The sequence below is a fragment of the Mytilus californianus genome, unplaced genomic scaffold (assembly GCF_021869535.1).
Source record: "Mytilus californianus isolate M0D057914Y unplaced genomic scaffold, xbMytCali1.0.p SCAF_8, whole genome shotgun sequence".
NCBI lineage: Eukaryota > Metazoa > Mollusca > Bivalvia > Mytilida > Mytilidae > Mytilus > Mytilus californianus.
The window spans coordinates 33,078,152-33,190,492 of record NW_026262734.1 but is presented as its reverse complement, the minus strand read 5'-3'; the positions used below and the strand labels follow the sequence as shown (position 1 = coordinate 33,190,492).

Below are 112,341 nucleotides of genomic sequence, written 5' to 3'. Positions count from 1 at the left end.
GCAAGGAAAAACTTAAGTTCTATCTCAACCCCATTACTGCGGATTCGTTAATTTTTGTGGGTATCAAATTTCATTGATTGAGAAACATTTTTGTGCATGGTTACTTGATTTTGTGGTTTTGTCATAGTTTGCATATACATGTAATACCAAAGGAATTTTGTACTTTTGTTGAACACTTTCAGGGGCGGATCCAGGACTTTGGGTTAGGGGGGGCACAAACTTAAATTTTGGCCGAGCGGAGTGATGCGAAAATATTTTGGAGGAAAAATTATCAAAATATTCATTATCAACAGTACATCATTTATATATACTTCTTGTCTGTAATAGTCATTCAATTATCTGGATGAGGTCAGCGCATTCTCTGGACACAATGTTTCCTTTTTCTTTATATTAAACTTACTACTATATAGTAGAAAGCTATAAAATATTGAATTACACAAACAGCAATTCAGAATTGCATTTTTATTTTTCCAGATTTGAAATTAAATATTAGAATTATTTCCCCTCATATTTGAAAAGTCATTAAATAAGAGAAAATATGTTTTCTAATAGAGGCCAGATAGTAATTACTTTTTCCTTGGAGTTAGAAAGTATCATTTAAATAATCCTTAGCATGATAATCCAAAACTGTGGATTTATTACTATTTGTTGGATGCCAATTTTCGCAGATTTCATGGGTATAGTTTTAAAAACCATGAATTTAAATTTTCAAGGAAGTACAAATTTTCTATAGGCAGAATTTGGCAACACCACAAAATAAAATATCCATGAAAATGCAATTTTCCCACAATCTTCAATAATAAATGAATCCACAGCAGATCATTTCAAGAATTGGTAGGTTAAACAAATATTAACCCATCAAGTACTGTAAATTCAGAAATTATTGCACATATTTATTAGGGATTTTGACATGACCAACCAATCAAAATTTGAGAGTAATTATTGCAATTTCAGAAAAAGCTGCATACAGATATCTAATGCGAGATCTTATTTTTTTTTTTTTTTTTTTTTTCTTCTTCTTATTATTGCTATACTCAACAAGTCACATTATTTGCATTAATTAAAATCTCACAATATTTATAAATTTACAGCTGTTACAATTTCAAAAGGGCAATGATAAAACAGAATACATGAATAATATTTCATATGTTTTATTGTATTGTTTCAAGTTGGAAAAATAATGCACTGATGTGTAAAATGACTAGATAACAGTAATATTCACTTGAGTAAATATGTACAACAGATAACTGTGATTGAACATCATTAAATGAATGTACAAATTTGAGTATATTTACATTTGATTACCGGTATACATGTAAATAGGGATACAGGCTCACATACTATACAGTTAGCTCCTATGAGAAATTTTCAAATTATCAGATCATGATTTGACTACTAGACTTGGTAAATTTTAGTACTAATGTAAAACAAATGATAAGATATTGAGCACAATCCGCTACTCTCCTTCTATCCGTTAGATGAAGGTACGGAATCGGCCGAGTTGTGACGAATGATATTGAGGACAAACATGTGTATCATTCAAGGAACCAGTTACTGTTTTTACAAAGCTATCTTTGGTTAAAGGTTGAGGTATATCATTTAATATATATTTAAATTTTAATTTAATATCAGAAGGAATTCATTAATTTTCAGCATTAAATGAGGTAACAAATATAAGAACTGAGGCAAGCATCTATAAGATTGATTGTTCTACCATTGGATGATCAACATCAAACACTTCTACTACATTGTAATAAAAAATACTTATTTATCCCAGAGTTAGACTAAAGGGACATAATTCTCACCACTGAACTTGCTTAACAAGAAAATTTTAACCCCTGTCAAGTTAGAAGATGTGACAATTTCTTTTTAATAATTTCAATTTACAATTCATATTTTCACTGTTTTGTTACATATGCAATTTAGCAATAGCCATGCTATTTTCGAAAATAATTTATTTTCTTTGTCTTTTTATGTAAATTTATCATGTACATAATAAGATACTCATAAAAAAAATTGCTTGTAAATTGTAAAAATTAAATTAACAATTTCTTCCTTTGAGCTTGCAGGTTATACATGTTATATGGGAAATAAATTTCCTTATATTTTTATCAATCTAGGAAATTCTACTTGACTTATGTCCCTTTATTAGCCTGATCTTTAAAAAAATGTGAAAAGAAAACTTCTCTTGTTAATTTTTTTATAAATAAAAAGCTTAAGGTAAAACTTTGATAAATAAACCATGTTTTCATAATATCATATAAAAAATTAAACTTACTGCATTAATTTCTATTTTTTGTATTTTGTAACAGACAACCTTTACAGTAACAATTCAAACATTCAACAATATCCCAATCTAAATGGAAGTAACCATCTATCCTCACAAAACTTGGATTATTTACAATAATAAATAAACAATATAACAAATCTGGATAAACAAAACAATTATGGATGAAGGAATTTGTCATTGTCCACACTGACTTTGACAACAATACAGTCGTCTCTGATGTAGTTTCTGGTTTTGAGGATTTCATGCGAAATAAATTTGGGATAGCCAAATCCCAATGTTTCTTTATGGTCTGCATTAGTCTTAGGTTTTTGAAAATGCTTCCATGTTGGATCAGGAGTAAAACTCTCCTTTATATGAGCACGTTTTTCTGAGTTTCCATTTTGATCTAGCACTGAAAATGAAATCGGCAAACTAAAGGGCCAGTCTAAAATATTGTCAAATTCCCCAGGTAAAAGTTTAATGTAAACTGAGAGGTATTTCCCTTCACCTGCTCCATTTCCATTTAAGAACACTGAGGCAGCCATTTTGTATCCATAGCGATTTGTGTAGAACGGTTCACTAACAATTTCAGTACTTTTATACACAGATTCGAGAAACTTTTGTTTGTAGTTTGTGATTTTCCAAATAAAAGTACCATCCGTTATATGAGTAAGAGTATATAAAGCATTGCACAGTTGAGTGATTTCGGTCTGTTGATTTTTGACGAGGCCACACATAAGCTGGAGATGCTGTTTCATACTATCCTCTGTGTGTTTATCCAAACTGAATCTTGGACACTGTAAATACAACAAATATATAAATAATTCAGTTAAGTATTAAACACTGCATAAAACTTGGTTTTTTGGGGTAAATTTGTTTGTTGATTAATTGATGATTGATTGCTAGTGTTAAATGCCACTTTCAGCACTTTTCACTCTTTTGAGGCGGCCAGTTTTTATTGTATGAGAAAGCCAGAGTGCCCAGAGAACCACAACCTACAGCAGGAAAACTGGCAATCCTAATCAATTAAGATTGGAGTCCTACATACGGGGTTGGAACTCACAACCTCAGTGTTGACAGACTAGTGATACTGTAGATGAACTACTTGGACCACTCAGCCACCAAAGGCCACTAATTTGTTTATTGAAAATAATATATTCTACATGTAACTTTAATGGTGGCAGTTGACATTAAACATGTACAGATTTTTCTGTGTAAAAATGCTGGAGGATGCAAACATTAAAAGACCTTGTTCGTAAAAATATGCAAACAGCTGTTACTTTTGTGGAATTTTCATATAGATGTACTTCTAAACAATGTATTATACTTTTTTCACCTTCGGTGAATAATTTTGTCCATAAAATAACTGACAATTAATCATTTTAGACTTAATTTGGAGTACCAGTAATTAGACAAAAACCAATAAACTTCATATGCTTTCAATATAATTTTTTTATTGTGATATAATATTTTTATTGTGATATAATATTTTTATTGTGATATAATTCCAAACTTGTTCGCACACTGTATTGCATTCATTATTGATAGATTTACTTCAATTTTGTCCTATTATTGGTTTACAGTTAATACTTGTATACATTGTTGTTCTCAGTTTTTATATGAATATAATAGCAGCAATCATAATATACAATCAATAAATGTAATTTTTCTGAATTTATGTATATTTAGACTGAACTATCCTTTAAAAACTGAGTAAAAGTTTAAAAAAAAAAAGAATGTTCATGCCCACTGCAAATTGATAAATTATTTAATCCTATAGACCTATTTCAAGTTCTTTTTTTATACAAGAGTTGTGCCAGTTGACCTGAGGTCAGTTGGTGTAAAAAAGGACATTAAACCATTGGTTCATACTGTGATGAAACAACATAAGTATTGTGACATTTGAATTGTAAGGGAAAATTCATAAATTTGTCTATAAATTTAAGAAGGATGTGCCTTTGGACACAAATGCCCCACTCAAGCTTTCTTATAATATGTTAAAATACTTTTGGGACGGACGAAAGGATAGACAGAAGGACAGAAAGACGAATGGAGGGACAGCGGAAGGGGCATAAAAAAATAGAAAGCTCTGTGTATTGTTCACATTGTTGCCCTAACCTTACCCAACTTAGGTAGTACTCTCACCTTATGTGTGCATCCTGCATCTTTGAAAGTACAGCTAATAGTTGCTGATGGACAAACTGCCAGTACATGTACATCTAAATCTTCTCTGGGTATTTTTGTGGGATCACATCTGTTAGGACATGCAACAGGGAATCTGGGACACTGATACTGATGAGTCTGTGAATATAAGGAAAAAGAAAAGTTAGTACCAGTAACGTGGTTAAACATAATGTTAAAAATTTACATTTTATATTCTAATGTACATTGTGAGAGCTTAGGCTCTATAGTGTTGTGCAGTATCATCTCATACCATTTAAGTATTTGCTGGCAATTTGGGGGAAAAATTTAAATTAAATTTTTTTGATGTTGCCTACCTACCCACCTAAAGAGCAGCCTACCCCAAAAAATTTATGAGACAAATCGTTTCAAATCTTTTTTAAAAACTTTTTTTCATGCTCTAATGTTGTTTTCTTCTCTTAAACATGTAACTTATGTTGTTGGCCAAAAAAAATTCCTTACCTACCTACCCAACCCTACAAGGCATGGGTCGTCAACATCAAACAAAGAATTTGTTAAGGGTGGCCTTGTATAAATTTTTTGTCAGTTCTTAATTCATTTAACTATTTTCATTGTGTCATTATTTACTTGATATCATTAATATGTAAAGAAAAAAAAACAAGGCTATCAATTTAACTCGAAATCAATTTTGACCATACCATGAATGAGATTCCAATTACTTTTAATATATTTTTTATGACACCAAAAAGAATCAATACTTAATAGCTATTTGTGGTTGAAATTTCAATCACATTTTAAAATTTCAACCCAACAAGAACATACATGTACAGTTTGAATTTAACACCATTTTTACGTAAATCTGTAACTCTTATATATCTGCTGATTGTTTTGGATCAAAATTACTCAGCAATTTTTAAAAAGAGTTCTTGAATTTCCAATAGGTTCTAGATATTTAGATAAGTAACATAACTATAAGGTTTTATATAACTAGTTAATAATTCAGTAGGGAGTAAAATACAAATAGAAACTGCACAGCTTGCAAAAACATATTTCATTTATTATTCTGTGTGTTAATTGTCATGTATTTTGTTACAAGTAATTACCATAAGGTCCAAATGAACCTTTTTTATAATAGGCTATAAAACATGATCAAACACATTAACTTTTTGACTGGTGACCTTTCTGTTAACAGGTCTATATATTTCAAGACTCACCAAGAACTTGTCTTCTTTTGAAAACTCAAAAATAACCTTTTAAAGCTTATCATACAGTATGGCTTTTGCTCATTGTTGAAGGCCATATGGTGAGCTATAGTTGGTTACATCTACATCATTTGGTCTATTATTGGTTTGCAGTTAATACTTGTATACATTTTTCTTCTCAGTTTTTATATGAATATAATAGCAGCAATCATAATATACAATCAATAAATGTAATTTTTCTGAATTTATGTATGTTTAGACTGATCTGTCCTTTAAAAACTGAGTAAAAGTTTAAAAAAAAAAGAATGTTCATGCCCACTGCAAATTGATAAATTATTTAATCCTATAGACCTATTTCAAGTTCTTTTTTATACAAGAGTTGTGCCAGTAAATCAAATTTTTGAAACTGACCAAAAAACCAGGGGAGAGAGGATTTAACAAACTAAAAATTAATTTTATGTGACCTTTTCATGGACCTCAATCATGTTTTAGCTTTATAACAGGGTAGTTCTGTTGGGTAGCATTTTATGATGTGGTATGATTGCCAATGAGACAAATATCCACCACAGTTCAAATGAAGTGGATGTAAGCAATTATAGGCAACCGTAGAGCCTTAAAGAATGAGAAAAACACATACTTTATAGTTTGCTATAAAAGGCCCCGACATGAAAAATAAGAAACAATTCAACTGAGGAAACTTTCAACTAAATTTTTAGTTTGTTAAATTCTCTCTTTATTCAAGAAATAAATAAATACTGCTACACAGAATATGAAAAAGGCAGTATCTTTTCATTAGATCGCTAATTTTATACCCATTTCCCTTTTTCTCACTATCTAAGCTGTTGTTTTTTGGTCTATTTACCTGCAAGGTTTCAGCTACAAAGTCTCTGTTGCAGTATTTGCATGGCACTGTACGTTTGTGGCATTCATTTTTTGAGTGGTTAACGATGAATCGTCTTTCTAATTTGGCTCCACATTTGTTTTCACACCATGTCACCTCATAAGGACAATTCCCTGAATGTTGCTGTGTAAATAGAAATGTTTATTGAAAATTATTCAATGAAAGGCAACCTTATTAATAATTAACAATAGGGACACCAGTATATGGGAGATAACTCTATCATCCTATAGTGTCAAGTAACTCTAAAAATATATTCTTTCTTTATAACTTGGATTACAAATTTATTAAAGAAATTAATAATAACCGTACACAGAATATGAAAAAAGCAGTATCTTTTTATAAGATCACTATTTAGATTTGGCAAATAGTTAAGGCAAAGTGAAATAAAATAAAAATCTGTAAAATTATACAAAAATTTATAATTTAATAAATGCATAAATGAATCGATCATTATACAAGGTGATAAAATAAGTGGGGGGAAAAAAATAGGGACGTGAGAAAAAAACATCAAAAACAATCAAATACTTTCTTCAATCAAAATAAAGACAGTATAAAGTGAACTTACCTTTTCGAAAAGTTCTCCAGGAAATTGTTGATTGCAGTGTTCACACTGTACAAATCTCTTTGGGCAGGTATAATCTAGATGATCGTCTAAATCTAGTCGAGATAAAAATGCTGAACACTTGTTAGGGCAGGATATTGCTTCGAATCTGCATTGGTCCAAATGAGCCTGAAAGTTTAAAATTAATAATTTTTTTCTTTTACATTATAAAATCTTTTTGTGTATAATTATTTTATGATGATTATAAGAGGTCCATGCGAAATCACACAAAATTACCAATACTTTTCATAAAGCCGTTTTGAGAAACTTAAATCACATAACAGTGATTAGAATTTCAAGTGTCTAAGGCACAATACTGACTCTTAATGTCAATTTTTTATAAAGATAAGTATATATCATGTGGTTTGCCTGCACAAATGTAATTTTATAGTCATATTTCATGTGCATGACATATGTTTCTAGAACCTAGCTCAAAAAAAATATTTTGGAATGCCAAATACAAGCATCAACAGCAACTCAAAGTATTGAGTATATAATTGAAATGTTTACACGGATGATCTAAAGACCATCTGATGGCTGACAATTCAAGGGCAGAGATTTCTATCTCTCTGTAGAACCGCCAGAAAAAACTTGCAGTTGTTTTCTTATGTCCTGTGTGATATATTCGTACAAATTCAGGAAAATAACAAATTACTGTAAATTCAGAAATTATTGCGAGGTTTTTATTAATGCGAATAATGCGACTGGGTGACTATCGTAAAAATAAGAACTCGCATTCTGATGTCTGCAACATATATCTGTATGCAGATTTTCATGATATTGCAATAATTAAACTCGCATTTTTGTCAATTCTTGAAAAATCGCAATAATAAATGCAGGCAATAATTTCTGAATTTACAGTAAACAATTTATTTGATAGGTTCTTTCAGGGCAGTGGAATGAAAGGGATTATAAATAGTATAAAGAAAGGACATCCTAGGTAGGGTCAGAAATTTTGCTTTGCACCCAGAAGATGTTGCATACCAGGTTCTTTTACTTGAAAAGTATGTGGCAGTCTCTGAATGCACTGAGATTGAATTTAATTAATGTTCCTATTTTGATTGGATGTGACCAGGAAAGCCTCAAAACAGACAACCTATTACTGCCTCAGCATGGATCTTTCTTTAACGAAATAACCTCATGTGGCTATATTTCTATACTGAAATCACCACCCTTACTGGTTTTAATAGTATGCCTAGGGTGTCCGAAAAACACTTTCTTACCATAATTTTTTTCCTTTTTTCACTAAAATTCCATAGTGTAGATCTTTCTTTATAATTTCAAAACTGTCTTGCATGGTTGTTTGTTTAGTAATTACTATTTCTCGTCTTAAAGCAAGACGTCATCTTGTAAATCTTACCATTCTCCCATCTTAAAATTATAAAATCATTAATTTATACAATGGAGGAAGGGATATGCTGTTTTAATTCATGAAACAAATAAATGGAGAATGCGTCCATGGGACACAGAAGTTACCCCCGCTTACATATAACGTTATAAAGGGGCAAAATTGGAACTTGATCTGTGCTTTGTGGTAATAAGCATTGTGCATAAGTTTCATAACATTTGGTAGAGGCAAACTAAAGTTAGAGAATGAAAACCAATTTTGGGACATACTTACGGACGAACAGACAAGGGTAACACTTAATGACCCCTACGCTGCGGCGGCGGTGCCATTAAAATATCTACATGCTCTTGAAAACACCAAAAGCAAAAGAACAGCCCTTTTATTGCACATTTATGTTTATTATGGTAATTTCCAACTGTCCTTTTTTCAAGTGACTTTTCTAAATGTAAAGGTAGTTCATATGATCCTTAATAGTTCAATATGATTATTTCGTTGCCAGATCCAGATACTATTAAAAAGGTAGAGGGGTGTATAAATATTGACAAAATGGTGTTTAAATATGGGCAAAAGGGTATTTAAATATGGGCAAAAGGGTGTTTAAATATGGGCAAAAGGGTATTTAAATATGGGCAAAAGTGTGTTTAAATATGGGCAAAAGGGTATTCAAATACGGGGAAAGGGAAGGGGTTCAATAATATTTTTACTGACTTTACACCATTTCAAGAGATTCTAAAGAAAAAGGAATTCTGAACCCTTGATTTTTAACACTGCATGCTTCATTTTTCCTCATAATTCAAAAATCATATACTGGATTTTAAGCATGAGCCACCATTGAATCTGTCCAGTTTGCTCTTAGGTCCGCAACAGTGTAAGATATATTATTGTTATTGCTGTGTTTTATCTGCAATTTAAAAACTTGTCACTTGTATTTATCTATTTTTGTGTGTTTCGGCAACTGGATTTTCCATATAATGTTTAAAATATCAATAAGGAAAAAGCAATCCTACCTGTAAATTTTGTAATTTATCTACCCAGCGACAACCTTCCTTGACATAACGACAGCGGGTCAGGCTGTTCATAACTTCTGATGTTAATTCCTCATCTGGGTAGATCTGAAAAGATCAAATTCAAATATGTAAATTTATGTATAAGGGTTCTTATTCATGTCATTATTCCACTGATCAAAGATGCTGTAATGGATATCTAGATATAACAAATGAAAAACCTTCAACTCTAGGGAAACCTCCTGAAACTGAGACTGGAAACTGTTTGTCACAGAATAAATTATTTCATGAAAATATTGCTTAATCTTGATAAAATGATTGAAACCAGAAAAAAATTATAAACTGGATATTCTATCTGGTTTTCCTCACAATTATGTAATATTTTTTAGAAAAAATTGAGTTTTGGCCAAATCAGTGTTATCCAAATACTCAAACCATATTTTTGGTGCAAATATGAACAGTTGAATTCAAGATAAAACAAACAGTAACAAAAACAACAAAATAAATATAAACATTGTTGAATAATAAAAATAAACAATGTGGAAAGATAAAAATAAACAATGATGAAAGATAAAAATAACCAATGCTGCAAGGTAAAAAAAAAAACAATGACGCAAGATTAAACTGTTACCTGTTAGCTGGATATTCTTCTGGGAAGTTTCCATGAAAGTGCCATGGCATTTCAATATTTTTAACTCATAATATTAAATGCCATACCCGCAAAAACCAGCAGGTTATTTTATACAGCAAATGTTATCTTAACTTTCATCTTAGACTAATGATATTTTATACCTACCAATAATTTACATTTATAATCCCTATTTCTTTTTATCATGTTTTCCCCCTTGCTGTGTTAATTACTCCTTAACATGGAGAACCCATACATTTTACAATCTCACAAGTACATGCTGCATGGAAACCCTTCAAATAATTGTCAAATATATCATTAACATATGATTCTCCTTATAATACAAGGAAAGTCAAATGATCTGGAGGAAGCATTTTAGTGAAGACCCACACATAAAGCTGTCTCCATCACCTGAAGGAAGTTGGTCAAGTAATTATTAAAGAAAATTTAAAAAATATCACATTTTTCAGATTAACAAAGTGAGTAAACAAAGATTTCCTGCCAGGCTTATCCAAAAATCTAAAAAGCAATTTTTCAAGGTCCTGGTTTAGGCTTTATCAGAATAAGAGGGACTTAAAGTAATTTAAATCTGCAAGTATCACCTTACTTAATCTGTATAACCTAATACTGTAAATTCAAAAATTATTGCGATGTCTTTATTATCTGAAAAATTCGTAAGGGTTCCGCGGAACCCAGTGTCTCGCCTACTTTTGCTGTTAGTCGCAGGCTCAACAAAAATGGGGAAATAATTATTAAAAATTTTCCTCTAGATACTATCTTTTGATTGTAAGAAGCTTCTGTTTAAGTTTTGTAAGAATCCAGGATGGTTTATGAATCTAATAAATGTTTTAAAAACTTTAACTGCAGACTGTATGTAATGTTAACTGGAAGAAAAACTAAATCCATTTATAAGTATTATACAGAAAAACAGGAAATTTTTTTTACAAAATTTTCTTCTAGATACTAGCTTTTGATCATAAACAAGCTTCTGTCCAAGTTTGGTACAAATCCAGGATAGTTTAAGAAAGTTATTAAAATTTGAAAAACTTTAACCACAGAGTGAATGTTATGTTAACTGGCAGAAAAACTAAGTTCATTTATGAGTAAAATACGGATAAACAGGATTTTTTTTTTACAAAATTTACTTCTGGATACTATCTAATGATCATAAACAAGCTTCTGTCCAAGTTTGGTAGAAATCCAGGATAGTTTAAGAAAGTCATTAAAATTTGAAAAACTTTAACCACAGAGTGAATATTTGTGGATGCCGCCGCAGTTGAAATGTAGGATCGCTATGTCTTGCTTTTGCGACAAAAGTCGCAGGCTCGACAAAAATGCGACAGTATCAGGTTCACAATGATAACAGCTTGCATTTATAATTTCAGTAGTGATTGTCCTTCATAAAATGTTTGCAATTGCAATTATTAGATTTCAAATTTTCGCCAGAGTTAAAATAGTCACAATTATAATAAATGCATGCATTAATTTCTGAATTTACATCACCCATGTAATATAAGTCGAATACATACTATTGGTAAAATCTTATAGGACACTGGGAACCAAAATATTTGATCCTTTCATGAATTCACAAGTCTATACATCTCACTATGTATACCAGATGCAGATCTAAGATTCTGAAAAAGGGGGGCCTGTGGGCCCCCAAACTAGAAAAAAATTGGAGTGGAATAGGTTAAAAGTCTGGATTAATCATAAATGTAGCTCCATAAAATCCCCCTCTCTATACACATTGCATTTTTAGAGCCATTAAATATTACTTTTCATAAATAACTACTACTTACATACCTTTAAAATTAGCAATATTTATCTGAACAATTAACTCCTCAAATGTTATGGTCAAACCATCTGAACAATATGAAGTTTTGCCACAAGGAAACAAATTCAAATTTTTTTGACATTATCCTCCTCATTAAGCAGAAAATTGATATAATTTGAAAACAGATTACCTAATAAAATCTTCCTGTTAACCATCACCTGATGTATAGAGCAAATATTTCCACTGTTTTATCATAATATAAGTATTCAATTCAATAACATACTGCACATCTGTTGCATGTTCAGTATGTAGGTAATTACATCACAGCTTTTTCACATGCACAACAAATGCAATTTGTATGATAAATTTTACAGTTTATGATAATAAAGTATATTTCTGCATTTCCCTCTGAGAAAATTGTCTGTGAGTAAAAGGAGATGTGGGATATATGCCAATCAGACAGCAACCCAACAACACTTATAACCAAAGACATCTAGATGTCAACAAACGGTCTATAAAAATAGGTGGGTGTCCATATATGGCATTTAAGCATCTTAATTTGTGACAATAACATTAACGGTACCAATTTTTCTGCACCAGATGCATATTTCGACAATAAATGCCTCTTCAGTGATGCTCGAGGCCAAAATATTTGAGAAAACAAAACTTATTAAAACAATGAAGAGCTTATAAACCAAAAAGGACAAAAAGTATAAAAAGTGGTATAGCCATAGCCTCACTCTGAGAAGGCATGAACTTATAATACCATATTGGTAATGAACCAATTACAAAATGATACATTCGTCCCTCTAACTCAGTCTTATTTGTTGTGGCTCTTATTAAAGGCTTCTGCCTCATTTTGAAAAAGTTAAGAGAATGTACAGTCTCTGTGCAATTCTGCAAAATAATTTTTAGAATGCTGCTCAGTCATATCATATCTATTTCCATTTTCCTACCAAAAGTTTTTATCTCAATTTTCCATTGTTTGTATCTTTTTCTTTTTGCATTATGTATATCATTTTTGAGCTCACACCATACTGTATAACTAGTTTTTTCTATTATATGCAGATTTAATACAAACAAACAAATAAAATACCATATGTCCAAACAATATATATATATTTTGAAACCAATGTATTTTTAAATGTGGTTCAACAAACAACTTAAAATTACATTAAAAAAGAAATACCTGACTATTTTCTGAAACATCTTGACGACTTTCCATAACAGAGATAGGTAAACATGCTAAACATCCAAAACTTAGAACAAATTTTAATCCTATTTAAAACTCAGCCCATCAACTGATGTCAAAAGTTGATGCAAGATCTAATAATGTTTGGTCAAATATTTGTCCATATATTTACCTACCAATATCAAAGTTTACTCATTAAATTCTCCTGGATGATACTTAATTTACAATTCATTCTATAGACGTATGTATAAACTGGAAAAAGTTCAATACTATAAAAGTTTTACCTTGCACAGGTGTTAATCCTATGTTCAAGTATCTCTAATCCATAAATGCCAGACAAGCTTTGTATAGATTTGAAAGTATAATATAATCACAAAAGTCAAGTTTTTCATTTGATATTCCTAAAAAGCGTAGGATAGAATTAATAAACCTCCTCCATTACCGCCACCATTGTCATGATTGTAATGTCATGAATGCAAGTTCCCAATAAAGTTGACAATGATACAGACATTTAATCAAAACTTTTATCAAATTAATTAACCTGCCTAATTTGTTATCACCTTGCTAAAACACCTTTGTTATAAATGCAATATACATCCCAGGTAATCAGCTGATCTCATATCTAGGTATACATTTCTACAATCATTTATTAGCAGACAATAATTTTTTTTTTATCAGATTTCAATCCAGATAAGGTTGTATTATGTATCAACAGTCTACATACATATACCTACTGATAATCACCTGATAATTGTTTTCAAGTAACATCAAAGTAACTGTAGATCTGATAAAAAAAATGTTGTTTTTTTTATTGAAAGAAACATCCTAAAATGAATATATTACCACTGATAGCCGAGTGAGAGTTATTTCCCATGACAATTTATCAACTATAATACCACAATTCATTTTCACTGAACTACAACAGTGAAATGGTCAAAACTTTAATCTTTTTATCAATAATTTAAACAAAAAATAGTTTTCAATTGTGTTAGAGCATGGCAGTTAAGAGCTACTTTTAAAACAAAAACGTACTAAAACAGTTTTTTTCAATAAATAAAATTTCCTAAAATTTTCTGGTTTTATTTATCACAGATGAAACGTTCTTCATCTTTATATGGTTAATGCAATGTTAAATGCAACAACACAGGAAAATCATGGTCGGAAAAAAAAGTTGTTGTTGTGAATTTTGGGGTCATGGTTGTCACCAGAATTCTTTCAATTATATATGACACCATTTACCAGTTTGTCCACCTCTATAAAAATATCTTTGAAGCCAAACCAGAGTTTATATCTTCAACCAAGACTGGTGTCATATGAAATTGTCAATCTTATTTTCAATCTAAAAACCGATCTCTACAATTGAAAAAATTATTAGAACTAATTTTTTTTTTATTATAAATTTTGATGAAAAAATTCCAGCCAAAATAAAGTGATTGACCCTTTGTAATAAAATAAAACAAGAACTTCTAAAAATTTTACTCTATTACTTGCAGGATGTCCTTTTTCGGCTTACCCCAGATTCATAAGTATTCTAGAGTGATTTTACTTACTGTAAATTCAGAAATTATTGCATGCATTTATTATTGCGATTGTTTAAGAATGGACACTAATGCGAAATTAATTCTTGCTATTTCAGAAAAATCTGCATACAGTGATCATAATGCGAGTTCTTATTATATTGCGATACTCACCCAGTCGCATTATTCACATTAATTAAAACTTCGCAATAATTTCTGAATTTACAGTAAATTACAATTAAAACTCTCAGGATTGAACATGAGAGACAGAAAAGGTTTTTTCTTTTTATTATAAAAAATAAATATATACTTCTAAAATTAGTTCACAACAAACAGATTTGTTAAAGATATTGTCAAATCAAGTTAAAATACTACTTAAGCCCTTACTTTAGTATCTAAAACATACATGCAACAGAATCCTTATATTACTACAAAAAGACCTTACCATTTCTAATTTTAAACATAAAGTTAATAGAAACTTACTCCTCTTGAAGAATTTTTTGTACAACAATGTTAAGATGATGTTTGCACATAGATTATCAATACAAAATATGTCTAATTCACAATGATAAAAATTATATATGGTAGATATGATAAGTAAGAATGACTGTGATGGAATTTGTTTTATTTGATAAGGTAAAGATAAACACCTGGCAGGTATTTCATACCTGTCCGAAATACATCAAAGACCACCAATACACAAACATTTCTACATCAAAAGACAGTTCAATATGTAGAAATAGGTAAACATTACACCTGAAAAATTTAAAATGATAAATATGCATTTCACATGAAATGTACAAAGGCTTTAAAGTTCATTAAAATTAATTTTTAAAAGGTACTTCTTTGTTCTTGTTTACAAACAAAATGAAATATGTGATAATTTAGTAACGTTACTAAATGGAATAGCAAACATTTTTGCTGAACTTGCAGTATTGTACACTTAGACATTTGGTCCACTTATCAAATAACATGGCCAACATGTTTCTATATCAAGAAGTTTCCCATAATAATTTCCCTTAAATCAATTGACTAGCAATTTTCCTATTCCTCAAATTATATGTAAATAAAAATCTGAAGACATTTAAAATGAAAGAAAAAAGAAAAAAAATTAACATCTTATTGAATTTCAATTTTAGCCAGTTTTGTAGAGTTGTTCAAACATTAGAATATCAGCAAAATGGAGAGTTACTGCCCTTTTCAAGTGTCAAACACCCTGTTCTCCTCGCTTACAAATTATATTAAAGCCAAAAATTAATATCATCATAGGTCACATTCTATTTTTTAACTACTGTTACTGGTACCTTCAAACCTTTTATTGTTTAATGTTATTTTATCATAAATTTTAACTGTTGATAATCATGCGGTAACCTCATTCCTACCATGAAAATTTAAAAAATCATACTGAAGTGAGAAAATCTCACAGAAAATAAAACTATACATCAAAAAGTTTTTAAATATAACATAATAAACTACTGTCAATATAATTGTATGTATAAATACTATGTAAAATATCATATTACAAAATTTTTTACTGTTCCTTTATGACCATGAATATATGTAGGTATCATATGAAATTTTCTCAGCTCGTCAACTGGAAATATTTGACATAAAGTTATCTGTCCTTATTAAAGTAGATCAAAGTTCAAAATAAAATATCTCAACTGATAAAAATTTGAAACGGAAACTAAAACCTCATATAGAAAAATTTTGCACGTTTCTACCTCCTTGTGAAAATAGTGAAATAAATTGCAATATTGTGGAAAAAACTCCAAAGTCGTTTGAACCCCTCCAAGCATTTCCTCATCCCATACGTGCTCTTCCCCCTCCCTCCCTTTAACACTTGTGAAAACTAAAAAAAGAATTCACCATATTAACTTTTTCACTCATTAACAGAAAATGTAACTCTTGAAACTGAATTAGCATCATCTAAAAACTGAGATAGCCTTAATTTTTTTTTTTAAGTCCTTAACTGATAAGCATACCTCTGCATAACAATCTCACTAACTTTTTTCAATTACATGTATTGATTTGTTATAAGCTATTTACATGTGATTCATTGTATAATAGCTATGTTCCATCTTTTTACTATTGATTTCAATGTATTTAACAAGGATTGACAGCCTACACTACTGACTTGATGCCTTCATAAAATATTCAAAATGAAAGACATTTTTGTGTTAAATAATTCAACAAAAGGTAACAAAAGTCACAGTTAACATGGTTTACATACTGTTTTTGTATAATAATACTGTATGTATCCCCTACTAAGCTGAGAATGTATCTTTCAAAAGTTGACAATAAAAGTAGGTATGCCAGGGTTATATAACAAAAATAGTTCTATGAGAAAATTTAGGTGCAACAAGTCAAATGGTTTTTGATCTACAATTCATTTTTTCCTTCTAAAAACACCTCCTTCAAAACCTACACTGAAAGAAACATTTAATTTTGTGGAAAATATATATTGACAAATAAAGTTACCTATGATTTAAATTCTTATCCCATTGACAAATAATCTGCAATGTCAGCACTATTTGAGATCATCTTAGTGCAAATATTATGAAAACAAACCCTCAAAGAATATTTTCTATTCAAAATCTATAGTGTTGACTTACTTACCAAGGGAAACAACTGAAATGAATACATCTCAATTTTTGTTTCTTAACTGAAATAGTTTTTCAGTTTTTTGCTTTCACATAATTGAAAATATTCAATATTAAAACTTAAGCGCTGAACTGAGGTAAATTTAGATAGTCCATCAATTTTTCAACCTGTAGGTGTTCTTCTGTATAATCAAAAAATATTAGAAGTAACAGATAAATATAAACACATGAATCTGAGTGCTTGCAATGACTGCAGTATTATTGTGTAATACAAATGTAATATCAAGAAACATTCCAGATATACCTGGTAAAATCAGCTTAAAAGAAAGAAACATTTCAGCTTGACAAAAAGACATAGGACAAACACATCAGTTATTGACCACTCAACCAATGTCCAAATAATAAATCAATGACTTATAATTTTGTACTGCTTCTGGGTTCAAGTCTGGCCAGTAAACCTCATCAATTTGACTTGAACATAGTAATTGTGACCATATATCAACCAATTTGTAAATAAAATTTCTATAAACTGAAAACTGCCACAAAAACCAGGAGTATTTTATCTGTTGTCATTATCTGGATTATATAGAAAAGTATTTGTCAACTATTGTATGAACAAAACATCATTAAAATAGAATGGACAAAGAATTTATTGACTATGTGACATCTGGTAGCCTGACAACTCATCTTTTTACTAAATACGCCTCATTTATTTCATACTTTCAAACTATCTCTGTTTAACACGATATTGTATGATCTATCATAATCTTCAATTCTATTGTCACCAGAAGTGGTACATGTATTACAAATTCTAATATTTTCATTTTCAGTTCTTAATTCAATCAATTCAGATTTATCATAAATTATTAAATAACTTAGGATTTAACATATGAAAATCATATTGTTGATACTGGTATCAAGTTTATTGAACAGGTCAACAGTTCAAATGATATCTAACTTGAGTATTTTTTCAGCAATCCAAAGGAAATAATTTTCCTGATAAATTTTTCTTTCCTATTCCATTTGTTGTATATTGTAATATATATATGTAATGAAATGATATCTGATTCTCTAAAGATTAATCAAAGTACTGAAGTACTGAACATCGGATGACCACAAGTTCTTGAGGATGGTCAAAAGCACTTGTCTCAGAAAAAAACAACATATCTCTTTACCTAAAACTGAGGTTAATGTACAGAGATATATTTTTTTCTGAGACAAGTTCGTGCGTGGATGATGAATAAATGACAGGAAATTCAACTTCACCGTAATAACTATTATAGTGTAGTGATACAAATCAGTATACACTGAGTTGTTGTTTATATTATATTAAAATAACAGTTACATATATATATGATTTGAATCCATTTGTATATCATTCTATTCTACTATTCTAAAAATAGTGCAATGCAAGTGCATGGTGGACACTTTTCTGTAAAAATTCGATTTTTCTAAGATTGGATACGAGTAGGCATTCATATTTTCCCGCAAAATCAATTACAGAGTTACCGGTCCTTGACGGTATTTTCACAAACGTTCTTTGAGATATTCTTCCGCATGCTTTAACACAATTTTTCGGTACGTGTGCATTGATATTATCAATGATTTTTTACTTATATATATATATATCTAACTACAAAACATTTTCATATTATTAATTTATGTTGTAAACAAAAATATGTTTATCAGTATTCATTGAAGAGATGTATTTATATCAAACGATAAGGAATGTTATTTTGCACTCGTTTATGTGCGCGTATTTATCATGTTTATAGATCGGTTACAAACCCAAAACTAATTTACATAATGGAAATCTAGGCGATAGCAATACATCGGGATGACCTCAAGGTCATCGCGATGTAAAAATAATCGTGAGCTTTGAAGATAGATTCTTTTATTCTTGCAATGCTTAAAAAAGATATTGTCCTTCATCAATCCACAAACAAACAAACAAACAAACAAACAAACAAACAAACCAAAAGACTTGGAAAATATTTGTTTTCTTAATTCCACATTTTATTAAATTCTAAAAAAATTAATATGAAATAAAAGCCATATAAGCCTACATACCCCCTTGTTTTCCTCCTCAAAGACATGAATCACCCAATGATCAACTTATCTTTATTAACTGCAGAACATGCAATGTTGATTTCAATTCGTATTTAAATTTTACACTGGATTATAAAGATTTGGTTCAAATAATAGCCAGTAAATTAAATCTTATATCAATCTTATCTATCAATCTCTTACTTTAAAACTTCAAAGAATTTAAAGTGATTTTAACAAGGAAAATTATCACGGAATACCTGTCCAGACAATTAGTAAAGTAAGGAAGGTAATTTAATTGTGAGACCCAAGCAAGGGACTTGGACATCATAGGATAATGATGAATTTTTTGAATATCGATGTAATCTTAAATTCTATTTTAATTTTTGTGCAAATATCTCTTAGGTAAAAAGATATGTTTAAAAAGAGAAAATAAAATATTTTTGAAGTAATTTTAATCACACATTTTAAAACACAATCAAATTTAATCCAGCAGCAGTAATATCTAATAGGATATATTCTCCCCAATAAGATGAAGATGTGAAAAATTAAAGGTGGTTTAGAGAAAATCGCATCTGCTTACCTCAAAAAGTCACTGAAGCAATATTAGAGTAAGAATATGTTTGAGGCACATGTCATTTAGACAGCACCCAACAATAGATGGTAACTAAAAAAAAATCAACTTTTAGAGGTCACTCTATAACCTTCAACAATGACCAGCAATTTGACATCATAAGTTAAGCTCTAAGAGGTAGTTGTAAAATGATTCAGAGAAAATCACTGTAAAATTTTTGTCCATCAATTTAACCTTCAAAGTAACTCCCCAATGAAGCCTCAATGATATAAGTAAATAAATATTGACAAGTTGAGTGGATAAATAAAAGTCTATTACACCTGTGTTGTTGACCATTACCACATTTTATGTACAGTAAATGTCTGATAACACAGATACCTCCATTCTGAGTCACAGCGCTTTTTGCCGTGAGATGGCCAATTGGTCCTAACCTTATCGATTAAGCATTATAAACAACTCTCAAACGTCCATTTTAAGACATATCTAATAGATTGGCATTGAAATAGGTATTTATCAATTTTGTCTTCTCACATTAAATTCTCTTAAATTTGACTTTAAAATTGACCAGATATAATTTCATCCTCTTTTCACCTGCCAATGACTTAGTCATGGAAACCTAGCTGTCAAAAAATTACTGACTACTTAATTGGCCTACATATCAATCATGATTCATATAATTATGGGACTATGCTGGATAGAGTTCCTTGTCTTTTGTAAAAAATAAATATACTATGAATTTGTTAGGATTTTAAAATCTGACAAAAAATGTATTTGTTTAGAAAAGTAGACAATCTTCTAATTCTCACCATTATCTTATTTTTAATTTATCAATCATTTAAAAGAATTACCTGATCGTTTTTTTTTTTTTACTTATAAATTAAAAGCATAGTATAAATCAATACTTTGACCTTGAAAACATCACTATTATAATGTATATGTTTGACTTTGATGTTGTAATAATTATATTCAGTATTTATGTTGGACAAAATGATTGTTTAAATATATGTATCCCCAGCAGACAATATTACAATCAATCAGTCAGTTTACCTATAAAGTAAACTTTAGTCCAATTTGAAATGAAACCAAAATTTAATGCTTTGTAATAGCATATTGCCTCAGTTAAAAGTTCAGAGTTGGATCAGTTAAAGTCAGAGAACACTGCATAGGTTTGAATAATTTAGCCTATCAAAAGTCACTTTAATATTTTACTGAGTCTGATCTTAAAACAAGAATGTGTCCATAGTACACGGATGACCTACTCGCAATATCATTTTCTATGTTCAGTGGACCGTGAAATTGGGGTCAAAACTAATTTGGCATTAAAATTAGAAAGATCATATAATAGGGAACATGTGTACTAAGTTCAAGTTGATTGGACTTCAACTTCATTAAAAACTACCTTGACCAAAAACTTTAACCTGAAGCGACCAAAAACTTTAACCTGAAGCAGGACAGACGGACGAACGGACAGACAAACGGACGCACAGACCGAAAAACATAATGCCCCTAGGTGGGGCATAAAAATGTAATTTACATGAATAAAAGAGAGTTAACATCAATGAGACAAAAAAAAAAAACCAAAGACAACATGATTAAGATTTAACCATTGTCAATATAATACATGTACTTCCATGATTTAACATACCGTATTAGAAAGTGGAAAATTTTCGTGATTAGAGTTAATTTTTGCTAATTTTTGCAAAAAAGATAAAATTGTCATAATATTTCATTTCGACATTAATGCAAGATAAGAGTCTGGAATAAGAAAAAGGTGAAAATAAGATCTTTTGAACACGTCTGGACTTTGAAATCACATATTTTAAGCTCCTTAAAAATAAAGCATTTTAGTCAGAAACGGTCTTCAATGATAGACCAGAGTCCCTATAATATGTCTAGCACATTGTGAAAGAACTTATAGAGACTGCCAACAAGGTCTGCAATAGTCAGCATATTCCTATGGGACAAATAACACTTAAAACAATGACCAGGGACTTATGTTGACAATGTTCAAATACAGCTTATCAAATATTGCCCTTGCAAATAAATACTCAGTAATGTACTCAAAATTGAATAAAAAAATGAATTTTATACTTACTTTCGAAATATAAAAAAGTTTGCTCACAAAAATCCTTCCTGCCAAATAATTATTTCATCAATCAAGTAAATGTAATGATTTAGTCACTAAAAGCTGCAAGCTACTTAATAAATTTCAATTTAATGATCCATAAATCATCTGCAATCAAAATATATTGGCAGAAAGTGGTAGTTTAATCAAAATTGAAGTGTGCATCTTAACTCTTTGGGTGTATAAATCTAGCATCAATCCTTGAAGTATCTGTTTTATTTCTGATAAATATTAATAAAACTAACTTTGAATAACCATAAAATTTATAAATCTGATTGACAGCAACAAGAAGAAAATATTAAGCTTCGAATTTCAATATAAGTGTTTTAGAAAAAAACTGCAAGGGGAGATAATTCTTAACTATAATTGTATTTGGAATAGTGAATTTGTTAATCCCCATGAATCATTTCATATATCTTTCAATTAATAATCATGCAATATCTGCAAAGAAATTTGAATTGTTTATGTTTTAAGGTTGACTGCACAAAATGAGGAAAATATCAAACCTACCTGAATTTTGAATAAAACAATTACACCAAGGAAACATGTATAATGTTGAAGTCAATTTCCCCTAGAATTTAATTTTCCAGACAGAATTCCTGCTTCCCTGAGGTCTAAATTGTGACTCTATCAGAGATTAAGACTACTTTTTACAATATGTTGGGTTAAGATATGAAAATTATTACCTGCAATTAACTTTATCTAGATCATAATACACCTGCCTCACCTGAGATAGAGAACAGATCTAACAGTACCCAATGGTACTTCAACAAATATAACATATGGTGCATAGACACACTATAAATTATCTTTCTTCTTGGCTCACTATGAAACTCAATAAGACAGTCATAGATTGCTTTTCAAAGCTATGATTGATAAGTTATTTGCTTTAGGTCCAGTTGCAAATATTTCATGCATGTTCAGGACAAGTCAAAGCTATGATAATAGCCTTATCATTCAGAAATTGCATGTTCCCCTTTCTGAGAATTTTCTGCAAGGGGACTTTATATTTTTGAAATACAAAAGTCAAAGACTGTCTATTCTTTACACTGAAGCTCTATACAGGACTTTTGTCTTTCTTTAAGAGGAAATTAATGCTTTCAATTGAAAATTCAAACAATCCTGGACCTTTCACTATTTAAAACAAATTTGATCCCCTGGCTTAGGAGAAACATCAGACCTGTCACCCCCACTTACATCAACAGATCCTCTGTTTCTATACTTGATGGACAAAACAAATATTTGACTTTATTAAGAGATAGAAGATGATGACAGCTTGTAATCTAGTATAACGTAAACTTCCTAATCAATGAAGTAAACAAAGAGTAAATACAGAAATTTGACAATGGTCAGTTTTATCTGTATATGGACTTCTGTTTAGTTCAATCTACTTATGCATTACACTACAAAATCTTTAAACATTGTTATAGGTAACATAGAGTTTTTCACATGTTTTGTTTCACATGTTTTGTTTCACATGTTTTCCTGCTTGAATCTCATTATTGGCCAAATTTTGTGCAAATAAGAAAAAAAAGTAATGTGTAAACTTTTAAAAAATTTGTTGTTCATCGTAATATGGCCATTTTATTTCCTGTTCATCCATCCACATACCCTTCCCCACTCCCCTGTATGACCCTTATTGTAAAATTCAGCATATATAACTATTAAGCCAAATGTTTGTTTTCTTTACCATATTCTCTTAAATATAAGTATATAAACAACAATAAAATTATAGGTTACATAAATTTGAAAACTGTTGCTTCTTTATTTTTCACTTCCAGAATTAAGTGTTATTGTAAAGTGAAAATAATTAAAATAATTCACAGTTTGAGTTATCTTTACTTTGCAGTACAATTTATACTACTCAAATTTTAACAGTTATGTGCATATTAGATATTTACAAGTACAAAACAAGAACTAATCAAAGTACTGAAGTACTGAACATCGGATGACCATAAGTTCTTGAGGATGGTCAAAAGCACTTGTCTCAGAAAAAAACAACATATCTCTTTACCTAAAACTGAGGTTAATGTACAGAGATATATTTTTTTCTGAGACAAGTTCGTGCGTGGATGATGACTTCAACTTCACCGTAATAACTATTATATTGTAGTGATACAAATCAGTATACACTGAGTTGTTGTTAATATTATATTAAAATAACAGTTACATATATATATGATTTGAATCCATTTGTATATCATTCTATTCTACTATTCTAAAAATAGTGCAATGCAAGTGCATGGTGGACACTTTTCTGTAAAAATTCGATTTTTCTAAGATTGGATACGAGTAGGCATTCATATTTTCCCGCAAAATCAATTACAGAGTTACCGGTCCTTGACGGTATTTTCACAAAACGTTCTTTGAGATATTCTTCCGCATGCTTTAACACAATTTTTCGGTACGTGTGCATTGATATTATCAATGATTTTTTACTTATATATATATATCTAACTACAAAACATTTTCATATTATTAATTTATGTTGTAAACAAAAATATTTTTATCAGTATTCATTGAAGAGATGTATTTATATCAAACGATAAGGAATGTTATTTTGCACTCGTTTATGTGCGCGTATTTATCATGTTTATAGATCGGTTACAAACCCAAAACTAATTTACATAATGGAAATCTAGGCGATAGCAATACATCGGGATGACCTCAAGGTCATCGCGATGTAAAAAGCAGTTTTTACAATGGCTCATGACAATTTTATTATATGGCACAAAAATGTACACTTCGGTGTTGACATGAATATCAATTATATGAAATATAAATTTCCTGTTTACAAAATTTTTAATTTTTTCGAAAAAATAAGGATTTTCTTATCCCAGGCATAGATTACCTTAGCCGTATTTGGCACAACTTTTTGGAATTTTGGGTCCTCAATGCTCTTCAACTTTGTACTTGTTTGGCTTTATTTTATAACTATTTTGATCTGAGCGTCACTGATGAGACTTATGTAGACGAAACGCGCGTCTGGCATATTAATTTATAATCCTGGTACCTTTAATAACTATTTACAGTATAATGTTGCAATAGGCATATCCACATTTTGGGATGGTTAGCAATTGAACTAGACTGGTTATAATTCCCTTTCTTTCTTTTATTTCTTTCTTACTAATTTATATGTTTACTGAAAACTGCCAGTATACTGATTGCCCTTGGACATGTTTGAGAAAGGTGTCAATATAATGGCAATATCTTGGTTATAGCAGTAAAAATTGTTAAAGGGTAAAATTGAAAAAAATTGAAAATTAGGAAGGAACATGTAGCAAGTCTGCAACTGAACAAGATAGTCCCCCCTTTTTACAATATCTAAATCAGATACCAGACTGACAATGATGCTGATACTGACTAAACAGTGGTATAGTTCAACAGTTCCAACGTCAAAGCAGAATAATTGATTGATGATAGCTGTGACATGTAATGTCCTGTGGCAAATATCAAATCCATGTTCAGGAAAGGAGGATAAGGACAAAAAAGTTCTGTTTCCTACTTTCTTCCCTACCTACCCTTAATACGCGGGCCGTCCCTAACACAATTTATGGGTGTTCTTGATTAAGCCCCTTTAAAGTCGACACATTTTGGTTTAGCTCTGTAAAAGTCCAGAACATTTGACTAAATAGTCGATATAAAATATTCAAAGAAAATATAATTACTTTAACTACCTACCCTATTTCGTACTGCTAGGTCAGGCATATCAAAATAAAATTTCAAAACCATCTAATGTAAGTAAAACTTTATTTGGATTCGGCATATTGACAAACAAATTAAACATAAGCTCTAATAAGCTCTTTACCGAATATGGAATATATGGAAGCTTACCTTGAGTCTCATCATATCAAAGCATTCAATAATAGTTCATTAAAAATGGTCAAATCCTATATACCACTGACTCGATGGACAAAAAAAATCCACTGACCATAACAGACCCATGTTTATCCCATAGGAAAATAAGTACTAATTGCTGATATTAAGATCAAAGTAAAACTGACCCAGAATCTATAACACTATGAAATTACATGTATTTGTAATAAACTATCAGTAATTAATGATGTAATCAAATAGATGTCCTGGCTTTCATCAGGGATACATTATGTTATCAAATAGATGTCCTGGCTTTCATCAGGGATACATTATAGAGTGGGCAGTAGAAAATATGGCATGTTAAGATTTTCATGAGGGATTGTTTTGGAAATAATTTTTGTTATGTTTTTATGAATAATAGAATTTTAAACCAAATAAAACATATGAGCTGTGTTGGATAGAAATCGACCTTATGCAAGTTCACATAGACATGCTCATGTGTAAGACTTTGATCGATTTTGGAACATACAAATACAAAATGAAGGATGAATATTGGTCTGTTTTGTAGGGTTTTTTATAAGAACTCAATTTTCAAACAGTTACGGACTTTGAATAAAGAAATTCTAAACCCAAAATAGGATAACAGATGTATTATGATATTCATTTGCATGAGGTCGATTTCTATCCGAGGCAGCTCATATATTGGGACGCCACTCACAATCTTATGCACTGCTTGTAAAAATTCTTTCTGCCAATTCATATGGAAATATAACAGTAAATGATTTATCAATGATTTCAATGTATACCACATATTTTGGGACCACATCAAACCATACCCAGTACCTGGCCTTGGGTAGAAGCAGACGACATCTTTTTACCAGTACTTAAAATTGAAAATAATCCTGAAAGACCATTAAATGAATAATAAAACTATCATCATTAATTCTGAAGTTAGAGAAAAACCTACCTGAAATTTCTGGTTAGAAAACATTGGTATTATTGTTTCAGTTCTGTAAAATGACTACTTCATACATGAAAAACTTATCTCCACAGGGACAAGTTGTATTCATTAAAAGTGGCTGATCAAATTAAAGGAAATAATTGTTGAAAATAAAATAAGGAAATAAAAACGTGACAATAAGAAAACTTATTTACCTGGCTTCTTGACATACCTTTTTGACTTCCCTTGTATCTGATTAACATTGTTCACATTAATGTTTGGCCACAATTCATTCCCATTTTATTTCAATTTTTACTGAATGAAAAGCACTTCAATGTCACAATGGAATTTTTAATAATTTCAATTTAATTATTTTAATTAACATCAAAGATAAATCTTTTCACTTATATTTTCTTGTCAATGTTTTTGTAAAACTTTTAGAGTATAAACTTCTACATTGTCAAAAACATAAAAATAGCCTCATAAATTAAGAGTTTTATTAAATTAAATCTAAAATTTATTAAAACACAATAAAACTCACATTATAATAATACATACCCTGGAACAACCTTTAAAGATCAACCGCAGTTGAAAAATTTCTATCAAATTTTCATCAACAATAAATTTTAATTTTTAACCTGTCAGCTCTTTAAAGTTTTTTTAAATTTCAAAATCATATCGGAAATCTTACTCATATAGTCATTCAGGTGAGATAAACACAACTTTTCAGAAGATAAGTGTAAATTTGACATGGTTTATTAAAACAAACATAGAGATTTACTTTTCAAACCTTATAAAAGTATTATGTCATGTTTTTCATAAAGTACTTGGGTGGTTTACACCACAAGGTGTTTTATTTCTATGCCACCCAACCATCTGTGGACAGGTAAAAATCCTTAGAATCAACATTAAATATGGGATTAAGTACTGGTCAAGACAGCTAATCAGCTAACATACAATTAACTCCAATCAGATTAGGGCAGATTTTAATTCAACCCTAATAGCATTGGATGTGACACTTCACATAAATATCGCATTAACACAGCAGTCGCCGTAACAGTAAATAACACCATTTTTGTACCTGACATCCCCAACTATTACGGACAGGAAGTTATAACCTTTGTTGGTACAGGTGAAAACGGCTACCTGATTGATTTTATATCAAAATAATAGAGATGATAAACTGAAGGAGAAAATTTCTTTTTAAAATAGATGATATTGATCTTGTTTTTACAATTTATTGGAAATTAATGAGAGTATTTTAAGTCCCAATGGATGAATTACTGCTGCTATTTATAAATTATCTCCAACTAATACATCCATTAATTAGCCCAACTAATCAATAGGGCTGTACTGAAAACATTTCTCATTTCTGGTTTGATTTTTTATAAGAATATTACTGGAATTTCCAAACTTGTTTGTATTCAATATAGAATCTATACTTTTTAAAGGAAAGACAGGATTTTTAAGAAAATATAGTTCTAAAGTCTGAAGAGTGGTAGGAAAGACAGGACTTTTTAGAAAATATAGTTCTAAAGTCTGAAGAGTGCATGGTAATTAAGATAGTGTCTGAACTATTATTATTTTGAATTTCCTCTATTTTTCAACATCAACTCATAGTTTTACTGTCAGTAAAAAGGTTGTTTACAGTTCAACTGAAGGAATTATATGTTCATAATGAACAAATTATATAAAATCAAACAGTTTTAGATCATCATTTTAACATGCAGAGAAAATATCTAGAATTATTTTCAATGTAAAGAACAACACTATATGATTATAGACAAAAATTGATAGGGTATGTGGTTGGGATTTACAACAAATGGTCCAGTTGGTACCAATATTACACAATACTTTTTTAATCTTTTTTAAATGCATGTATTGAGCACCATGCCTTTAATTTACAAATTCAAAAACAACCACTTTTTAAGGCAACCCAATAAGTCTTTACCCATATTTTTTATCTGATGTTTTTCTTTTTACCTAATTATTTTTGTTAACATTCTTATCTAGAAATTTACACCCAGACATTAACAGATGGTTTTCAGGAAAAATTCATCCATATATTGACAAAACGGCTATGTTATTGAATATCTCAGTATCTCAAAACTATGATAAAAATGAATTATCCTATTGCTTTCTCCAATTATTTAGGTTGTCCAAGCATCATTCCTTATCAATAAATCCATTTAGTGACTTTATAAACTTGCATTTTGAATAATTAAATAGACCACAACATATCAATTTCTTCATTTTTACATAGGACAAGCATCACTTGTTTCTGAAAAGCAAATTGGCAACATCTGCCAGGCAGTGTATCATTAAAACATGGTTAATCAATGGAAATATTTTGTACCTACTTAAAAATAACAGATAAATTGAATTCCTTCTGACTTTTACAAAATGAATATAAAAATAAGGAGATGTTGTATGATTGCCAATGAGACAACTATCCACCAAAGTTCAAATGAAGTGGATGTAAGCAATTATAGGCAACCATACAGCCTTCAACAGCTTACTTGATTACATCTATAGAATTATTTTTTATTATTTCATTTAATGGTGTTTTTCTGTAATAAGGTGGTCACATATTTACAGTGTCGCCTATTTCTGTAGCAATTGATTGTCATTTGTAACATATGGATGATGGCTTCACAGAGAAAAATTATAGAGATTAAAATCATTTAATCAGATCCAAACCATTTTTTGATAGGCTTAAAAACATTTATAACAAATGTACTTACACATTCAAACTCATGATAGGGTATTTATATGGCTATAAATATTTTTAGGATCATTTTATGTCCATGTTTAATGATTATGTGAAGGTCTTTTGGTACATAGATTTTATTCAAATCTCATTTTTAATACAGGCAAAATATCTTGTTAAGTTAATTTTCATCTATTTCAAACAATTAAAGCTAAAAATTGAAAGCTTGCGCTGCCATGATGCTTAATTGGTCCTGACTGCAATAGGCTGCAGTGTACTGATCCTGTTTCAATCAATGTAGCAATCATCAAATATGAAGAAGCATGTAAATAATGTTTATAATAGTATTGTTTTCAGAGAGGGGTTTGTCCAGACCCCTTGAACCTTCAGGCTAAGGGTATGATAGATATATAGTCTCTCCACAAATTTGTAGTCCAAGCCATCTGTCTCTGTACCCAACATATTTTTCAAATAGTTCTATCTCACTTACCAGTATCCATTATAGTGATGGTTTATTCTGTATGCTTGTGTTGTTGGGTAGCTGTCTAAATGACATTTCCTAAATTGTCTCACAAAATTAATAAAAATAAATACCTGACTTATCATTTTCTCAAAGACTACATCCTGCATTTTGAGTCCTGGGATGTTTACTGCAGCAAGGACTAAGCCTAAACTGGTGTATTTTTAATTGTGAATCATAACTTTCCCATTGATTATATATTACTAATTTCAATCATGATACTTTGTTTTATAGTGATTCACTTGTTATTCATCAATCAGTATCCATTAACTTATTGTTATTGAACCCCACAGGAACGTTTTCTGTTCAGGAAAGCATAACTGATAATTCTGCACTCTTACTATACATGGTGTATGATGGTGATGGGGGATCAATAATAAGTCATTGTTTTACCAAGATGCAAATAACTTATTATATATATGTCATTCCTTTCAATCTATTTAATATATTACAAAGGACTTTTACATGTAATATGTAAAAATAAGAAGATGAGGTATGATTGCCAGTAAGACAACTATCAGTTAAAGACCAAAGGACAAATGAATGAAAAACTGCAGGCTCACTAATGGCCTTCTGAGTCATAGAATGAGCAAAACCCATACAGCTACAAAAGATCTCGGGATGACACAATATGAAATAATTCAACAGAGAAAATATAGCCATCAAACTTCAAAAAAATCACCTTCATCTTTTATCAACAATTTTAATATTGCAATTTTTTTTACCCAGCTAAACAATTATGAATAATGGTACTAGAGGAAGAACAGAATATGACTGAGTGACCAAACATTTTACTAGGTCAGACTCATTCATATGTGCAAGACATTTGGATGAAAAAAAAGAAGCAAATTGATACTCACTGGAATAGTTTAACACAATGAATATTGATTTTTGTGAAAATTAAACCATTGTGTGTATTGGGTTTCATTTAAATATTATTTAAATACATCAAAGATAATCAAAACTTTAAATAAACATAAAGGATCAAATTTACCTGAAATAATGGATATTTTCACTGGTTTAGTTGTAAGTTAACAATATGTAAATTCCATCTATGTATTAAACAAATATTTTATAGTTAACAGTTCAAATAGACCATATTTTATCCTCAATTTTTTAACAGCATCCAATCAATATTGATGAAAACACTCATGTGATCATCAGCCAGAGTCTGAATCTTTGAAATGTTTTTTTCCAGCTGTAGAATTAAGGACATTAGGAAGCTCATTATTTTCATGCTTCATTACGATTTTTATTGGACTAAGCCTTCAGGCATCAGTTGAATTGTGGAATTCGAGAACAAAATAATTCATTAAAAAACATAAAAAAGTGGAATTAACCAGAAATATATTGATGAATCAGTAATTTTTAATCCCAAAGCATTTGTGTACCAGACTTCCTGTATTTGATTAAAGATGTCATTTCCAATTGAAGAGAGCTAGAGCTGTAACAACCAAATGAGAAAAAAACCACAAAAACCCTTTTTATCTCAAATTACATCTGAAAATTATCATAAAAAGGATATTCAGTAGATCACTAATAAAGATCAACCCACTCTCATTTCATAATTTCTTCCTGAATTTGCACAAAATATTTGCAGCTTTACATGCACACAACAATCAATCAATATTTTGTAAATTAACAGAAATTTTGATCATTATTGACAAATTCATAGTTTGGTTACTTTAGTTAACAGTTGGCTAAGAGACAAGAAGTAGTCCAATTTAAATTATGATAATAAATTAACTGCATGCATTCTATTATATATCAAAGTAAGAAAGTCATAATGATAAATTTGTGTATAGTTTTTCAAAGTCCTTCCCAAAAGTAGATTGAAAAACTTCTCAGATATAAATTTTAATTATTTATTTAATAATGCTGCTATGTGTCAAGCTCTTCTTATTATTTTCAATTTATATTTGAATTTATAAAAGTGCCCTACGTCAGCAGTATTTAGACTGAAAAGAATACACAGACAAGTCTTCTGCATATGCACAGGCTCTTCAACAAAGTAATGAATACTTATGGACATGAAGCAGGATATTACACACAGGCAGGTTCTGTGGGATGTCTTAAATTTGCAGTTTAGGGTACTAGCTTTTTCTCTTTGTGAAGGCCTCACTCCAGGGACTGAGATGAAAAACAATAACATTGCTATTCCTTAATTTGCTTGTGGTTTTGTCAAGTGGATGTAAGGATTGGCGCCAAGAAAATATGATATAATTCCCTTCTCCATTCCAAGTATATATAAAAGACATTGTCTGAGTTCTTGAACTTATTCATTTATGTGCCACTAATTTGTGAACTTTATACTATTCCCAGATGAAACCTCATAAAGTTTAGTTAATTGCAATCTGTCTGATTTCTTATGATTGATTCTAGAAACTGAGAAAAGTACCTAACTTTACACTTCACCATTTTTCATTAACTAAATTATTCCCACATAATTATCACTTCAACCACTTTTATGTCATTTCAGACAACAAAATCAATTTCTTCATTGTTTTAAGGTTTTGTCTTGATCAGTTGCCATGGTTACCTTTGACTGTAAATTTTTATTATTACTGTAATTTTCCTGTGTGATAAAATAGTAAATACTATCTGATCAGCCATTGATGGTAATAATCATAATTAAAAATGTCTTTTGAGTTTAGACAATAGTTAATAGCAGTACAGAGAAAAATTTTTTTATTGAGATTAAAGTTTTTTATACATATATTCTTTTTCTCTTACAAACATATAACATACTTTCCCCCCAAAAATTTGAAATTTTTAGGCAAAAGTTTTGAAGTTAGTTTTTTTACATGTAAAAGCATTACATTTGATACAAGTTATCAATGGTAAAAGATGTAAATGTTGCAAAATATTGAGGTCAAGTGTCACCTTGTTCCAAATAGACATTATTCTGGTTGTACAGAAACTTCTAGGATGGGGCATGTAAAAGGTACATAGCTATAATCACAAACTTCTAATTTCTAAAATCTTCTTGTGAAAATATTGTACAGTGGTAGTCCATTTGAATTTTTAATTGATTACTTCTTTGAGCATGGAATTTTTAGATGATTAGACTGATAAATCATCCAAAGGACTCCTTCACTGTGGACATTGTTTTAATTTCAAGGAAAAGATGCCAAAATTACTTAAGGATGTTTGCTCCTCTGTTTCAAAATAACAAGCTTTTTAAAAGACTGTTATAAATTGATAGTATGTCAATAAAGGAACTAAAAAAGCAGAAAAAAATGTATGGTCTGTGCTCGTTTTCGAGATATATGCCATTGAAAATTTGGCGGGAAATGATTCTCTCTAGACTTTTCATACATTTAACATTGTCATCCTTTTTCTTTTAAAACATATGAAAAAATAACAAGGATTTTATAGGATTTTCAAATATTGCTTTTCAAACTATATGTAATAAAATTGTAAACAGAAAAGTAGGGGTAAGCGGGCAAAATATTTTAATGGCACTACATGGATAAAACCAGAGGATTCAGAATATCTGGCAAAAATTCAAAAACAAGAGGAGCAAACATCCTTAACCTCATCTTTTCAAGGCCTCCAAACTTAAACGAATTCCCAATCTATCCTTCAACCAGAAAATAATTTTGAAATGTGTAAACCTCAATCTGATTGGTTGACTATAGTTTGCTTAACACCCAGTTGCAAATGTTATCCTGCTTGATCTTGCATGTCATGGCTAACGTAATAGCCCGCAGCCCTGCACATGGTGTTACCATATATATATAATACCCATTCCCTTGGAAAAATTGTATTAATTGAAAGAAAACCCAATCTAACATCAGAGGAATTGGTCTAGAGATTGTGGCCTATTTCATGTACTACTGAAAGGATTTCTTTATAAAGAATTTGTAGTTGTAAGTTGGACAATATAATGATAAATTTGGGCTACAAACACTATATGAATTTATAGAATCAAATTTCTTAATTTGCATTAAAATGCCTTTAACAATGATGAAAATTGATTATCTATCAAATCATAAAAGGTATCAAGTGTACTGTAAGGCCACAAGCATTGTAATTGAAACAGCTTACAAGTCATAACAGGGACAGACTTCCAGTTATGGTAGAGGAGCTTTTTACCTCAGCTGTTCAGAAAGTCATGGAGCAATCTGTCATTTCATACACATCAAAGAAGATGCAGCTTCATAAACGGCCCCATATCTAACCTTATAACCCAAAGGCATTTCAAAGTTTTCAATATCAAAGTGTGAAATTGCCGTTAGTCCAACAATACCAGTTCAGCTGACCTGGTGGGCCTTCAAGAGCACCTGCTCATAAAAGGTAAACATCAAAGATTAGTCTCACCTGTAAAAATACCCTTATAACGGAACAAACAACTCCCGGTCAATTGGTCAAGTGATACTGTTATCCTGCCATCCTGATATTGACAGCCGAATGTAACAGCTTGTTCTTTTGTATTTCATTATTGTTTCATTATTCATAATTCAAGCCGATGGCCATTTTAAAGAGTACCGTGTAAAGTAACAATGTGAACAAACAAACTTTTATCATAGAGGAACAATAAGCTATCTAGAACAGATTAACTTTATCTGTCTGTGGATTATTAGCTGCAAGAAGGTCTTGTTATAAAAATATGTATTGGAGATACCCTATCATTTTGGAATTTAGTATTTTTTTCCAACTTTTTAAAAAATCTATTGTGATTATATCATAAGACCCCCCAAAAAAGGAAATTTTCATTGTGAAATACATCTTATTATATTGGGATCATTAATTTTTAAAAAGAGAAAAGCCAGAATTTGTTTTTAACATAAATTGACATTTTTTTAAAAATAAATATTACATTTTTAAGGTAAATGCTCATGAAATTACTTACAAAAATAATATTTTCTAAAGCAATATCAAGTATATGCATAACTAAAATCAATTTCCCCCTGAAAACTACCTGTTTACAGAAATGACACTTTGTAATTATTCCTTTATATAGCCATATATAATATTCCGATTCAATTTTAATTTTTTTCTTAAATTGATTTTTAAAAATAATTTATGTAATTGATTTGTATACAGATACGTGTATCTTACAATACATACAGATTCCAGTCAGCTCTAAATTCCTTTAGTTATCCAATTATTTAAGAAATCAGTTAGAGTCAATTTACCTCACACTATCAATTCACGAACCATGTTCTACATGAATCAGGTAAATCTATTCGTTTAATTTCCGTGTAATTTAAATTAATTAATGATGTGGTCACTCACATCAAATCAAACACAAACAAATAAAGACACCTACCTGTGCATAATCAATGGCCTTGTCATCTTCTGGACATCGGAAAACTCCTGTGCTGTAAGCAGAAAACAAACTATTGTTATTGACCGAATATATACATAGCTTGTCGTTAATCTTCGCTAATATTATGCTTACTGGTTTATGAGCTAGTGATAATGATATACATCACATCAGCATCACAAATCTATTGTATTCACCTAAACATGATAGGACATCAACTCGACACTGGACGATTCTTTACAAAACTACTCAATTCTTTAATAAAACCCTGTCAAAAACATTGGCGTCAAAAGGGATAAATATCCTGTATTATATTCATGTTTTTATTCCGATTTGACAAAAACAGAAAGGCGGCCAGCCCTAAAACAAAGGGATAAAGCATGTCCTTACAAACTAAAGATATTCGTAACGGCCCAGTTTTTTCGACCATAAATATCTGATTGATTTAACTGTTGATAGACGATAAAACAACCAAACTTTATCCACTTACAATCTGAAGAGAAATTTAAATTTAACCGATTCTACTTCAGATGTACAATGTTTTCTTTATATGAAGGAAAAGTCTTTATTTATTAAAACAAAACTAGAAATTGTCTTTGATGAATATAAATAAAGGTTTAAACTAAGATAAATACACATATCAGCTTACGCTCTCAAGATAGGTTCAAGATTTACGAGCTACAAGTAAGAACAAAACATTAGAATTACTAATGTATTATTTATACCTTATATAAATCAACAAAGAAAAAATATGTTTGAAATGATGCCAATTTTTCCCTAAAAGAGATAAAACTTTTCTAAATTTGGCCTGTTAATTTATTCTTTAAAAAGAATCTTACCCAATTGTTCATTTTATCTCTCTCTAAATATAGTGAGACATCATCTTATAGCTATATTTATATTTAAAAGGAAACCTGTCAGATTATTGTCTAATTTTAGTGATGAAAGTTTTCTTTCATTGTTGTGAAACTTTCTTTTATGAGAATCTTATGCAATATTGAACTTCAACTTAAAGATAAAACAAATAAAACAAATATAGCTACTAAACAGAATTATAGCTGTTTTCAATTTTGAAATTTAATACCAATTTCAGAAAAAATATTGTAAGAAATAAAAACTTACTGTGAATGTTTCTTGATAATTTTCAAGCTAGCCCTAATAAGATCCTGTCTCCCAAATGCTGGAGGGTCCCTAGAATTGGATAAACCAGGCATATCCCTGTTACTTATAACACCCATCATAAATGATGTGTATCCCCGAGAGTTTCACAGACAAATTAAATACCAACACCTTACTCTAAGTTTGAATAAATTAAAAAGTTTTGTTAACATGTTACGGGCAGATGGACAGACAGATGTATTTATATTGGTATCTGATTGGTTGACAATGTTTTAGAGAAAACTTTTCGCACACGACCAAACGCTATTTGCCAAAACTCTTGTTGTTCCTGCATATTCAAATAACACTTCAAAGAAATTCTTTATAACTGTGCATGCTGTTATTTTCTTTTACAAACACTTGCCACACGCGCCTTTTACAGTTATTCATAGAAATTTTGTGATCTTATCTGATATGTGGGTATTAACCCACCAAATCATCTATTATAATTTTATACAAAAGATTTGGAAAATTTAAAAATCTATTGAATTTTACGACAGTCATTTGAACAGGAGTCCAGATTATAATTGCAAAGTAGTTATTATAAAACTGATTTGGTATGGTAATTATTGTGCTTCAGCGATCATTTTGTAGTGCACATACAACAGATGGGGTAGGTTCACTGGATTCAGAAAGAAGGGGCAATAACGGTCAATTTAAAATAACCTTCAAATTATTTCAGGTTCAAAATTTTGTAAAGCCACGTTTAACTCTCAATTTGAAAATATGACATAGATTTATAGAAACTTTAATAATAGCTCTTATAGCTATTGAATCTTTTAAAAATATAATCCTTTTATGAATATCAAAATTTTACCGAGATCCCAGTTATTAAATACAAAGTATATAACACATATCTCATTTCTTACATATATTCTTCTGTCAAAATCTGTGTAAGAGTTACTTCCCATTTTTGCTGCTGGTAATTAAAGGAAAGGTACTGTTTTTAAATGATAATATTACTAATAAGTGCATTAATATATCCCTGCCTTTTCTATAACATATATATTTTTGTGCCATGAAAATCTTCTGCTTGAATAAAAAAAAAGCAAAAAAAGAAGTAACTTTTGAAGGGTGCAAAAAAACATTCACAAATCAATCAATAACCCAAAATACTTAATTCTAATTTCATCTCAACATTACCAACAAAATATGAACATGCTAAGTGACTTTTAATACTTTAAAAAAAAATGTAAAAAATTATTTCGGCAATAAATATGTTTTAGGTTATAAACTTTTATTTCAATACCATGAAAGATATTTCCATAAAAGATAATTTGATACAATACTGTGAGCTAATTTGATACAATACTGTGTGCTAAGGTAACATATATAATTCAAAATTCCATGAAAAAGTAATTTACCATGTGCATTTACTTATATTTCAAATAAAATCATCTACCATCAACTTCACAAATTAAAAAACAACATATACTGGTAGATAATATTCACCTTGTAATTTTTTCTGTAAACATACTTGTAAGACAACCTTATTTCAAATGATTGCTATGTTCTATACTTGTTTTATAAACTGATATCTATGTTTTGGTCCAGCGATAAAATCTTTAACGACATAAGTTTTTATGTAACACACCTCTAATAAAGAAATAAATCTTCACAAATTTATCTAATAAAGAAATGAATTGTTATCTTTTAATGTACATGATAGCCCTTGGCTAAGGTTGGACCTTCTATCTATACACAAAATCAATCAAATTAATTTTAATAATCAGATTCTATGGTTAAGCCCTCGGGTTCTATGACTGAACTTTTCAGTTGTCTTCCAACTGTACATGAGTATATGAAATTGACTTGAAATTAATTGATTCTGATACCCCTAGTGGATAATGGACAGTGGCATGGTGTCCATTGTGAAGAAGACTGAATAAAAGAAAGATTTCAAATCAATTTAATAATGGTTCAACTCAGACTATGGTCAGTAAGGAATTGAAGCAAAGAATGATTACAAATTGATGAGTTGATGGTTGAACTTTTTCATTATATTAATGAGATCAAATTTTATCTGGATTATTTATCTTTAAAAGTCACTCATACAGAATAGATTTAAAATATCATGCTTTGATTATCAAAAAGCACAAATTTACATTAGCGAGCATCAAACACTTGAAACAGGTTTTAAAATTCTTCATCCATACTCAGTCTGACTTTTTACCATGCAAAATCTCTTGTGAACGTTATTTCATATATGTATTAGGCAAGGTTTTTCAGTAATATATAATTAAATAGTTAATGTAGTAAAAAATCCAAATGATAGTTACAGTGATTAATTTTAAAATTAATGATGTCTTTAAAAGCTTTCTCTCATAACCATCTGATAATGATATTAGTTTTTAATTGGTTGTCAACAACAGCTGAACACTTAGTGGCAAAATATTTTTAAAATGTTAGGAACATGAGTATTGACTGCTTACTTAAAAAATCAAAATGTGCCATTATGTCGGTGCTCACTCAGTAAAATTGCGATAACCACAACACATTTTGAAGCTTAAATGATTAAGACCTTAAATTTCACTAAAAGCATTAAGTTAATGTGAAATTGTGATATTTAAAATTATTTTAACCTTTTATGCACAAGTATTGTCTATGTCTTGATGTTGCAATTTTTACGTGCATAGGACTTTATCCATCAAAAGTCAAAGGGACATGAAGAAAGTGATGATCATCATCTTCAAATTCACCCTTGAATACACATAAATCCTAAACCCAGTTACTGGTACCTTAAAAAAATTAAACTGAATAAATGGGGAATGTGTCCATGGGACACACTATGATGCCCCTACTTGCATTTAACGTTATAAAGGGACATAACTCAAGAACAGTATAAGTGACGCTACCCAAATATGTACTTGAGCTGAGTTTTGTGGTAATAAGCATTGTGTGTAAGTTTCATAACATTTGGTTGAGGCAAATTTAAGTTAGAGAATGGAAACGAAAAATACAGCAATTTTTCCATTTGTAAAGGGGCACAACTTTAGAACGGTAAAAGTGACGCCACCCAAATTAAAACTTGATCTGTGTTTTGTGGTAATCAGCATTGTGCATAAGTTTCATAATGATTGGTTGAGGCAAACTAAAGTTAGAGAGAACGGAAACGAAAAATTCAGCAATTTTTCTATTTGAAAGAGGCATAACTCTAGAATGGTAAAAGTGACGCCAACAACATTAAAATTTGATCTGTGTTTTGTGGTAATAAGCATTGTGTATAAGTTTCATGGTATTTGGTTGAGGCAAACTAAAGTTAGAGAACGGAAACAAAAATTCAGCAATTTTTCCATTTGTAAAGGGACATAACTCTAGAACGGTAAAAGTGACGCCACCAAAATTCAAACTTGATCTATGTTTTGTGGTAATAGCATTGTGTATAAGTTTCATAACATTTGGTTGAGGCAAACTAAAGTTAAAGAACGGAAAACAATTTTGGGACATACGGACGATGGACGGACGTACAGCTGGGGCGGGGGCATAAAAAGTCCACTATACATAGCAGTGTGAAAAAAGTTTACAAATTATTTTTTTGTATAAAAAATGTGTTACATTGTACTACTGTAGTAGTGTCTTAAATCTGATAACAGTTACTTCAAATGGCCTAAATATTGATAGCCCTCTTAATGCATAACCTGATCAGGGAATATATATTTAATTATGATTACATTATACAACTTTTGAATTGAGAAAATCATGTTATATCATTTCTGATAAAATTTTGGATACTGTTCAACTATAAAACGTCAATTATCATTCCAAACTCTACAGGTCGAACCAAAAATTGAAAAGAAAAACAACATTTTTCCATGTTGTTATATTAAAGAATGTTAGAATATTCTTTAGTGGTCATATTTAGGACACAGTGACCAGGAAATAGGTACAAAACAATCATGTCCACTTTTCTTCAAAGTCATCAAGGTCCCTAATCACCAACCCATCAGGTAGCAAACATTAAAGGTGATTATAGGTAATACAGGTGTATTATATCACCTGTATTTTATCTTAGGTTAGTGCTGTAAATGCCCAATGTTTCATAGATCAAATTGAGGGGATGTCCCATTAAATGGTAATTATGATATTGACGATAACGAGGGGTATCTTTATCACACCTGGTTTTTATTTTACCTGATGATTATCTCCTATAGATACAATGTCATCAAATTTATTGTGATGGGTTATATTTTAAATGGGTGACATTTATGGGGTTACGTATGCTAGTATTTCTGTCAGTGACTCAATCAGATGACAATATCTAAAATTAGGGGGTGGAGGTTCAATAAGAAACAGATTTGTTATAAAGGAGACCTTGGATTGTCATTGGATTGCTGTCTTATTAACATATTCTACACATCTCCTTTTATTCATGTTTATGCATATCTGTTAATGAATATAAAAGTTTATTAATTTACAGCTGAAACTTTCTTAATTTAATCCACTCTTCTATTAGAATAGGCCTTTTCTGTGTTTATAGATATAAGAAGATGTGGTATGAGTGCCAATGAGACAACTCTCCATCCAAGTCACAATTTGTAAAAGTAAACTATTATAGGTCAAAGTACGGCCTTCAACACAGAGCCTTGGCTCACACCGAACAGCAAGCTATAAAGGGCCCCAAAAATGACTAGTGTAAAACCATTCAAACAGGAAACGGTCTAATCTAAATAAAAAAAGAGAAAAGAGAAACACTTATGAACCACATCAACAAATGACAACCACTGAACGAATGAATCCTGGACATTTTTCTTACTTTTGCAAGATACAATGTACTTTTTTCCCCCTTTTATACGTTTTTAAAATGCCTCTTTACTTTTGTTTGTTACATTTGTCCTTTCTTAATTTTCTTAAAAATTAAAATAATATCAGACTGGCAACATATTCAGTCTATGTAAGCCAATACTCTCTATAAAAAATACTATAAATTCAAAAATCTAGGTGCATTTTTTATTGTCAATGTTGAATAAAAATGGAGAAAAATGTGAAATTATTGTTTGCAATTTCAGAAAAAAACTGCATACAAATATTGCTAGCAAAAGTGAAAATGTCAGATTTATTTTTGTGTTGTAATTTTTTGAAATAATAAAAATATTAAAAAATTTCTAAATTTACAGTGGTTAAAATATGAGGCTACATCATCCCATAAATTCCCCAATTAGGTCAAAATGTGCCATTTTCTCTCAAATATTCTGAACAAACAGTTAACTTTAACCTTACCACTATTCATGGAATTCAATGTTGTACTTTTGTATCCAATTGTATAAGTTATAATTTTGTGAAGTTACTGTATCTATTTTTTCTTTTTTAAATTTTTCTTGCAAACAAACAACAATGGCCTTAAAAGCTACACTTTAGTCTAAAACAAACAAAAAAGGTCAAATGAACAACAGCCAAGTACAAAACAATACATCACTTATAGACAGCACAGCATGGGAAGTTCACATCTGTTCTAAAGTCTAAAAAAATCAATTCATTTTATGTGTTAATGATATAATGACCCTTAGGACATATGAATTATATTTTCATTTTTCAGGATAAATATACATTAAATCGCTTCTGGATGAAATTATATTCTAGATCAAAGTTGAGACTTATCTGCTGAGTGTATAAATACTTAATGATCATATGTACTTGCTGAAAATTCAAATACCTGTACTGTTTGTCATCAATTCCATAACCATAAGTGATTACTAGTATTTTTTTTAAAGGGGACATTTTAAATACAAAAGGAACTTTAATATTTTGGGGATGCATTGTTATGTAAAATACTTCTTTGCCTGGTTATCTTTTCTAACTAGTAACTACCACAGTTAACATTGGTCTTACGTGTGTCATTTCAGTACATAACATGATATACACAAAAATATGTATGGACCATATGTAATATTTGCTGCTGGACAATTATATCAATCAAAATGTTTTACTAGGTTTGAAATTTTTGTTTATGAAATCGAACTTGATATACAACTAATCTAGGGAAAATTTTCATTTTTTGGAATGTGAAAATTTTAGAATTCCACATAGTCTATAAAAATTGGCATTGAAAATCATAATTTAATATTATGAATCGGATTATCATAGTTACATGTTACATTTTCACCTTCAGCAAAATCCAAGAAAACATTTAGTTTTGCCAATAAAGTACCAATTAGGTCTTCTTCACAAGAGTGTGTGAGTATGGAGGGAAAGGTAGGCTTTGCTGTGCAGTTATCTTGCAACAAAGTTTATTAATTTTTTTTTATTTGTCATACACCCCAATGTTTACCCCTTCCGGCTATTCAAATCTCAAGCTTTCTATCTTACATTTTTTTATTCATGTCAAGTGATGAAATTTAAATCAAGGCTACGTTAACACTTTTTTTTCTCGTACATGGTGTACATTTCTATTTCAAAAATATTAATTACCAGCAGATATTTTTTTATATTTAAACACATGTACTGCTTTTCTTTCAGTCAAGAGAGTATATTTACTTTTTCTTTATTAATTGTTTAACTAATCATTAATTTTGTATGCATTTTAAATTTCTGGTCAATGAATTTATATCTTATTTCTTAAGAACTTATATAAATAATGGGGTAAATGTAGCATAGATTTAAAGGTTAAAATGTCAACACAGCCCACACACAAATGTCATAATGTCTTGATCTCAATTTTTACAAAATCTGGCAACAATACAATTTTTTTTTTATAAAATATGAATGAAGATTAAATTGCTAACTGATTAAAATTTTACAAAATACTACAATGTTTCTCACTATATAAAATTTGTATCTCATAATTCTTTGGTTAATCATGACAGAAGCACTACCCTCTTACAAATGTATTCTCAAAAGCACACAATATGATTATATATTTATATTTTAAACGAGTGAAAAAAGATACACAGGAAAATTCCATATATTCAAGAAAAACTGTCAACATCATGGTCAAAGAAAAACAGTCATCACCATGGCCGAAGAAAAACAGTCAACACCATGGTCAAAGAAAAACAGTCAACACCATGGTCAAAGAATAACAGTCAACACAATGGCCGAAGAAAAACAGTCAACACCATGGTCAAAGAATAACAGTCAACACAATGGCCGAAGAAAAACAGTCAACACCATGGTCAAAGAAAAACAGGTAACACCATGGTCAAGGACAAACATGCAACACCATGGTCAAAGAAAAATAGCCAACACCATGGCCAAAGAAAAACAGGTAACACCATGGTCAAAGAAGAACAGTCAACACTATGGCCAAGGAAAAATAGGTAACACCATGGTCAAAGAAAAACAGGTAACACTATGGTCAAGGAAAAACAGGCAACACCATGGTCAAAGAAAATCAGGCAACACCCTGGCCTAAGAAAAACAGTCAATACCATGATCAAAGAAAAACAGACAACACCATGGTCAAAGAAAAACAGACAATACCATGGTCAAAGAATAACAGGCAACACCATGGCCAAAGAAAAACAGACAACACCATGGTCAATGAGAACAGTCAACACCATGATCAAAGAATAACAGGCAACACCATGGCCAAAGAAAAACAGGCAACACCATGGCCAAAGAAAAACAGGTAACACCATGGCCAAAGAATAACAGTCAACACCATGGCCAAAGAAAAACAGTCAACACCATGGTCAAAGAAAAACAGTTGACACCATGGTCAAAGGAGAACAGTCAACACCATGGCCAAAGAAAAACAGTAAACACCATGGTCAAAGGAAAACAGTCAACACCATGGTCAAAGAAAAACAGTCAACGCCATGGCCGAAGAAAAAAAGTCAACACCATGTTTAGAGAAAAACAGGTAACACCATGGTCAAGGACAAACATGCAACACCATGGTCAAAGAAGAACAGTCAACACCATGATCAAAGAATAACAGGCAACACCATGGCCAAAGAAAAACAGGCAACACTATGGTCAAAGAAAAACAGGCAACACCATGGTCAAAGAAAAACAGGCAACACCATGGTCAAAGGATAACAGTCAACACCATGGTCAAGGAAAATCAGGCAACACCCTGGCCTAAGAAAAACAGTCAATACCATGATCAAAGAAGAACAGGCAAACACCATCGTCAAAGGAAAACAGTCAACACCATGGTCAAAGAAAAACAGTCAACACCATGGTCAAAGAAAAACAGTCAACACCATGGTCAAAGAAAAACAGTCAACACCATGTTCAAAGAAAAACAGGTAACACCATGGTCAAAGGAAAACAGTCAGCACCATGGTCAAAGGACAACAGAAACACCATGATCAAGGAAAAACAGTCAACACCATGGTCAAAGAAAAACAGTCAACACCATGTTCAAAGAAAAACAGGTAACACCATGGTCAAAGGAAAACAGTCAGCACCATATTCAAAGGACAACAGTCAATACCATGATCAAGGAAAAACAGGCAAACACCATGGTCAAAGAATAACAGTCAACACCATGATCATGGAAAATCAGGCAACACCCTGGCCTCAGAAAAACAGGCAACACCTTGGTCAAAGAAGAACAGTCAACACCATGGTCAAAGAAAAAAAGCCAACACCATGGCCAAAGAAAAACAAACAACACCATGGTCAAAGAATAACAGTCAACACCATGGTCAAAGGATAACAGTCAACACCATGGTCAAAGAAAAACAGTCAACGCCATGGTCGAAGAAAAAAAGTCAACACCATGGTCAGAGAAAAACAAGGTAACACCATGGTCAAGGACAAACATGCAACACCATGGTCAAAGAAGAACAGTCAACACCATGATCAAAGAATAACAGGCAACACCATGGCCAAAGAAAAACAGGCAACACTATGGTCAAAGAAAAACAGGCAACACCATGGTCAAAGAAAAACAGGCAACACCATGGTCAAAGGATAACAGTCAACACCATGGTCAAGGGAAATCAGGCAACACCCTGGCCTAAGAAAAACAGTCAATACCATGATCAAAGAAGAACAGGCAAACACCATCGTCAAAGGAAAACAGTCAAAACCATGGTCAAAGAAAAACAGTCAACACCATGGTCAAAGAAAAACAGTCAACACCATGTTCAAAGAAAAACAGGTAACACCATGGTCAAAGGAAAACAGTCAGCACCATGGTCAAAGGACAACAGTCAACACCATGATCAAGGAAAAACAGTCAACACCATGGTCAAAGAAAAACAGTCAACACCATGTTCAAAGAAAAACAGGTAACACCATGGTCAAAGGAAAACAGTCAGCACCATATTAAAAGGACAACAGTCAATACCATGATCAAGGAAAAACAGGCAAACACCATGATCAAGGAAAATCAGGCAACACCCTGGCCTAAGAAAAACAGGCAACACCTTGGTAAAAGAAGAACAGTCAACACCATGGTCAAAGAAAAACAGCCAACACCATGGCCAAAGAAAAACAAACAACACCATGGTCAAAGAATAACAGTCAACACCATGGTCAAAGGAAAACAGTCAGCACCATGGCCAAAGAAAAACAAACAACACCATGGTCAAAGAATAACAGTCAACACCATGGTCAAAGGGAAACAGTCAACACCATGGTCAAAGGATAACAGTCAACACCATGGTCAAAGAAAAACAGTCAACGCCATGGCCGAAGAAAAAAAGTCAACACCATGGTCAGAGAAAAACAGGTAACATCATGGTCAAGGACAAACATGCAACACCACGGTCAAAGAAAAACAGCCAACACTGTGGCCAAGGAAAAATAGGTAACACCATGGTCAAAGAAAAACAGGTAACACTATGGTCAAGGAAAAACAGGCAACACCATGGTCAAAGAAAATCAGGCAACACCCTGGCCTAAGAAAAACAGTCAATACCCTGATCAAAGAAAAACAGGCAACACCTTGGTCAAAGAAGAACAGTCAACATCATGGCCAAAGAAGAACAGTCAACACCATGGCCAAAGAAAAACAGACAACACCATGGTCAAAGGATAACAGTCAACACCATGATCAAGGAAAAACAGGCAACACCATGGTCAAAGAATAACAGTCAACACCATGGTCAAAGAAAAACAGTCAACACTCTGGTCAAAGAAAAACAGTCAACACCATGGTCAAAGGATAACAGTCAACACCATGGTCAAAGAAAAACAGTCAACGCCATGGCCGAAGAAAAAAAGTCAACACCATGGTCTGGGAAAAACAGGTAACACCATGGTCAAGGACAAACATGCAACACCATGGTCAAAGAAAAACAGCCAACACTGTGGCCAAGGAAAAATAGGTAACACCATGGTCAAAGAAAAACAGGTAACACTATGGTCAAGGAAAAACAGGCAACACCATGGTCAAAGAAAATCAGGCAACACCCTGGCCTAAGAAAAACAGTCAATACCATGATCAAAGAAAAACAGCCAACACCATGGCCAAAGAAAAACAGTCAACACCATGGCCAAAGAAAAACAGACAATACCATGGCCAAAGAAAAACAGCCAACACCATGGCCAAAGAAAAACAGCCAACACCATGGCCAAAGAAAAACAGCCAACACCATGGCCAAAGAAAAACAGCCATCACCATGGCCAAAGAAAAACAGCCAACACCATGACCAAAGAAAAACAGACAATACCATGGCCAAAGAAAAACAGCCAACAACATTGTCGAAGAAAATCAGGCAACACCATGGCCAAAGAAAAACAGGTAACACCATGGTCAAAGAATAACAGTCAACACCATGGTCAAAGAATAACAGCCAACAAAATGGTCAAAGAATAACAGCCAACACAATGGTCAAAGAAAAACAGGTAACACCATGGTAAAAAAATAACAGCCAACACCATGGTCAAAGAAAAACAGCCAACACCATGGTCAAAGAAAAACAACCAACACCATGGTCAAAGAAAAACAGTCAACACCATGGCCAAAGAAAAACAGTCAACACCATGGCCAAAGAATAACAGTCAATAACACAACCAAAGAAAAACAGTCAACACCATGGTCAAAGAAAAAAACAGTCAACACCATGGTAAAAGAAAACCAACGAAAAAAGACAAACACAACCCCTCCTAATTTAGATGTGCCAGAATGGGTTAGAAGTTCCTGCTCCACTTTTTCCAATTCAGTTTGTGTCAATCATTTCTTATATACTTCTTCTGATTTTTCAAACCTTGGCCTTTGTTGGAACAAATACAACCATCAGATTGACAGGAATATTATTTATTATAGATAATGTTAATTTGAGAATTTTTTACAGTGAATCATCATATTCTATCAACATGTCAGAAGCAGATACAGAAAGGATGCAGGTTGCTGTAAAAAGTATCACAGAAGGAAAATATACTATAATAATTTGCATAATCATTCAAAAGACCAGGATGTTAAATGCAATAACTGAAAAAGAAAAAAAAAAAAAATTTTGTTTACAATGTTTGGCAGTGGATTATATTGCCTAGGAAACAGATAAAGTTGACCTTAGATGGATTTGGCTATTATTTTAGGCCCTTTTTGGTCATATAACTCTTCGACAGTTCTTATACATTCTTAGCTTTCAAATATTCTGCTTGGAGCCGTCCTGATGAAGATAAATCCAAACAAGAATGTGTCCATAGTACACGGACACCCCACTCGCACTATCATTTTCTATGTCCAGTGGACCGTGAAATTGGGGTTAAAACTCTAATTTGGCATTAAAATTAGAAAGATCATATCATAGGGAACATGTGTACTAAGTTTCAAGTTGATTGGACTTCAACTTCATCAAAAACTACCTTGACCAAAACCTTTAACCTCCACTCGCACTATTATTTTCTATGTTCAGTGGACCGTGAAATTGGGGTCAAAACTCTAATTTGGCATTAAAATTAGAAAGATCATATCATAGGGAACATGTGTACTAAGTTTCAAGTTGATTGGATTTCAACTTCATCAAAAACTACCTTGACCAAAAACTTTAACCTGAAGCGGGACAGACGGATGGACGAACGAAGGAATGGACGCACAGACCGAAAAAACATAATGCCCTTAGGTGGGGCATAAAAACTGTTTTGAACGCATCCAATTATGAAATATTGTTTTCATTTTTTTTTTTTAAACTTCTGCATTGGAATTCATGTTTGCATACAATCATCTTCTGTAAGACTTAAGTGAGCAGAAAAATTACAAGTTGAATTAAAAATTAAAAATTAAATTAAATTTTCGCAAATTTAATTTCTAGTTAATACAGACTTGAAGATTTTGAAAAACCAAAACCAGATAACTCACAAAACTGCATTGTGCATGATATTTTTTCCTTCTAAAATAAAATATTACAGACCTCTAATATTCAAGGCCTACCCTCTCTAACTTTGACAGTTTTCCCATGATGTCATCTTCAACCACAAATGTCAAACTGCCCAGTCCAAAGTATTTGGCAGATGTACAAAATACTACTGAATCACTTACGTGTAAAAAATCTTCTGTCACATTTTAACAAAGAGTGTTATTTTAACATTTGAAAAAAGTACTAAAATTCAATCTATAAGATAAACACTATAAGATATATAACCACTTATAAATGATTAAAAATTCCACAAAAGTATAAAAATATAATTTCAGATAACATGGCTTTCATTTAAAAATCTTAATATATTAGGTCATTTTATATATACTTAAACTGTACCCTCTCAAAAGCATCACATTCAATATTATGGGTGTCATTAAACCAGGTTAACATAAAACAAGCTTATCAAGATACAATATTACATCAATATTCAAGAGGTAAAATGCAAGAACAAAATTTCACCTAAGTTGTCTGATGAACTAGATAATTACTTTATCAAAAGACCTCTTTATTCAATTTAGCTATATGTAGTCCTTATTCTTGCAATATTGGTAATTAAGAGTTACTTCCCTTCTGATCGATCAAAGTTTCAATATATCATGTTCATGTATAGCAATTTTTTCTTTGTTGTCATTGAATGATTCGCTCAGCTCATATCCAATGTCATTTATAAATATTTTTGTACCTAGACATATGTCCCAATTTACATGAATATGTAGAAAATACTTTCTTCCTTAAAATTAAAAACAAGAGTGCACACACTGAAATGTCTCGCCTTCTTTACTAATCATTGATATTATGTTGATAGTCCTAAATATAAAGCTTTATTACAACTGTCACATAAACTTAACATTAACCAAGAAAACTAAACATTGACCAATGAACCATGAAAATGAGGTCAAGGTCAGATGAACCATGCCAGGCAGACATGTACAGTTAACAATTCTTCCATATAACAAATATAGTTGACCTATTGCTTATAGTTTAAGACCAAAACACAAAAACTTAACACTGAGCAATGAACTGTGAAAATGAGGTCAAGGTCATATAAAACCTGCGCGACTGACATAAAGATCATAAAATATTTCCTTACACCAAATATAGTTGACCTATTGGATATAGTATTAGAAAAAAAGACCAAAACTCAAAAACTTACCTTTGACAACTGAACCATGAAAACGAGGTCAAGGTCAGATGACACCTGCCAGCTAGACATGTACACCTTACAATCATTCCATACACCAAATATAGTAGACCTATTGCATACAGTATAAGAAAAACAGACCAAAACACAAAAACTTAACTATAACCACTGAACCATGAAAACGAGGTCAAGGTCAGATGACACCTGCCAGCTAGACATGTACACCTTACAATCATTCCATACACCAAATATAGTAGACCTATTGCATACAGTATAAGAAAAACAGACCAAAACACAAAAACTTAACTATAACCACTGAACCATGAAAACGAGGTCAAGGTCAGATGACACCTGCCAGCTAGACATGTACACCTTACAATCATTCCATACACCAAATATAGTAGACCTATTGCATACAGTATAAGAAAAACAGACCAAAACACAAAAACTTAACTATAACCACTGAACCATGAAAATGAGGTCAAGGTCAGATGACACCTGCCAGTTGGACATGTACACCTTACAGTCCTTCCATACACCGAATATACTAGACCTATTGCTTATAGTATCTGAGATATGGACTTGACCACCAAAACTTAACCTTGTTCACTGATCCATGAAATGAGGTCGAGGTCAAGTGAAAATTGTCTGACGGGCATGAGGACCTTGCAAGGTACGCACATACCAAATATAGTTATCCTACTACTTATAATAAGAGAGAATTTAACATTACAAAAAATGTTAACTTTTTTTTCAAGTAGTCACTGAACCATGAAAATGAGGTCAAGGACATTGGACATGTGACTGACGGAAACTTCGTAACATGAGGCATCCATATACAAAGTATGAAGCCTCCAGGTCTTCCACCTTCTAAAATATAAAGCTTTTAAGAAGTGGGCTAACGCCGCCGCTGCCGCCGCCGCCGGATCACTATCCCTATGTCGAGCTTTCTGCGACAAAAGTCGCAGGCTCGACAAAAATTATAAAAGAAAAGCGTTCCAATGTCTCCCACAGGTGTACATATTTTATCTGAACAAGGGCAATAACTTGTTTTAGTTTATTAAAACTTTTTCATAAATATCATACAAGAAAAGTAGGCTTGAGATCAGTAACATTGTTATTTCCCTTATAACTTCTTTTTCCAAGGAGCATTACTCCTATAAAACTTATTGATCAGCACTGATGATAATCATTCCAAAGGTCCTAGACCATACAGGCATTTCCTTATGTAGATTGATTTTTGATTTTTGGTGTTTTAACGCCACTTCTAAGCACCTCTTTTGGGCTATTTCGTGGCGGCCAGTTTTAATTGGCGGAGGAAGCCGGAGTGCCTGGAGAAAACCACCGACCTTATGTAGAAAATGGTGGATTAAATTTGGTTTTATAGCTAGCTAAACCACTTGTATGACAGTTGCATAGAATACCATTATGTTGACAACAATGTGTGAGCAAAACAAACAGACATAACAGGTAAAAATGTCAAAAATTGGGGTACAGCAGTCAACATTGTGTTATAATCTTAATCACTATAAAAATAAACAACTATGTCAACAATGTAAACAAAATGGCATATAGTCACTCTATAGTGCAAGACATTACTGATATCAACTTCATAAATATCTGACAAGAAAGGTACCAACTAGTAGGCTTGAGAGCGCTTACAATGCAATTTCCTTTAGAATTTACATAATTTCCAAGGGACACAACTCTAGTAAAAATAATTCATGAGAGCTGATTTTTTAAACTGATCCCAGGCATTGGTGATATAAAACTGATATAAATTTCATATTAACAATGATAAGAGACATGTAGATTTGAGTGTGCTTACAATGCAATTTTCCCAAAAAACTAATATTTCCAAGAGCCAAAACTCCTTTAAAAATTTTATCTGCATTTATTTTCTAACTTGTTACACACATTGCTGATATAATCATTTGATATAAATTTCCTAAAAACCTGTCAAGAATTGTACATCTGAGAGTGCTTACAAAAGGACTAATGGATGTATAGAAGCAATTGGACTCACAGACAAACGGATGGATGGATGCTCATATTTCTATGTCCCTTGCCCTGTTGCACAGGGGACAAAAATGACTTCAGAATTACATCACTTCACTTGTCTAAGATAAGCATGTAAGAAGATTAATTTCCACAATACAAAAATGGTCAAATTAATTTGGATACATAGCCAATTAAGACTCATTTTTGTTGGGTTGATTGTTGGTAGCTCAGTATCCATGAGTTCTCACTTACCCGGTACTCAGAATGTGATTAAGGTATGGTACATAATTAAAACCAACTTTGCTGATCTGTTGATATTTGGTTGCTAAAATAATTAAGTGCCTTGTATGAAAAGAGATTGTCTACCAACTCAAGAATTTTCATCAGAATATATTTAAACAATTAAGAAACATATTAATTTCTGAATAATTTAAGTGAGCATATTTTTTTTACAAACTTAAAGATATTAATGTCAGCAAGTAAACTGATACATACACAACTACAAAATTTTATTTACATTTTGTAAAACCCTATTTTTTTTCCGTTTCAAATTATCTGTATTTGACTAAAGTGATTTAATTATCTCCCTTTGTTCACTGGTCATCAAATTGAAATATCATACAGGTGACAATTATTTCCTTATTGAATTTAACCTATAAAAGGATGTTTACATTACCTGTTAAAGACCCTAGGATTATCTCAGATTATCTCATACCTGTCCATGTCAGGTGACGGTCAATGTGTTATAATTCATCTAAACAATTGATGCCAAGACAGGATGCTGTAGGTCAATACACATAATATTAATGAAAAACAAATGAAGACTTGTAGGGACCCCACACATTGGTGTTGGTTAAGTTCTGGGACCAATGTTTAGAGATAAATACAAAATTAAAATAAAAATTGACAAAAGAATAGTTCTCTGTTTAAATAGATACTGTAAATTCAGAAATTATTGCGTGCATTTATTATTGCAGTTTTTGAAGAATGAACAAAAATACGAGATTAATTATTGCAATTTCAGGAAAATCTAGATTCAGATATATGTATCAGATATTAGAATGTGAGTTCTTATTATTGCGATAATCGCCAAGTCTCATTATTTGCATTAATAAAAACCTTGCAATAATTTCTGAATTTCAAGTAAATATTTAGTGTTTACTTCACAAATAATACAAGATGGTCTAGAGTGATAGATTCTAGGTGCTGAATGTGTGTATCTTTTTATTTACTTTACAGTTTTCCCTGTATTTGTCTTTGAGCTACAATGTTCTTTTTGGTCGTATGACTCTTGATGTGACATGATATTAGTGCATCCAGCTATCAGGTTTTTGGTTTTGGGCGTTCCTGGTGCTGAGATCCTATTCCAACTTCCTTAAACTAAAACTTTAACCTGATTCAAGATGGAGGGACCAATGAACACAGACTAAGAGATAGAGAGAAGAACAGAATGGAAAACATAATGTTAACTATTCAGTTTAGTAGTTTAGTTATTCAGTTTAGTCTTTAGTTCTATTTTTATGTAACTTTGTATTTACAGTTTGTAACTTGGTGGGTTTAGATTAAAGTTAAAAAGAGAACATTTACAGTCATTAAACAATAATGCCCCTCCTACTGTTGTAAGACGCCTATAAAAATCCAAAAGTTAATCGAAATAGTATCTTTTGATAATAAAGATTCCTGAAATTACATGTCAGAACATTTGAGAAAGGTAATTGATGTTTGGAAACTGTTAACTCTAGAATGCATCTAATTAATAACATTTCAAAAAATCTTTAAGTCCATTTATTTTTTAAATCTAAATGTTTCTTCCAATGCTACATATTTCTTGACCATGAAAAAGCTTTAGTCCAGATTCCTCAAAATTTGTGCATTCATGTTTGACAAAAATATTGTTAACTTTGACCTCAGAATGTATCTAAATGTTGGTGCCAAAAAAACTAATATAAAATAAAGAGATGTGGTATGACTGACATGGAGACAGCATGATCCACCAGTGACCATAAGACAAGGAGGTTAGTCTTGGTACCTTCTCTTGATCATGGAAAAGCTTCCCTCCAAGTTTTTTTAAAGGAGGTGGTATGATAAGAGCCATCATTTGGGCCTTGAGATTGCAAAAATAGTAAAATCATTTAAGGTTTTAAAATTCATGTTAATTTTATTGTTAATTCAACAGGCTGATATACCAGTAATTTGGATATTTTATGGGGAGGGTTGAGTGCTCACAAACAAGTTTAACTCAGCCACATACTTTATGTGCCTGTCCGAAGTCAGGAGCCTGTAGTTCAGTAGTTGTTGTTGGATCATGTCTGTCATATTTCTTTTTCGTAAATTGTTTTGTTATAATTAAATTAGGTTGTTGGTTTTCTCCTTTGAATTGTTTACATTTTTCAAGTTGGAGCCTTTTACAGCCGACAGTATGGGTTTTTCTCATTGTTGAAGGACATATAGTTGCCTATAATTTCAACTATAACAGCAAAACACATACCCCCTCTAGGAGTAAGTTCTTATAGAATCTAAAAATAAATTGTACCTAAAAATAGATTCACTGAGACTTCTAAACTCTTAGATAGAAGATACATTGTGTTGTGTATAAACTATAATTTATTAATCTACAAGAGTGAACCAACACCTTCTAACGGCACAGGCAGGTAGAGTATTCAGGAGGGATACCGAAGTATGCTGCAGTTGTCTTAAAACCTCAGGACAATTTAACGATAGGAAACAAGTGCATTATTAACTTTTACTTTCCCTTTCATTTTAACGTTGTCAAACCAATAATTGTGACGTTACATCTTGTTAACCTTTTTGTAACCCCATATGAACCACATTTTATGTACTTCAGCAGTTGTTTCCTATCATTAAATTGTCCTGAAGACACCACCATAAGTGGCTAAACATGTAGACCAGAGTAATCCTCGGAATAATCCAGGATGTTGTTGTCTTTTTATAGTTTTATAATTTAATAAATCAAATTTCCTTTTAAATCTTGCTGACAACAATAATCTACAACCTGGAACTTTTGCAGTTTTTCACAAAATGCAAGAAATTTGTGGCTGTAATTGAGAAAAAAGTTAAAAATTCAATACTGATTAATAATACTCAAAAGTCAAATGAAAATCTGAAGTGATGCTTTTTTTTCATGTTGAATTTAATTGATGCAAATTATGGATCAACAAGAATTTTGTATCAATGATAAGCTTATTTGAATGTAAAGCAATACATAATATTATCCAATCAGTTTACCCTTCAGTTATTAAAACACAATTAAGATACATATTTTAATACGATACACTTTTTGACAACAAATTTGGTTTTATTTAAGCACAAGTGAATAAAGGTGTTATCACCATTTAAAATTTGGATCAAATATGAATGTTCAAATATCTAAAATTATCCTACCCTTGAACCCTTCTAAACTAGGAAGTAAAAACCATTTGTTAATATCTATCTGGATTATACACCAATAAATTCTGTATTATTCAATATGGCACTATCTAAACCACAGTTGGGAATACAATCTCCAATTCAGTGTCAGTTATGTGAGAAGGATCCTAAAATATCATGGAAATGTTTAGAGTGTGACTTACTGATGTGTAGTGTATGTAAGAATAACATTCATCCAAAAATCAAAACTGCAGGGGAACATAGGATTATAGCGATCAAGGATATTGGAAGTACCCCATCATCAACCAGCAAAGATATTGGTAATACATCACCAAGCAAAGATATTGGTAGTACATCACCTCCCAGCACGGATCCTGCTAATGTTGATATAACTCTTGTTGAAGAATATCAAACCAAGTTAGATGGCGTTTTTAACCTGGCTATATCATTAGATGGTTCATTGTGGATTGGTAATGGAGACCATAAAAAAGGAATAAGATTATTTTCTTCTCACACAGGATTGCAGAAAGTAAAATGTGAAGGAAATAAGCTAAAAGTGATATCCAGTTTTAATATTTCCATTTCGGACATTGCTGTTACCCCAGACAATGACTTAATTATCGCTACTTATGATTCAATACTGAAACAGATCAAAAACGGAACAAATAAAGTTGTAGATACTGTTTTCAATTTGGAGCCAGACCTACCTTTGTCCATTCATGTTACCAGAAAAAATAAGTTAATAGTTGGAGCTGAGACAGACGAAGGACAATATTTGATAGTAATATTGAACCATGAGGGGAATCGTGAAAATGTGTATGGTGAGGACCAGACAAAAGATATTTCATTTTCTCGCCCATCTAGAATAGCAGCAACTAACAATGATAATATTTTTGTTGTTGATCAAAATGTTACAAAAGCTGAAGGACGTGTGGTAGTACTAGGACAGGGGCATATCATAAATATCTATTCTGGACATTCAGTCATCAACACTGAATATAGTCCATTTAAACCTTATGATTTAACAACAACACCTACTGACAATGTCATTGTTGCAGATATGCTGAGCAGTTCTCTTCATATCTTAAATTCCTCAGGACAGTTGATTACATACATTTCCCTAGAAGACAAAGGAATAAATACACCAGTTTCAATAAAACTCGCAATGGCAGGACATTTTTGTATGCTCTATATAGGAACTCCTGAATATGACAGTAAAGACGCCAAACTATACAAACTGAACATGATAGGGTGTTAATTACCATAGATTAACTTAAATAGAATTTTATTCAACTGTAAATATATCAAATACACTCAGGATTTTATATTAAAGTGGACTTTTCGTTATTGTCATTGCCACATTATTCAATGATAAACTATAACTAGCACTTATGAATGTTTCTTGATGTGTTTTCCAATCAAAATTAAGCAAGAAGCTGATGTTACAGTCACTCTCTTCTAGAGATTTTACATTGGGTTTATTTTTGTAACCATAATTACTTGAGTTGACTTATTAACTGCTTCTATTCATTTTGAATATTCTGAATTTATTGTGGTCTCTAAAGTATGAAAGCAAAACTGTTGGGCGAAATAGAGTTTTCAAACATCACTGACATACAACACAATAGACAAAAAAAATTCAAACAAACAAATAAATAAATCTAACAAAGACGCCAACAAAAAAGGATGTAGTTGATAGTAAATTTGAATAGACGCCAACAAAAAACAAAAAAAGTTTTTGTACTGGTAGTTGATAATACATACCATATTTAGGATACACTTTAAACAAGAGTGCACACGCTGAAATGTCTCGCCTCTCTTACTGACCATTGATTTTATGTTGATAGTCCTAAATATAAAGCTTTATTACAACTATCACATAAACTTAATATGATCCAAGAAAATGAGGCCAAGGTCAGATAAACCAAACTGGAAATACATTTATACCTTACAATCATTTCATACACCAAGTATCTTTAGATATAGTTTACCTATTGCCCATAGTATTTAAGAAACAAACTTAACCAGAAAAATTTAACATTGATCAATGAACCATGAAATTGAGGTCAAGGTCAGATGAACCCTGCCAGACAAAACTGTACACCTTACAATCATTACATGCTTTAAATATAGTTGACCTATTGCATATAGTACCTGGGAAACAAACTTACCAAGGAAAACTTAAGATTGACCAATGAACTATGAAAATGAGGTCAAGGTCAGATAAACCAAACTGGAAATACATGTACACCTTACAATCATTCAATACAGCAAATATAGTTGACCTATTGCTTATAGTTTCTAAGAAATAGACTTAACCAAGAAAAGTAAACATTGACCAATGAACCATGAAAATGAGGTCAAGGTCAGATGAACCATGCCAGATAAACATGTACACCTTAAAATCAATCTTTGTATTAAATATAGTTGACCTATTGCTTATAGTATCTAAGAAACAAATTTAATAATGAAAACTAAACATCATCCAATGAACCATAAAAATGAGGTCAAGGTCAAATGATACCTGCCAGACAGACATATACACCTTACAATCATTCCATACACCAAATATAGTTGACCTACTGCTTATAGTTTAAGAAACAGACCAAAACATAAAAACTTAACACTGACCATTGAACCATTAAAATGAGGTCAAGGTCAAATAAAACCTGCCAGACTGACATGTACATCATAAAATGTTTCCATACACCAAATACAGTTGACCTATTGCATATAGTATGTGAAAAAAGACCAAAACACAAAAACTTAACCTTGTTAACTGATCCATGAAATGAGGTTGAGGTCAAGTGAAAACTGTCTGACAGACATGAGGACATTGCAAGGTTAGCACATACTAAATACAGTTATCCTAATGATGTCAAGGACAATGGACATATGACTGACAGAAAATTCATAACATAAGGCATTTATATACAAAGTATGAAGCATCCAGGTCTACCTTCTGAAATATTAAGCTTTAAAGTAGTCAGTTAGTTTACAGCACCGCTGCCGGATCACTATTCCTATGTCTTGCTTCCTTCGACAGAAGTCACAGACTCAACAAAAACGAAACTTTAGGATATGCATACCTAATCCAATGTATTTGCTTTAACTTCCTTTAAACAATCTGAAACTTAAAGATACTGGTAGTCAAGCTAAAAATCTATGTGATGAATATTACATATTATGGGAGATGGGACATTAATTTTTGAAAACGAATGTACATTTACAAACTGTCATGTAAATTAACTCTTCTACAAAATATTATCAAAATTTTGCTCTGCAGATTGTCTCTTGTGTTGCTTCTTTCTCTAAGTTTACTAAAATTCCATGAGCTTTTGATAGACTTGGTGATATCAACCAAAACTGAACCTAAATATTGAAAATACAGAAAAAATGTTTTTGTGATCCAGAAGAAAAGCAGCTGAGAAAAACATAATTGGTGTCATTTGAAAACAATTGCCTTAATATTGTAAGATGTTAATATTTTCAGGGGCTGTGGGCATGTGTAAAATGTTAATTTTTTTAGGGCTTTGTATATGACCATGCTTCACATTTGCGCTTTGTATATGACCATGCTTCACATTTGCCTAAAATCTGAAAAGTTTTTTTGTAGGTGTTACCCTGTAAAATGTAATTTGTGTACCATATTTTATTTTTAATGTTAACCAATAAAATCAAACACATATCCTACAAAGTCATAAATGACATTGACTCATTGAGTTAACTAACTATAGGACTGTATGGCCTTCAACAATGAGATAAACTTACAGTCAGCTATAAAAGGCCCTGAAATGAAAAAAGAAAAACTAATATGATAGACAGCAGCCAACGACAACCACTGAATTATAGGCTCCTGACTTGGGACAGGCACATACCAAATATGACTGGGTTAAACATGTTTGTACATGCTCATTTTCCCTCTAACCTGGGAAAGCGGAGGAGGCAAAACATAAGAACAAATTACAAAAAATCAGTATGAAACAGTTTGTCTCACCAGGTTAGCATGTTGCACAAAAATACTACTCACATAAAAAAGGAATACACATAGTACTAATATATGAGTACTTGCAGTTACTAAACTCTAGTTCAAAGCTCGTCATAAACAGCTTGAGTAAAACATGACCTTGTGCAACGCCAAAATATAAGTATATAGTAAAGACAGGAAGAAAGACCATTAGTTTTCATAACTGTTTAGCAATACATATTTAGTTGTTTAAATTTATCAAAAACAAAATTAAAATCAAAACAGATTTTTTTTTAAGATATTTAAAGATAAAAAAGGCAGGGTAAAGAAATAAGAGTAGATAAAATGAAAATGTAGAAACAGTATTTTGTTTGACCCAGTAATGTTCTAATAAAAAAAAGCTGGACCTTTTCAATCTGAACTCTAATTAAGTGTTATCTACAGGGAAATACCTTAAAAATAACAAGTTCTACATATTTAGGAGGAACCAGAACAGCTTTATTAAATTGTCTTTAAAAGAGGCCAAAGAAAGCAAAGGGACATTCAAATTCATAAGTCGAAAACTAACTGACAACGCCATGGCTAAAAAAGAAAAAGACAAACAGACAAACAACAGTACACAAAACACAACATAGAAAACTAAAGACTGAGCAGTCGTTGACCATTGACAGGAACATCAGATTCAATTTATTACCTTTTTAAAATTTGAGTCTGATAAGTAATTATTTCTTCGTTGAACAACTCCAAATCAGGATTGATTGATTGATTGTGTTCATTGCTCACTATGTGACATCAGATTTGCCTTTCAATTGTCACCAAATCATGTATCTGTATTGACTTTTATGATATATTTAAAAAAATTTAAAACATTTATAAATAATATTATACAAAACATATCTTAGGACTTTGAACTACTAGTATAACTGGCGAAGATAAAGATATTTACTATCATTCTGATATCCTTAAGATCAAAGATTACAATACAAATATATTATTTCATACAAAAATGGCCTTATCCAAACCCAAGTTAGGCATACAATTTCCAATACAGTGTCAGTTATGTGAACATGATCCTAAAATTACCTGGAAATGTTTAGAATGTGACTTACTGATGTGTATGGAATGTAAGAATAACATTCATTCTAAAATCAAAACTGCCAGGGATCATAGAATTATTGCTATCAAGGATATTGGGAGAACTGTAGGCTCCAGCAAGGGTTTTACCAATGTTCAATTGACTGTTGTTGAAGAATATCAAACCAAAATAAAAGATGTTTCTCAACTGGCAATATCCTTAGATGATTCCGTGTGGATTGGTGATGGAGACCGTAAAAAGGGAATGAGATTATTTACTTCTCATACAGGATTGCAGAAAGTTAAGTGTGAAGGAAATAAGCTGAATGTGATATCTAGCTTTAATACTGACATTTTGAACATGGCAATTACTCCTGGTAATGACTTACTTATAGCTACTAAAGGACCAATACTGCAAAAGATGAAGAGTGGAACAAAAACAATTGTGAGCACTGTCTATGATGTGGAGTCATATCAGCCGGTGTCCATTCATGTAACCAAGCAGAATAAGGTGATAGTAGGAACTATCTCGAATAAAGAAAAGGGTATGGTGATAGTCATGGACCATAAGGGGAATCATGAGAAAGTTTATGGTGAGGAACAAACAAAAGGTATTTCGTTTACCTTCCCATTTAGAATTACTGGAACTAACAATGAAAACATTTTTGTTGTTGATACACTGAATGATCAATGTGAAGGACGAGTGGTAATAGTGGGACAGGAAGACATAATGTATACCTATTCTGGACATTCAGTAGTCAACACTGAAGATAGACCATTTACACCAAGTGATTTAACAACAACACCTTCTGACAATGTCATTGTTGTAGATTGTAAAAGCTGTACTCTTCATATCTTAAACTCATCAGGACAACTGATCACATACACCAGCACTAAAGACATAGGGATTTTGAAGAATCCAGTGTCCATAGGACTTACAATGGTAGGACAATTTTGTATGCTGTACTTAGGAACAATTAATAAGGATGATAGCAAGGACAAAGCCAAACTTTATAAACTGAACTTGGTGGGTTGTTAATACCAAAAGAATTACTTTTCAATAATACATTATTATTTTCCAATGTAAATGTATGAACAAATTGACTAATATTTCTTTATTTTTTTTTTTTATAAAATTGGAATTTCATTATTAACAATTGCCACATATTCTTGATTAACTTTAATACTGATAATGCTTCCAGGTGTGTTTAGCAGAGAAATTTAAGCTAGTGACCGGTTTTAAAGATTTAAAAAAAAAAAATCTATTGTATATATCTTTTTGAACAATCTTTTTGTTTTGCCTGTTTGTCTTCTATTTTCATTTTATTCAGTCCTTTGGATAATTTTACTTACACATAAAAAAAATATAAAGTTCAAGAGATGTGAACATAAACTTTTTATTCAAGTATTCCACCTTTTTATTTGTTAGAATAGAGAATGGTAACAGGGAATGTGTCAAAGAGACAACAACCCTACCAAAGAGCAGAAAACAGCCATTTTTTTCTATTCCTTATTCATTCTTTTGGGCTTTGCTCTTTCATGATTTTCATTCGTTCCCTTTTACTAAGTTGTTTGGAATAATAACCTACAAGTTAAACTAGAGAGTTGATCTAGTGATCACAGAAACACCATGCCTGCAGCAACTAAGATATCATGATTTTGATTATGTAGCAGCATACTGTGAATTTAAAAAAAAGGTTTTAAAGGTTTTTTTCTTATTTAAAGGGATACAAAATGTAGAAAAGATCTTACCTGAATGTTGTCTGTTCTTTTGTTTCAATTACAGGCAGGTGCTTATGTTTAGACAATCAATCAAAACAATTTACAACTATTTATTTCAATTTTGAACAGAATGAAAAAGTAAATTCATACAATAAAGGGGTATAACTCTTGTTAAATTTATTTTTATATAAGTTTTATCGAAAACGCTTGTTTAGTGATCAAAGCTTTCCAATCAAATTAAAAAATTCCTTCTCCATTTCTCCATTTATCACCCAGACACCGTGAAAGTTTTAATTTTCCACCAATCAAGAACGATAATTCTGGAATGGTAAAAGTGTAAAGGACAAAAATCAAACTTTACCTGCTGAGCTGTCTTTGGTGGTCCAAAACATTTCATGAAAATTTCAATCAATTTGAAAAAGCAGTAAAAGTTTAAACAAGAAAATCAAACTGAATTATCTTTAGTGGTCCAAAACATTCCTTTTAAATTTCAAGTAATTTCAAATAGCAGTTCTCTTTTTATCATCTGGAAACCAAAAGTGTAAAGATAGACAGACAGACATGAGGATTCCAATACATTTTGTATACCTTGATTCTATTAAGCTTTGGTATAAATAAAGTTAAATAGCTTTGCTTTAACCTATTCACCCCAGATCCTGCCGGTAGTTGTGATTTCTTTGTGATGGCTCATATTGCCAGGGCTCAATACTTTTTTTTCAAATCTGCCTTTACTGAAGTGGGTTAAAAGCAGGAAGTCTAAAACTTACAAGTCATGGTCCAAGTACCTTAACAAATTGAAAACAACAAGTTTAATAATTTCATGTGTCCGAAGCGCTTTTCTGGATTTACCTTCATCAGGAACGCTCAAAGCTGAACATTTGAAACCCGAGGATGTATAAGTACTGAAACCGTTGAAGAGCTATATGACAAAAATACCTAAAATAAATAGCCAAATTCATCTAAAGTCAACTTTGCCTGAGGGAGTTTAAACCTTAGTTTCTTAATAATTTCAAAATTTAAAAACGGACAATTTTAGAAAAGTTTGTTAAATCATGTCAGTACCGAAGTACTGACTACTGAGCTGATGATACCCTCGGGGACTGATAGTCCACCAGCAGAGTTATCAAGATGTGCTATTATGAAATTGTGATAACTGCACTGCCCTTCTTGGAGGTTAAAATTAAATATTAAACTGATAAAATACCGAAAACCAGTTGGGGTTGAGAGTACTATTGTAGACAGTAGTGCATACATCAATGTATATTTACAGCTTGCCTGAATGCATCTATAAGTAGATCAGAAACACAAGGAGGTATTATATGGCCAATTCAGTACAGGTACTAGGACATAATTGTTTTCTCAGAAATCTGTAAAATCAGACATTTTGGCTAATAAATGATGCCAAAAACACTGCAAGTCAACATCGATGGGCAAATGTAACTAATAGTCATATTTAAAGTTACATCAACATTCACCTCTGAAACTGAAATAAAAGTCAGAAATTAGACTGAAATAGGTTGTCTTTTTATAGCAATGATAGTTTCGACAAACAGTCCATTTTTGAGCAATGGTAGTTTCAACAATCAGTCCATTAGAGTGAGTGCAGCAAATGAGTTCAAAAAGGCTTCATATTGTGTGAAGCAGCTGATATTTTACAATATAAATATGATGAAATCTGATAATCATTTTATCAGTTGTATTTGAGAATTTTGCACCATTGAAACAAGCCTATTTTTTTTTTTTCACCAGCAAACAAGAAGATGATTGATAAGTTCGGGTAAAAATTATCAATATCATTTCATTCATTATGACGTCTATGATATGTTCAGGTCAGAGTTATTGCAGCCATACCCCTGGTTAACATATTTGACCTCACATTCAAGCCCTGATATGCAATTTTATGAAGAGCTGAACAGTGATATAGACAGTGGGAACACCAATAAAAATAACTTTAAAGAGAATCCCATCCCAAGTGCCACCACTGGCTTAGCAGTTCACTGATGAGACAATAGTCAAAACATCAAAACAAGCAGTGCTGATAAAGCCTTTTTTTTATATTTTAAATATCAAAATTTTGGAGTCTTATATCTTGGTAATGTGTCCCAGTAATATTCACCACATAACATTTTCCCTTGGCCTTAATACAACAAAATATTTAGTCATAGCCCCATCTTGATAACCCTGGCTAGAAGATATTTCAAGAAAATTATTTCTTTATTGCAAAGAATCAAAGATTCATATGGTATTATCAATTATTTAGTCATGTTATAAATAAGAAGATGTGGTATGAGTGCCAATGAGACAACTCTCCATCCAAGTCATAATGTATAAAAAGTTAACAAATATAGGTTAAAGTACAACCTTCAACACAGAGCCTTGGTTCACACTGAACGGCAAGCTATAAAGGGCCCCAAAATGACTAGTGCTAGTATATTATATAAAGACAATATGCTAATAATTGTGTTTTGGGCAGATCATATAAGACTAGCTCATAAGTCAACTCATAATCTTGTCTTTCAGGTCCAATTATCCTTTCTATGAACATCTATATTATCTCCCTTTCCACATGTCAAAGAAATATTTTGCACAAGCTAACTTCCAAAAATGTTATTTTCCATTCATGAAGTCCATCAGATATTCATTGACAGTCAGATGGATAGAAAGAATTGTTAATAACCCTAAAACTTCATGTTCCATAGTGGTGGGTATAAAAACTAGAAATATCTATCCCTTTACTGATTGAAAGATCCTTTAATATAACGAAAAGTTTCTGTAACAATGCACTTCCTCAATTAACCCTACTTCTGTCATAATATATACATTCAAAGTAATTCAAACAGATACTAGTTGAAGGACTGAGGCTTTGTATAGGTGTCAAAATATTTATGAACTTTAAATATTAGATTCATTTTCCACAGGAAATCACGGAAACACTAGACAAAGAGCAGGAAAAACAGATCATTACACAAACTCATTGTCGTAACCCTAGCTGACGGATTAAAAATTGAAATATTAAACATTATAACAAATCTTTTCTTGTAATATTTGCTTTATACAGCAAAGGGTCTCACTTTAATCAAATGATCACAAATTGTGTTTTCCACTTTAATATCTTAAAGGGTTAGGAAATGATCTATTTAAGAATGCATTTTTCGTTGATTAAAAACCCATAACCCAGATACAGTTTAATGATTTAATATATCTGACATAGCAATACAACTCAAACTAGAGACTTTCAAAGGCTTTCAGCAATTACTGTGTGTTTTATGTTACAATTTAAAGAATGGTAAAGACTAAATGATCAAATTGTAAAACTGATAGTACCAAATAAATGATATTGACGCACTACTTTGAATGCTTTAAGGAAGCATATATTTGAATGCTTGTAAAGTACAGTGAAGTCTACTGATTTTTACAAAGTAGCAAAATTACGGCAACTGCAGTCTCCAAGAACATATTTTAAACAGATTTAAAAAAAGGGCACTGCAATCATCAAAAATATTGCTAAAAGCTGACCAAATTCTACCATCTTGAAAATATGCAAAAGTTATAAAAATGTGAACCTAAAGTGAGATGCGCATCTTTAAAGTATATAAACACACACTGAAGAAATTGAAGACTTTGGGTTGGAGGGATAACTAAACATCATTTAGATGGGAGCCATCTCTGTGGGCCCCGCTGTAAATAATGTGTGGTAAAAAATTTGTATCTATACCATATGACATGGGGGTTGTCATCTGAAACCAAAGTTTTTGACCTTGACTTTGACCTAGGAAGTTGTACATACATTATGACACACCCTCTGCTGTTGGTTAATATACATGTCAAGTATAAACTTTGAAATCATAACGGTTCTCAAGATATAGAGCGGACATGATCTTTACCATAGGACATGGGGTTGTCAACTGAAACCAAAGTTTTTGACCTTGACCTTTGACCTAGGAAGTTGTACAAACATTATGACACACCCTCTGGTGTTGGTTAATATACATGTCAAGTATAAAGTATGAAATCATAACGGTTCTATAGATATAGAGCGGACACAATTTGTTACGGACGGACGGACAGACTGATCACTATAGGGCGACCCACCATTCGGCGGGGCCCTAATTACATTAATATAATGCATGTACCATCCTTTCCAATATTGCCTGTTGAACAGTCAGGATACTATATAAGACAACTTTACACTTTATGCCTTCCGCCTAAAAAATACCAATAAACACAGCCCTATATCAACTCTTAAAGTATTTGAAACTTTGGCAAGGGTTCAAATTAGTCCAAGGTCGCGGACCTGTCTTTTCCCTGGAGAAGACTTTTTATCTCTGAACTACAAAAGTCAAGGACCTCCAATTTTTTACACTGATGCTTTATATACAGGACCTTTGACTTTCTTGCGGAAAACCTTTCACTTGAATAATCAAATTGTCCTGAACCTTTCATTATCTAAAGCAAATTTGAACGCCAGTAGGTAGTGGCTTGCATGCAATTTGCAGTTCCCCAATGTGACCTAAACATTTGTCAAAAATATGAAAGGAATGTTATGTTTATATATCCCTTTGGTATCATCAGCCTCTCTTTTAAGCCCAGATTTCTGTAGAAAAACTCTTTTCTGCAAAATTTAGTATATATTACTATCAAAATGCACATTTAATAAAATTCTATGTGTACCCCCATTAATTTAATGTGGTGTTAATAATATAGAATACAATAATGAAAATTTTAAAATGGTATTCCATATATGTAATTTCATAAATCAGATAAAAAAATAAGTATATAAGCTGATTTAAAATTTAATACCTTCAAAATTTGATATGTTTCTAACTTTAAAAGCCAAAATTGAATCTACAAATTTGAAATTTTTAAAATACATGTCTATGAAAACCTTTGATGTCTAGATTAGTGCATATTTTGTTTAACTAAGATAGCAAGTTAAACAAACTGACATGTACAATGCAAATTAACTGCAATCTATGGTAATCTAAACTCGACTGTTTTTTGCCGATATCAGCGGAAATAAAATATAATTTAAAACAACATTGTTTAAAGAATATTTCTAGTTCCAAGAGAAACCAAAGCCTAAGGCCCAACCCCATAACATTACTATTTTGTGCAGGAGACAAAATTTAAATTTGATACTTGCATAATGGTCTAGATAGTTGAGACACAATTAGGGTAGGTAAACAAAAATTTTAGTTTGTCTGGTATTTTCTTAGGCTAAAGACCTCAGCTATATCATGGCAGCTAATGGGTGAACTGTGAGAACCTGGAGAGAACCAAAGACCTTCAGCAGAAAAACTGTCAATTCTTGTCACAAACACACCTTCCCACGAGCAGGTTCAACTCATAACCACATTTGACAGGTTAATGATCACTCTAGAACTTCTTTGACCACTCGTTTGCTGAAACCCATCTTCGCTAGCCAAGGTTTACGATGTGGATTGGAGGGGACTGGATCATAACCCTTGGCTATCAAAGATGGCTGAGACCCCTCAACAGCTTTTTTCATTGATTTGAATATTTGTATATCTATTATTATTATTGAAGCGTCACAAAAGAATTCTTAAAGAAATTCTATGATATACAATGGAAGTATTTTACTTCCAATCAAGCTACTAATCTGTACCTTTGAGATTGTTTTTTGAAAATAAAACCATTGCATTGTATATATAAACCTCCTTTTTTCTCACTTATTATATACACATTTTCTGATGCAGAAATTTCAAATTGTTTTCATAAAAAAACAGCTCTATTCCATAGATTATTTAAAAAATACACCCTAGTTTATCTTCCTACAACTACCGTTACAACATTCTGAATGATCAACCCAAAGCAAATATCCATCCACTATAAACGGAAACCCACCCCACCCTTAAACTAATCTATAACATTTTTGAGGACAGTCATTTTTTCATTTACTCCGCCCTTCCTAAACAAAATCAATATGTAGTTAAATAAACAGTTTAAATGTTAAAAGGTTTTATACCCTATTATTGATGCTGTAAATATATATAATCTAAGTAGCATAGATTTAACTTCCAATAAAAACTCTGTAAATCAATATTGTTTTAATAGCAAGGATTTCACGTTAATAACGTTTAACCGTATTATGAACTTTAAAAATGTTTCAATGCATTTCTGTTGATAAATTACAATATAACTTATATTTTCAGTTGCAAGTGAAGAAATGTTTACTTTTCCCAAGTACTGTAGAATCATTATTATTCATGAAGAAAAAAAACAGTGGATTTCGAGTGTAATGGTGAAACTAAGAATTCAAGTGTTCAACAAGCAGATTTTGTCCAAAACCACAAAATTTAGTATTCACAAAAATACAATTTGTCCCCAACCCAAAAAACTGGTACATGTACCAATGAAAATAAATGAAACCACAATAATAAGGTCATGCAAATTTTGATAGAAAAATTGCAAAGTATTCATTCAAAATCTAAGGTACTAGGTACATGTAGTTAAGATTTGAACATTAAAACTATGAATGCTTGTCACAATGATTTTAAATCTGTAAGCTTTCTAACATGAGAGAAGCTGAAGAACATGAAGACTGGATGTTGTTGTTGCAGGAAAAGAGTTCCATATGGCAATGAGTGGTTTCAAGGTTTGCTGAAAAGGAGTTCTGGCATTTAGTTTGTCTGTAATATCAAAAATGTTGGCAAGCAATTGAGGCAGAAATTTTTTATGATTTAATGCCAAAAATTGATACATTTTTTACAACCCAAGGAGTGTGGATGCCTTAATCCACCGCTGCAAACCCCAAGGAATCAACTGAGCTGCATCGGATAGAAATCAACCTTATGCAAATGAATATAAATACATCTGTTAACTTATTTCAGGTTGATAAATTCTCTATGCAGTCTGTAACTGTTTGAAAATTTAGTTGATATAAGAACCCTACAAAACAGACACATATTCATCTTATATTTCGTATTTGAATGTTTCGAATTCAATCAAAATCTTATATTCAGGATTCATTATTTCGTGGGATACCAATTTTTTGTATATTTCATTGGTAAAGGCTTACCACAAATTCAAATGTTCAAGGAAGTAAAAATTTTCTATAGTTTTGTATGTGGACTTTGGCAAAATCACGAAATCAAATATCCACAAAATACAATTTTTCCTCAATCCATGAAAATTGGTACCCATAAAAAATAAATGAATCTACAGTAAATGTACATGTATACGTACATTTGCATAAGGGCGAAATTCTATCCGACGCAGCTTAGTTGTAAAGTGTTAATCTGTGTATTTCAATTTATGGAGTTGAAATTACAGAACTTTAGGAGATGCAACAACAGAAACAACAAATTCCTATACCTTATTATATCACTGTTCTAACAAGGTAATGGTATCAATAATAGGTTAGGTTTGTTTTTGTACAGAAACAAGTGCTTGTGAATGCATCATATTTTCCAGCTTTCACTTGCATCACTGATATAAATATGTTTTCTGGAATATACTGATACTAACAAATTACCACCAGAACAGGCAAAAAACATTTCCATGTGTTTCTTCTTGTAAGGCTTCATTTCCATAATGATTACTAATATTCACCTGTAATTTACATCTACCTGTTAATTAAGAGTTGTTCAGATAAGTAATCAAAGGATTAAGGTCATCCAGACCAATTAAGGTCAGCTCTATTTAATGAGTGATCTAATTATTGGCAATTATATCATCTTTTATATATATATTGCATCAATTTGGAGGAGTGTGAAAATCATTTCTTAAAGTTCAGCTGAAATCCTTGATCTCAAGTGCACATTTGCACCTTCAACAATTACTAATGGTGACCTTTGGGGCCAATTTCAATATGACATACATTGTACTGAAATGATATTTTCATAATCATAAATTTACAATATTGTAAGCTCCAAAAATGGCAATGAGAACTTAATTTCTACTTCATATTTAAAAAAAATACAGAATATATGTAATATAATTAATGGTATTTCTATAAGAACTCATATATCTGGGTATAAAAGGTTGTACATGTTATTAATACCTAAAGGGAAAGGTTTCATCACATGCTATTTTTATCTACCTATGTAGGTAATTTTCAAGGTGAGAGTATACCTATTTACATGACAAATAGATAAGTAACTTATGTCACCGTCATGTTTTTTGTCAACCAAATACCTAAATACTAACACTTGTAATTAATTACACCCAGACAAATAAATGTTACCAGTAATTTATGGATATGTTATTATCTATAATATATAAAATATCAATTAGTAATTTTCCCCATAAGTAATACAAAATGATGACCTTACAATTTAAATAATTGTCCCTTAACAAATTGTGATTGAATAAATATAAATTGATATGAGAAAAAAATATTTTAACCATTTACGAAAACTGTCATATTTTATGAGACGTTTATGCTGGTCAATTGCTTAAGTTGAAATCCACCAATATCATATATTTCTATAAAAATCTTAACTTTGCTGATATTCCCTTAATAAACAAACTTGTCCATTTTAGTCAATTAAAAAGTTTTCACAAATCAAAACTCTCCATTCCCCCCCCCCCCCCCCCCCCCCCCCCGACCTTATCTCTAAACTAAAAATTTTACTTCTACCAGAATTATTTTAAAGTATGTGCGGTGTTTGTCAGTACCTACACCAATAATCTACAGAATATTACTATTTATGGCTGCATTTTTAAGCATTTGTCCTTCTGTTTGGCATGTCAAGTTAAATATGCTTTATTCCTGACAGTCTAACCAATATTTGACACCAAGTATAAAAACTAATTCTTTGGTGTATAAGCTTTTAAAACTTTTATCAAAAGTGAAAAGTAGAACTATAGGCATCTAGCTGCTATTATTTTCTAATAGTTTATCTGATTAAAATACAGGCAGTTGATTTGGTCTGCCACTACTGCATTTTTTTAAAACAAATTGTTTCTGACACTGAAATGATTAGAAATGGTACATGAAATATAAAGATAGATATAGATGAAATTCAAAATATGAATGTGCATTATGGATATTATGGCTTTGATCACAAATGACATGTGCAGTTCAGTTGTTCACGGAGGTGAGGGGTGTTCTGAAATAATCCCTGCGTATGCAACTGTTTGATAAATAATACATTTTACTAAATCTTTCAGCATAGATCTATGGAACAACACAGCTGATCCAGATCCCATATCAAAATCAATAACCACAGGTGTTGACTTACCTTAGAAATTCTTGCAGACAACTCTCACAAAATCGGTGACCACACGTTGTTATCATGACGGGATTTTTCATTGGCAATCCGCAGATCGAGCAATAACATCTTTTCCTTAATTTGTCAACGAAACCTTCTGAATAACCAGGCATGTTTGGAAGCTCCAGTAGTTGTATGACATTCGCACAGCACTTCCTCTGACGTTTTGCTTAGTGGAGTGTCAGTTGTGACCCACTTTTCCTTTTAGAGGTCCGTAAGCGTCATACAAATATAAAATAAGGATGTCCAAAGTATATGTTTCTAAAAATTTAAATATTGGTTGATTTAAAACTAATATTTAGAAATTATCGATTACTACTTAATTGTATGAACTCTTTTTATGTGGAAAATAAAGAGGGCAAATGATTCGCTTCGATTTCGTCTTCCTTATTATTCATGAGGTGGGCGTGTCAAGCCTTGAAAGTGAAAGTAGTTCATGTTTCATTTACTTTCACTTTATCTTTATATATTTTTACGCGGGATTACACCGCACAACTTGTTGAATATTTAAAGAAAGACACTTGAATTTCTTGGTCTTTTTCGATCAACTCTCCAATCAGAAAGATATCAAATCACGTGCTTGAGCTAAATAGAAGAAAGCATATTGTTTCAAGTATAAGCTTCAATATCACCAGATATATGTATTTGTATATATATGTCTCTGATATCAATTAACAATACAGAAAAGTGAGATACATTATTATAAAATTATGTTCCAAAAAAAAATTACATAGGTTATATACACAAATAAAAGAAACCCATGTTAACTTTCATTTTTAAAAACAATTAGATTCAATTTCTTTCAAGTCTGAACACTGAGACTTCATATATATAAATATTGATTAAATAAAAGTATACTATTCCCAGCTGATTTGGAGCAAGAACTTTCCCTTATTAGTGAGAAATAGTGTAACGGGAGTTTGTTTTGTGGTTAAAATGAAATATAAATAAATCAGACATCTTATGTTGGATTGAAACATTTTGGTAAATCAGAGACATATATATGTCTCTGGGTAAATATATCTATATACTGAAAACATATACATTTTTACTACAACTTTTGTACATTTGCAGTTAGAAGGTATATATACATTTGGGCTCATCCCTTTTGGGCCAGTGTTATAATAAATTTTAGAAACGTGTCATGCGATATCGCATGATATAATATATCACGACAGAAATAACACAATGATCTTTTCGAAATTTTCAAATATCAAAAAGTTCACGTTATCAATATTTGGCACAATCTCATGCATTTCTTATGACCTTGTGTTAAAATATATAAATGCATAATTCCCTAATCATGACGAGGTCTGAAGTCAGAGTAAAGGTATTTATCGTTTTAAAGAGTTGTTAGGCTTATACACAGGTCCCGTATATATATGTTGTTGGGTTTTTTTAATCTCGTCTGGCACATTGGTTTATAATAGATATAAGAAGATGTAGTATGAGTGCCAATGAGACAACTCTCCATCCAAGTCACAATTTGTAAAAGTAAACCATTATAGGTCAAAGTACGGTCTTCAACACGGAGCATTGGCTCACACCGAACAGCAAGCTATAAAGGGCCCCCAAAATGACCAGTGTAAAACCATTCAAACAGAAAAACCAACGGTCTAATCTATATAAAAAACGATAAACGAGAAACACTTATGAACCACAACAACAAACGACAACCACTGAACATCAGGTTATAACTCTGTTTTCGTGAATACACAAGTCTTGACAGCCATATATGATTTTATATGTATAGTAACTTAAATAATTGTTTATTTAGAATATCAGTTTTGAGTACGAATTCCATTAAAATTTAAATTTCAACATAAATGGATTTTCCTTTCTCGGTAGCACTAATAATGTAATAAAGCAGCTATAATAGCAGCGCAAACATAATTGCTCTACCTTCAGCAGTTGAGATGGACGCTGAAGTAGACGCACGATCTCCGCGGACATCAGCAGATACTATTATATATCCATCTTTTTTTCACGAATGTATGTAAACACTTACTTACATTACAAATCTTTTTATTCAATATTACAACAAACTATATAAAAAATACACAAGTGTAAAATTAATTTTGGAGTATACAAATTCTGATGAAGACTTCGATCGAGAAACGCAATTTCTTTGGTCATATAGTTAAGTCTATGTACAGTTATGATTATTCTACCTTATACACAACTCTTCCACATTATCTGACCAAAAATGAACTTGCTGAAACTAATTGAATATGCTTTTAATAAACTTAGTCAGGTTGTTGTTTTTTTTTTACTTCATCAGTTGCAATATTAACATGGTCTTTCTTTAATCATAAATATTGTAAATTTTCGCAGACATGATTAAGACTTTTGATTTCTTGCTTGACAACAAAAAAAACTTTAAAATTCAGAAACGGAAACTGAAAATTCTAACAAATTTATAGACTTTGTAAACAATACTAGCATATACCAGATGATGTGGTCAAAGACTTAAAGTGCAGAGTTTATCAAAACATATTTCAGTTAATAAAGACGACATTTCTCAAACTAATAACTTTTTGTATTTTTGCAATGTTGCAATTAATACTAAAACATTGAAAAATGAAACATTACAAAAAGGATTAGCAAAAAAACGAACTCAAAGATAAATTAAAAAGGGAAAGTCAATAACACCTGACAAAACCAGAGACATATAAATACAGTTTAGTATATATGTCTCTGATAAAACCAAGTGCTGGACTTTATCATCTAACGGAACGAATAGAAAGCAACAACTATCATATTCCTGACTTGGTACAGGCATGCATTTTCCGAAGAAAATGGTGTGTTTAAATTGGTTTTATAGCTAGCTTAACCCGGAGAAAGTTCTTATACATCGTTAAACAAGGGCTGGTACAAACGTGATCAACTAAATGAATTTTGCTTCAACAAGTTAATTGATATTTTGTAATCTTCAGATTTGATTAATCCTGATTTATTATTGAAACGAAAGGAGACGTGTTATATGTGTCAATGAGACAGCGACCCAAACCAAACGTACAATTTAAAGATCCACAGAACAACCCTTGGCTAGCGAAGATGCAGAACAGTTAAATGTTGCGTCGAAATTTTTAATATCAGTAATCTATTATCTGTAAATAATCAAAAATTGGGCCATAGACCTTATCGGTGATATACCTGATACAATATACAAAATTGCATAAATCTAACTTGTTAATTATCTGTTCTAACCTCATCAAAATACAATACAATTTATATATATTTACAAGGATTCATTAAACAAATCCTTGATGTTTATTCCCCATGCATTTTATTGCACAAGCAAAAAGCATAAAGCATAAACGATTTATTTAAAGTCGGATATACATATAACAATACAACATAATCTCCGTAGAGTTTTTATATAAAATGTCTGAATAAAAGCCAACGATAAATCTTACAGGGCGATGGATCATATAATTATGATACAGTACACTACAAAATATAATATATAACAAGTCTAAAAGAGTACACCATCACCAAAAAAAAAAAAAAAAATCATGAACAAATGTTAAATATTTCGGATAACTAATATCCTTCATCAATAAGATGTCAAATGAATCTTATCTTGACATGTGGTAGTCAAACTGAAATAATAATCTTGATCGTTATACAAATTATCACGAATCAATACGCTGGTAAATTTTTTCAATATTGATGTTTGGGAGGAGGAATAAATTCCTTAAAACTGTAAGGGTCCTGTACGGAAGCCTGAGTTACAGGAAACAAGTGATGGTAGGAAAATGAGCGATGGTAGGGAAAATGAGTGACTCATTCTATGTTTTTTCATTAATGTCCTCTGAGGAAAATCTGACAACAGTAAAGTAGTTACAACAGAGGCTGCGTATTTAAACATCCAAAATAAATAGCAGTTTGATAAAGTTTAATAATGATTAAAACAATAATAAATTTATTATTATTGTTTTAATCATTATCAAACTGCAAATTTGAAATATTATACAAGCGTAGATCAGTCAGTGCTGTTTATTGGAAATGTATTTCCACGCTATCGTTGTTGTAACACCTTAACTGTCGTCACCGATGAAAATTTAGAATTGTACCAATTCATATCACACATTACTATTTTTATTTGAAGCATATCTTTGCAGTCTCTGTTGTAAATAGCTATATAACCTAAGTCATTTTTGAAATTTTAGAATTGTACAAGCGTCTCTATGATGTTCGGTTTTAACTGTTTTATTGTATAAATTTCAAGATTGTTATAGTTTAATCAGAAGAGATTGATATGATTCATTTTACATCATAATCATACTGATGAAGGATATATGTTATCCGAAATATTTATAGATAATTACATTTAATGTTTCCCTTTTTTGTTATTGGTGTTGTTTTGTACACTTTTTAGGCGTTTATATAATTTATTTATTGTGTACATGTATCGTTACTCGTAACGATCCAGCGCCCTCGTGGGAAAGATGGTTGACTAATATTCAGACGTTTTATATATATATATTAAATTAATAGTTAAGATCCATTTTGTTACATCTGGTGATTCAATTATTTAGCAATCGCCAACGGCAGTCAGCAGGGTTTAAGAACATCCGTTGTTCGACCTGCTAGTCAAATGCGTTTTGTTAAAATATACTTTTTCACTTTTTTGGTCTTTTGGAAAATGTTGTTTGTGCTTTAGACCCCTCTACCAAGAAATTTGTTTTGCATGCACACGTATAAAAATTGCGGTTTTTATCCAACGCAATCATAGGTTTGAAAGTTGTTTTCAATTTAGACTTGTTTATATTTTTTCGGTTGGGCTTGTATTATATTTGCCTTCGGGTTTATATGATCCGTTCATCCTATTTCGACTCTTCAAAATTTAAGAGTCTATCCTAAATTGAGGTAAATTATAGCAATTTTTGATATTTCAAAAATCGTATTTTCACCAAAAATAAAAAAATCGATATTATAACTTATAACATGGTCTGCTTAAAATTTTGAATGCCTTTGCAGATATTTGTATACTTAATTCTCATCTTCGAAATAAGTGCCGACTTTTGTCATCATTTTCCGCAAAAAATAAATGAATGTTTTTCATTGGATAATTTAACAGTTTTTTCTATTTATTATATTTTATGTTAAATTGGAGTTCAAACTTGTGTATCGTTACCTTTTTTGACTAGTATATGTATAATATGTCTCTGCTGGGACTAATACATGATATAAGCCTATATTATACTGGAGTGAAATATCCGGCCCGGCAAATCCTGCAATTTGATTGGTCACCTTGACTATGAGCTTCACAGTAGATCAAATTAAAACACTGACAGGTAAGATGAGCCTTTATCCCCGGCTTAGTATATTTCTAGGCCCGTGAGTTTGATTGGTTAACGCACGTCGTTACAAAACCCATAGCCCCTGGGTGTTGCTAACCCATATCCCGGACGTTGCCACCCATTTAATACATCGGGGAATTTAGCGCGCGTTTTCCTTAGTTCCATGGTTGTTCCTGATGAAATATCGAATTCTGTAGATTTTCCATGATGTCTGTGTAATTAAATACTTAATCCACTAACGATTTTATCTTATTATATCGATTATTTGCACTCATTTTAGTAAATGCATCACTATGCAGCCACATTGTCAATGAATGGTACTACTGACCTAGCTATGACCCACGTTGACGTCACACCGTTCATGATGTAACTCTCACAACATTGCGCGCCAAATTCGACCCATTTCAGTTTCTCTGTCTCTAGTTTAAAAACGTCTTATATTTGTCTACATGTAGACTACTACCTTGTAGTAGTACCCTACACCCCGTTAAAAATATGTCAAATTCACAAATTTCAATAAAAGATATTTAAAAAATGAAAAAAAACGTTGCTTTCACGTTAAACTTTGTGGTCGAATTTCTCTAAAAATCGCCAGATTTAGACTAATACCGGGGATAAATCATCCGTAGATATGGATATTTTAACACCCTTCAGTACCCTGTACACCCTTCGGCTGCGCCTCAGGGTGCCTCACGGTGTACTTGGATACTTCAGGGTGTTAAATCCATATCTACGGATATGAACGTAGGTAACTTATAATATCCCCTATGAAGATCCCGAATAACATATAATAAAGGTCCAAGATGATATTTGTATATTTTGATATAGGAAATGAATGGTGTTTTTTCCCGTATATATCAGTTTATGAAATATTGCCGACAATGTACATAAAATTGTTCTAATTACATTGTAAGAGGAACAACTCTCATTAAATCCATAAACTGATAAACAACTGAGTTTAAACGGAACGCTCCTAGAGTGGAGTCACTGCAACGTTTTATACAGTATATAGAAAGCTTTAGTCGATAAGAGGAATATTCACATCGAATGTAGAAAAATGAGCAGTAAGGATCACCACGAAGTCGAAGTTAAAAGGAAAAGAAGCTTGAAAAAAGAGTCTTCTCCAACCAGAGGAGCAGGAGACGTGAAAAGATCTAAATCATCAACAAATGTAAATAGGTTAACATAAATTTGAAAGACGTGATTCATGATTTATGTCGACTTCAATGCCAGCAACTTATCCCTTTTGGGATTCTGTGTCCGGAACGATTTTCTGATTTTGCCGCCGACAGAATCCCTTATCAACCCTATTTACTCTATTCATAATATTTTAAGCAGCTAGCTGACCTAAACCAGCAACCTTTAAGCTATCAGCAACATTCAGTACACCTGAGGCTGAAGCAAGTGTTCTCATAAATTTTTGAAGGCGCAAAAAATTTGTAGCGCATAACCCTTTGTTTTTTGGAGTGAACTATTGTGATGCGAAACAATCCTTCAGAAATTATACAATATGAATTTAAAAGCTTTATGACAGGCTAGGTGTTTAATTATGTACACTATTTATAAATTATAAGATAAAATATAATCAATTTACACATACATGTATATAAAACACATTGATCATGTTGATATCAAAGTCCATTTATAAAAGAGTTAAAACTAACATGATAAAATTTAAGAGTCCAAAGTTAGGTATTTCAAGAGAATATTCTCCTATTCCTTTGATCCTTCAAGTACTGAACAGTTTAAGATATTTCCATGTCTGGTGCATCTGCTCCTTCTATAGATATTGTATTATTAAGCAGTTGTATTTTTTGGAAGACAACGTTTAACAATAAAATGATTAAATGAACAGCTGACCAATTTCCGCAGTTTGACCTTTCGAGATCGCTTCCGGTGTATTTGTCACAATCTTTTCTTTGCCAGGTACATTTTGTAGAATCCTGACAAGTTCTTCAAAGTAAACTCCAACAAAATTATTTACATATATATATATATATATATGCTTCTGTGTTTCCGTACCCAAGTATTGACATCGAGTTGTGTATTGTCAGTTTTCCGGTGCAAGGACCAAAAACAGACATAACTGATTTATTTTTTTAAACATAACAATGTAAGACGAATTTTATTTGCTAAGAAAAAAATTTCACATTCTGACACAAACTATTGATTCACATTATGAATTTATCACAAATATTAGTTTAATTCACGTTTTTTTACGTAAAACGACTTCCATTCATAAATATTTGTAGTTGTGTATTGCAAAGTTACCATGTGTTTTCAATATTTTCATTGGTCGTATTAAAATAGATTTTTATTAATGACCAATGAGAAAATTTGATATTTAATTCGGCAATTAATCTGACAGGAAAGCCATGCGTAAAAACCTTTCGTATTTGTATTTCGATCTTTTCCTTTAATCCTAACCCTGAAACACTGAAATAAGTATCCAAGAATTTTTAACTATTTTATGATAATCTATGCAATTATGTGATGTGATAAGGCAAATACAGGTAAAGGATAGACTGGAGTCAATTAATAATTGCGTAATTCTGTGTCATATTGATTTTCTTCTGCGATCTTTAACTTTACAAAAGTTATCAACAGTTCATAATTAAATATGAAAATTAACACGCTGCAGGATTATCTTTTAAGGCACTGCATGCCAATTTATGGGCTGCGGGAACAACAAAAATATTTGGAAGAACACTGGAAGCTGGTACTGGCTGGCTTCAAAAATTGTTGCAAAAAAAATGGCTAGTTTGCCTTGAAACAGGATTGATACCTAGACATAAATGATCACCGATTCCTTTTTTGGTGTATTAACCAATCTATTATCTAGTTAGTTGTAAGAAAACATAAAAAATTGAGGTTTTACAGCTTACAACTTGATGATGCTTATTGCATTGTTTTGTGATAATTTTTCATCTAAATCACCACTCAGAATGAATCAGATGTTTACTGTTATAACAAGTTGGTGACCCTATTATTATTTGATATCATTAAAGCGGAAATTTATGTATCAACAACATATTGCTTTATTAAGAAAAATCTATCGATTTGAAATTGAAGATTTGATAATTTTAAGACACATTTAAACACGTTTTTGTTGATTTTATGTGCTTTCTTGCAAATGTTCACCTATATATTTCAGATAATAAAAGATATAAATGCATTATTTTTTTGATTTTCAGTTGTAGTTCAATGAATCAAAGTTGTATGCCAAACTTTTACCAAAATCTGTGACATAGCGCATGTAGTGTTCCTTGACCTTAAGTGATGATTTGTCATGTAATGTATTGTCCTGTTAATTAAAGTTTTTTCCTTCATTACTGTTGATTAAAAAACCAACAGGTTTACTTTCACTGATGTCTGAAGCCAAATGCAGCTTTGTTAACTTTGACTGAGACAAATTTTGAAAATAAATGTCTGCTTTCCTACTTATATAGGTTTGAGGAGTAATCATTTTTTCTTGGCTGAAATACAATGGATTTCGGTTATTTGCATAGCAAATTTGTCAACAAAAGTATACAATTAAGCAGAGTATGCTGAATGTACAGGGTCAAACAGGATCGAAAGGGACACCCAGAAAAAAAAATGAAGATCTGTGATCAATATTTGCTGTTTACGAGCACTTCCTGTCCCTGCAAGAAACAAAAATAGAACCAGTTGGTTATTGATTTATAAATTAATTTGTTTTTCTTGACCCATACATGTATGTATGTAAAATGAAACAACATACGTTATTGCTTAAAAGCTTTTGAATATTGCTAAACTCCCTAAAGTGTTTATCATCTTTTTTATACGACCGCAAAAATTGAAAATTTTTTGGTCGTATATTGGTATGACGCTGGCGTCGTCGTTGTCGTCCGGCGTCGTCCGAAGACACATTGGTTTTCACACTCTAACTTTAGTTTAAGTGAATGGATCTCCATGAAATTTTACCATAAGGTTCAATAACACGAAGGAAGGTTGGGATTGATTTTGGGGGTTATGGTACCAACAGTTAAGGAATTAGGGGCCAAAAAGGGGCCAAAAATAAGCATTTTTGTAACTTCCAGACAATAACTTGTGTGTAAGTGTATGGATCTCTCTGACATTGTACCACAAGGTTCCATATCACAAAGGGAAGGCTGTAATTGATTTTGGGGGTAATTGCCTCAAAATTTTAGGAATTAGGGGCCAAAAAAGGGGCAAAAAACAAGCATTTTTCTAGTTTCATGACAATAACTTGTGTGTAAGTGTTTGGATATTTCTGAAATTGTACTACAAGGTTCCATATCACAAAGGGAAAGCTGGAATTCAGTTTGTGGGTAATTGCCCGAAACGTTTAGGAATAGGGGGCCAAAAAGGGGCCAAAAATAAGCATTTTTCTAGTTTCCAGACAATAACTTGTGTTCAAGTGTATGGATCTCTCTGAAATTGTACTGCAAGGTACCATACCACAAAGGGAAGGCTGGGATTGGGTTTGGGGGTGATGAATCATAAGGGGGTTCAAAAAATTTGGGAGGGGGGATTTTTTTTTTTTCTTTTTTTTTCTTTTTTCCTTTTTTTTTTTCTTTTAAAATTTTCCATTTTAAGTTGGTTATTTCTGATTAATATTTAAAAGCAAATAATAATGATATGGTAGGAGATACACACCAAACAGGATGTGTAAATTATTATATAATAAGTATTGTGCAATAGCAAGAAATTTTCAATTGCACAGTATTGCACAATTGCAAGAAATCTTCAATTGCACAGTATTGCGCAATAGCAAGAAATCTTCAATTGCACAGTATTGCGCAATAGCAAGAAATATCCAATAGCACAATATTGCGCAATAGCAAGAAATTGTCAATTGTACAGTATTGCACAATAGCAAGAAATATTCAATTGCACAGTATTGTGCAAAAGAAGATACTTCGTATAAATTGCTTATTTCTTGATCAATTTCAATGGGGTTTTATTCTTGAATTCTTGGGGTTTTTAATATGCTGAATCTAACCAAGTATTAAGTTTTTGGATTTTGGGCCCCGTTTTTAAATTGGTCCACATTGAGGTCCAAAGGGTCCAAAATTTAACTTTGTTTGATTTCATCAAAAATTGAATTATTGGGGTTCTTTGATATGCCGAATCTAACCGTGTATTTAGATTCTTAATTTTTGGTTCCGTTTTCAAATTGGTCTACATTAAGGTCAAAAGGGTCCAAAATTAAACTTAGTTTGATTTTAACAAAAATTGAATTTTTAGGGTTCTTTGATATGCTGAATCTAAACATGTATTTAGATTTTTGATTATGGGCCCAGTTTTCAAGTTGGTCCAAATCGGGGTCCAAAATTAAACTTTGTTTGATTTCAACAAAAATTGAATATATGGGGTTCTTTGATATGCTGAATCTAACCATGTATTTAGATTTTTGATTTTTGGGCCCCATTATCAACTTTGTCCACATTGCGGTCAAAAGGGTCCAAAATTAAACTTTGTTTGATTTCATCAAAAATTGAATTCTTGGGGTTCTCTGATATGCTGAATCTAACCATGTATTTAGATTTTTTATTTGTGGACCCGCTATCAAATTGGTTCATATTGAGGTCAAAAGGGTCCAAAATTAAACTTTGTTTGATTTCATCAAAAATTGAATTATTGGGGTTCTTTGATATGCCAAATCTAACCGTGTATTTAGATTTTTAATTTTGGGTCCCGTTTTTAAATTGGTCTACATTAAGGTCCAAAGGGTCCAAAATTAAACTTAGTTTGATTTTAACAAAAATTGAATTCTTGGGGTTCTTTGATATGCTGAATCTAAACATGTGTTTAGATTTTTGATTATGGGCCCAGTTTTCAAGTTGGTCCAAGTTGGGGTCCAAAATTAAACTTTGTTTGATTTCAACAAAAATTGAATATATGGGGTTCTTTGATATGCTGCATCTAAACATGTATTTAGATTTTAGATTTTTGGCCCAGTTTTCAAGTTGGTCCAAATTGGGGTCCAAAATTAAACTTTGTTTGATTTCAACAAAAATTGAATATATGGGGTTCTTTGATATGCTAAATCTTACCATGTATTTAGATTTTTTATTTGTTGGCCCGCTATCAAATTGGTTCATATTGAGGTCAAAAGGGTCAAAAATTAAACTTTGTTTGATTTCATCAAAAATTTAAGTATTGGGGTTCTTTGATATGCCAAATCTAACCGTGTATTTAGATTTTTAATTTTGGGTCCCGTTTTTTAAACTGGTCTACATTAAGGTCCAAAGGGTCCAAAATTAAACTTAGTTTGATTTTAACAAAAATTGAATTTTTGGGGTTCTTTGATATGCTGAATCTATACATGTGTTTAGATTTTTGATTATGGGACCAGTTTTCAAGTTGGTCCAAGTTGGGGTCCAAAATTAAACTTTGTTTGATTTCAACAAAAATTGAATATATGGGGTTCTTTGATATGCTGAATCTAAACATGTATTTAGATTTTTGGCCCAGTTTTCAAGTTGGTCCAAATTGGGGTCCAAAATTAAACTTTGTTTGATTTCAACAAAAATTGAATATATGGGGTTCTTTGATATGCTGAATCTTACCATGTATTTAGATTTTTTATTTTGTGGGCCTGCTATCAAATTGGTTCATATTGAGGTCAAAAGGGTCCAAAATTAAACTTTGTTTGATTTCATCAAAAATTGAATTATTGGGGTTCTTTGATATGCCAAATCTAACCGTGTTTTTAGATTTTTAATTTTGGGTCCCGTTTTTATACGCCCGTTTACGGGACGTATTATGGTATACCGTTGTCCGTCTGTCCGTCCGTCTGTCCGTCCGTCTGTCCGTCGTCAACATGTCGGACATTAACTCAAAATTGCTTAAACCAATTTGCATAAAACTTTGGTGAATTGTTTATATCTATTGATGTGAGCTCCCTTTCGTTTTTTATAAAATTTAGATTTTACGTTTCCGAGTTATGGGGTTTTATTCATTAAAAAAAGGGGGATTTTCCAGTTTTCGGACAATAAGTCAAGAATGCTTTCACCAACTTGCAAGAAATTGTGGTGAATTGTTTATATCTATTGACATGAGCTCCCTTTTGATTTTTATAAATTTTAGATTTTACTTTTCCGAGTTACGGGGTTTTATTCATAAAAAAAGGGGGGACTTTCCAGTTATCAGACAAAAAACTCACAAATGCTTTCAGCAATTCTTATGAAACTTTGGTGAATTGTTTGTATGTATTGATGTAAGCTCCCTTTAGAATTTTATAAATTTTACATTTTACATTTCTGAGTTATGGGGTTTTATTCATTAAAAAGGGGTGATTTTCCAGTTTTCTGACAATAACTCAAAAATGCTGTCACCAATTCTCATGAAACTTTGGTGAATTGTTTATATCTATTGATGTAAGCTCCCTTTTTATTTTCATAAATTTCTAATATGACATTGAGAATTAATTATACTTTATTTGTTTATAGTCTGACAACAGATTTACTAAGTATTGCACAACAGCAAGAAATCTTTAATTGAACATAAATTCAATTCATATAACCAATTTCAAGTTCTTTGAATACATTTATTCAGACACCTATAATATGTCAAATATTTAATTACAATCCAAATTCAGACCTGAATCAAGCTTGAATATTGTGTCCATTTTTGCCCCAACTGTTCAGGGTTGGACCTCTGCGGGCGTATCTAGCTGCGCTCAGCGAAGCAGTTTATTTAAATTGGTCTACATTAAGGTCCAAAGGGTCCAAAATTAAACTTAGTTTGATTTTAACAAAAATTGAATTCTTGGGGTACTTTGATATGCTGAATCTAAACATGTGTTTAGATTTTTGATTATGGGACCAGTTTTCAAGTTTGTCCAAGTTGGGGTCCAAAATTAAACTTTGTTTGATTTCAACAAAAATTGAATATATGGGGTTCTTTGATATGCTGAATCTAACCATGTATTTTGATTTTGGGCATTGGACCATAATAGGTAAATTATAAAAATTGAAGTTCTTAGACCACATTCTTTCTGTGTCAGAAACCTATGCTGTGTCAAATATTTAATCACAATCCAAATTCAGAGCTGTATCAAGCTTGAATGTTGTGTCCATACTTGCCCCAACTGTTCAGGGTTTGACCTCTGCGGTCGTATCAAGCTGCGCCCAGCGAAGCATTTTATTTTATAATAAAATGGCACTTCTGTGCCTTTGACATGCAGTTTTAACAGCTTGTATGGTGTATGTAGTTGACTCCTTGCCTTACAAATTCTGTGTATGTAAAGTAGTAAAGGGGATCTTTTCATGCTTTTATTTTAGACGAGTCTTCTTTGTCTTTTGACTCTCCGTCCTATTTCATTGATAAAAAAAATATTTGTGATAAGTGTTTTTTTTACATTTATATGTAGATACACAACTTTCTGATATAATTACACCTTATGTAAGAATCCTGGGTTTTGATTGGTTGATAGCCAGTGTATTTTTCACCAATTTACTTTTATCAAATAAATATCGTTCATTTTTAAACAGCGCCGGGGTATATGCAAAAAGGATATGCCTTTTTTACCCTCTCTGCCATGGTATTTGCCAAAAAATACTCTATCCGACTGGACGCTTGTAATGTCACGATCATCAATGCGTTTTGTATGTTAACATTCAGTGTAATTAAACAGATATAGCATGTTCTTGAGGGGTATTTGTGAAAAATACCAGTCTCGAGAATGAATTTCCCTCGCCTTACGGCTCGCGAAATTTAACATTCTCTCGACTGGTATTTTTCGCAAATACCCCTCCTTAACATGATATATCTGTTCAAAAGTACATGGCCCAAAAATTTGCTTTTTTGGTTATTAAGTCAAAATTTGAAATATTTTTGTTAAAAAGAAAAAATTGCAAGCATGAAAAATCTGACTTGTAGAAGTCAGTTTTTGGTAAATAATGATGGCAACTCATGACACCAAAAAAGATTAGAAAGATTGCTTGCAGTACTTCTAGTTTAAAATAAAGTTATTGAACATAATTTCCTTTCTGTTTTCAGGATGTTAAATTGTTTTATGCAGAGGAAGAGGAGGTTGAACACAGAGATCCTAAAAAAGATCTGAATTTGTTTAAATCAACAACAGATGATGTTAGAAAGTGTTTTAAAGATATCAGAGATTCAAAAGATAAACCAGACAAATCCACCGTAAGCATTTATATCATTTCTCCATTAACTTTGTATGCATTTAAAAGAATTGTTAACAGATGCACATACTGTCTGTTTGTCCTAAAATTTGTAGGGAATTATATTATTAAATGTTCAGATGTTTAGATGTTTGACGAAATGTGAATTAATATACAGTATAATGATTATTATTGTAACTTGTTTTATGGTTCTGGTCCTGTCTGGAATAAAATGTAGATGATTTATGTGAGATAAAGAAACATGTAGGTTTATAATTATATGAAAGTTTAATATTTCATTTCAATGTGCAAATGTGTTATGAAATCATAGTGTAATGTTTTGTGTATGTGAATGTCATTCTGTCCATGAAGGCTCTTATTTGGAACAATTTATTCCCTTTTTTTAATTTATAACACAGAGAAAGTAGTATTTATAAAACAACCAACTTACCTACATGTAATGGAGGCAAATGATTAAATTCTCTTTTCTGTTGATTCGTTATGATTCATTGGGTACTAGTTTCCTCGATATCAGTGAACCATGAATTTAAATGTTCAAATAAAAACAAATTTCCCATAGGCTTGTATGTAGAATTTTGTAAACCCACAAAATCAAGAATCCATAAAGAAATTAAAAAATTCTGATTCCACAAAAATAGTATCTACAAATATAAATGAATCCACTGTATTGGAAAGACAAAATGAAGAAAATTTTGTTTGTATAACATTTTTCAGCAATTGGCATAGCAAATGTAGGCAGAACTTTCCTTTTTTTTATTAGAGACATTCAGGGATGCAGTCTTGCTAAACATTTCTATAATACATAATAGAAGTATTTTTTAATTCAAATGACTCATAAGGTTAAAGTAATCTTTATTTTATATCATTTATGTTTTTTTCTCAACAGAATGATCACATAGAGACAAAGAAAAGAGAAACAGCTTTACATTTTGTGTTGCTAAAGAAATTAAACAGATTATCTCACATTAGATGTAAGAAATCAAGAGATGCTACTAATGAGGTAAATATTGAATACTGACTTGCTGCATGTAAAAGATCAAAAGTGAGAGTTCCGTAAAACACATCCATACAAGTTTTAAACTCATCATTTTTATTATAAACCACCAAATTTTTAATTGTGAAAACTTCATTTCTTGGAATGTTTTTAATCACTAATATTTGATATAATTTTTTGAATGGAGAATGTATAGATCAAGTATTAATGAAACAGAAATCCAACAATACAATAAACCCCAGAATACATATAAAGGTTACCATATGACCCTCAACAATGAACATGCACATTAGTTCAACTTATAGAAGGAACAGAATAACAAAAAAATATTCTAGATATCAAAGTATCATGATACAAGGTCTGTTACCTTCAATGAATTTTTAAATTTTTGCAATCGTTCTTGCTGACTACATAAAAATACAAAATAGAAAAACAAAGGATATTTTGTCAATAAGGGCTATTCAACAAAAACATACATGGACCCAGGGAAGGTAACTAAAATTTGCCACTATGAGTAGCTGTGAACTATTATGTTTTACATGTTTTAAAATATATGCTGGTATCTTGAATTGCTTCTCTGGGTGGTTACTCTAAGTGCCTTTCCTGGATACAATGTATGTTTTAACGGAACAGTCCTAAGTAACTTGTATCAGTGATAATTCATATAATTTTATTTCTGGTTTTTAGGCCAAACAGAGAATAGACCAGTACCATTTACAACTACAAAATCTATTGTATGAAACCATGCATCTAGAAAAAGAAATCACTAAATGTCTGGAGTTTAAGTAAGTTATATAATATACAATGAATATTGCAATTTTCCAGAGATTTTAGTAGTGTACCATTCTACCAGTCTGTAACTTTTTAGTGCCTTTATTTTCTTTGTATTTTCTCTATTTTATCTGTCAGATATAGATTAAAACATAAGATTCTTTTTATGATAATGTATAAATAGTAACATCTTTGGTATCTTTCGCCTCTCTTATACTACATTTTTGCAAAACCTTGAGTATTTTACTTTTTAGCATGCTGTCATATGATGAATGGTATGAAATTACCAAATCAGTTTGTCATTTTGTTCAGATTATTTTACAAATGTGACATCATATCATTAAATTTCACATTTGGAAAAGATACACAAATTGGTGATAAAAGAGCTGATTTGTTGTAGGTAATGATTTGAGCTTAAGAAATCACACAAAGATGATGTCATGTTGTTTTTCTTATATTGTTGATATTTTTTATATGTTTGATATTTGATTTTCTGCATGGTTGAAAAAAAATATAAAAAAAATCCTAGTTCTGAATTCATCATTTTAATTGTATTTTAAATAAGCTTTCATGATGAACATTTTCATCTATATATAAATTGGAACTCAAATTTTATTACTGTTCCTATAAGCCTGTCATTTTAATCAATACTGAATAGTAAATTCGTGGATACAGGTGAACCACGAATTTCAATGTTCAACGAAATACAAATTTTCTACAAGCTTGTATGCAGACTTTGTCCAAACCACGAAATCAAATATCCATGAAAATGCAATTTTTCCTAAATCCATGAAAATTAATACCCATGAAAATAAATGTATCCACAGTATTTCTTTTTTTACAACTAAACACCTGCAGTACACCTATATTGTGGGTTATTTGGAATCATATCTGTTTTTTTTTTGCTTCAAACTATTTACAGTTTAACATCCTGGAAAAAGCATTTCTCTCATAATTTGAAATTGCTTGTTATTTTAGAGAAATGGCACATTGAAAAATAAAATATCTTTTCTTGCCATATTTTGGCATATATCTAATATCCTGGAGTCTCATCAATTTTCCCTGTTTGGCAAATCCACAAATCAAATGTATCCATAAATATACAATTTTCCCTCAATCCCAGGAAATTGGTACCTACGAAAATAAATGAATCCACAGTATGCAACTTAATGTTACAGGCTTTATTTTATACATTATGTTGTTCAAAAATCATGCCATTACAGAAAAGATGTAATATTTTGTAAAGAAAACTTTCTGTTAAAGGTCAAAAGATGAAGAAATTGAGCTTGTATCTGTTGAAGAGTTTTATGAGGCAGCACCAAATGATATCAGTAAACCTGTAAGTGAAAAATTTTATTTACACCAATTGAATAAGTTAATTATTATATTTCTAAGAAAAATTCATACCCATCTTCCGAACAAAACTGTTTTATTTAGCCTTCACAAGGGGAAGGGATGATTATAGTTATAATGGTTTGTTTTTCATGTATTAATCAGTTTTAAAATGTTTTTTTCCAACTCAATTATACATATTGGATCCATTACTTGAAATATTGTCTGTAGAAAATTCAAAATTACTATTACGACATTTGCAAAGTAAAAAAGATCCCTTTAAGGGTAGATTTTTGAAGGCCTGGCAAGAATTGTTGTCAACTTTTTTTTTTTACTTAACTTGGGTTTTACAGGAAACCACAAAAGCAGACCAACACCAGCTGAGACTGGCTAGATTGGATTGGGAACTGGAACAGAGAAAAATGTAAGTCAAATGTAACTTTAAATAATTCTACCAATGGAGCATTGTTCTCATATACAGCAAACAACTGTTTAATAACTTGTTCTATGTACTTTTGGTTCACTCAAATACCATCCCAAAGAACTTCGAAAATACCAACTTTATTAAGTGTCATTTTCATTTTGTAGTTTGAATGCTATGAAAGACTCAACAAATTGTTAGGTGTCTTCAATGGTTCTGGGGGCCTCGGTGGCTGAGTGGTCTAAGTAGTTACTACTGTAATCACTAGCCAGTCAACACTGAGGTTGTGAGTTAGAAACCCGCTCTTGCGGGTGCACTCGACTCTAATCTTAATTGACTAGGATTGTCGTTTTCTCCGGACACTCCGGCTTCCTCCACCAATAAAAACTGGCCGCCACGAAATAGTCCAAAAGTGGTGCTTAAAAGTGGCGTTAAAACTCCAAAAATCAAAATCAAATCAATGGTTTTGCTGTTATACTGTAAAATTGGTAATTTTTGGGAAAGACCTATGTATGCTTCTTTATCCAGTAGAAAAATAATAGGAGTAAATTGTCATGAATATGTCCAACTTGGATCTTCTTTTATACGAACACTTCAACAAATTTAGAATTCCAGACAAAACAAGCATTTAAAAATCTACAGTTATTACATGCATATTTTTTATCAGGTTTCGTTTTGGTTTATTTCTAAATGATGGTTGCAGAGGAATGGGGGCAAGTCTATCATCATATTTATTGACTATATTATGTAGAACATGAATCATAAGAAACATGTGCTAACCACAAACTGTCGAAACTTTTCCTGTGTATCCATACAATATACACTATACATGAATTCTCATTAACCTGTTGAAGCAGACCACATGACTAATTCTAACAAAAACTGAAGTACTGAATGTGTTAAATTTAGACATGTTTCATTGTAACAATTTATATCAAAAGTCAAAAAATAAACTTGTCTTGCAGGTTGGCTCAGAAGCTAAAGGAATCTGAAACCAGTAAAGACCAACTAGATAAAGAAATAAAAACACAGCAAGAATATTTAGAAAACTTGCAACCAAAACTTACATCAATATTACAGGTTAGTTTTGTACTTTTTAGTATTTGTCATTCCTTGGTAAAGTTATTAAGAAAAGAAAAGAAGGGGGATTGTAATGTTAGTTAGGAAAGTTGTTGTGGTTTGTAGTTTTCAAAACTCTGATAAACAAAAGTTATAAAAAATTTGATACAATTTTGTATAACTATTTTGTTTTACATTCAACCAACACATATTGTATCATTATATACTATTGTACATGTGTATGGGGCATGAAAGGACAAATAATTATAGATATAGAAAAAATGTAGACAAACATGAGGTACAATATTTCTATTGCTTGAAAAATTCATCTCAATTGCAAGTTAATTATCCACAAATCATATACTTCGAATTCCTTGTCCATTTTTATATCAGCACATACATACATTCAACTGCTGGACGTTAAGTAGTCATCTATCATCATCATCTATTTATCAATACTGTTTGAGCTGGTCTGAAAAAAGAACACTGGCCTCATTTATATCTACATATTCTTCAAACACTAGAGTACTTAAGTTTGTTAATTGACCAGATCAGAGAATAACATCAAATAGCCGGACACTTTTAACATCCTCGTTTATATTGTATGTTTTTTATTTACAGTCCACTAAGCCAGTTCAGGAGTACTTAGGTATGCCATTTGACCAGATCAGAGAACAGCATCAAATAGCTGGACACCTTCCCCATCCTCTATATGTACTTTACATGCAGACAGATGCCTACAGACAGGCTTGTGGTAAGTAGTCCTAACATACCATGGCATGAAATTGTAGAATAAATATTCTTAGGTTCAGACAAGAAACTACTCAGTACTTGAAATATCCCTTTATTAATGCTAAGAAGACTCAAAGAAAATAAATTGTGTGGGTAGTGTAAGAAATTCCAAAAATTTACTGTTTGAGTTCTTTAATGTCCAAGGAGCACGAAACTCTCTTATAAAATCCTAACACTATGGATCAAGTTTGATTTGACATCCATGAAAAGATAAAAGGAAAATTTATTCTGTAGTTGCTCTTTTTTTTATTCAGACAGAAAAAAAGTACTGGAGTATCTCAGTTAGGAAAAAAAGAAACTTCTCTTCTTCTTTAGATATCAATTATTACATTTAAGAATAGTTTATAATTTGTATTAACAGACAAGAAATTAGAAGTGAAGATAGAAGGAGACATTGAAGCAGCTAAATCTATGAAGTCTACTCCAGAACTATTTGCTGATGTGGGTAGGTAACTCTTTTATTTTCTTTTTAGCAGGGTGGAAGGACCTTTTTAGGGCCATCAGGTTAGGCTTTTATTTTTGCAGGAATTTGGGATTGGGCCTTTATTTTCGAGGGAATTTGGGAATTAATGATAAATTTTTCAGGATCAGGGAAAGAATGCTTTATTTTATTGGGAGGACATCCCATCGAGGTTTTAGCGCCCCTCTTTTTAGGCATGGTTTGATTGTTAGTGTTTTTTTTAAAGCTATTTCCTGAAACTCATTTTCAGGATCATGAATAGAGTGTAACAGTCTCCTATAAAAAGATGTCACTCAGTCAGACCTAAATTTCAGATTTCATTAACATATAAGGTTTTATTTCCAATGAGGTCTTGAAATTTCTAGCATGCTAACTGTGTACATGTAAAGTCATATCATTACTATGACAAATCATATAAAGACAAAATAAATAGCTAGTATGATTGAATTTCTATAATTGAAATAAAAAACCAAGCTATATGTATATACCTATATGTATAGGTTAGCATTTTGTGGTATTTTCAAGATGACCATTAGTGTGAACATTCCTTTGTTCATACTCCACTTAAACCTGAGTTTGAAATAAATCTAATTACTGCTTCTAAACAATTTTGTCTCAAAATACTTTGAAGTTGCTAAATAAAGGTGAGGGAAATGTATTTATCAGCAAAGAAAAGAAAGAAATGTATTTTATCATTTTTTTTAAATGTAATGTAAAAAAGTATGTTTGACATGAGAATGATATTTTGTAGAGGATAGCGACAGTGACCAAGAAGAACAAGAAAAGAAATCATCTGTATGTATAACTTTCTTATCATTTTTAACAACATGTTTTGTTTTGTCAATTTGTTGGCTTCAATATTCTAAGCATTTTTCTGAAGTAAAATAAAATAATATAAAAAAAAAGATCATGTTAATTGGTTCAAATTATTTTTAACTCAGTGTTCAGGCCAGCAAAGGTTTAATTAATGAACTTATCAGTTGCAAAAATTTTCTTAAGAAAATGGTTTCCATTGTAAGTTTTCTGTAATACTACATTAAAGGGATACTTCGCAAAAAAATGAGAAATTGATATGTTGATTATGTATAAAAAACCACAAATTCATTAATATTAAAGTTTAATTCTGCTAGATAAGAGATCACCATCGATTTTAAGTTTAGAGTATCACTTCTCCACGTGCGGCTATTTTGACATCATCCCTGAATAGAAACCATGATATATCTATAAACCACAAAGGACCAAAACAAGCAGTAACCTAACGTAGCCGTAATTGAGTGTCGATATCTTGTCAAGCGTACGGTTGTTTTACCCGACAAGGAAAGCCTAAACAGTTTCCCGGGTCACAAAAAAAGATTATAATAGACATGGTTGTGCATGCAACCTTTCCTAACTAACTTGATACGGTAAATGTAATTATAAATAATTTTTTTGAATAACTAGTACTATATGGTCTGTCGTTTTAAAACTGTTTTTTTTTTACTAAGTTTTTGAAACAAGAAATTTTAATGGAAATTAGTTAAAAAGTTCAAAGTGATAAATTAAGTGTTCCGTGTAAAAATGTTTTCGAAAATCTAGTGTGTTCATAATTCATTTATGTAATAATCTTATTTAAATAAATTCGGACCTTCCCTTTTCTGATCACCAGCATGGCTAAAGGAATTGTTCCGAGAGGTATTGTGAGTTGACACGTCCAGGTATTCAAGCGATTTCCTGTCGGGATTTAAAACTCTTATTACACAATTACATAAAGCAAGTTCGTGCATCACTTCACCTCTGAGGGTATTGAGAAGTGTACACGGTCGATAACTTGTAACTTTCCATTTTGAAACTATCCGGTGAATATACATCTTTGTCTTGCATGTCCGATAGTGATATGCTAGCCTTTACTAAACCATAGATATAATAGCCATTATATATATGACTAAACTCATACGCTTGTTTATAAATAACATTTATGGTGTAAAGAATATTTATGAAAATCTAAATAATTCCAAAAAAAGATTTGATAAAATATATTTTCATATTTTCCAAACGTAAATTGGGGAAAATGTAAGAAATTACTCATTGTCAATATTTATGGACATTTTGAAACGTACAAATATTGATTTAACAAAATGTACGCACTTGTCGATCATTGGATTATACGCCTAGATAGAAGGTTACAGAACTATAGATAGTCGCAATTTAGAATATATACATATATATTGAATATACGAGAGAAACATCCAAAACCAATCTGATTTAAATACAGGTCGTTATCTAACTTGCTTTGGTTCATCGAAGTTATGCACATAGTAAAATCACAGATTTTTATTTCAATTCGATTATTTTGAACAGTTTAAGAAAGTCGTCATCATCTCAATGGTTGTGTATTATGTATAATAATGTAATAATGTGAACATGGTTCTATTATACCGGTAGTACCTCCTGTCAATTTTCCTGTTCCGACTTGCATGTAATATATATGCCACTAGACGTACACTAATGTTCCCCAAAAAGCTTATTTGAAGAAATAAAGAAACTTCACTCCGAATAAACTGATAGTAGATGTATTAACGTCTGGTCAGCTAGAGGGTTGATTAATTTATTTAGTTAGCTTAAAAGGGAGGGGGATAAACCATTCCTAATATTTCACTTATGCATAAAATATTAAATGAGAGTAATATAAGAGAAAATATAAATACGAAAAGTCGCATATCTGGTAAAAAAAAAGTCTCACTGGCAACTGTAGAATTTCATGTACAATTGTCATTCTTAATCGAAATAACGGACAGTCATTAAAATACATGCATGTACACTTTGATAAAAAGGGGTGCTGCAGTTGCATATTATTCATCATAAATCTATTTCAAGTATATACTTTCCTGTCATTCTTATAAGTTAACGCAGAGACATGTAACTATACACCTCTAGTTAAAGACAATCAACCATATAAATATTTGAATCTGATGTGACTTACCGTTCATCTCTTTCTTTCTTTTTCTCCTTTTTTTATACGACCGCAAAAATTGAAAATTTTTTGGTCGTATATTGGTATGACGTTGGCGTCGTCGTCGTCGTCGTCGTCTGGCGTCGTCCGGCGTCTTCCGAAGACACATTGGTTTTCGCACTCTAACTTTAGTTTAAGTGAATGGATCTCCATGAAATTTTACCATAAGGTTCAATACCACGAAAGGAAGGTTGGGATTGATTTTGGGGGTTATGGTACCAACAGTTAAGGAATTAGGGGCCAAAAAGGGGCCAAAAATAAGCATTTTTGTAATTCCAGACAATAACTTGTGTGTAAGTGTATGGATCTCTCTGACATTGTACCACAAGGTTCCATATCACAAAGGGAAGGCTGTAATTGATTTTGGGGGTAATTGCCTCAAAATTTTAGGAATTAGGGGCCAAAAGAGGGGCAAAAAACAAGCATTTTTCTAGTTTCATGACAATAACTTGTGTGTAAGTGTTTGGATATTTCTGAAATTGTACTACAAGGTTCCATATCACAAAGGGAAAGCTGGAATTGAGTTTGGGGGTAATTGCCTGAAACGTTTAGGAATTGGGGGCCAAAAAGGGGCCAAAAATAAGCATTTTTCTAGTTTCCAGACAATAACTTGTGTTCAAGTGTATGGATCTCTCTGAAATTGTACTGCAAGGTACCATACCACAAAGGGAAGGCTGTGATTGAGTTTGGGGGTGATGAATCATAAGGGGGTTCAAAAAATTTGGGGGGGGGGATTTTTTTTTTTTCTTTTTTTTTCTTTTTTTCCTTTTTTTTTTCTTTTAAAATTTTCCATTTTAAGTTGGTTATTTCTGATTAATATTTAAAAGCAAATAATAATGATATGGTAGGAGTTACACACCAAACAGGATGTGTAAATTATTATATAATAAGTATTGTGCAATAGCAAGAAATTTTCAATTGCACAGTATTGCACAATTGCAAGAAATCTTCAATTGCACAGTATTGCGCAATAGCAAGAAATCTTCAATTGCACAGTATTGCGCAATAGCAAGAAATATCCAATAGCACAATATTGCGCAATAGCAAGAAATTGTCAATTGTACAGTATTGCACAATAGCAAGAAATATTCAATTGCACAGTATTGTGCAAAAGAAGATACTTCGTATAAATTGCTTATTTCTTGATCAATTTCAATGGGGTTTTATTCTTGAATTCTTGGGGTTTTTTAATATGCTGAATCTAACCGTGTATTAAGTTTTTGGATTTTGGGCCCCGTTTTTAAATTGGTCTACATTAAGGTCAAAAGGGTCCAAAATTAAACTTAGTTTGATTTTAACAAAAATTGAATTATTGGGGTTCTTTGATATGCCGAATCTAACTGTGTATTTAGATTCTTGATTATGGGCCCAGTTTTCAAGTTGGTCCAAATCGGGGTCCAAAATTAAACTTTGTTTGATTTCAACAAAAATTGAATATATGGGGTTCTTTGATATGCTGAATCTAACCATGTATTTAGATTTTTGATTTTTGGGCCCCGTTATCAACTTTGTCCACATTGAGGTCAAAAGGGTCCAAAATTAAACTTTGTTTGATTTCATCAAAAATTGAATTCTTGGGGTTCTTTGATATGCTGAATCTAACCATGTATTTAGATTTTTTATTTGTGGACCCGCTATCAAATTGGTTCATATTGAGGTCAAAAGGGTCCAAAATTAAACTTTGTTTGATTTCATCAAAAATTGAATTATTGGGGTTCTTTGATATGCCAAATCTAACCGTTATTTAGATTTTTAATTTTGGGTCCCGTTTTTAAATTGGTCTACATTAAGGTCCAAAGGGTCCAAAATTAAACTTAGTTTGATTTTAACAAAAATTGAATTCTTGGGGTTCTTTGATATGCTGAATCTAAACATGTGTTTAGAATTTTGATTATGGGCCCAGTTTTCAAGTTGGTCCAAGTTGGGGTCCAAAATCAAACTTTGTTTGATTTCAACAAAAATTGAATATATGGGGTTCTTTGATATGCTGAATCTAAACATGTATTTAGATTTTAGATTTTTGGCCCAGTTTTCAAGTTGGTCCAAATTGGGGTCCAAAATTAAACTTTGTTTGATTTCAACAAAAATTGAATATATGGGGTTCTTTGATATGCTGAATCTTACCATGTATTTAGATTTTTTAATTGTGGGCCCGCTATCAAATTGGTTCATATTGAGGTCAAAAGGGTCCAAAATTAAACTTTATTTGATTTCATCAAAAATTTAATTATTGGGGTTCTTTGATATGCCAAATCTAACCGTGTATTTAGATTTTTAATTTTGGTTCCCGTTTTTTAAATTGGTCTACATTAAGGTCCAAAGGGTCCAAAATTAAACTTAGTTTGATTTTAACAAAAATTGAATTCTTGGGGTACTTTGATATGCTGAATCTAAACATGTGTTTAGATTTTTGATTATGGGACCAGTTTTCAAGTTTGTCCAAGTTGGGGTCCAAAATTAAACTTTGTTTGATTTCAACAAAAATTGAATATATGGGGTTCTTTGATATGCTGAATCTAACCATGTATTTTGATTTTGGACATTGGACCATAATAGGTAAATTAAAAAAATTGAAGTTCTTAGACCACATTCTTTCTGTGTCAGAAACCTATGCTGTGTCAAATATTTAATCACAATCCAAATTCAGAGCTGTATCAAGCTTGAATGTTGTGTCCATACTTGCCCCAACTGTTCAGGGTTTGACCTCTGCGGTCGTATCAAGCTGCGCCCAGCGAAGCATTTTATTTTTTTTTTTTTTTTGATTTGGGCAGGTACACAAACATTGTAATGTTAGATATACTGTTCCCAGGTTTGGAGAGGGCGGTGGTTGGAGGTGAAGTATATCGAAAGTTACAAAATAAGAACGTTGTATTTATGAATTTACATGAAGAATTCTGATCTTGGTCGTAGGTTTCTTTTTTTTTTTAAGTTCAGTGATTTAAATTGAGGGAAAAAAAATCTAGTCAGAATTTAAATCGTACCGGCAATTTCCACCTAAGACTCCTCTAAAATCATGAATGGTCATGCTTCACAATCATCAGAATTTTCTTTGCATTGGTACATTCTGTATCGGTAGTGATTTACCTTGACATTTCCGGGTATAACAGAGCTACTTGTATATTACCTGTGTGTGGTTAGGTGACGTCCCATGAGGTCTTACGTATACAGGTTCACATTTATAATGGTTTCTGATATAACAAGGTTTTATGACATTCACACTTCTGCATGTTCTGTATACCAAATTCTTATCTTATTTTCAGACCAAACGAGGATGTGAATATTTTCCAGGAAAAATATTGAGTATCAAAGTATCAAATTAATTTCGGGAATTTTTTCTTTCTTGGTATTAAATCACAGAAACTTAAAGAATATACTGCTTGTCCGCTTTAGGTGTATTCTTGTCAGTTAAGACTGACATATATGTCTCTGGTATATAGTGGGTTTATGAATGAATGATAAGTCTTGCAAAGGTACAAGATATTATAAAGCACATTAAAAATTGATTCCGCCGGTCTGTCTCCATTCAAAAAAGGAAAGTTGACGTTAGATTGATTCTGTTATTTTTTTTTAAACATCGTTGGTCAAATAGCTAAAGTATGTATACGTTGTGAGATTTTAAATATTTTAATAAGGGCATTCCCGATTAGGTAAATGTAGATCGCTGTGGACGGACCAAGCTATATTAATCATGTAACCGCGATAATTTTCTCTAAACATTGAAATATTCAAGGTTAATACCCATGATAATTTGAAAAAGTAAGTAATGTTTGGTTTATACGCTCGTTTTCGTGGGCCATTTTTATACGCCCGTTTACGGGACGTATTATGGTATACCGTTGTCCGTCTGTCCGTCCGTCGTCAACATGTCGGACATTAACTCATAAACGCTTTAACCAATTTGCATAAAACTTTAGTGAATTGTTTATATCTATTGATGTGAGCTCCCTTTCGTTTTTTATAAATTTTGAATTTTACGTTTCTGAGTTATGGGGTTTTATTCATTAAAAAAAGGGGGATTTTCCAGTTTTCGGACAATAACTCAAGAATGCTTTCACCAACTTGCAAGAAATTGTGGTGAGTTGTTTATATCTATTGACATGAGCTCCCTTTTGATTTTTATAAATTTTAGATTTTACGTTTCCGAGTTACAGGGTTTTATTCATAAAAAAGGGGGATTTTCCAGTTTTCTGACAAAAACTCAAAAATGCTTTCAGCAGTTCTTATGAAACTATGGTGAATTGTTTATATCTATTTAAGTAAGCTCCCTTTAGAATTTTATAAATTTTACATTTTACATTTCTGAGTTATGGGGTTTTAGACAATAACTCAAAAATGCTGTCAGCAATTCTCATGAAACTTTGGTGAATTGTTTATATCTATTGATGTAAGCTCCCTTTTGATTTTCATAAATTTCTAATATGACATTGAGAATTAATTGAACTTTATTTGTTTATAGTCTGACAACAGATTTACTAAGTATTGCGCAACAGCACAGTGTATTGCACAACAGCAAGAAATCTTTAATTGAATATAAATTCAATTCATATAAACAATTTCAAGTTCTTTGACTACATTTATTCAGAAACCTGTAATATGTCAAATATTTAATTACAATCCAAATTCAGACCTGTATCAAGCTTGAATATTGTGTCCATTTTTGCCCCAACTGTTCAGGGTTGGACCTCTGTGGGCGTATCCAGCTGCGCTCAGCGAAGCAGTTTATTATTTATAAAATTATTTAGTTGAAAGTAATTCAGAATTTCGATGTTACAACAAAATACTCACCTATCTATTTTAAAATTAAGCTTACGCAAAATATAAAAGATATACATGTATATAACAGCGATTCAGGTAATTTGCCACCATATTCCTCCCCAAATAATTAATGTTTTTATCATTTATACGAAATGTTGTTCACACCTGTAACGGTGAACCGTGTTGGCTAAAATTCACTGAGTGAAGATCAAAAGAATAGAATTACAGAATGCTAATCTTTTAATTACCTTGAATTTAACCACGCATTCAACAGGTAGTCACTAAGTGTCTCAGTACAATACACATTGTATTTACACAGTACTAATGGGAAATGTTTGCTAGACTGAAGTAAAAGCCTTCAGGTGAAAATACAAACATGCATTTGTAAAACAATATCAGTTATATATGTTTGTTCAAAATATCCGTCGGAAAAAAATTCATAAAAATATATTCTATTGTATGATTTCCTTTTATTACTATAATCATATCAGAAATCCTTTAAATATAAATCGTACATTTTAATTTTGAAAGTTGCACGGCTGATCACTTTACCTTCTTAATTATTAGTTGGTTAATAGCTACGCCAAAAGTCGTCGATGCGCTTTAAATCGCGTTATTAGGTGATTAACGAACAAGACTTACAATGAGATTTATTCACTCCCAGCATGCAAAAAGACTTAAACTACGTCACATAAGTCAGGAAGTTGGAATAAATTAAATTATTAATTCCCAATTTTCTTCTTTATTAGTGTTCATATCCAGATAAAACTTGGTAAATATGTTTTTTATGGTATTATGAACATAATAAGATGAAAAGTAAAAAATCCCGAATTTTCCCTTTAAAGGGTTTTACATTAATATATATATGTACCATCAATACAGAATTATATAAAACTAACATTTGATTGCTTAAATAGCTGCCTAACTTTAAACATTCGTCCAATAAGTGAGTGTGATTTTCAACAAATCTTTTACAACTCACAATAATTTAAAAAAGCTGATAGAACTTTACCAAATCTACCAATTATGAATCTCAAGCCTGATGCATGAGACTTATTTTTTTTATTTGACAGAAAAGAAGAAGAAAAACAGTAGATTCTGGCAAGGTTGAAAGAAAAAAGAAAGTCCTGAAAAAACATCCATTGTCTGTTGTGCTTAAAATAAAGACAAAAGGTAAATTAATCATATAAATAGAGATATCTAGACAAAATAGAAAAAAAGTGTAAAAGAAGAAGAAAAACAGTAGATTCTGGAAAGGTTGAAAGAAAAGAGAAAGTCCTGAAAAAACATCCACTGTCTGTTGTGCTTAAAATAAAGACAAAAGGTAAATTAATCAGATAAATAGAGATATTAATATATATTTAGACAAAATAGAAAAAAAAGTGTAACAACTGAAATTATATATATATATTTACTACTTAAAGCAGGGGTATAATATGCGAGCAATAGCTCAAAGCTAAAGTTGTTTTATCCGATTTTGTGGGGGGGGTTTCTCACAGCATCACATGGACTTAACCATATTGGCAATCATGACAAATGGTGGAAATCCTTTTGTGTCCGTAACTACTTTGCAACCTGTATCTGGATTTTTTGATATGAAAAGGGGGGGGGGGGGGGGGGGGGTATGAACTTATGACTTCACGATCTTCTTAATATTTACAAACATGATTTGAAGCCACAAATAAATCCTTCACCAATATAAGATTGTGACTATCTACCCTATCATCTATCATCAAAGGTGCACAATTTTGTCCTCTGGTTTGAACGTCCTAGAATTTTCTGTCATAATTTTTGCAAGTCCTTATTTCATCAAAATTTTGTATCATAGAAATATAGACGCAAAAGCACTTAGAAAAGCACATGTTACTAATTTTGTATTTGGGAAAATCATTTGATATACAAAATTCTCTTGCCTTGAACACTAATTAAGTTTGTGAATTGAATTTTGCTAATATTGAAATTTAGTAGATATAAGAAGATGTGGTATGAGTTCCAATGAGACAACTCTCCATCCAAGTCAAAATTTATAAAAGTAAACCATTATAGGTCAAAGTTCGGTCTTCAACACTGAGCCTTGGCTAACACCGAACAGCAAGCTATAAAGGGCCCCAAAAATTACTAGCGTAAAACCATTCAAACGGGAAAACCAACGGTCTAATCTATATAAAAAACGAGAAATGAGAAACACTTATGAACCACATCAACAAACGACAACTACTAAACATCAGATTCCTGACTTAGGACAGGTGCAAACAATTGCAGCAGGTTTAAACGTTTTAATGGTACCAAACCTTCACCCTTATCTGAAACAATAGTGTAGCATCACAACATAGAAAGACACACTATAAAATATCAATTGAAATGGCTTAACTCAATCAAAAGATATATTAACACAGTGAACATACACTGAACAAATAAATTCGACGTTTTTATTTTGCATATCATGCCCATTTGATTGTTCATTCAATTGGACAAATTAGTTGTTATATTATATACAAACATAGCCAATGATAATATTTTATTATTATTAACCCTCAAACTGAGGAATATCTATAAAAAAAAAAAAGAAATAACTAAAGAATGCCTTCATGACTAATATGTATTAATTTACAGATGGTACATGTCTACAGTTAAATTTTTACTACTTGGTAACCTTAGAGATAGTTACTGTGGTGATGCAATTAAAAAGTGGATCTGAATCTCCACCATCCTGTATATCTGGAGGGTAAGTTTTTTTTTGTTTTACTCTGAACATATCTTTGTGTAAGACACTATGATGAAAGACATAAAACATTATCTGGCCAGTGTTTTACAATAGGTATAGGTCTTACAATTTACGACCAGTCTTATACCTTGACACACCATGCAAATTATCTGGTAATTTGGAAAGAACTACCTGGTAATAACTATGTTAGCGCTAGCATGTAGCCACATAGCAGAACACTTAACAAACTGTGATGTGGATCAAGAAATTCTAGTAAAGTCAGATTCAATGACAGAGCTTAGCCATAGAAATACATTCTTTTGTGAAATAAACTTTAGCACAAGTTTTTATACCAGAATCATACAAATGTTATAATTTTCAGCACAAATTTTTATAAGCATGATTTATATATATATATGTACAAGATATGCTTTACCACACGCTTTTGCAGGGATGATATATGTAATATATGTTTAATGTTGAAACATCAGAGGTAACTATACTCATTGATGTTAAAGGATATTTAACAAGAACTGTGCATTTATTCATCAAAATTTATTTGAGACCAGACACCCAATTACTTAAATTTACATAATATGAAAATATCTGTTACAGTGACCTTCTTTCACCTGACCTACTTTTGAATGAGATATATCCTGGTGACAATGGCAACACTTCACCAAATGCTGCCAATCAGTATGAATTAAGGAGATTAGGGTATGTTGTGTGTATTTAATTAATAACTTTTTTGTAGTACTGTAAAGTGGGAAACTTTCAGATCAGAATCAAAGCCAAGAAAAATGTGGGAAGAAAACTTTGCAAATAGCTTTTGCCTTTTGAATCGCAAAATTTAAAATCTGCGAAAATAAACCATTTTCTAGTAGTAATAAATATATCAACTCATTTCAACATGTCAAATGATTCGTTAACTTATTTAACATGCAGAACTTGTAGCATCAAAATAATTTAACAGAACATTTTATAGGATATAGATTTGGTTTTCGTCTTCAATAAAGATAATTAAGATCATTCCAAATGTCAGGTTGATATTACAAGCGAACCTTCATCTGTGGACATAAGAAGAAAGCTATACAAACTAATATAGATCAAGTACTTGTTCACAATACAAAATCTTTTGATGAAAATAAAATGTACACAGAATGAAAGCTTTTCAGAAAGTTTTGTACTCATTATTTAGCAGACACAGTTTTGTTTCCTTTATTTATAACTTATTGATGATATACTAACATATAAATTTACAGTTTAGGAGAATTTAACCAGTACATTAAGGAGACAGGAAAGCCATACCTGTGGGCACAGTGGTTGTCAGGGTTACAGTTTCTTAACAACAACAAAAGTTCAAAGGTTGCAGATTCGTCTGTCAGTTCAGAAAACATGCAGCAGACGATCAAACGCTTAAGAAGAAGAATCAAATCAAGATTATCACTTCTAAAGCAGCTGGCATCATTAGGTAATTATAACTTAATTTAAGAAATAATTCATGGGGGCTTGAATCTATACTGATTTTACCACGGGTTGGCTGGCCCTTTATGCTAAATATTTTACCATAAGTGATAGCACTACAAAAGTCTAAAAGTCTGAAAAGACCAGTTTTTGTCTTAATTTGCATGAACTTTTACTCGACATTCTCCAAAAGTATGACTTGTGTCTTAATTTTTCTTGACAAATTCTCATTTATATTATAAAATTTGTATGAAATTTACTCGACATATTCTCGACATTCTGAATATGGTCTTAAAATTTCTTGACAAATTCTTGACATTTGAATACTGTCTTGAAATTTCTCGACATATTCTCGACATTCTTATTTTTTCTCAGTATGGCTTGACATATTCTGAACATTTTGAATCGTGTCTTAAATTTACTTGACAGTTCTGAGTTTTACAAATCATGACCAATATTCATGATATAACTTTAATCTTTATTTCTCTTTATATGATATACTGTTGTTTCAAGTTACACTTCTTTACAACAAAAATAAAAGTTGGGCATGTAAAATAATTGAAAATTTGGGTATATAAATATTTTTACAAATGCAAATATGGCTATGAAATCTAAAGTATAAAATAATTCAAATGTGGGTGTGTTGATATAAAACAATTTCAAAATGTGGGTTTTTAAATAATTACAAATTTTGATTCCTAAATCTTATAAATTAAATGATTCAAACCAATCATACTGTAGACATATTTCATTCTACATTCATAATATTCAATGTTGATATGGTAAATAATTATTATACCAAAATGTGGTTTATATAAATAGCAAATTATGATGATATACAAATCATTCATTTAACAGAAGAAAATTTGTGTAATGTCATCTGTTGGAATATATTAAGTATTACACATGGACAGGATGTTCCCCTTAAAATTAAGGTATTCCACACCCCAGAGTACACGCAACTGTCAAGTAGAAGTTATTGCTTTACCTGTAATCAGCCATACAACTTATCAGTTGACCGACCATGCCACTACAATTTAAAAAGTTTGTTGATAGATGAAAATGAAAATCATCATTTTGATGAAAAAAAATTGAATTGAAATGGATTTTCTTCATCAAAATTATGAAGTTAATTATTTTAACATAAAAACAAATTGAATAATTCCCAAAGATTAAAAGAAAATTATTATCTACTGCAGGAATAATAAAAAAAATGTATTTATAATGGGTCCCATCAATGATTTCTATAGAAATCATCGATCTTATGAAATGGTTCTCAAACAGACATGCATAATATAGATCTAAACATTTTTTTCTTTTCAGGAAGGAGTTATCACAAATATTTATTTTTGATAAAAAATTATAAAATTCAACACTCAAATTTGAATAAAACATTTTTTTGGGTTGTTCTAAAAAAATGAATAAGGTTTTTGAATCAAGATGGGAACAAATTCTTTGACCTAAACGAAAGGCCCCCCCTCTTTTTTTAGCCACACAAACCCAAAAGATGAATTGTGGGGTCCAAAAGAGATACAAGACACCTATGTTAGTAAAGCAAATTTGACTGGCAGTTTTGCGAACGGCAAAAATCTAAATGCTGTTTGTCAATACCTTTGACTTATATTCCAAGTGAAAACAATTACTTAAATGTTTAATAAAAATAAATCAAAATTAAACTACATGGGGGATTATTCAGGGTATTCCAACTTAGTTGCACCAAAAGGGTATCTTACTATACCAAATTAATCCTTGATTCTTCAAAGTTTAGTTTAGCCATAATAAAAAGGAGTATATAATAGCAATAGGATGTCATAAACAGTGCAGAATAAGTCCGTTCACATTTCAGGCGAAATTTATACTGTTGAGATAGTGTCAAGACATATTTAAGACTGTCAAGAATGTGTCGAGACATATTCAGACATTATTTAGAATGTCAAGAATATGTCGAGACATATTCAGACATTATTAAGAATGTCAAGAATATGTCAAGACAGATCGAGACAAATTTAAGACAGTCAAGAATTGGTCGAGACTAATCCAGACTCTTATCAGATGATACAGGAAGTGTCGAGAAATTTTAAGACAATGTTCATACTGTCAAGACACTTGTCAAGAAAAATCAAGAACCTTATTAGACAAATTCATACTATGTCAAGAATTTTTAAAAATTATTCAGACAAATTAAGAATGTCGAGTAAAAATTCATGCAAATGCAGACAAAAACTGGTCTTTTCAGACTTTTTGACTTTTGTAGTGTAGCGAGGGGTAAAATATCTTCATAAAGGGCAAACCCGTGGTAAAATCAGTATAAATTCAAGCCCACCTGAATTATTTCTATTCTAATAGGACAAATACGGCAATTCTTTTGGATTGAAGCGCTCTAGGTGAACATATATTTGCCGTTCCTGTAATTAAACATACTATTATTATTGACGTAAAAGAACGGAGAAAACTGAACTAGTGAAATGCTTAAACTATTTACAATAACGTACTTAGATAGGTTTGGATGAATTTAAATGATAATCTTACTTATATGTAAAAAAATGGCTTTTAACAAATTTCATCATCAATTGTTTATGTTTCCTTGTTTTGAAGACTTTCAGTTTCACAACCGTGCATTTTCCCGTAAAATGCTTCTATTCTTACGTCATCGTTCAATGACGTCATTTTCACTGATTGACATCGGGTAGCTCATTCATAAAAAAGTATATGATGTGGGAGTATGATCGGAACAGCCCAAAAAAATCATGACGTTGCTGATCAGCTGACATACAATATATTCATATTTTACAAACAAAGCAATTGAAGAACTTCATATTAGAATTCACTATCTATTGTGGATTCATCATTATTCGTTGGATGCCAATTTTCATGGATTTCTTGGGTACAGGGGAACCATGAATATAAATGTTCAAAAAATTACCAATTTTCTATTGAAATGTACGCAGACTTTTGACAAAACAATCAAATATCCCAAAAAATGCAAGTTTTCTTAATTCCAGAAAAATTGTTACCCACAAAAATAAATGAATCCACAGTATTAGGGTATCCTCAAACTTACATAGATGGGTTAATCAGTTACTAGCTGAAGGCCAGTCTTTTACCTTAATACAGTGGTTTCTATTTTAAGAAATTTTCATTGCTTACTGATAAAAATTGGTTTAAGATCTTGATATTTTTCTGGTTTTCTCTACCAATAAAACTATAATTGTTCAATATGAAGTGGTGTTAAACTCAATCAAAACAAAATGATAACACAAATCTACATGCTCTCTATGATATTTATATATTTACAAAAAAGTATGTGTAAAACACATGTTTCTAGAAAGAATTCATTCAGTATGGTCAAACTTTTTATTATTTCAAAAATTGCAAAGGCATAGATATTGCAAAAATAAAAATTTGATTGCATTATTTGTAAGCAGCATTTCCTGAAATTGCAATAATTAATCTCCCTTTTTTTGCTGATTGTTCAACTATAACAATATATAAATGTGTACAAAAATTTCTGTATTTATGCCCTATTTATGGGCATTATGTTTTACGGTCTGTGCGTCCGTTCATTCGTTCGTCTGTTCATTCGTTCGTTCTTTTGTCCGTTCGTCTGTCTGTCCCGCTTCAGGTTAAAGTTTTTGGTCAAGGTAGTTTTTGATGAAGTTAAAGTCCAATCAACTTGAAACTTAGTACACATGTTCCCTATGATATGATCTTTTTCATTTTAATGCCAAATTAGAGTTTTGACCCAATTTCACGGTCCACTGAACATAGAAAATGATAGTGCGAGTGGGACATCGGTGTACTATGGACACATTCTTGTTACAGTATAAAATACTAGAGAGCACAAAAACCAAATGTACCTTAACAAAACACCCAAAGCACCGTGAAAGATTAACGTTGCCTGAAGTAGTTGCAACTGTAATTACCTGATTAAATGAATTTTTAAATTAACAGACACAATATATCATTAGAACCATATCAATACTGTATTAAAAAACAGTCTTCTAAAAACACATGTACAGTAGATTCATTTATATTATTTGTTGGATACCAATTTTCAAGAATTTTGTGGGTATAGATGAACCACGAAGTTCTATGTCCAATAGTACTTCTTTTCTATAATCTTGAATGAAGACTTTAGTAAAACCACGAAATAAAATCCTTAATGAAATTCAATTTTTCCTCAAACCACAAAAATTGGAACCCACTAAAGTGAATGAATCCATCATATATGGTATGTTTGATTTCATTCAACTATTTATATGGAACTTTGTTATTTGTAGAGAGAGGGATTATTCCCCTTGCTCCAGAAGCCATGTCATTATTTCCAACAAAGATAGTCGCCAAACTCACTTCCTGGAAGAGGTCTACCTATGAGGACTTCTGTGTGCTACCTTACACAGAGGAACTTGTATCAAATGGTCTAGCCAAGGAGTCAGATATCTTCTTTACTGCAGCCATGGACAGAGGTTCAGGTAAGAGGTCAACATGGATTTGACCCTACACAGGGGCCGTGTTGAAGGGTCTAAATACTATATTGTAACAAATTTTAAGTTTCAATGTTCCCTTCTATGTAATCAAGTTTGTACTGTACAGAATTTGTGATATTATGTTTCAATTTTTCATGTTGATTATAAATTGTTATTATTCCAAATATGATTTAAAAATAGCAAATGATGTCATGCTACTTTCGTTTTTGATTATAGAGAATATATTGTTCTGGTTTTAGAATATTTAAATTATTGATAACAAAAGCTAATATATAGTTAGAATGTGTATTGATCATGGTCTAAAAATGCTTATATTTTATGTAAAAGGGGATAACCTGGACAAGTATTTGTTACGTACACAACGTTGATTGACGTTGATCAGCTGTTTTTCTGACAACAGTTGTTATAGTCAAATAGCCCTACTTGGTTTATAAATACATACGTTTTTGGCATAAAACATGATTACTAAATCATTTTCTAAAACACATGTGATTAACATTGGTTATTAAAGTTAGATTGTTGTATTTATTTAGAAAAACGTCATTCTTACATTGCATTTTAAGGCTTGAGTCGTCGTTTTACTTACGTTTTGGAATAATTCTTCCTATTCAATATTTACTGGATGGTTGTAAAAACGATGTTTGAATGAGGCATTTTCATTCTATATATTGCTCCGAGACAAAGATCTTATAGCTTAATCGTAGTATACAATATTCATGTTGGCCAAAAGCACAAACGTAACATCATTCACCATTGTTTACTTGCCGTAAAGCAGTCTCAATGTCGTTATCAATATTTATGACGTCACAAACAGGTGCGTTGCTACTTAGTATAAATAGAGGACACATTATTGTGTTTCTTCAGTTGTGATTTGACTCCCGAGGTACATAGTACACTCGATAAAAAGATCTAGCAAAACGCTTAAGTCTCAGACTTTCTTTAATTCTATATACTGAATAAAGACACACGCTTTTTCAAGGTATTGTTTATTAGTAGTGACTCAATCAGTATTATGAAAACAGTCACAGAAATATTATAAATATAAACAATAATTGTTTACAGAAATAAACGACTCAGTAGATTTATAAGTTACACAAAATCCATATTTATGAGACGCACTTCTCAAGGTCAAAACAATGAGTGGAGATGCACTAATGCTATTCCTTAATAAACGACTCAGTCTGGTGATATGCAAACAAACCCGTATTTTATGATGGTCTCAATAATGAGCATAAACACATCCAGTAGATAAATATCAAATTACAGTTATCGGTATTGTATCAATATTTTATGAACCGGAATACTTGACCAGAGTTATCCCTACTGTATTATTTGATTGCGTAAAATTGTTTAAAAGTATTGTCTATTGAATATTTGTTACATAAAATAGATGTTTACTGTTGAAATAAATAGTTCATTCTCATAACGTTTTAAATTTCATTAACAACTTCATAGAATTTGAAGGATGTTAGAAATACATCTGGTACCTTGCTTGTGTCAATCGTCAGTCAAAAATAGTTGAGAAACCCACTCCAGTCGTAACGTAGAAAAACGTTACAATATCAACGTAGATTTAGTATCTGATAGGTACAAATATAGATTTAATTTATACAGAGGAACGCATTATATAAATAACACATAGCTAAGAGGGTGATAGTACAGATTGTTACCCCGAGAAAACATTGTCAACAGAGGAGAAGCCAAGGTTGACAAGGTCTTTTTGAGGGGTAACAATCTGCTCTATCACCGTCTCAGATATGTGTTATTTAATTTATTATATTGAATGTTCTGTTAATACTGCCTATCAAATTTCAAATTCAAAGTAATAAACTATGACGTCTTGTACATAACAATCATCCGTATTTATTAAAACGCACACTTGATCAAGCGTCTCCGTGAAGGGTAATAGAGTATTTTCCATGGGATAAAGTAAATTGTCTCTCTCATATTAACCAATCAAAATCTGGCATTTTGACATAAAGTATTATAAATTAAATTATCTTGTTAAAAATAGATCAAAGATTCGAATGGCTGGATTGCGCAAAATTTTTCTTAAACATTGGAGAACGTTCTATACTGAACATTTGAATATTTGAAATATGAAATGTGAAACTTCCTCAAACAATTCAATAATAGCAGGTGCACAGCTTCAACATTTGTGCAATCTTCCTGTGAAGTTTTCAGGAATCTTTTCTTGGTAAATAGGTTCTCTTATGTCATGTAAATTTTCCCCTTATTTGGCGATTAAGATATAATTGTGAAAATATCCCATCTCGTAAAGTTTCTCTTTAAAGAAGATTGGAATCAGGAACAAATTAACCTGAAAATAAAACCTTGTTAACAGGTTTGGCCCAGTAAATCTTGAAATTAAAACTCCACGAAAAATAAAACACTTTATAGTATACAGATTGTTAATCAAGATGGATTTCTTTATTTCCAGCCAAGATGACGGCACAGATTGTAATGACGCCCGATTACCCTGCAGTGGCACCACTGTTCCTTGTTAGTTTACAATGGCAAACAGAAAGATCAGCTTTAAATGACATCAATATACAGGTAACCATGGATTGTCCTTTTAATCGTAAAATGTTATGCCTAAAAATGAAACCATTTATAAAGAATATTTTATTACTGTGGATTCATTTATTTTTCGTGGGTACTAATTTTCGTGGATTGAGAAAAAAACTTCCATTTTCTTGGATATTTGATTTTGTGGTTTAGCTTCAGTCAGCATTTATTTCTATGGAACATTTGTACTTATTTGAACAATTAAATTCCTTATTCTCACAAAATCCACGAAAATTGGTATCCAACGAATAATAATGAATCCACAGTAGCTATCTCATATTTATTTCATACTTCTGTAATTCATTACATTTTGAGTTTATGACCTATTCAAATTTTCAATAAATTGGATATACTTTTGTTTTGCAGGAAATGGAGGAAGAGGTCAATGTTCATTACAAAGAGATGATTATTCACAAGTCACATGACCAAATTTTAGCCAATCAATTACAACGTCTGCTTATGTGCTTTGATGTTTATTTGGAGACAGAAACACAAAATGCTGAAGAAGGACCTAAGGAAATATCAAAAGAGAAAGTTTATGCTAGATTTGCAAGGTAAAATAAGTGAAGGCAATTTTCAAACTACTGTGAAAAGTTGTATATAATCAGCATTTATGTATAATCTCCAAAACCTTTTTTGCCAAGGGAATGTAGGAAAAAACTTTTTGGTCACTTGGTGAAACTATGGTCAGTTCGAAGTCCATAGAAAAATCCTGTTTCTTTCATCAAAAATATGTGGAAATTGTTAATGGATGATTCTAGAACACTTCAAGAGTGTAAAAATAAGCCAAAAAAGGGCCATTGGTGTTCTTGAAGTTTGCATACATGTTCGTTTTTCTAAATTTCAATTCATTGAATTTAAAAAATATTCCATCAATATTTTATGAAATTTCAATTTTCTTTATATTTTCCTTGCTTATCTACAGCTATTTTGAAATTTTTCAGATGTTGAGAAAAACAAATTTAGGATCTGAAAATAAGTGCAATACAAGAACCCTCTGTATATTTCATTAATTTAATTTTTATTCTTCAGAAAAATGTATTTGATAGATGAGATACTTTAAATGTAATTTCAAAAAAAATAATAGAAAAGAATATTTTTTTTTTTAAATTTTAAGTTGATCACCCATACGCCATTATGCTTATTTGTAAAATTTATTTTAAAAACTGTTATACTTCAAAATACCTATTCTTCAACCATTTAACAACTTGAAACAATATACAAAATTCAATTTTTGCAATTTTATTTTAAACTTTTTTTCAGAGGACCAAATAGAACCAAGCCATACAAGTTTTGTGCAGAAGTTGGAATATTCTCACATCGTTAAAACAAGAACATCAAAATGGACTTCATTGAATTTCACTGTCAATTTATCTGTGTAAAGGAATCTTCTCTAAACAATTAAAAATTCAAAAAAATATATTATTATTTTTTTGCAAGAAATGTCATTGGTCAAAATATTTCTTTTAAATATGATTTTAGTACTTCACATTAAGACTAGCAGCTGATATTTTATGATATCAATGACCTGAAACCCTATAATCTATACATCTTTAATACCACAGGAACAAAAATACATCTTATGTAGACCAGAGCAGAATTTTTTGATATTCCTTCATGATACTAATTATATAACATAATAGGTGAAATAAGCTCAAAGAACCATAAACTTAAGCTTACTTCCCCTTTTTATATGCCCGTTTATGGGATGTATTATGGTATACCATTGTCTGTCAGTCTGTCCATCCGTCCGTCGTCAACATGTTGGACAGTAACTCAAAAATGCTTTTACCAATTTTCATGAAACTTTGGTGAATTGTTTATATCTATTGACCTAAGCTCTCTTTCGATTTCTATAAATTTGAGATTTTACATTTCCGAGTTGTGGCATTTTATTCATAAAAAATGCTGGATTTTTCCAGTTTTCGGACTGTAACTTTAAAATGCTTCAACTTTGGTGAATTGTTTATAT

The 112,341-nt window shown here is 31.3% G+C and overlaps 2 protein-coding genes across 9 annotated transcripts; one reads left to right on the top strand and one right to left on the bottom strand.

The window, feature by feature from the left end:
• Window positions 1-987: 987 nt before the first annotated feature.
• Window positions 988-71,323, bottom strand: LOC127711783 (TNF receptor-associated factor 4-like). 8 transcript variants are annotated; one of them, XM_052217911.1, is made up of 7 exons: window positions 71,098-71,323; window positions 35,188-35,239; window positions 9,471-9,575; window positions 7,080-7,244; window positions 6,476-6,637; window positions 4,415-4,570; window positions 988-3,066 (listed from the first exon to the last, which is right to left on the bottom strand). In XM_052217911.1, exons 1-7 carry the CDS (start codon window positions 71,238-71,240, stop codon window positions 2,446-2,448), a joined length of 1,404 nt encoding a protein of 467 aa, XP_052073871.1. In that variant the 5' UTR covers window positions 71,241-71,323; the 3' UTR covers window positions 988-2,445. The 8 variants fall into 8 exon arrangements, with proteins under 8 accessions (XP_052073871.1, XP_052073872.1, XP_052073875.1 ...); XM_052217912.1 differs by lacking the exon at window positions 71,098-71,323 and adding an exon at window positions 36,307-36,457; XM_052217915.1 differs by lacking the exons at window positions 35,188-35,239; window positions 71,098-71,323 and adding an exon at window positions 30,907-31,037.
• Window positions 71,324-77,458: 6,135 nt separating this feature from the next.
• On the top strand, window positions 77,459-111,817 carry LOC127711776 (THO complex subunit 5 homolog). Its single transcript, XM_052217899.1, has 18 exons — window positions 77,459-77,607; window positions 85,428-85,574; window positions 86,460-86,573; window positions 87,255-87,352; window positions 88,602-88,677; window positions 89,024-89,094; window positions 90,057-90,171; window positions 90,772-90,904; window positions 91,304-91,387; window positions 92,154-92,197; window positions 100,220-100,319; window positions 101,760-101,871; window positions 102,466-102,567; window positions 103,113-103,321; window positions 107,595-107,786; window positions 110,242-110,357; window positions 110,736-110,923; window positions 111,633-111,817. Exons 1-18 carry the CDS (start codon window positions 77,494-77,496, stop codon window positions 111,694-111,696), a joined length of 2,079 nt encoding a protein of 692 aa, XP_052073859.1. The 5' UTR covers window positions 77,459-77,493; the 3' UTR covers window positions 111,697-111,817.
• Window positions 111,818-112,341: the final 524 nt, after the last annotated feature.

Coding starts and splice junctions, on each gene's coding strand:
- LOC127711783 (XM_052217911.1), bottom strand. CDS start 71,240: ATGCCTGGTTATTCAGAAGGTTTCGTTGACAAATTAAGGAAAAGATGT. Junction 7,245..9,470: donor ATAAATTACAAAATTTACAG/GTAGGATTGCTT, acceptor TTAAACTTTCAG/GCTCATTTGGACCAATGCAG. Junction 6,638..7,079: donor CTGGAGAACTTTTCGAAAAG/GTAAGTTCACTT, acceptor CTATTTACACAG/CAACATTCAGGGAATTGTCC.
- LOC127711776 (XM_052217899.1), top strand. CDS start 77,494: ATGAGCAGTAAGGATCACCACGAAGTCGAAGTTAAAAGGAAAAGAAGC. Junction 85,575..86,459: donor ATAAACCAGACAAATCCACC/GTAAGCATTTAT, acceptor TTTTCTCAACAG/AATGATCACATAGAGACAAA. Junction 107,787..110,241: donor AGCCATGGACAGAGGTTCAG/GTAAGAGGTCAA, acceptor CTTTATTTCCAG/CCAAGATGACGGCACAGATT.